The sequence below is a fragment of the Cygnus olor genome, chromosome 3 (assembly GCF_009769625.2).
Source record: "Cygnus olor isolate bCygOlo1 chromosome 3, bCygOlo1.pri.v2, whole genome shotgun sequence".
NCBI lineage: Eukaryota > Metazoa > Chordata > Aves > Anseriformes > Anatidae > Cygnus > Cygnus olor.
Genome location: NC_049171.1, coordinates 10,042,300 through 10,186,478, shown reverse-complemented (window position 1 = coordinate 10,186,478; position 144,179 = coordinate 10,042,300). Strand labels below are relative to the sequence as shown.

The following is a 144,179-nucleotide window of genomic DNA, read 5'->3' as shown; positions in this document are numbered from 1 at the left end:
TCAGGTCAGTGGCCAGGCTTGAAAATCAGGCCATCCAAAACCAAACCACTCCAAACCATGCCTAATTTCCAGCTGAATCGGCAAAATTATTTCACAAAAATTCCAGTGTTTCTCAGGGGCTGTAGCAAAATGCTGAGGAGGGAGTGTCACTCATTTTAGAGACAGCTCTACCACTTGGGTTAAGCCAGTCAGAAGTCACATCCTCGGAAAGGCTCAGATTGTGTTTGTAAAGTATCTTGGGACCCTCCAGCTTGAAGAGGTGAAAATTGGGTATATAGAAGATCAATGCACATCTACAAATGCCACAAGCATACCGAGGTATTATGAGCACATCCCAGCCATGCTCCCCAGGGCCCGACATACTCATGCAAGAGGAGTCGCCTGCAGTCAGCCTTTCTCAGCCAGGCTCACCTTCCATGCACTTTATAAAAACCCTCATTTTTCACCCATAACCTTCATCAAGCTCCATATATGGCCAGTGTAACTCATCAGACAGTTCTCTGCTGGCTTTGCCAGGCTGTGTCCCTCTCCTGCTGCTGTCGGAGGACACTCGGAGGGTGGCCGCTCTTGCGGCCTGCTGGGCCTGACCTAGAGACCGCAAGCAGCTGTTCGAAGGCCGCACAGACAGAAATCCCCGGCTGCAGCTGTCTGTTCAAATCAGTGTTTAGGGGCCAAGAGAATGCAATATGAGAAACACATTCTTAGAGAGGATGGATTCAAAAGGGGGTGGCGTGTAAAGGGATTAGGAGAGACCATCCCCGTGGCTGCCGGCATGGGATGGCGCAGAAGAGTGCTGAGCTACGCCCATACCGCAGGATGCCATAGATGACCTAAGCCGGATGTTTTACAAGTGGAATATTAAACAAGTTGTGTCAAAAATGTTTGTATTAAAAATATGCTAATGTTTGTGGGTGAAAATCTGGGTCTTAACCTTCAGCTGGGTCTCGTGAACAAACTAGAGAGATGGGAAATGCAAGGAGAGTGACTCAAAACTATCCTCCTCATCTCCTCCCACAATCCTAAGGCTACTGAGTGTTAAAAAAGCCCTTGGTAGAATTTAGAAAGCCTTTTAGTTTTTTTTCTGAACTGTGTACTGAGCCCATCTCTGAAGGGTGCCTCCCAGTCAGGCGTGAACTGGAGCACTGTGAGTTGTGCTTGCCCCGCAATTGCCCAGGCAGCAGAAGACACCAGGAAAAAGTGGCTATGGAGGGCTTAGTACAGAGCTGGAGCTCAGCCCAGGGTGCCCCCTCTCTGGAGAAAAGCTTCAGTGATTCTCTTCGGACAGCTTGAGGCGTGCTGGAGGGGTAGGAAGGGACAGGGCTTTCTTTATCACCAGCAGCTGGCCTAGAGCAGGGGATCCAAATGTCTGAACGTGGACATCTGCAGTGTCTACGCGTGAGTCTGAGCCAGCTGTCTGGAGCTCCCCATGAAGTCAACAGAGAGAAAGAGTCTTCAAGGATGTGATTCATACCGTGATGCTGTGGGAGCCTGAGTCAGAGCAGAAGAACTGCTTCTGCTGCGGTCTGGGGGAACGACGCCTACGTTAAGACAATGAGAAAGTGAGATTTAACAATCCTTGGGTTTCGTGTTCATTTTGTGCTACAGGCTTAGCACGCTGGGTTTGTGACAAGCTTGGGTGCCTTCTCTAAGGTTATTCATAAAGAGTCTTGAAGGTGCTGAGTAGCGTGGCTGGGCAAAGGCAGTGTCAAGAGGCAGCAGCCTGATGCACACCTTCAACTCTGCCCTTGAAGGGCTGCAAGGAAGCCTACACCCCATGATTCGTGGAGGATAGTTTTCTGCCAAGGTGCTTTTGTTTCCAGGTGTAGCTGAATGGTGGATGCTAGGTTGTGCCAAAGGATTACATTTGGCACATGGGCTGTGACAGCAGACAGAGATCACAGCCCTCGTGCGTGGTTTGGAGATTCTGTGGTGTTGAAGCTTATAGGGACCAGCAGATCTGTGACTACAGAGAACTGGATAAATGGAAGGTGAGGAAGTAGGTGCCATGACTCTCTGGATCTTGAATCTACTGCAAAAAATCTGGGGGAGCTGAGGGTGCAGGTGTGGCACAGCTGGGCTCTGTAATGGAGCAGCAAACAGGCTGTGGTTGCAGGAGCCAGGCAGGTTGGGACGTGACAGGTGTGGGGCTGGAGAGACAGGAATTACACAGGACCACGGTGTCAGCTGTGCTGAAGGCATTAGGAGGATTCTTAGAAAATGAAACAATTATGGACATGACTTCTGATGGCAGGAATTTTGGCTATGCCACAAAGAAGACTTGATGATTAAAATAAATACAAGGCCATGATTCTGTCCTGAGGTTCATCAGCTTAGTTTGGACACCCATACCTCTTAGGGTGAGAGCTATGTGGTCTAAACTACCTATGAGCATGGCGTGTAATTGTCCAGATTCAAAAATAACAACAACAAAACAAACCAGATAGGGTGGTAAAAGGTTTGGAATGTGGATTTGGAGGAGGAGGTGGGGATGAGTTCTACTTTTCTCCTGGGGGAATGTGTGAGTGAAAGGGCTGTGGCCCTTTCTCCAGTTTAAAAGTGGAAAGTAAGTACTGATGTTCTTGTCAGACTTATACAAAGTTACGATCTTGATTTTGCGTTCTTGTCTTAGGCAAGGTTGAGGAATGCCAGGTGCTTTGATAACTTCTGCTCCTTCTTCCAGGACAACTTCCCTGCCATGGGGACCTCGCCCATAGAAGGGCTTTTGGAGCAGTGCACAAAGAAGACTTTTAGTGCAGCCAGTTCTTCGAACTTCTGGACAATACCACCTCAACTGCACTTCTCATCTTGCTTCAAGGGAAGCCAAGCCAAAAGGAAATACTCAAAGGCAGGCAGGGCAGGGATGGTACTGTGCACCCAAGCAGTGAAATCCTCAGGAGAAAAGCTGCTATGAACAAACAAAGCATGTAGAGAAGGTATAAGGGGATAAGGCAGGTGTGTGTAGGCTGAAATGGAAAGCCAGAGGCTGGTGTGATAGATTTATGACAAGACTGTAGGAGAGGAATCTACCTGTTATAGCTTAAAAAATGGTCACATCAGAAGTCTGTCATGAGTGCTCTACTGTGCAAATTTATGACATGCAGTGGGAGTGATCATGTCTTCTGTAAGAGTTTGTTAGGAAAAAAGAAAAAAACACCTTTATTTCATGAATAATGTTCACGAAAGTGCAATAGAACTTTTTTATTTTTTTCCTCAAGAAAGTCTGCTGTCCATTGGTGGGGAAAAAAAAAAAAAAAAAAAGCTCCTACATTAATAATAACTGAAAACTGTTTTGTTTTTTTCTTTTTTTTTGTGGCTGAAAGTTGGAACTATTTCCAATGTTTGTTTGAACTTTTTTTTTTCTCTTCCAGATTTTAATTTTAGAGCAAAGAGTTGGTTTTTTTTTTTTCTTTTTTTTCTTTTATCTTCCAGAAATACACTTAAGGCCTTGAAAAATCTATTTTCTTCTGCTTGCAAATATTCTACAGTGAGGTATGTCAAATTTTCGCAACCATCATTGCCACCTACTCACAAAAGCAGCTCCAGACCACACCAGATAATCTCAATACTGTATGATTTAGTCATAATAAATGAATATTTTAGTGTGCTGAATGTAAACAATTCTTCATTTTTAGGAAAAATGTGGGTTTGAAGCTTTCTGGCAAGTACTTCAGGAGTATACCCATGGAGTATTCTGCAGGTGAGTGTCTTCACTTCCATCAGTGGGGGACCATGGCTGGAGCACTGCCCTTCGAGGAGAAACTGAGGAACTTCTTTTTTCAGCTTGGAAAAGAGTTTTTTTTTGGAGAGCCTAATGGCAACCTGCCAGTGTCTGCCAGAGGAGATGGAGACAGGCTCTTTTTGGAGGTGCAGGGCAGTAAGAAGAGAGACAGTGGCTGAAAAATGTACATGGGAGGTTCAAACTTCAGGTGGAGAAAAGGTTTCCACCCCAAGGAAAGCTGAGCACTGCAGCAGGTTGCCCAGATTGGCAGTGCAGTCTGTTGGACCAGGCTGCCAGCAAGTGAGAAAGAAAGTCTTTTCCAGCTAAAGATGGATCCAGTTATAGGTGCTGTAGAGTATGAGACGCACGTTCTGCATTAGTAAGTTTTTAGTCACTTATGCAAAGGAGACCAGTATCAAAAAGCAGTACTAAGAGTCCCACACAACTATCAGCAGATTTGCAGTTCGGCATTGCCCTTAGCATAGTCCCATCACGCAGAAGGAGTTGAATTTCTTATAGCAAGGGAAATATTTCTACAACTGAAACAATGGCTAAATTCATGCAGGTCAACACCACTTCTGTATGCTAGGATGCACTGAAACAACTGAAACTTCATTTTGTGGGACAAATTTGCTGTTTCCCAAAATGTCTCGTGTCTGTTTTTGCTCTTCGTATGGTGACAAACACAGTTGGTGGTTTTCCTTACTTTTGATTAAAAATAACCATTTTTTTCATAGGATGTAGTAGGTAAATTCTAAATCTGAGGGCACAGATCTTCAGGGTATTAAGTTAGGGGAATTTATCCCTAAGAAGTTCTATTAATGGTAGTCGTTCAGAAATCAGAAGATAAATTCTAGCTCCTGAGCGGAGTTGCTGCTCTAAATGTAGCACATTTTTAGCAAGTCAAAGTGATGTGTTATACATGGGATAATAGGATTGTATTATTATCTTTTGGACAGCGGCTGTTCTAGAACTAGTGGCAATTCTAGGCTGTCTTCTTTGAGCTCAGATTTTATATAAATATATATGATATATTTACAAAAAATAGACAATATGTTATATATATATATGAGAAGCAAACATATTGATAACATTTTTAAAAGCTGGCCTCCCTTCTCCAGACAGGGAAGTGGGTATCTTTTAATTTTAATTTTTTCAAGTTTTTCTTAGTCTTCCAGTATGCCTTTGATTATCATTTTATGAATTTCTGTGCAGTTTAATGTTCCTTCAAATTCCCATGTACAAACCTGGGAAAAAATAACCAGATTTTTGGAGAAAACAGCTATTTTAACATATTTTAACATTTTTTTTCCTTTTTTTGTGTGTTTTTTTTGTTTGTTTGGTTTTGCTTTTGTTTTTGTTTTTTTTTTTTTTTGGTCTGCTGTAAGGAATAACTTCCCCTGCATTTTGAGATATATAATTGAAAAACTCTACAGTATTTCAAAGGATCTCCTGGTATCAAGAATTGGGCAATAGTATATTGTCTTGTGCTTTTGTTCTACTGCCCATGAAGAGGAGAGGTTCAAGGGCTCCTTTGCATAACTTTGAAATTCGAAGTATTTCTCCTCTTTAGAGTTACCCGGCATATGAGGCTGATGGGGAGTAACAGGGTCAAGTACTGAACGCTATAATATTAGACTCACTGAAATGTATAATTCTGCAAGTTAAATGTTGGAGAATTGACTTTCATGCTTCAGAGCACCTGTTGGTTCTCAGGAGGCAAGGCAAGAATTTATCCCCCCTCCTTTCTTTGTATTACAATTACAGGGGCTGAAGTAGGACTTAAAGGAGCTGCTTTTTTTTTTCTTTTTTTTTTCTTTTTTTTTTTTTTTTTTTTTTCTTGGTGACTGCTCTAGATTTCATTGATTAATGACCAGATTACAGATACTGACTTTTCTGATTTTCATTATCTAATGTTAGTCATGCTCTTGCAGTGAGAGAGAACAGACTGTAGGAAATGGCCTCAGCTTGCGTGACTGTAAGTGGGTTCGGTTTACCGCATGAAGGATAAACAGAAGTAGATCATTTGCCAAGGTTGCAAAGTATGAATTTTGATAAATTAAAGAAATTAATGAAGCCACCTGGACTGAGAAGTCCAGAGTCTGGAGAGTGGAAGAGATGGATTTCTTTAATCCAGAAATGGTATTCCAAAAGAGAAAATATGCAGGGAAGTGCAATGTGAGGAGGAAGTAGACAATTAGTGAAGATTATTAATAAAAATAAAAAAAAGTCCCCCCCCAAACAAACAAACAAAAAAAAGACTGACAAATAGAGACAGCTGTGTCAGAGCTAGGGAAAGGGCAATGCAAAATGAGAACTGCTGAGTGAGGAAATGAGTTAGACCTAATACATATGAGGTAGCAAAAAATTTTTGCCCTGTATGAATAGAAGAAGAATGACTGAAGTGAGGACCGGGCACAAGTCTAGATACAGTCCCCAGACAAAAGATCCTCATTTGAGCGCATAATGTGGGACTTTAGCAGAATTTTAACCCCCAAACCAGCTGCGTCCTCCTCTGTAATGACCCAGTTAGAGTTCAGGAGTGCTCTTTTGTTTGCATGGTCCCATGTTACCTTAATTGCATGCTCTTACTTGCAACTGGCTTTGCAAATCACCATTTAGGAAGGATTGCTGAGGTACAGGTTATATGTGGTGGGCAGGTTTGCTCAAGATGGCACTTGACAGCATAATAACAACAAAAAGTAACGTACCTCTATTCCTGCAGTGGAAACAAAGGGGTGAGTGAGCAGGGGAGGCAGCGAAAGTAGAGAGGAGTCAGTCAGATAACACCAATGTAAAACCACACAGAGGTCAGGACCACAGAAGTGAGGGCGGGGAGAGGAGAGCTAAGAGGATCTGAGTTGTTAGCAAACACAGCACAGTCAGGACTTGGAGGTCTTCTCAGAGGCTGAGCTAGGAAAACCACATTACTGTGGTTAGCTAAATCTGCCTGAATCACTCGCTTCTGGATGTTACAGCATAAGACTCGCTCTGCTGTCTTTTTAGGAGATTTACTAAATAGCTTCTCCATTATGATGTGCAGAAAAAAAAAAATCCTGCTTCCATTGCCCTTGCCAGTTTTGTCCTCTTTCATTCTGGTAGATGATGGTCTGGATGAATGAACATTTGGAGAGGTCTGATTCCCAGTCCTTAACTTTGTGATATAATGTGTACTGTGAGGCAAATTGAGCTAGGGCCACTTGTACTCCCTCTGCATCTGCTCTGCTGTTTGTGAGGGCTTGGACATAATTAGAGCTCATGCTGTCATGGGGTAGATGTGTTGGAGAAAGAGAATCAAGACTGAATTTTGATTGAGATGATGAGTAATCAGTTCTCAGCTCAACTGAGATTTTACTTGTCACTGGCCAAATAATAACTAACTAAGTAAATAAAATCAGGCCATTCATTTGTTGCTTACTGTAGAGCAGCTTGGGAGAGGAAATGTATGAAATACCTTGTGAACCAGAAAGATCTGCTAGGAAACCATAGTGTGTTCCTCTCTGTTCAACAGGCTGGAAAGTCTTAATGTTTCCTGTCATGTTAAACTTCCTCTGGGCTTCATAAATATAATAACTTCTGGATGCAAAACATGTTCTAATGCCTTGGTCTTGTTCTCAGGAACGCATGCTGAGGCAGCTCCCCAGTACGTAAAACACTCGAACAACGGTCCTTTTGGTCCATTGCCAGGTGCAGCGGAGTTTCAAAGCTTCCTAAGCGAGTCCTGCATATTGAAATGCAGCTATGCAGATTATCATCACCTGGAAAAGGGAGAAATTGCTTTACTGGAGGGAGGAATTGCGTAAACGGTGAAAACAATTTTCTGTTTCATGCTGATTTGAGTTGTGAAACGGCTGAGTTGCCGTTTGCCCCTGTTCAGGGCAGCAGGTTTGAAAAAGCAAGGAGTAGTGCAGAATATCTTCTCCCTTACTCCCAGTGCTAAGGAAGGATCACCAGTGGATGCTCCTAGAGAGCTGCCAGCACCCAGTGCTAGTGATAAGGAAGAAAAGAGGTCTCAGGTCTCAGTTCCTCCCTCCTTCCACTCTCTGACCCTTGAGGAAACCCAACCAAAAGGTGGGTAGGGATGCTAACATCTGGTGTAACATGCCTAGATCAGCAGGACTCCCAGGAGCATCAGTTTCTCCTGGCACTTGCTCTGGGGCATTGCACCTTCGCTCATTAACTGTGGGCAATGCTAGGACGCCCAGGAGAACACTCTGAATTCATCGCAAACCGAGCTGAACACGGTTGCTGCAACCACCCTACTGCTATTTCGTCAGGTCAATATGTAATTGTTTCTGTTGCTGGAGGGCTCCATCACCCACTTCATTAAAATGCAAATTTCACATTAATTAAAAATGCTGGGAGCATTTGCACAATTTATGACCAAATCTTAAGAGTCCAGCAACCCCCACGCTGGGGAGGGGCAGCAAGAGAGCTCGCTTTGAAACTGCTGAAATAAATCCTTATCTCAGAACACAGGGAATGGTTTAGCTGATGAAGGAGGAACTTCTTGGACTTTTAAAATTAATTGGTTCTCCCTAGATTGGGAAACACACAAGGCAAAAGGAGATCAGGCAGAATTTTATTCTTAGAGATAAACTTACCATCTAAAACTATTCACACACAAGAAGATGGAAGAAGAACAACCCTAGCTTGAGGTCTAACACAGCAGTAAGGCTCTGATCTTATTTCTGCTCAACCCTCCCTTCCCAGTCAGAGACTACATATTTTCCTGCGTAGCTGATCTACTCTGGGAACAGATGGGATCCATCAGTAGCTATTTCAATTGAAGTAAATCCCACTTGGTCCTAACTTGTGAATAATGGTGAAGTTTCTCTTTTTTCTTCACCATTGAATGTGTAACACATTCACAGTTTGTGAAACCATCGTTGCTATTTTGGTTATGCATCCTTGTATGACTTGGGCCCATTCACTCCGCCTGTGGTGAGGAACATGGGTGATTTCCCCTGTGGCAAACCTGGTCCTTACCTCTTCTGGGCACAAACAAATCACAGAAAATGTCCCCACAGCTGCAAAAATAAACCTGATGTGCTAAATACCTTCCCCCTTGAAGGAAAATACATGGCAATGGAGGGTGGTGCCTCTGTGAATGCAGCGGTGGCTCCTGTTCCAGCAGCATCTCTCCAGTGCCTGTTCCTGGTAGACATATAAATCAGCAGCAATTCTAGGGAGGTAACAAAATGTATCATTATAGCGTTAACATAAGTTAGGTCAGAATCAGGCCTCCCAAGGGGTTGTTAGCAGGCCCTGGGGAGGCTATGTATACGTGTGTATGCGCATGTGTGCATGAGCAAGAGGAAGGAAGGCCAGAACTCAAACACAGCTACTGTTCATCTTGCGAGCTCTGTTTAAGATGGGTTCCTGCAACACCAAGTGCTGCACAAGCTGGTAATAAAGTAGAAGTCCCTTGCATGAAGATCCCCTCTCTTGCTTAGTGACAAATGTAACAGGTGAGTGAGCTGAAAACGTAGGACTGTGGAGGGATGAGATAACTATAGCTGCATGCCTTGGCCTGACCTCACATTGGGCACAGTGTTGCCGTCTGGGTCCCTATCAGCTGTGACTTTCTGCAGAGTTTTGGGCATTGCCAGGTCTGCTCAGTTATTTAAGCACAGTGACCAAGCACAGGCATTAATTTCTGCCAGGCAAAGCTCTTTCTGGCTCCCTGTAGTTCGTGTGGTGGGCACTGAATCGCTGTCCTTCTGACCACAGATAAATCGTCAGCAGGAATTCAGGATCATCTGAGACGGCATTATTAGGATTGTTTCCACATTCTCAGCCCTGGTGGTTAAACGTGTGAAATAAAAGAAATGAGAGATGATTTGTTTTTCATTCGGTTGAACTATTCCAAGATTTCAGGGGAAAAATATCTCATCCTGATGGGTTCAGATTTATAAATAGCGGTGCGGCAAGTATGGGGGTAAATGCTGCATTCCAGTGGGTACTTGTAAGAAAAAGGGATCAAGAGAGTGTTACACTTGTAAAATTTATGATAGCCCTTGGATGGATGTCATGTGTTAGTAGAGGCCAGGCACATATCATACGTGAGGTTGACCAGCCTTCGAAGATTTATCTCTCCCAGCATCTCTGTCCTGATGGCACCATGTGTTTATATGGCCTGTAGGTTTATAGTTGGGAATCAAAGTTCTGCCTCATCGCTCCTTGCTGGAATCTCATAGATGTTTTTTTCTGAAGGACACCAGCTGTAATCCACGCTCCCATTTATATCCTGGCTCTATTTTGGTTTAAAGTAAAATCTAATTTATTTTATTTTTTTTTTGTAGGAAGGATTTCTGAAACTAGAGAAGGGGAGCAGGCAACAACCAGCCACCTCATTTCCATATCTGCTGTTGTACAACCCCGTCTTCATATGGAAGCCTTTTATAAAAATGTAGATCTCCCTGGTACTGTACACACATCCCACCATGTGGTGCAAAACAGCTCCCCCGCCTGAAAAGCTGCCAAGAAACGGGGAGCATGCCTATTCTGCAGCAGGAATAGCCCTGAAAAGCTGTTAAAGAGGCAGCAGGGGGTTTCTCCAAGCAGCCCAGTGCCCCAGCTTGTCCCATCGGCAGCAGGGATGAGGTGACAGGGGACCGAGCCCAACGTGATGGCACCTGGCTGGAGGAGAAGGACACACATTGGAATTTCATTCGACAAGAATATGCTGCTAATAAAGGAAAGTGAGCTGATGATTTTCCCAGGCACTTGTCCTCAAGGGCAGGTGGCAGGTGGGGACACCCCCGGGACAGCGGCCACCCTTTGCACCCTCTGCTGAGACCTGTCAGTAGCAGGAAAAGATATCTGCTATAGGCACACCCTTGTGTCTCTAAAATAGTAGTACGTACTGCAAGGAGATAGAGCTGTTATGAGTAACTGATGTGTTATTCATGCTATTAAGCAGTTCCTGCTCACAGTGAGGGCTACGTGGTGTTTGGCATCATTTTAGTTACCTCTGGTTTAAGGTGATGCTTTCTTCTGGTATAACCCAGAAAGATGTCAGCTTGTCACTTCTGCCCGGCAGGGCTGCTCTCAGGTTATCCCCAGGACAGAAATGCAGATGTTTAGGGTATGTCCATACCAGTGAACTTAAAACATAGCCAGGGGCAGTTCCTGGGCCTCAGGCAACTGGCCTGCGCTGTGGTGTCCTCTCCACCCCTCCAGGCTGGCCACATCCAAGCAGGTGACTGGGAGCAGCCTCTGGCCCCTAATCTGCTCCCAGGGACTGCTGAGGAGCTGCTGGTGGCCCAGACCTCAACCCTGCTATGGCAGCACACGTGATCAGTTGTGGGGTCTGAACCTGCAAACCTGGATCTTCAGGATTAATTTGTTAGTACGGATGTAACCTCTGTTTTCTCTGTGAGGAAGGAGAGGAAACAGGAAAAACTTCTCACTTATTTACGTGAACCGTAATGCTGCTTACCCCAAATGTTGCCTGCTAATGCACTAACTTGGCTGGAAACTGTTTAGGATTTAATTTCACAAGTGATAAACTCTACACCACTGCTTTCATGAAAGAACAGGCAAAAGGCAGCAGGAAGCCACGGGCACCAGCCCAGCTCTGGGCTGTCCATGTGCTGTCCATGTCCATGTCCATGTCCATGTGCTCCATGTCCTGTGCTTTTGAGGTGGGCAAGCTGATGATCTGAGGGACCACTTGAAGCAGCAATCTTGCTAGTCCCCACAGATACTCTGCATGTCGGAGGGTGGGTTGCACTGTAGGGGAAGAGGGATGCTCAGAGTGGCTCCCAGGCAGCCCCCAGCAGAAGAAGAAGAAAGAAGAAGAAGAAGAAGAAGAAGAAGAAGAAGAAGAAGAAGAAGAAGAAGAAGAAGAAGAAGAAGAAGAAGGTGTTTGTGGACATGTGAGGCTTCCTTCTTGATTTTTTTTACTATGGCTTCATCCATAGTTGCAAACTAAATCCTTCCCAGTGTGCTGTTGCTGGCTCCATGAGAACAATCCAATTCCTAAGAACAAATCCAATTCCTAATTTTGTTTCCGTGTTACAAAGACACAAATGGCTTCCTTGTATAAAACAGAAATGCACAGAGAGACACTCCTTGAAGTGATATTTATTCTCCAGGCTGGCAGCACTTCACCCCTTGGAGCAATCTTCTAAGACAGAGGTTGCCCAACTTGCTGAAGAACTAATTCTGTTTCTGATGATTGATGGGAGCTGCGACTTCATGACCTCAACTCATGCTCTGAAGAAAGTGAGTTTGGACCAGAAAGCAGGCGTGGCACACCCAAAAGCAAAACAGTGGGAAAGGATTCGGTCTGGTTTTGTGCACAGTGCTCGGGGACCAGCTGCTCCATGCTGTCACCACCACAGAGCATGTGGGATATTGCTGCTCCTTCTGGAACATCCCTGAGCTGCTCAGCTGGGAGGAGGGAGGCTGAGATGACATCTCCCATCCCCTTTCTGAGCTGCTCATTGCTTTCACTTGCTTTCACTGTAAAAGTAACCAAACTGATCGTGTGCACCAGCAATTAGCAAGTGCTCATGCACTTTCAACAAAACCAGAAAGAAGAAAGACAGAGCAGCAATAACAGAGGGAAAGCTTTGTGCGCACTGAGCTGACAAGGACACAGAGGACACGTACAGAGGATTCAATGTTTTCCTTTTTTTTTCTTTTTTTTTTTTTTAATTTCATCTGACATTTAGCAATCGTAACTTTTCATTTGAGTAATGAATGGGTTTGTCCTTTTCAGCCAAACTGCTGTGGACATCTTATTCCCTTTATGGTGTGTTTTGCTGAATTCCAGATGTTGCTGTTTATTCAAGACAAAGTTCATCCAGAGAAGGGTCAAGAAAGAAAAAGATTTGCTGAAAGGAAAGAAAAAAAAAAAAAAAAGGAAGATTTTGAGAACAGCTAGTTTGTCTAGATATTACTGTTCTATGGAGCCTTGCACGAGCCAAATTATGGCAATGAAGTGAACCAGTCTGGGAGAGTGGAAATAACTGTCGGTGCCTGCTTCCCCCATTAACCTTTTTTTTAATGTGAACTTGTAAAATAATATGTGGTCTGGGAGATGGGGAATGGGTTGGTACGTATCGAGATAGATGCCTCCACAGGAGAAATTAGCATCTTCCCTCATGTGATGGCAAAAGAAATAGCTCTTTGCTCATCTCAGCCTGGTCCTAGCTTAAGTGCAGCTCTCTACAGGCTGAGATGGAGCAGCCAGGGGAAGTACATGATTAAAGATGCTGCTTATTTGGGTTATGCCCTAATTGTTTCTGTCTCAGACTGGGTCCCCAGTGTGCCAGTTGCTGTATGAAGCCAAATCCAATCCACACTAGCACATTTATAGGCTAAACCAAAGCACCACAGGCATTGCTCAGAGAGGAGAAGAAGCGAAACATCCTTCAGTTGCTTTCCTTGAGAACTGCAGAAGCAGCACTTGGGTTTTGACTGGTTTTCAGTCTTGGGAATGCAGGAAGAAGGCAGTCAGACCATCGGGGCTGTGCAGCCTTCCCCCCAAAGCAGAAGGAGCGGGGAAGGAAGCTCAGCTGGATTTAGTCCCTGGGTATAACTAAACTGAGCCTATGAATTTGCCTCCAATTTTGGCAGTTCTCCACACTGGAAAGGAGAATAAGCAGAAAACAAGCAAGAGGATCATTTTAGTTGCAGGTAGCACACGCACAAGTGTGGTTTGCTACCTGCTGTTGCTAACAGAAGACTGCTGAGATATTTAGCAGCCTATCTAAATCAGCAGCACTCCTGAGAAGTGCATGTTCAGGTGCTAATTCAGCCTTTCATCCCTGTCAGATGGGATGCAACTGCCCCTGATGGGCTGGGTTCATAGTGTGGGTATGTCCTGCCTGCCCATCCACCACCAGCTGCTGTGATAAGGGACTGAGATGGACTGAGAGGGAGTCTTCTCTGTGACCAAGGGGCACAATGGAGAGGTTTCTCCTAGCCCCAGAGAGCTGGGAGTTGCCTCCTCAGGAAGCCAGGAGGCTGAAATATCCTCAGTTCTGAGGTGTTGGGAAAGGAGGTCCGTGGCATCATATCTGTAGACACCTTATGCTGGGTTGGAGATTAGCAGCAACACAAAACTAGTACAAAGCACAATAAGTAGGTATCTATACCCTGGCCAAATTTCATATTTGGCCAATTCCTGAGGAACCTTTCCCTCCAGTCACCTTTGGAGCACACTGGGAGCTTGGCAGGCGGGTTGGCTCCTGCTCCTGAGCTTGCTCTGTGTGGACACAAAGGACTGATGATGGAGATATGTTCAGGGCCTTCCTGTGCCACTGGTCACAGCTCTCCCACCTCCTTTACCCCCATGAAGGACATCCCGGGAGGAAGAGGAGGATGTGGCAGTGCTAAGAGTGATCGCCTCCCAGAGCAGCAGAGCTGAAGGGCAAAAAGGAGACTAAAACATGAAGTGCGTGTGCTCAGCAGGGCTTTTTTAAGTACCTTTGCCTCTGCTCATGAAGAGGTTTAATTTTATTTTTTCTCCCCCGGGAGCATTTTCTCCTTGCTCAGGAGTAGAGACACTAATGGGTGGTTGTCCTTATGAGCCCTGCTGCAGAATGGTCTGCCTCGGCCAAGAGACTGACTTGACAGCTCCCCAGGGCTTCTGTTTCCCTCAGGTTTGGTACCTCCTTAATTAAAACCTCACCAGATATCAAATTGATTTTTTGCTTCAGTTTGGTTTGGCTGCCTTTGGGAAGGGGGAAAGGGAATCAACCTCTCCTCCACTTGCTAGCAGGAATATTTACCTATGGACACAGCCTAATCTGACTTTTGAGCAAGCAGATCAATATTTGCTTTTCACCACATTGAAACTCGCTGTTAGCATTCCTGGTACAGAAATTAATAAATATTGATGCTAGAGGCCATCATGTCGGCTGGTATATGGAGGTATATTCTGCTTCAGTTCAGCAGAGTCAATTTATACCAGCAGAGAATTTGTCCTGTTTATTTTTTTTTTTCATACCTGTACCAAATTTTGTTTCCAAATTGAAATTACAGTCAAGACAGAATAGACATGATGAATGGGAAATTAACTGCACAAATCAAGCAATCAGCACTGGCACCTGGAGGGGCGGAGGTTGTTAAGTTCATCTCAGGGAGAGGAGAGCTGGTGCAGGTTGGGCGGCTGCTCCCCTTCCTGAACCTACATATCTTGAGTTTCTCAAATCACAAGATAATTCATATTTCCTTAAATATTTTCCTCCTTGCTAGGAGCATAATGCATCACTCCTTTTGTGTTTGTCATGAGGAAATACATGGCATTACACAGCCTACAGTCTGCATAGACAAGGTAAGTAGAATGTAGGAGATGGTAATGTTACTGTTACAGCTATTTATGGGCTGGGAAATCACCCAGCAGGACATTAAGGGATATGCCTGTGGCTATACAGGCAGTCTGTGGCAGATGGAGCAGTTACAGACTGATCTTCTCAGACCTCCCATGGCATCCTCATTGTACAATCATCTCCTCCAAGAACACCCTTATCTCATCAGAAGAAATCAAATTTGAGTTATTCCAACTTGCCCCATAACAAGCCTTTTCCAAAACAGGAACATATTTTGCATATGGATACAATTTTATTTGAAATTTAGTAGAAGGGACACAATAAATCTACCACAAGTAACAGCCTTGCCTTTGGCTTGCTAGGCACGCAGGAGCCAGCAGAGCTGGACCAAGCTCCATCCCCAGTGACACCTGAGGAAGAGAAATAGGGTGAAATGTCCCTCCTGTGCAACCAAGCCAAGAGAGTGAGCACAAACCATCTCCCCACTCGGGACTCACCATGCTGCCACGGCAGGGTGATGAAAGGGGGATAAACATCTCCCAGCTAAAAGCACAAATTAATTTTTTGTCACAGCGTAGAGCTCCTGGTCAGGTCATAGCATTGCCACAACTTGTGGCTGTCCCACAGCGTGTTTGCTGTGTGCAGACAGTTTGAGATGGAAGGAGAGCGCAGTCCATGCTTTCCATGTGTAATGTTAGCAGGCTGATCTCACCACCCCACTCCTGGTGGCAGAGCTGGCTTCATGCAGTGGCATGAGGGACGTTGTTTTAGTCACAAACAGAGCACCCAGGAGCTGGGACCTGTCCCCTGCACAGTGGCACGATTTGAGAAGCCATTTGAGTTCTTAGCTGGAAAACAAACAAGTTATCTGGTGGTTAATGAGAAAAGATAACCGCAGATTACGAGGCTGTTTGAGATCTACGTACGTGTACTGTTTTGGCGGCAGTAACTATAAACAGATCATTTCTGTTGACCTGCGCCCTGCAATCTGTCTGAAAGCAATTCCCGGCGTTTATCAGAGAAGCTGGTAGTGGAAACATTGCTTGCATGGAAAATACTGTCTCGGTCATCTCTTGCCCAATGGTTTATTTCCTAATTCTGATTATCCAAGCTAATACTCGTACCTCCTTGGCACTACCTGAGTGTGAGTCCCCGCTGAGCTGCCGGTGACTGTTTGGATGGGTCCTCGCTGGTGACTCAGAGCCGAAATGTCTGCGATGGGCTGACAAAAGGGGGATGACACTCAGGAAACACAAACCACGTGGATCAGCCTATTCCACAATACTTCAAACAGTGGTGGAGGAGGAAAGTGGAGAAGGGAGGTACAGGATGGAAAGAGGCAGTGGGAGGAAAAGCAGGGCGTGGATCAGAGCAAAGAGCCAGGACACAGAAAAATGTGCCACCTGTGTGGTAGCAACAGCATTGCTGCACCTATGATGGGATTGTGCTGAACTAATCTAAGAGATTCTAGACTTTACAAACCTGTCTGGAAAAGGAGAACAGCAGTCATCCTGTAAGCAGCTCTTTCTATGCACAGTCATCTTGATATACAGTTCTCCAGGGCTGAGGGCCAGCAGACTCCAAGAAGCTTCTCCCTGGGGCCAGAGCCTTTGCTAGACCTACGTCTGTGTCTCTCCAGCCATCACCCTGCTCAGTTAGCACTTAGCACCTGAAAAAAACTGGCTTGTGGAATTCTTATTGCTGAGCATCCTCTGGCCTGGATCAGTGCCTGCTTCTTGCAGATGTATTTGTCCCTTGGTCTTCCCCCATCGCCGTTGCTGCCAGGGCCGTAGCTGGGCTTTCATTGTTGCTGCTATAAGATTGATTAGGGTCACAGAGGACACAGAGTCAGAGCTGAACCAAGCTGTTTCCTCCACCTTCGTGCTGAGACTGTTTTTCATCTGTATGCTATTGTGTTAGAAATTTGCTTTCATGGAAAATATTCACAGTACAGGAGCAAATAAGACGTCTTGCCTGGCTGTGTCCTGCTGCAAGGCTGCTGGTCAGACATGCTGCCCCTGGGACACGGTGGCCAACTGTGTGGCAATATGAATCTGCATTCCTCATTTCCAAAGCACTCTTCTTAACCCCAGGTCTGTAGGTCATTCTGAATAGAGTCCTTCTCCATCTCTTCTCTAGAAGCATTACTCTTTGCTCTGACATAACTCAGGTGTCCGTAGCACCTCCCAAGTTCTTGGGTGAGCTGGTGGACGTCTATCCAGAAGCCCCCGCTCCTCCCTCCAGCCAGATGTGTGTTAAACTCCATCATGTGGAGTGGGACATCTTCAAGCAGGACAGGTCTGGGGTCCCCGGCCTACAAAACCAGACAGCCTGCTGGAGAAGGGCCCAGGAGCAGTCCCTACAGGCCCTTGCTTCAGAGGAGAGGTGGCATTTAGCAGGCAGAGCTCCTGAGGCTCTCCTGGTCTGCAAGCTGTGATGGATGTTGGGGCAAGGGTCCTATGGGATTTTTTTTCACACTGATCTGGCTTTTGGGGCTTTAAGAGAAAGATGAGGATAGAAAACCCTAGGTTAGCCTAGGCATCACTGCCCAGCTCAGTGAGAGGTGCCTGGCTGCCTTTGAGACAAACTGTGGGTCCTGTGGCTTTTTTTGGCTGAGCCCATCCGAAGTGCCACTCATCCAGTGTGCTGTCCTGGAGCTGAACTGATGCCTGAAACCAGGGGCTGAATAACTTAATTCAGAGATTCCCTAAGATTACCTCTGCTGTCATGAATAAAATGGACAGGGGACTCTGTTGCCATCCTGAGGCCATCTGGCCTGGAATGGCTTCATGGCTATGTTGTTGTCCTAAAAATAGGATAGGCACAGTGGTATCTTGCCTGTAAACATTTCACAGACACCTCAGCTTGAAACCAAGCAGTCATAATTTTCCTGGGACATCTCCTACCTTGCTAGATTGTACAGAGCAGGATCTGGGCAGGAAACATCTGCCTGAGGGACTGCAGCAGCCTGAGTGGCCAAATGAGCCATGGTGAATTGCGTAGTAAACACGGCCAGTGCATAACAAAGTGGTGTCCGGAAGCAAATTCATCTCTTTTCTAAGAAAACCATATCTTATCCTTGTTTCCCCAAATCCCTCTGTTTCCCAGCTAAGCCCCAACAATTTCAAGCATGCCAGGCATGCAAGGAAATACTGCTGACGTCGGGTGGCCAGAGGCCGTGGAGGGGGGATGGAGTTCAGGAAGTCTGTGCTCCTAACAATGAAACAGATACTGTGCAGAGAGTGTACGCTGGGTCAGAAAAGGGTTTCCCCGATGCGCAATCTGTCTGAGGCCATTTTCTATTTAGAGCCCCCAGCTGAAGCTGGAGGAAGGGACGGTGGAGCTCGGGGTGAATCATCCATCCTGCTGAGCAAATCCCGAGGTGGGAGATTTCCTGCGTTTAGAAAGAAAACAAGACTCACGTTGACTGCTTGTGCCAGCGAGGAACCAAACACCATCGAACGGGGACCTCGATGAGGTCATTGGGGAAGTAATGCTCATCTGCCATTAATTCCTTACACGCAGGAAAATAAACGATGCTTCGACATTGCAACCGTGAGAGCAACGGGCTGTCTCCAAACGGTTGTGTTTTGTGGGAATAAGTCCCCAGAGCAGGTGTGGATGGCTCTACCACAATGACCAGCTAGCACCAGGTTGTGTCAGAAGAGAAGGTGGCTCATGGTGAGTGCCACCATACCCTCCCCTGGCCGGTGGAAGTGAGGGGAGCCTCCCATCCTCAGCTCCACCACTTGCAAAGGCAGACCGCGGTCAAGGCAATTAAGTCCATTCCTGCAGCGGTTCATGAGCTGCATAAATATTTTACTCTCTCCTCATAAAAGAAATTCTACTGCAAATTATTCAGCAGGGGGAAGAAGCTTCAAGTTACAAAACACTATCATTTGTGAGTCATGTCCATACTCTGCATGCAAAGAAGATTTTAGCCACAGGTATGCTCAAAGTGCTGTCTGCAATGAATAAAGGAGCAAGGATGAACAAATGTAGGGCAGCATTAACTATACCTATGTAAACCCAGATATCAACAACACTCAAGTATTTCATTTATGCTTGATGCTAAAATTCATGCCATTTTGTACATTTGATCCTACTCTACACTGTACATTGGATTACAGACAGGATTTTCACATGTTTTGCTGGTCTAATTTTCCACTCGTTGAATCACTGAGCATTTCAGTGGAAGGAGTCCAGAGAACACAAAACAGCAGTGAGTACATGTCTTACCAGAAACAGTGCAGCCAGACTTGCAAAATGCTGATTTGGTATAAATTCTGTGCACTGACTCAGTCATGCTGACATCATTTTGATAAGTTAACTTCTTATGGACAGGTTTTACATTGGATCAGAGAGTTTTTATTTGTGTCACTCCAATTTCATGTCTGATGGAAAAGATGCATCAGGTCACCTAGGCTGTCGGGCAGAGGCTATCCTACCAATGCAGGTTTTGAGAAACTGGTCTGTTTCTTAGGGAGCAACGCTCGTAACCACTTTCCATAGCAGATTATGTTAACCTCAAAACCCATTTCCATTTATTTGACTAAATTTTGCATGTTCTCTAAATTAAGCAGTGTATTTAACTAAGCACTTTCATAACAACCCCTTCTATAGTCCTCTTTTTTTTTTCTTTTTTTTTTTTTTTGTTCACTAGATTAGAGAGGTAAATTTCTACTTGAGACATTTGGTAAACAAATAAGGGGAAATCTCTTTGTCTGCAAGTGTGCTGCAGATGCTGTCCTCACTAATGGTGTCTTTACAGAAGAAATTTGTAAACGTTTGACAGGAGAGGTGGGATTTGTCTGACCAACTCCAGATGTTCACACTGTAAATTTCTGCCTATGAGCTAACTGTCTAGACTGTTTTTATAGTCAACAGAGAAATACAGGCACCTCAGGATTCATTTTTCCTTACCCTAAAGTCTGTAATGGCTCTGACTACTGCACCCTGAGAGTGCCTGTTTACCTCCATTGGCTAAAAAGGGAACATGAGTGACTAGCACTAATGTAGATGTCCAGGCTGTGTCTGCAGTTGAAAACTAAAGTGCCAAGGACTGTTATCTGTCACTGAAGATGAAGGGCAAGGAATGGCAGGAAATGTTCTTGCCCTCAGGAGTAGTGAGGATGCCCCAGGCTGACTGCTGCCACTCTGACTGAGCCCACCAGGTCTTTGGGAGAGGAATTGGAAGCCCATGGCAAAAATAATGCTGGGGACTACTCTAGCAGCTGGACTGGTCTGTCGCTGCAGATAGACAAGCTACAGAAGGAAGGCAGGGTGATGGGACCAGCAACGGACATTTATATCGTAGACATGCCAAGTTAAGAGCAATGAATACTACTGAATGTCTTGGAGGAGCTCAGGTCCTCTTCTGCCTATAAATGGTCACTACTTGGGTGCTGTGGGGTCTCCTTCTGCAGGGACTGTGGTTGCTGATCGACATTTGGCTCTGACCTTTCTTCTTAGCCTTCTTGAAGCATGATGGCATTTTTTTGGCAATGCCTCCAGCTCTTTTCACAGGCCATGCAGGAAAAGGCTGGCTCGTTTGCCTCTTCAGAGATTTCCCTAAATTGGTTTCCCTCTAGTGGATTTGTGCTGACGGAAGGATTAAGCTTTCCACTTGTTATTTGGTGATTATTAAAATCACTGGGGATAGGATTGCAAGATCAAGCATTGCCTTTGCTAAACCCAAAGTGAACTTTTGCTACTCCTTTGATGCTGACACATGGCTCTTCCCATACATATCAAAGCTATTTGCCAGCTGCTCCCACCAAAGCAGCAGCATACTTTCATAAAGCTGGTTAGCTGTCAATATAATGGAAAAAATCCTTCTCTTCTCTTTTTTTTTTTTTTTCTTCTATATTTGCCCAGTGGAAACACACCATATTACATTCTCTTTCTGTAAAGTAAAATCTGCTTACTTGTAAACTGCTTGTTTATTCTGAGGCAAAAATTCTGATTTTCCATCTCTTAGTGGCCCTCTCTTTTACTTGCAAGACATAAGTGCCACCAAGAGCTATTACTGTGAGCCAGTACCTTGCATCCTAAACCTATCACAGGCAGATTCTGATCACAGTTTCACTGGTGCAAAAACAGCATGACGGTGACTAGAGTCTGCCTGCCACCACAGTAACACATCAAATAGCTTCACGCAGATGAGGCATCTGATGCTGCACATTTTTTTGTCATACTCTCAGCAGTTTCAGTGAGACTTTTCCATACAACTGATTAAATCAGATGCAAATCTGACCCCAGAAACCGAGGATGAACAGAAATGAAGATAAAACTTGGAAACAAGGAATGGATGCAACATAAAGGGTAACAAAAATGGGATATGAGAATCTGTGGGGAATCTAGAAACCCTGACATGACATTACAACTGTTTCTTTTTAGCTTTGAAGTCTAGCTCTTTGAAGATGTATTACCGTTTTTTCCTATCTGCTTTGTTTTCCACATAAAAATATCAGTTTTCAATTAAGGAAAATTACTTTTGTAATGAATGATTAAATTTTATTCCTGAAGTTTTAAAACAGAATTGAAAATACTGGTAGGGAGAGTGCTAAAACATGTCATGGGAAAAATTCCTAAAGAGAAGGAATTCTTGGAAATTGGTCTCCAGACCGATTTTTGCACAAATGAGAGATGCCATGAAAAATGATAATCCCTATTAACTAAACCTTTTGGTGTTAGAGAACAAATAAAGGCACATCTGAAAGCTGAAGGGATTTGTAACATGACTCAGTCTTTTTGCCTCCAGGTCACCACTTTGGGGTTGGTGCGGGTTAGCAGCAACAGAAATTCATTCTCTGACAGCTGTCTGGAGACCTCTGGGAAATGAGCTTGTGTTATCCTGCTACCAGTGGTACAGTGACACAGCATCAACTAATCTGCCCTCCCTGCAGGGGGTAATTGGTATTTTCCTCTGTGATAGCAAACAGAAATTATAACTAAATCAGGCAGAAAGCAGAATTATCTTCCTGTTGCACCACCAGCATCAGTCGCACTATTACTTCCAGCCCCCAAAGTGCTAATGCTGCATGCACCATGCCTTCATGGTGTGCAGACACCTTACACAGGTGGTAACAGCAGGATGTTCTAGTACCCCAAGAGCCTGCACCACTCTCCATACTCATAAGGATCACGTGGAACAAAGAACCGGCATATCTAACTGCTCCCTGGAATCAGTTATTACTGTGTTTTACGTGTGCTATCCATAGTGGCATGGTTTCCGTTCATTTCCAAGGGCAAAACCAACATAAACGGCTGGCTCTGGTGCATCTGTGAGAACAAGACCAGGTTAACAGGAATGTGCAATGCAGCTTCAGATGGGCATTGACATTAAATATCAACAAGCTTCAGAAGGGAAAGCTGGCAGAATGCATTTGGACCTTGTTGGCACTTTGCATATTTTGGGTTCAGCACAAGCACTCCCCAGATCCAGATTTACTGTCCTGTTGAGTTACAGTTGAGAGACATCAACTCACATCACGGAGGAAACTATCCGTTTTCCTGACCACATTTACCCTGACCACACAAGGAATTTAGGCTGCAGCCTCCGTTGGGGTTTCACATTATTTCCCTGCTGGAGGCTGACTGATGGAGGGATCTGCACCCAGAGACCCCCTCCTGCCAGAGCTCACTGCCCCTCTGCTGCTGTATTTCTCGTGGCTGCCTCCCTGCGTTTCCAGGTGCCCTCACTGCTGACACAGCCTTCTCCAGAAGGCGGTTCATTTAATGCAGAAATAAAGGTCCAAACCAGATGCATTGCTCTCTGGAGAAGCTTTTTTCTCTCTACCAACTGAAAGCTGCCTCGAATGATGCAGTCAGATGTTTGCCTTTGAGACATCTAATAGAAGAAAACCTGCATCTTAGCATGTGCATTTCTTGAGAGTTGGCAGAGTGGAGCCAATATTCAGAAAAAAAGCAAGTAAAGACATTGGAGACCTGGAAAAATATGGTTAGAGAGTTAAAGTGATCAGTCTGATTTATATTGGAAAAGAAGATTGAGTGTCAACTCAGTTGTGGTCAATAAAAAGGTTAAAATGTTAAAGAGCTTTTTAAACATAATGGAGAAGGACATGGCGAGAAATTCAAAGTGCAGTCTCATGAGCTGTAGCTCCCATAAAGCAGCGTGCCCCTTTTGTGGTTTAAACCCAGCAGGCAGCTGAGAGCAAGATGCTCACACACTCTCCCTGGATGGGCTGGCGGAGAGAATCAGGAAGGTAAAATCTCATGTGAGAACTCATGGGTCGAGATAAGGACAGTTTACTAGGGAAGGCAAAAGACGCACACACAAGCAAAGCAAGCCAAGGAATTAGCTCACTGCTTCCCATCAGCAGGCAGGTGTTCAGCCACTTCCAGTCAAGCAGGGCTCATCATGCGTAACAGTTTCTTGAGAAGACTCCTTTACCCCAGTTTTATTGCTGGGCACGGCGTCATATGGGATATGCCTTTGGCCAACCTGGGCCAGCTGTATCCCCTCCGAGTTCCTGGTGCACCCCCAGCCTCCCCGCTGGCAGGGAAGCATGAGAAGCAGAAAAAGTCTTTGGCTCTGGGTGAGCACTGCTCGAAAACAACTAAAACATTGGTGTATTACCACTAGTATTTTCATCCAAAATCCAGAACACAGCATCATATGAGCCTCTGCAAAGAAAACTAACTCCATCCCAACCAAGACTATGACAGCCACCCAGGGAAAACGAAGTTTAATGTTGAGCCTGACTCAAAGCAGATCATTATTTGAGGTGACACGCCACCACACTGCAACAACCATTTGAGAATTGGGAATGTCTGAATGTTGTGGTCAAGCACAAAGGGAGATCAGCTGGCCAGTGCAAATTCCGAGCAACCTCAGCCCAAACCAGGGATTCATTTACATATTAATAGCTTCCTGGTGCCATTTAAGGAGTTCTGGCCAGTCTGAGACACCAACACAGAACTGACACAAGACCTACCAAAGATCCTTCTGGAGTAGCAGGTAGAAGCTAGTAGGGATACATCAGTGAATCCACAAGGTTGCTAGAGTAGTGTGAGTATGTTGCTGAACGTAGCCCCAGCTGTCTGGACTCCTCTTACAGTCAGTGTAGAGAAATAGGCTGTCCCAAAATAGGTGTCTGAAATAAATCTGATGAACTGTAACATAAACACACCTATTTCTCTCTCTACATTGTATGAGAACATTGGATGGTTGGGCCAGATGATTTTCCAGGTCTTTTCCAACCTTAATGATTCTATGATTCTATAATAGGAGAGCAGGGGAATTGGCTCAGATGTTGATATCTCCATTTTAAGTATTTAATGCAAAGTGAGATCAAGCCAATGCTAAATGAAATGTTCCACTATTGTAGCAATGCTTTTAGATATTTTCTTGGACGCTAAATTGCAGGATTTTCATTTTTCAATGTGAATTTTGGATAATAATAAAAAATCAAAGGCCAGAAATTCCATGTTTACCCTGAGACCAAACTAGATGCATAAGTTAGACTACAAAAGGGATGTTATTCCAGGGCTCTCAGCAAATAAAGACATACATCCAAAGAATAAGAAATGTTCATTTCTCTCTCAGAAACACCACAGACCAGACCGTGATGCCTGATGAACACACAGTCACTGTTGTGTGAGCTACTTGTGTGATGTTCTTCCTACTCCCCAGAAATATCTTTGCTTGAATAAAGGCTTTCAGCACTTAGATAACAATCACATGCCAACATATATGTAGTTGTGCAATGTCCGAGCATAAGACTCTAAAAGTTGCTAAGCAATACATAATGAAGCAACTTAAGGAGAGAAACAAACCAACCTAAAGTAAGGCAAAGATCAGAAGATCATTTGTTCCAGTGCTCTTTGACACTGTGTTGCTGCTGTAGCTAAGGCAACCCTTTGCTTTACCCCTCTATTTATAACAGACCATCCTCCCCTTTTAATTACTGCACTTTCTACCACTCCTGCACAAGGCGGATTTTGTAGGCCAGGGCTGAATCATGAAGGAAAGTGCAGTGAAGTGGCAGCAAAGACAAATGTCACGACCAGGGCCTCACTCGGAGTGGGAAATGGAAGCCAGCCAGTGCACTGGGACTTTGCCCGGTGCACTCCAGGTGCTGGAGGAGAGGCACTTCGTACCACACCCTGCAAACACGTCTGCTGCAAGAGTTGGAGCAGTCGGTGAGCAGAGGCATGGAGCGGTCAAGATTATTTTTAGAGACCTAGAATGAGTGGCCTTCTTTCCTGAGTCACTGAGAAAACATTGCTTGTTTGGAGGCAGTTTCTACCAGGAAACGCACAATACTTTTAAAGGTGTGCTTACCTGCTTTACGTGCTGGTCAGACTGAAGGACAGACATATTCAAAGAAAAGAGCAGATTATCACACTATAAAATACTGCGATTCTCTGGCAGGGGCTGCTGCCAGGATGTTTGCTATGAAAAAATAAAACTTACAACATAAGCCATGATTTGGTTATACCGAGGGCCTCTTTTGGCTTTTCTAGCAGCAGAAAGGAGTGTTGGGGGTCGTGTCTACACAGAACACTGCAGTTTCACAGCCAGGTTTGTCCTGGACAAGAAGCAGCCTGGCCATCTAGGGTGGGCTTCAGCCCAGGCCAGGCTGCAAGGAGGTGGGTGTTAGTGACCCACCACCTGTGCTAGCTCAGCAACATCGTCAGTCAGACACACTTTGTCTATCAAGTACCAGAGCCACAGGCCGAGATGTCTCTGTTGTCCACAAAGGGATGCGGGCCAGGGTCTGGGCCAAGCTGTGGCCTCTCCTCTTGAAGTGGTGGTGAGAGCAGGTTTGGATAAGATCCCAAACTCAATCCCTGAGTTGTGGGGAAGGTGTACTGTAATCCCTGCCAGTAAACTGCAATATCAGGCCTTCAGCCTGGGCACTGCAACTGCACCAGCTGTACTCTAAAATTGCTTGAAAGCCCTGGATCAGGTTTATCTGAGGTTAACTTGTAATTTTCAAACAAATCCCAGCACTTCAGGTTCAACATGAGCCCAGGACTATCTGTCCATTTTGGAGGCCATTTTGGGTTCAGTGGTCTGGACGTGATGTGACCATGCTAGCTGCCCGAAGGAACAGAAAACATGTCCTGGCATTGTTTTGTTTCTCTTTAGATGCAGCTCTGATGTCATAAAATCATGAATGACACTCACAAAAGCTTGTTGGTCATAGCCCTGAGGAAACGTGTGCTTTTAAGGTGTCAGCAGGGCCTGTTGTTGTGTTAGCAGGTGTTACCTGCAACTCCCTTCTCCCTCATAGTCTTGTCGTAAGCCAAGAAACTATTTAAAGCAATCCTGTCTGCACTAAGATTTTAATACTCCATTGTATCTCCTGGAGTGTATTTGGAAATGAAAATAGTCCCCAGCCAGCAAAAGAGACTGTCCTGGCCCTGGTTCGGTCCCCACACAGGGAAAGGGGGGACAGGTGACAGTGACAGGTAGCAGGAAAAGGGGTGGTGAGATTTCACCACTTTTTGGTCATAATTCCCTTCTCCTAATACCTCACCAGTTTTTCCCAAGGTGTGGAGCATGCCTTGGTCCTGATCCTTACCCAACAGCATTCATTTTGTGTCCCATTCTGTGGTGCTCAGAGCACTCTCCTGAGAGCTGAAGTGCGGATTTAAGTTCCTGGAGCACAGAGCCTGGGTCTCCAAGTGCTTCGGCAAGTGCTGCCATCCATGCTGGTCTCGAGTTGAGCACTGCCAGCTCATCATGGAAGGAGTGTGACTGCGCTTGCATTGGACACTGAGTGCTGAGGGTGCTTGGAGCACTCTCATGGGATCCAGGAGTCAAGGAGCTCACAGACCTTGGCGGGGCTAAGGTACAACTTACACATCCGTGTGCTTGACTCTGTCAAGACCTGAATGCCTCCTGGGCCTGCTTCCTTGTGGGTGCTGCAGAAACTCTGAAGTTAAAACATGAGGCACTGATGGAGCTCACACAGCCCTAGGGTGAGGCAGGAGTTGCAGGCTGTAGTTCTAGATGTAGATTCCCCACTTTGGGGGAACTCTTAAGGTCAGCACCCTTTAGAGCATCCCTCAGCTGATGCTATGGCACCTCATCATACCAAAGTCCTCACCCAAGCCCTGTGGCTGAGTTTTCATCCTTTGCTTTGTGAAATGGGAGGGTTGCTGACTGGATCCTGCCCCACTGTGGACGGAGATCCTGACTGGGGCACGTGCCCAAGCACTGGAAAGGAGAAGCATCTTCGCTGGCTGCCATCCAACCTTTCAAAGCAGCAGGGCCAAGGGAGTCATGTGAAACCCAAGCACAGAGTCAGCATTTAAAGGGCTTCAGCACTTAAATTATTGGCAGTCACTGTTTAAAGAAGGATAATTAATTTTCCACGCTGATAAATACCCGATGTGTTCCACCAAAAATGTGCTTCTTCTTTTTCTTCCCCCCCCCCCCCCTTTTTTTTTTTGTAGGCTATATAAGAAGGTAAAAATTTAGCAAGAAAAAGTCCATGAAGAGCCTAACCTAGCAAAATGAAATGGCAATTATTATATAGTCAGACAGCATGGAGCCTGTGCTTTTAATGCAATTAATTCTGTCATGGCTTAATAAATTCATTACACTGGAGTAGTCAAGACTGAAGTTTAACAAGCACAGTGATGAGGGTTCTTTTGTGTTGAAACATATTAGCATTCAGACTCTTAAAGGGAAATTTTGCCTACACAGAGGCCTCAGCTGCTGTATCATTGAAAAAAGGCAGCTATGAAAAATTACCTTTTTTCAGACCTGGTACTTTTATTTTCTTGTTTTGCATATACCTCACAAAATTGGACTGATTTTTTTTTTTTTAATATAAATGAAATAACCTGGACCTTTAGATCCTCTAATCCTCTGAAAACAGAAAGGAAATATTGCTGTGCCTCTGCGTGTTGGCAGAGCAGGGTTTTTGCAGATGTCCAGCACACTGTAAAGGAGTGGAGGAGACGCTTATATCAAAGGATTCAGAGAAGACAGTAGGTGATTTGGTTAGCAATCACCCAAATTTCAAAAACATAATTAGTGTAAATTAGAGTAATTATTAAAAGGGGTAGAAAATCCTCATTTTCCCTTCCCTGGCTCTGGCCACAGGTTCCCACCAGGCAGCCTGTGACATTTTAGGGTCAAGCAGCTATACTACCAGGGGACCGATCTGGTTGGCTACACCAGAAAAAAAAAAAAAAAAAAGGAAAAAAAAAAAAAAGTTGTCTTCTGTTGGATCAGTTCGCTGAACTGACTGACTTTTTACTCTTATGGTCGCCTTGCATGAGTCACCTTCTAGTAGCATTTCTTGCTATTAGTCAGTGTTGGTATGTCCAGAAAATAATTCTTCCTTTTGTTTTGGAGCTGGAAGGGAGCACCGAGGCAGAGAGGTAAAGTGACATTTCAGAGTCCCCAAGGACCAGTTTATGTTTCTCAGCCTGGTGCTGGATATGAGGGCATGACTCTTCCTCAAGGGGCATGCAAAGACTTCTCATAAGAGAACTGTTAAGGACCTTCCTCTCTCACACTGTATCAGTCCAATGTAACATCTGCAGAAATGATAACAGCTGGCTTCCCATGGCTCAGCCATAATCTCAGGTGTCTCAGTGTGGGTTTTCATTTGTTAAGTGTGAACCCTAATGAGCAAGGTGAGGGATGCCCCAGCAGCAACAGCCAGTTGATCCTCACAGCTGTATCCATGACATGCTGAGGGTATTTATTTTGGCCTGTAGCACCTATCACGCTCCAGGCAGTGTGCTCCTTCTTGATAATGGTAACAACTTTGAGCAGTCTCATCTCTTGGTCACCTGGTTCTTTAGGGACTGACCCCAGTGGTAGCTGGAACATTGTCCTCAGTCAGAACTTGGCTGGAGCTTCATGTGGAGTTTGGTCACTGCACATGAAGAAGGAAATAGAGCAACTGGAAGGGCTTCTGAAAGAAACAGCAAGTGTTTTTTTTTTTTTTTTTCTTTTTTTTTTTTTTTTTTTTTTTTTTTCCTGGGGACTCCTGGGGACCCGGGAGAGTTGGACTCAATGATCCTTGTGGGTCTCTTCCAACTCAGATATTCTATGATCCTATTAACGTTTCAAGGTCTAGCGGCCAGGCTTGTGGAGTTAAAGGACTTGGGGAACATCAGTCCAGGGGACAGATGACTTCTGGGATAAGATAAACGTTTGAAACAAGGCAAAAGTGCCTGCAGAAGGGAAGGGAATAGTCTGTCCTTGTGCCTGGAAAAGGGTCAGAAATGATGGAGTCAAACTGCAGCAAAAGGATTTCAGTTAGACTGAAAATTTTCTTGACCTACAAATAATGAAGCACTGAGCTGAAAGTCCAAGGGAAGCTATGTAGTCTTCACATCACTGTCTTTTTTAAAGACAGATTAGAGAAGCACCTGTCAGGATTATCTTCTATACTCTTGATCCTGTCCGGGGGTGAGGGATCTGTGCTGTGACCTCTTGAATTCCCTTTCAGGCCGGTTTTCTCTGATGCTATTATCCCAGGGAAACTTGTCACACAAAGTCCTCTATCCCTGGTGAGGGAAATGCAACTCTGTGGTGCTGGGGGTGCTTTGCAGTGCATGAAGCTGCTCTCAGCAGCAGCACAGAGCCGCTGACACAGCACAGGATCGTGGGGCTGGAGCCTGACCAAGAGCCCCTAGTTAATGGCGTAGCTCTTGAGAAGGGTGTCCTGCGATCCTTAAGTAGAGCAAATGAGCAAGACCTCTGTTTAAGTGCCTCGTTTGAAAGAGGGGGGGGGGGTATTGATTTCTGCAGAGAATCAGGTTACCAGGGAGTTGTGCACTTCCCCCAAGGCTCAAAGCCTTTACAGAATACAGCCATCAAAAGTCCATAAATTGTGTGCCTTGATGATACATCTCTGTATAAAGCAGGCTTGCTCCCTAGCAAGCCAGTGCAAACTCATCTGTCTCTAACATACCCAAGCAGCCACCAGCAAATGTAATTTTGCTCGGCAAACCTTGATTCCTGATGTCTGCAACAGTCTGGAACACTAAAAACAAATGCATCATCTGCCAAATGGCTTTTCTTATACGAATGCCATGGAAATGTATACTCTTTATTGGGGTCCTGCATTTCATTTGCCATCTCTAGAGTGATAGATCCTGTCTAGGTAATTGGAAAAGAGCATGCCAAGAGTTATCTCATTCTAAACACATTAGGAGCTGAGATAAATCCCCAAGAAGCCAAGATCACGGCAGATGAAACATCACAGGAACAATACAAAATTTTCCAGTTACACAGAGGCAGTGGAGCTGACTTTTCTATTCAAACATGCATTAGGATATATATGCACAGAAAACTAGTGTCTTCTTTCCCATTGCTGTGTTCCCAGTCTGGCAGGGTGTGTGGTGGGAGAGGAGGCTGGGCTGCACCCACTCTCTTCCCTCTTGAGTAGACCCCAGCACTTCACAGGATCTGCTGCTCTTGGCTTATTTGCTTCAGCATCTCCCAGTGTCTTTGGGGCCATGAGAAGCACCAGCCAGGCATGTTTTGTGATGTGTGGGCATTTTAGCACAAGAACTTTCCTGACCGCTTTAGTCTGGGATTAGCTGACTCCCTAGAGCAGGCATGATCTGGATTTATTTGCATATTTTTCAAGGACAGCTCTGTGGCTTTGGGAACATGGATAGGCAGACAAAGAGGGTATATAACACAACCCCGAACTCTCAGAATTACCGTTCATACAGGCTAGGGAAATTAGTCAAGCCCCAGTGGCATTATTAGCAAGTCAGCAAATAATTTTCATGATCATGTCTGTGGTTTGGAGGCAGTAAACAAAGATGTGATCTGGCAAAAAGATGTGGGAAGAAATGCCATGTTTCTGATCCAGCTATTCTGCTATCAGCTTCTCCAGGAATTTCTCCTGTGTGGGGAGCACAGGGCAGCCCCTCTCTGTGAGGTTAACAGGGTTGGTTAAATATGGGCCATTTTTAACAGCTATGGCAAAGGAATCTGTCAAAGCTGAGGTGGGGATGGCCTCTGGTAGCGAGGCTGGGAGGGAAGGGGGGCCAGGACGGATGGATGGAGCTACAAACCCCTGCTCCCTGCTGAAATACACAAGCCCAGAGCCTTTGCCATTTGCACCAGAACATCAAGAAACTATATCAGGGCAGATGTCTGCAGAGCATGCAGCCAGAAGTTTCAATCTTCATCATTTATCGAGTGCTAATGAATGATCAATCAATGATTATGTGGGTGCTCTACTAACTGCTAGTGCTACATAAGCTGTTCAGGTTTTTGAGGGCAGTTACAGCCAAAACAGACCAAAACAGACCAAAATAGACCAAAACAGACCAAACTCAGTGGTGGCCTGGGTACCATATCCTAAGCAGATGCTGTGGGTATGCCCTCAGTGCGGTGTGTGGCTGCACACACCGCTGTGTCCAGCCAGCCCACTCATTGTTTCTAGGTAGTTTTCATTAAACTGTTCCTAGCAAAAACCACTATAGGTAGAAAATGAAGTGCAATGATGAAGATAGAGCCATGCTTGCTCAATCTGTCTTATTGCTGGGATGCCCAAACTGTTGGGTTGCACAGACACAAAGGGGTTTTCAACCTCCTCGACAAAGTGCTGGACAGAAGACTGAGACTCAACCTCTGGCTGCAAATCCTGGAATTGTTTTATGGTATCTCCATCTGAGTTAAATGTTGTGATCTCCCTTGCAAAGTCACGCCCAACAGGAGCGGCTGATCCAACGTCATAGATCCTAAGGGTTGCTTGACAGTCAGCCGAGGGAGCTGCACCCTCCTTGGAGAGGGACTTTATCAGGGAGTACAGGGATAGGAGAAGGGGTGATGGCTTTAAACTAAAAGAGGGGAGATTTAGATTAGATATTAGTAAGAAATTATTTACTGTGAGGGTGGTGAGGCACTGACACAGGTTGCCCGGAGAAGCTGTGGATGCCCCATCCCTGGAGGTGTTCAGGCCAGGTTGGATGGGGCTTTGGGCAACCTGGTCTGGTGGGAATTATAAGATTCTCTGACTCTATGATGCAATAGACCATGTAGGGCTGGGTGTAGACACCCAGAGCTGTGTCCCACCACCCCACTGGTCACTCCAGATGCTGCAGCATGGTGACACGCAAGACTAAGTTCATTCAAAGCACCAAGAGATTTTCAGGGCTCATATCACATCGTGCTGCAGCCATTAGGGGTGTGATACATTTCTCCTAAATCTTGATGCCTGCTCTGTCTGAACTAGGAACTGTAAATTCTCCCTCTGATTCGTGCATTGAAAAAGACACTTCTGAGGTTTGGCTCATTTTCAAGTAGAAGTATAAGATGGGTGAGACAAATTCCACTCACAGAGCCCTGCAGCTGACCCCCACAAGCAGAACAGGCCCATGATGCCATTCTGTGTTCTTTATACCTATTGAAAGAAGAACTGCATCTGTTGGCTATTTTTCATTTAAAACTAAAAAACGAAAAAAAAAAAAAAAACTTTGTTTTTTTATAAGTAAGTATTAAAGGAAGTAAAGAGAAGAACTGAAAATTACTATACTCATTGTCCTGCTGCAAATATATTAGTAATTAGACTTGTATAATAAGGGCAGATGTTGCTTTTTTTTTCTTTTTTTTTCTTTCTTTTTTTTTTCTTTTTTCTTTCTTTTTTTTTTTTTTTTTTTTTTTTTATCCAAATGACTCTGCCTGCCCTCAGGCTGCAAATTCCACATTTTGCAGTGGTGGTGACAGGGAAGCTATACCTGTGGGGCTGTGTATATGTGAAAGTTAGATTCCTGTATAAATGCTCACGCAGACTGGAATCCCAACTGACGGATGAATTAATTGGAGTAAAAGAGATGATTTCGACTGTGTTTTTCCAAAGAAGGAGATCTTTAGCACAACTCTCCATCCTTCCCTTACCAGCCTAAAAGGATATCATTGTCTCAAAGACAAGCAAGCCATATTCCAGATGTCCAAAGTATTCGAAAGAGGATGTTTATTAATGACCTGGGGACTGAAGATAAACAGGCTGCACAAAAATATCCGCAGCGATACAATGGCGAAGTTGACCTTTGCGTGCCAGAGGTCTGGGCAGCCCAGGGAACCTCCTGGTAGGGGTGCACAGGCTGAGAGCTTCTCCTTACACACTCGTATAGGTAATAACAGATTGCAACGCTGCAGACGAGGAATACAGACCTGCTGGGGAAGTGTCTTCTCCCATTGTATGCTACATGATCAATTATAATGAGAGAAAATTCTGGCCTCATCGCTCACGTCAAAAGGAGCAACCAATCCATCTTCGCGTAACAAACACTGCCACGAGGACAAAGGGAGGTTTTACCAGTTTTTCCTTTTGGACACCCATAATTTATAAACCCATTGCAATATTTCTGCTGGATCGACATCCACGCAAAAGCAGTAACCACAGTAGAAGAAATATCCCTTTCCCTTAGCTTCACATCCCCCCGCCTGGCACATGAAACCTCCCAGCTCACAATCAATAATGCATGTGCCGAGCGGGCTGCAATCCCTCTCCTCCATCCCCACACACACATTCCTGTAGGGAAACACAGACGGTTTCCAATTGCACACCCTCAAATCTGGTGAGGCTGGGGCTCCGTTATAACCGTGGAGGTGAACTGCCCATGTCAAGGACACGCTGCTCATGGCTTTTCTGCCCACCCAATGCATTAAGTGCTGTCAGTCCCAGCTGATTACACACATCGCAGGTGAGTGCACAATGCAGGAAAAGTGCAGTTCCATCCACCTGCCCTTTGGGGTGGGCTTATGCCATCTGTTTGGCATCAAGCTGAGGATGGCTCAGGTGGTGCCAGTGTCAGGGGAGGGAGCAGTAAATTGCCTCTCCTGCTAACTGTGCGATGGCTCTTTCACCCTTTTGGAGTGAGTTTAAATAAGCCTATAACCTCAGAAAAAAAAATAAAATCAAAATTATGTGAATAAATAAACTTTAAGTAAACTCCTAACCATAAAGGAGTAGGTTTAAACTGCAGAGTCGGGTATTGTCCTTCACTGGGAGGCTACAGCCAGACCATTGATGAGGCTGGGGGCGACCAGCTAGGGGTGAGGCTCTTGGTTTGCTCCCCCAACTCTGATGTGGCTGCTTTTAGTCAAAGCCTGCACTGCTTTGGGGTACCTACAAGGGGCAGGCACTCCGAGATGTGTGGGCTCAGGACCAGAGGGAATCTCCCTGTGTCACCTCAGGAGAGCTTTGGTCCTGTCCAAAACACCCTGTATCCTCATGTCCCCAAGCATTTCTCCAGCCAACCTCAGTCCCATCAGTTCAGCTCCTCATTTGTCCTATTTCCCTGTCCATTACACACACCCAGCAAGTCACCAGCTTGCCTCCCAGACCCATTTTTCTTCCCCCAAATCCTGGCCATTCCATCCCACATCTCCCCTCCCCTCTCACTCTTGTCTGCTCCTGCTCTCAGCCCAGGCTCAGCTGCCACGAGCCTCCCATGGGTCAGTTCCCACCACAGCCCCGTGTTCTCACACTGCCCATCTTCAGATCAAGCTCTTCCAACTGTGGAATGAGGAACATGCAAGGATGTTCCCTCTTTGCTGTTGAAGCTCATTGGTGATGCATGGGTGTAAAGAAATTCATGGACCTTGGTCTTAACTGAGACCTACCCACTGATAATCACTGCAAAAACCAGGAATCATCCCATGGGGACATGTCAAAATTTCCAGTTTATCTGGTCACAAACAGCTTCCATGGCTTGTTCCTGTGTTCTGGTAGCAAAGGGTTAACACAACCTTTATGTTCCAGACATACTGAGCCTAACATCCAGCAGTTTTGAATAGGGAAAAAAAAAAAAAAAAGATAAAAATATTCTGGTGGAAATGCTTGGCACATGGCAAAGCACAATGGAAAGACCCACTTGGGAAAATTGCATATCTGACCTCCTCAAAATCATATGAAAAATACTTCCCTGTCTCATCAACCGTTTGTATCATTTACCTGCTGTTTGCATTCTTCCCAGGCTAACAGGAGTCAGCTGGAATTCGGCAGCATTTCCATTTGTTCCTAAAGACCGACCCAACAGCATCATTTCTGCCGGTGCCTTTAACTCATCTGGAAGAAGCAGTTTCACGTTTGGCTGGAGTGAAGGCCTGTTGTTTCAGAAGAGACCAGTTTATCCAGACTGCTCGTGCATCACCAGTTTAAGGGCCCCTCAGCAAACATGCCATTTTGTCTGCAATCTGTATGGTGTTTACCTAACCTATTTCTCAAGCTCTCCCAAGAGGAAATGCTAAACATTATCATCAGTTGACACAGGTTAACTCTTCTGCTTAATACATCCCCACAGGAGGTATTACAAACAAACACGTATCAGCTGGCTTTAAGCAGGGAAATAACTCAGGCCCCCATCACAAGCTTTGTCCAGCTGTATTCATGCTTCACTGAAATTTCTACCTTGAGGTCAAAAGTTGAAAAAAAAAAAAAAGTCTTCTTACTATTGTATTTATAATGTTCTTATTGGCAATGAGCTGAGCTGGCTGGATCATTGAACTAATCCTTGTATTCACTGAGTGGAAACTCCAAAACGTTGACAAAGTGCTTCTATTTAATCTCAAGGAATGCTTTTTGTTCTAAACCAGAGGCGTCTAAGACATTACAAATTATACCAAGAGGCTTCCAGTTTTATCACAGCAGCCTGATATTTGGAAGAGAAAAGATCCAAAATGGAACTGTTTGAGAATTTTTCAACTTTTTTTTTTCTTTTTTTTTTTTCCTTAGTGTTACATATCAGCCTTTCAAAATTGAAGGTTTTAATGGAGATACATTAGTTTTGGTCAAATAAAGATTTGTAGCTCCACGGTAAGCTTGGTAGTCAGTCACTCCCGAGTGAATACACTGCTCGCTCAGAAAAAGAGAATGGGTTCAGGTCTTTGTTTCCTTTATTCAGAGCTAAGATTACTCCCGAAATGCCAATCTCAGGCAACTGTTGGGATGCACCGTCCTAATAACACTACGGCAAATGATGTCCATGTTTTGGGGGATCCTGAGCAAGAGCTGATGTGTCAAAAGGGAGCAGTGGTGGGACAAAGCTCCCTGTGCCATCACCCAAGGAAGAACTCAAGTAGCCAGAGACCACAGACTCAAGTAAAGGAAGCTCCAGCTGCACATTGACTCAGTCCCTGGCTTTTCTGAAACTAACCACAGCAATTCAAGTTTGGGGATTTTAGGCTCCTTATGGGATTCTATTTTCTTTCTCTCCTCAGTGTTGTGTGACACTGAGCATCATTCTTTGGAGGAGCCTGTAAAGCTGCCACTGAGGACCTGGTTGTCCTTGGATACAGGTTATTATTTCAACATTTTTCCAAATGAACAAGAAATATTTGGAGATGGAACTGAAGAATTTGTGTGGCTGAAAGCACGGCCACTAACCTTGTGCTTTAAAGCCATCAGGGAATGTTCAGTTTCATGAGGAGGTAAGGAAAATCTTCTTCGATGAAACAAAAAATTCCAGCCAAGAACATCTGCAACCTCCTCAACAGAATACGAGCCACACTGTAATTAAGTCCCTCCTGGATGCTTAAAGACGTGCAAAGTGAGAGGGTCCCTGGCATGACAGTAGTGATGCATTTTGTTTGGCAAAATGCCTCTCGGAGTGGATCTCAGCTCTTAAGCACTATTTTCCCTACAGAGAACTTCAAGCCTTGATATAGCAGCCTCCAGCGAACGGAAAAAGGGGCACCTTTCCTCTGAGCAGATTAGCAGCAGTTAGTTAGGGTGGAAACACAATGAACACATTTCTTTCAGTCCATGGTTGGTTTCCAAAACCCAAACAATCCTTTAAAAGGGAAGCACAGCAAGGCTGTTTGCACTCCAGATTTAAATATACCAGTGTTCAGCCAGGCTTGTACTTATGTACCAGGTGAAGGTCAGAGAAAACTCAAATTCTGTGCTTAAATAAATTCAGATACCTTTCCTAACAAGTTTATCTCTGACTTTCCAAAGACTGACATGCACCACGGCAAAGCTGCAGGCCACTGGTATAAACAGCATGGGCCAGGGCGCCGCTGTCTTATCAGAGCACAAGTATCTGAAATCGCAGAGAGGAAGGCTCACATTAAGGAAGAATACCAGAATACTGATGATGCTTTTAACATTAGGGCTCTGCATCTTCAAGGATGCTGCATGGGACGTCGACTTCTTAGCTCAGTGGTTCTCGTTCATTCAGAACACTGCAAGGACTCGAAGCACCAGACCTGCTCCCTGCTAGGAGTGTGCTGTTCCAATAGCCGCAAACAGGCAAGTGTTCAGTTTAGAGGTGTTTATGCTTTGGCCAGCAACTGCCTAGAGCCCCCTCTTCCCCAAACACACGCACATGTGTAAGGAGCACACCAGGTTTACAAGGAATTTGTTAAATCTTGCTTCTGCACTACAGGTTTTATTAACTCAGATGGTTATTCCGGTGTTGCAAACTACAACATTACTCACCCTTTCTCCCCTTCTCCCCCCATTTTTCTCTTTCAGCCTGTTTCTTCCTTCACCTTCCATCTTCTCACTTGCTTCAAGATCAGTGATATGATCTGCCCCTCTGTTTTGCAACCCACTTGCAGTTTTGCCAGTGTGACCCTATGAAAATGCACTTGCACTGTGAGCAGACGGTGTCAGTAATAGAAGGGTTGTACATTAGGCAGAGAGAAAACCTTCATTTAAGACTTGTGTCTTAACAAAGATGCTCATCAGGAGGAACCACTGCCTTTCTTTAAAGGAAGCAATAATGAAGCAGTAGGAGTGAACCGAGGAAAAAACCGTGCAGGGATTGCACAGCGTTTGTCACAGTAGAAGGCAGTGAGCTGTGCCAGTGATGTTCAGCTTGTTCTTTTTTAATTTTTCCTCATCTATTTATCAGAATTCATTTATACTGCCATTAATCAGGAATTAGCTGCTACTCTACAATTACATGGCAGGCTGGCTATTTCTCATGGGAATCAACTGCTGCCTCTGCCTGTACTGCAGACTAGTCCCTGGCAAAAACACCTGGCCTGGAAGAGAAAATGCAGTGTCCAGCTGCATTGAATCTGTACTTCTGTTGGGACTCAACTCTCCCAATGCAGAGAGAGAGACCTGGGGGTAGGAAATCAGCTTGCAGCCTCCTGGGGCATTGCCTCCCCTCGAGGGTCTGTCCTGCTCTGACCCAAACATTCACAAAGCAACTGTGTGGTTCCTCAAACCCAGCTGCTTTTCCAGGTTGCAAGGAAGGCTGTCTCTCTTCCAAAGACCTGCCTTGGTATGGGTCATCCTAGCTAGGCTTTTCTCCATCCCAGGGAGCTGCCACTGGGCTAAGCCATGCTAAAGCTGGGCTTGATGTGCAGAGGGGAATACAGCCATCTGTTATGATGCCTGACATAGGCACTTAAATTTGAAGTCTACATCCCGTTGTGGTTTCAACTGGGAAAAAGAAACCATCTCAGAATGGTTATAGCAATTGGATCATTTTTCAAATGTTGACACCTTGAGCCAGTGTAGGCATAAAACAAGGAGGGAACACCCTTCTGGATGTGGAGTATAAGACTGGCTAACCCCAAAACCAGGCCCCATCATGAGGGGCTTTTTAATGACACAGTGCTGTCCCTTTAAGTCAAACACATTTTGGTTCATAGCACTATTAACAAATTGCATTTAAAACTGTTCCACTCATAGTAATTACTCCATCATCCTTTGTGGCTAACTCCTCATCCCGCCTTTTTATGAGCCATCCATAAATACAAAATGATTTATCCAAGTATCACCATGTTGTAAACTTTGTCACGTGGAACTGTTGATGAGGGACATCCATAAAGTTTAATTATGCCATTGATTCTTGCTAAAATATTAACTTGAAGCTGGCTGAAGAGTACTCCACTTACTTCAATCAAATGAAAGTATAAAATGTCCTGTACTTTAAAGATGTGCAGCATGTACTTTTCAAGTGGTAATCTACAGGGAAAATCTTTCATTGCCTGCTATAAAGATAACCTCTTGTATTAGGATTCAACGTGAAGAGTTATAAAAGTCAGAGCCAGAAAGGATCTATTAATTCACCTCCTGTTTCTCTGCCAATATGAGCTTCTTCCAAAAAATGTATTATTGAATGTTATTGGTGTAGCTAAGCTTTCAAAAGGACCGGCTAATGGGGATTCCATAACTCTCTTTGGACAATGTCCTGCAAACTAATAGACCTTGGCTTTGGAAAAAGCAGTTCTGACATTTAATCTGCAGCTTCTTTTTTTTTTCTCTCTCTCTCTCTTTTTTTTTTTTTTTTCTGTTTAACTTCATTGCTTCCAGCTATACCTGCTTGAATCAGCTTGCATTTTGGCTTTCCAGTCCTGGTGTTGCACAATCTCCAGCAGAGAACCCTTCTACCATTGTCTGACTATTGTCTGACTAGCCCAGACACTTGGATCAGTTTTTCAGTCAGGTTGAGGGATTCAGGCACAGCTGTAATGGAGAAGACCAGTAATGGACCAGAAGATTCAGCCATATAATTCTCTTTTATTTTCATGAGAGTTGTGTAGCTACCACTCTGAATTGGCTTTGAAAACCTCAGGTGTTTGGTTCTTCCTGTCATTCCACAGAAGACACATACCTCCCACCTCCCAATTTGACTTTCTTGATATTTTCTGAGTCCCCTCCAATGTCTAAATATTTCCCTAACATCACTGTCAATTCAGTGACTAGGCCAACTTCCAAATTACTTAAGGGGACTCTTTATGTATCGTGTTTTGTGCATGGGTGTTTTTATGCATAGACATGTATGTGTACCTGCGTAAATCCATGCATGTACCAGCACGAGCACACAGGATTTGTCTTATTTGTGTCTATAAGCAAGTCAAACTTCTTTGGACTGGCATTTACAGGAGGGGTCTCTTGACTTCCACAAAACATATTTTTTTCCTCTGCAGAGAATAGCAGACATTGGACATCGGATGAGATATCAAGATGTCTAAGCCAACAACACCAAAACAGTGATGACCTTTCTGCCTGTTCTGTTTACGACACATCCCCACAAAGCCAGACTGCGTATTGCTCCTGGGGGCAGACAAGTTTTGCTTCTTGTGTCATTGATCTCCTCTAATGCTCATATCCAAAGCTACCAAAGACTCCTCTGTAGGCTGGCTTGGAAGAACCATGGCTATAGTGAAAAAAAAACATGTTGGTCGGAGAAACCCACAGAAACAATGAGGAGCACTGAAGAGCTGACTTGGGATTCACCTGGCCCAGGTGCACAAGCTTTGTCTTTCAGTACAGATGGCCCATTTACTTTGGAAGGCAGAACAGTCATGACCAGCAGAGGTAAGCACTGCTGCAAGCAGCAAGACAAAAATGGGAATCGGGTGCTCCTGAAGATGTATTGGGTGTGACACATATATGAAACCCAGGTATATTAGTCTTGCAATAGACTGCAGCATCATGTCCCTGCTGTTGGGAGATTTCAATAACACGGTAAAACATCACAGATGTAATTCGAAACTATTCAGACTCATATCCTTGAGTTTCACCTAAAGGCCTCAATATTGGATCTAAAATGATTTCCAGCAGCCAAAGAAGATGCACGGCAAACCTGGGCTGTATGAGTAAGTCCTCAGCAGCTCCTGCTTTAATGACTTACTCATGAAAATAAATTGACAGATGACAGGCTCCCACCTCTGGAACAGAAAGGTTGCTGCTTTAATTAAACTTCTTAACTGGCATGGCCATCTCCTCCCACCCAAAGCAGACACCGAATAAACATAGGATGTCACCTCATCCTTCCTATAAACAGATACCTAGCCATTCCAGAAAATCAATGACAATGATTAAGAGAGCTCTCATTCCTCACTCTTACCTACATTTTACTTTCCACACTGAGTGTATTGACTAAACGTCTTATCCCAGAAGGTTATGTGTACAGGCTTTCTGCAGTCTGCACCAGCAAAGTTTCTTGTTAGAGGCAGGTATTGCTGCTAAAATTTGTAGCAAGCATCTTCCTTTACTGTTTGCAGTACAAGCCCTGTGGGTCCAGCAAAAGATACTCTGTCCTCAGAGATCTTCTGGTGTCTGAGACAGACAAAAATGGCCAGAGAAGAAGAGTTGAGGTGAATTTTGCCATTTAAGGGGATGAATGGCAAAAACAGATTTTCTCTGCTAAGTAGTACTGTCTCCCAGAGTTACCTACGGAAAACCCATAGTAGGGTCCCCCCTTTACTGTCCTCTAAGCAGAAAACTTCCTCCTCTGAGAGGTCAGGTCGGTCACTCTACCATCCCACATCTGAGCAAATTTGGCACCTGGGAGACCATTGTTGCAGTGTCTGAAGAGCAGCCATAAGAAATAGACCAGAACAAACAAATGAAACCCCTCCTGAATGTGTAAAACTCTGAAGAATTGATGAAGGCTTGTTGGACCAGCCATCCCCATCTACTCCAGCTGCTCTGCATGGCCCTGGTGATGCTCAGATCTGGGCTTGCATCACAACGTGATGCAAAGCAGATGGAGCTCAGTGGTGAGTCTGGCTCCCAGGACACAGTTGCTAAAGAACAATCTTCTTGAAGAGATTTTTTTTTTCTTTAAATCACTAGTTGACCCAAATTAAGAGCTTTTACTGTTGACAGTACTTCTTCGTACATTAATATTAGTCAAAGATTTTTTTCTTTGTATCTTTAAATTTTTTTATTTATTCATTAGAATTTTAAAACTCATTTTTCTCACAAAGTCCTGGGGAGGTGTCACAAGAATTACTAGTCAAATGTTCTCCAGCAAGTGTCAGAATATATCCACTTTTCTTAAATTGATTTGACTCTGTATCAGTTAGACAAACCTTCACCACGCCTCCTCCTTGCTCCAGTTACCTGCAAGGCTCAGAAACCTACTCAGCATATTACAGCTTCACAGATTACTGCTTGTCAGCTGAGCCGTGGTGGTTTGCTGCTGGAGAGAAGTACTGAGGCAGATTTTAAACCTCCATAAAAGAGGTTTACGCTATGTTGCACATGCAGATGTCTGCAGATGGATGCATGAGCACCACCAGCATGAGCTGATGGATGTAGTTCATGGAGCTTCTGTAACTCAGCTGTACATCTGAGCCATGAGGGGGTGTGTATCTGCACATATGTACATATCAGAGTCACAGAAAGGGCTGAGTTTGGAAAGAGCTTCTGGAGATCATGTAGTTCAAGCCCCTGCTCAGAGCAGGGTCGATGACAGCAGGTTGCTCAGGGCCACCAGCTGGGTTTTGAGTGTCTCCAGAGAGTAAGACTTCACGATCTCACGACAACCAGCTGCGGTGGCAGAGCAGTACTTGTACTAGTGCAAGGTATCTGGTTGCTGCAGTCCTTTGCTCCCAAATGGATGGTGAAGGCAATGCCCCTGCCTCTCTGCTGTCCTCCAGTGAGGGACAACCCTTTTCCTGGTGTAGATACACTGCTGGCATATGTACACAACATATATATGCAAATTCTCACCCACAGAGCTACCAAAGTCATTAGGAGCCTGCGTGCCTTTGAAATCAGTCATGACTTAAGAGACCTTTGCAGATGTGGAACTTGTTTGTTGGGCTCCTACCACTGTGGCCTGAACCTCCTATGATCTCAATCACACTTTTGTGCACAGTGGCCCAGGATATAGGAAAACAAGCTGAAATTATTTGTCCCTGTCTGAGACACAGCAGGGACATTAGCCTGCTTCACTTGAGCCCTGAACCTGAATCATTGGCTCATTTTCTCTCTCTATTCTAGTACCACCTATAATTAATTGGCAGCTTAAAAGAAGGAGAAATTGGCACATGCGTCCAACTTTAAACTGCAAACATTGGGAATAGATTCAAACCATTTGATCCAAATAACCCTGGATCTGTATGCAAACTTTGCAGATGATGCCTAAAAAGCAGGACAGATTTGTAAATTGTGCCTCAGAAGACATCTCAGAGCTCCTGATGCTTCTGTTGGAGGATTTGGATAGTGCTGGTGATTTTGCCTTTTGGGTCGTTAGGTCATGACTAAATAGTAGATAAAAACCAAGCTATGCAATATTATGGCTATTGCATATGGGGCTGAATGACTTGGCTGAAAGTAAGTGTCAAAAGGAACACTGAAAGAGAGCAGCTGCTTCACTGCACCATTCCTCCTCCTGTCCAACAGCTGGGGCTTCTCAGCTGCTCCCCAAATCCCTGACTAAGAGACTTACCCACTGTGAGAGCACAGCAGGTACTGCAGGGTGAAACAGTTCATTTTTTTTCTGCCTTTTGACATGCAAAGACTCTGCTGTGACTTCTCATATGGATATATATATATATATATATATATCCTATCCAACTGCAGGCTTTGTGTGTTGTGTATACATACATATATATATATCATGGAATCACTGCCCTACACCTCTGGGCTACATTACAGAGGACATGAATTATGCTAGTTAGGGAGTGATAACACTTTTAAATCAATGTAGATGTGCAAGCACTTTAGCTAATCCTACCTACAGCATAAGATGCCTGTAATGCTCATTTCTTGTATCGAAATGTCTAGCTATCAACCACCTTTATAAGATATAGCTATATTTCCATTTGAAGGCTATATTGATAGTGATAAATTAATATAAGTTTTCAGTATGCTTAGCTCATACATCATGGGAACTCTCATCCCAAATATTTCCAGCCCACCATGGTGCTTTTCTGCTTTATTTTGTTTTCAGGCTTTGGTCAATTCTATAATACAGACTTCTGTAGAGCAAACATAGGGCTCCTGACAATAGATTTCCTTTTCTTAATTAGTTTTTGCACAAATGCTTGCAGGTAGCACAAATGCCTTCCAGGATCTGTAGACCACAGGCTGAAAAACACTGGTTTAATAAACAAGATACTACTAATAGCTAAGAGAAGCAAACGTGGAAAAAGCAGAAGGAAGTAAATTGGATGTGCAGAGTTATCAACCAGAGCAATTACCACAATTTCTTACTTTCCAAACCATCTTCAGGGTACAGTTTATTATACACATCATGGAACCCCCCTTTTAAAATTTATATTTCATTTTTTCACATGCTTTAATTTCTAATAACGTGTGAGCATTGCTTCTCGTGGTCGTTATCGGCAGGCTTTCCCACAAAGGATTTAGGAAGTGAGGAAACTGGACTGGGGGCCCCCGTGGTTCGGTGGGGCTTGTGACTCTGCTGTCACAAGCCACCAGGACAGGCGAATTGCCAGGTCTCATCTCTGCCCGCAGTGCTCCTCCTGGCAGGCTGCAGCTGAAGCCCTCTCCTCCAGTGATTAGAAAACTCCTCTTAATTTCCAGTCTAAGGTTATCTGTGGCTGGCTGGTGCACATTTGTTCTGGTGCCAACATTTGCCTTTAGCTTACATAGGTTTTCCCTTTGGTGTTTATCTGTCTCTTGATGTATTAACAGCGCAAATGAATTGCCTCTCAACTTTACCAGACTGACCTGGCCAGATTAATTCAATACCCTCTCATTGCACGTGCTTGCTGCTCCCTCCAACATCTCAGTGCCCTCCTCACACTTCAGCCTGCATCAGTTTGAATGAATTTTCCCAAGCTAAGACCAGTATAACACACATTTTTTTTGCCAGAAACAGGTGTAAGGGAGGATAAACCAGCCTTTGCTGTCTCGGAAGTCTCTCCTGATGCAATCTGTGACAACGTTTGGTGCCTTATGTGAGTGTTCGACGTGGCTGCTGGTGGCTGCTTTGTGGCTGATCGGAGCACTCCACCTTGCTGCAAAAAAAAACACTAAAGTCCTGGGCCACATCCCCAGCAGGCCAGCATTGTCTGCGAGTATCATTAGCGCTTGTCTGTTTTCTGTTCCATAAGAAAACTAACTAAAACTGGCTCTGAGGAATTTCACCGGTTATGTCTCCCTGCTCCTATCGTTTTCCTTCCAGAAGAACCTGTTGTGTTTGTTCGTGGCTGTTTCCGGAGGGACCTTCAGTTCGAATACCAGTCCCTGCTTCTTCCAACACAAACAATAATTTCCCATGTGGCTCTTCTATCAAAAGTGTTGCTGAAGTCCAGACAGATTAGATCTAAAGCATTTCCCATGTCTAAAAAAGCCCATGGAGTACTTTGTTTGCTGTTTTATTTTTTTTTTCTTTCCTTATCACCAAAAGCTATCGAGTTAGTCTGACTAAAGCGACCTTGGTAAAGCCCAGTTATATTTTTATTATATTTTTTCCTTTACTTCCATGTCTTCAGCCCTTCCTTCAAAATCAGTTTACATGTTAGCCAAAATGTGTGCTGAACATGTCCAGGCCTTTTTCTCTGAATTTCTGTGAATTTAGTCCCCAGAGCCCAGCCTCAGGAGGTCTGAAATTCTCCCTGCTTTTCAGAATCATAGAATCATAAAGGCTGGAAAAGACCTCCAGGATCATCTAGTCCAACTGTCAAGCACCCTTAAGAAACAAGGCGGCTTTAGGAAGTCAATGGTAGGCAGAAGCAAGACCCAGAGTGGGCATCAGGTCAGATGTGTTGACCCCAAGGCTCGTTACTTCTCTGAAGACCCCTGCATTTAATGGGAGGTATTCTCTGCATAACATTTCCTTCATTTAGTGTATTTAGGAAGAAAGTAAAGTCTGAACAGGGCATTATAGTGAAAGCGTAGAAGCTATAACCACTGGCTGCAAGGGCTCACCACTCACCATGCTTTTACCTTGCCCACATCAGTCTACAGCACTCCTGTGGTGTGGAAACACTCAACATCACTTTTATTGAGCTAAAGGTCTGTTTGAGGCAAAACCAAGAAAAAATCAGTTGTGGGATAATCTCTTTTGTATTTTGAATTTAAGCAAATGTCTCCTTGCTTCTCCTTGGGGTTTTGGGGTCCATCCTGGGTCCTTGGACTTGGCATGGCCATGTTTTGCTGCGAAGTGGTTGCAAAGACACATGCACACAGTGCGTTGGTGTTGTGGTTTAGCCCGGCTGGCAGTCAAACACCACACAGCCGTTCGCTCACCCTCCCCCCTCCCTCTCCGGGATGGGGGAGAGAAACGGGAAAAGTGAAGTCTGTGAGTTGAGATAAAGACAGTTTATTAAGACAGGGAAAAGAATAACAACAATAATAATAATAATAATAGTATTAATAGTAATAATGTGTATGAAATAAGTGATGCACAATGCAATTGCTCACCACCCGTTGACCGATGCCCAGCCTATCCCCGAGCAGCCGGCCCCCCCTCCACCCCGGCTAGCCACCCCTATATATTGTTCAGCATGACGTCAGATGGTATGGAATACCCCTTTGGCCAGTTTGGGTCAGCTGTCCTGGGTCTGTCCCCTCCCAGCTCCTGCTGCATCCCTAGCCTGCTCGCTAGCAGGACAGAGAGAGGCTGAAAAGTCCTTGGCTTGGTGTAAGCACTGCTCTACAACAATTAAAACATCAGCATGTTATCAGCGCTCTTCTCATCCTAATCCAAAACATAGCACCCTGCCAGCTACTAGGAGGAAAATTAACTCTGTCCTACCTGAAACCAGGACAGTTGGGCACCGACACGTTTGCAAAATGGATATGTGCAGAAATGCAGGGCCAGCACTGCTGCTGCTGAGCCCGAGGCAGGAGAGGCGGCAGTGCCCGCGGCTCTGCTGCGAGCTGCCTCAGAGGCTGGTCTGGAAACACCCACGTTCGGTCGGAAGCTGCAGTCGCTTTTCAGGGGATGCGGGGGCTGTGCCAAGGGCTGGAAGGGCTCCTGAATGATTTATTTCAAGTCCCCTGCGTTTCAGGTTTCACCCCCTTTCCTGGCAAACCAGTGCCTCAACCACCACCATTCTACAATATAGAGTGTATGCATAGACATATGTACAGATATGTGCATATAAAAGGTTCTGCACCCGAGCAGCCCCCTGCCTCTGTGTCCACCCAGCCCCATGGCTCTGGGCACAACACTACACGGCCCCAGTGGCTGTGGGTGAGCTCCATTCCCACCATCCAGGGCAGGCTGGGCTCCAAAACTCAGCTGGCCATCATCTGGGACAAAGGAGCTCTTTCCCTGTTTAGCTGGAGGGTAGCTATGGCAACATCACACAAAGACATCTCAATAGCTGGCTGGGGCCAGAGCAGCCCCTGTCTCGCAGGCAGACAGTGTGCGCTGGTGCTCGGGCTGTGCTGCGTGTGGACAAAGCGATGTTTATTGCCTGGGATGGGGCCCCTGGCTGAAAATGCCCGGTAGCTGGAAGAGAAGGCGAGCGGTGCAGTCGTGGACAAATGGGACTTTTCAGGGGATGTCCATGAATAGGTCTTGTAATGGGTAATGAAAGAAGCAGCAGAGAGGGAGGGAAGGAAATGAATGAGCGGAGGCTGCAGCAGCTGAAGGAAAGCTCGTTGCGAGAGCTTTACACTCTCTGAGTTATGGCTTGTCTGTCTGGGAAAGTTGCACTGATACAGCTTTCCTTTTTGTCTCCTGTGAGCTGCCTGGTGGCCACACACAGATGGAAACATTGCTTTTTTTTTCCATGTGAGATCTGGGCTTCCCTGCTTTGTGCCTTAAAAACAAGGGCGCAGCCACTGCGAAGCTCTGCTGGGCAGCCACCAGCCTGCACGTGCACCATCGCTGCCCACGGAGCTTATCAGGGGAGCTTATCAGGAGAGCCCTCCCCTCCCCTTTTCTCCTCTCCTCTCCCTAATCTCCTACACCATATTGCGGGGATGATTCTGACAAAATCAGACATTGCCTTGACCTCTGGGCATAGAGCTCTCTGGAGCCCTCTCTTCTCTTGCCATTGCAGCGGCTGGAGCAATCCCCAGATGCACCAGTCAAGAAGCAATGGGTGGAGGACATGTCTGCCCTCCCGACTGCATAGCGGTGGATACAGAGGTCTAAACCAGCAAGCATCTTTCTTTCTCCTCCACACTACCGACACCGTTCCTCCCTCTAAAATCCTGCTGCGCCCTGGACCATGAGGCAGGGCAGAGCATCCCTAAAAAGCCATGTGGAGGCTGCAGGGCCAGCAGCCCCTGTACAGGGCCATCTGTTTGCTGTTAGCACCATCACCTCCTGGGGACAAGCACCCCGAGAGTGGCCAGCCAGCTGGTGCTCAGCTTTAGTGCCTAAATCCTGCTCTCCCTGCTCACACAGCATCTCACAAGGCCGCACGCTTAACTCAGCCTTGAGAGTACATGATGGTGATGTATGGCTTGGACTGGGGAACCACTCAGGAACGCAGGGAGCTCAAAAAAAGCCTGAATATGATGCTAGCAAAGAGCTCATTTTATATGTTTGCTGCTTCAGAAGGCTGATGTAGCAGCAAGCTGTTTGCAAGGCAATGGCAATTCATCACTCAAAAATATGTTAATATATTACATCGGATAGTTTATGTTTCATCTATGCTTCTCTGCATTTCCATACGTAATCTCCTGCTGTTGACACCAACATTACCTGAAGAAAGGGATCAAATGAACTCTCATTTAAGGTGGAAAATCCACTGCTGTGAAAAGCATACAGCCCTCTCACACCACATTTCACCAGAGCCTCCTGGAGCATTAACACCACTCAGTTTGCTGAAGGAGTGTGCTGAGAAGTCGGAGGTGCTCCAGGGGCAGGGGCAGGGGACAAAGAAGGACACCCGTGATGCCCCTCAATCTGGTCGCAGCAGAATCACAGCAGAATTGGAGGAGCTTGGGATGAGCACTGAGGTTACCTATCCCCGCTGCTGGATTTGCTGCTTTGCCTCAGCCACATTCCTGCCTGCCACATGGGTGAAGACATTTTTTTATCTGGGCAGCAGCAGCATGGCTGTGATGTGGGATTCTTTGCTCCCTATGGGACCAGGACCCACCTTTCCCTGGTGTTTTCAGCCAAATTCCATGCAGGGAACCAGGCTCTAAGGTGCTAACTTCCAAAAATAACCCATGAGCACCAAGCAGCAGAAGAGGGGCAAGAGCAAACCCCCGGAGCAAAAGACCACAGGACTTTCATCTCACCTGCATACTGGAGGGCAGGATTGGGCCAGGGTCTCCTGACAGCCACAGCAGCAGTGTGAATGTGTGTGTTTGGGGTTGAAGGCACCTGTTTGTTTGGGTCCGATGGCACTGGCAATGCACACACACCATGGGTATGTCCACGGGCCTGGGGTTGTCCCAGCTGCCCGGTGGGACGGCAGAGCAATGCCCACACCCTGCTTTTTGAGGGACCAGGCCTCAAAAAGGGCTTCCCACCCCTTCCTGGCAGGCAGGACTGTTCCCAGAAGCCTGGTGCCCCTCAGCACAGCCAAGGCTCATGTTTTTAACTTTGCACATCAGACCATCGAGTGGTGACAGGGTTCTGGCTTTGTGCAGGCAGAGGCCCACCCCCAGCCCTCAGGCCACCACAAGCTGCAGGGCGCTCCCCGGTCAGGCCCATCCTGGCTTTTCCTGTTGACCAGAGGAGGGGAAGGCTGCTCTTATCTAAAGGTCAGCAAGGAGACAGCACACAAACACCGCCGTCTCTGGCCTGTCACCGTGCACGTTGTGCAGATGCTGAAATTAGGCTGGCTGGGGGCTTTGGGATGGTTAGAGGGTTTGGGAAGGGTTATGTTTTGTTCCAGAGAAAGATGCGTTGGCTGTGGTAAACGCTGAAGATTTTAGGGACTTTTCCTCTGCTGGTTAGATGAAAGGGGGGGAAAGGAGGTCTGGAACTTGTAGCCCTGAATAACTTAATGGTCATGATCTGTACTTTGAAGCAAGATAATAAAAGACATCTTTTTATGCTATTCATTTCAGGAGCCTTTACTCTTCAGCCAGGATTTTTCTGCCTGCTGGGAACAGCCTGATGGAAAAAGTTTTAAAACTTTCAGAAATCCTGTCTGAGATTTTTACTTTGTTCTTTACCTCTGAGGTTTATGTAGCATTGGTGCGGCCTTATCCGTCAGACAGGACAATAAATATCAAGAACCTCCAGGTCACACAGGGACCAAGTTGCCAACCCAGAGCTCAACTGATTTCTCATAAATCCCAGATGCTGCCCCAGAACAATTTAAACACCAGAAATTTTTTGAAAGTTTTTGAGAACTTGTCTCTCAAGCTCTGCCTAACTCTCGAAGGTGCCAAAAAAAATCAGTAAAAAATCCAACAGCATGCCTTGGTGACGGGCTGCTCATCATTTCTGCTGCATGCTGCAACATCTGACATTTGATTCTGGGAGACATCTAGGGAGCTTGTACGTATGTAGGAGAGCTGAGTCCTAAAGAGGGGTTTGAAGTAGCCTGCAGGCCCAAGGGACACCTAAATGAGGCATGGGTCAGGAATTCCCTTTTAGGTACCAAAGAACCTTGGAGAGAAGTGAGGAAGGGCAGGGACACTTCTGCTTTCCCAGACACAGGCAGGTTTAGGTGTAAGGTGGACTTATCTCAGCTAAATTCATGTATCTAGGCACTCAGTGGAGGATTTGGGTTCTTTAGAACATCTGAGGTAAAATCCTGAGTTGCCTATGCAGTTCAGGTACCTCCATGGAAAGGCAGCACCTGCAGATATCTTTTCAGACCCGCAGATCTAACTTGATTAAGACTGAAACACCAGCATCAGCTTGGACTCCTATACCTTTTTCTGGGTTTTGCCTTATTTTTTAGTCATTTGGAGACTAAATGCAGACCATGTCAACTCTCTACCAGAGGTAGAGCTATACTACTACTTCAATTATTAATGAAGGCAAGATACAGCTTTTCCAAAGAGCTTCTGAAAATCAATAGTACTTTTTTACAATGATATGTCTTTACAGTGGTAGGTCAATAAGGAAGAAACACCCAAAGCCTTCAGGGACAAAACTGCCTTCTTACCTGAAGCACTGAATTTATGTGACAAAGTTCAGTAAGATAAGTGAACATATGAATAATTTGGAGGATGTGTCACCACCACGTCACCTGTTTCAAAGAGCTGTGATATATGTTCTTCAGGGCCATTAAATTGATTGATGGTAACAATGAATTATTTGGAGGTCTGAGGTGTTTTAAGAATCTTAGCATTAGAGAATTGCTGATCTTAATTTCATATATAGCAGGTCTTACACTGTTATTTTTTGTTATTCTGCTTGAAAGCCAAAGCCATCTGTTGAATAGGAACAGCAAGACATCCTTTAGGTAACCTGCTATTAAACCCAACTATCAATATTCAGACTTGTCATGTGAGAATAAGTAATGATTTCAAAAAAATATGTGAAACTCTCCTGTAAATTCTTATTACTAATAAATCACTTTTTTCATTATTTCAGGAATGCTTTGTTTGATTAAAAAGTCAACATCTATATTAATCTGACTCCAGTTTGGGAATGCATATAAAACTCTTACAACATGTGCCTGCTTCCATTAACTTCAGTGAGATTGAAAGACATGCCTATTTTTTTTTCCTAAATTTGGATGCTTTCCTGAGGTGGAATGTATGTTTGTGAGCCATCACTTAGCCTGGTTTCCCACCAATAGGTGCAGGAAGGAAAAGCAAAGAGGTATTCAATATTCATGCTATCAAATTTAGGCACCTCCATCTGAGGGTGGAATATCTCCTGTTGTTCCCTAAGAGGAGAATGATCTCCTGATGTTCCCAACACCATTAATTGGGGTGGGGAGCTGACAGCGCAGGTTTCATAATGGCTCGATCTGCCTTCTTGTGCCAAAGAACCTTGCTTCTCCAGCTCTTCCCAGTGTATTCCTGTAAGCTTTGAGATTTTCTACACAGCCGCAGCTGAGCAGGCTTGGCAGCTGTTTGCTCGGACTGTGTTTACCCAGTTCGTCCCTGGCTCAGGGGAATCTCCGGCAATGCGTGACCTTGGAAAAAACCGTGCCGGACCTCCCCCATCCCTCCCCCACTTCCCTCTGCACCTCCGGACGGATGTTGTCTGCTCTGAGTGCCTTGTCGATACTGAGAGCCGGGAGATATTTTAGGATTTATCTTACAGACTTCCTATTTTCCTGCTTCTCTCTATATATGTAAGCTTTATCACCAGTTTGGGTAAAAGCCTGTCCTTCTCAGCTTTAAAGCCAGATAAACAACGGCCTAATAACCCTGCCATTCCATTATTTTAGTTTATATTACCCCCCATATCATTCCTGCAAGTAAAAGTCATTTCTCTATTAGTGACATCAATCATAAGCATTCAGATCTTTTATATTAATCCTGCTGTCCTAGGACACTTGGTTTTATTTTTGCCATTTTTATCCTTCTGTATTTTGTAACTTTTATTCTCCTTTTTATTCTCCTTTCACCTTTCTCCAAAGCTTTTAGGCAAAAATCCTTCTCGCATGCTCATGGGTCACCCCAGAATCTGAAGTGCCATGGCATGAATTCACTTCTCCATGAATTGAAGGATAGTGTTGGAATTCAGAGCTTTGCATTTTTTTCCCCATTTCCAGCAGAGGAGCCTCAATAGCCAGGAACAAATCACACAACAAATCCATCTTGTTTCAGCTGTCTTTAAAATGGGAAGAATGTTTGCCGATGCCTTATTGCTGTTCATTTCAAACATAACACCTTGAACAGTCTTGGGTGAAGGGCACTGGATAAAAATGTAGCTGGGCCTAGGAAAAAAAAAACAATGTGCAGAGGATAGGTAGTGAGCTGGGTGATGAGAAGGACAATGGGATGCCTCAGGAGAAGGCTCGGGGAAAATGTCCATTAACACGGCTCACAGGCATGTGGCAGGTACACCTCATGTGTTCACAAGAGCATGAGTGAGAGGAGCAAAAGTAAGGTAAATCAGAACTTCTGGAGTGGGCTTGTTTTTCCCTAAAATGATCAGGTCTTTTCTTGGTGATATTAATGTGGGATTTCCTTACTTTAACATGAAAAGCTACCATAGTAAAATTGATTACCATTCAACAAGTATCTACAAACACTTCTAGCCTCATAAAAGCAATATTTTATTTCCAAAGATTCATTTTGTTTTGTTTTGTTTTCCTTTGCTGTGCTTGGGACCAGGTTCCTGGAGATAAAATTCTCACAGTGGATGTGAAGCCACATCTGAGACAGGGATTATGTGTAGCAAGCCTTCCCACAGCAATACAGCAGGGCAGAAGGGGGGAAGATAAAGGATTCTATATCCAGGAGAAATCACATTTATCTCGAAGTGACAAGCAAGTGTGAGAACAACGCTTTTTATTTTATCTAACAGCAATCCTTTCTCATCTCCTTTGCAGAATACTTTCAGTGGCCAACTGGGCTGTGTCCTGGAAAACCGTATTAGCAGATTAATTAGTAATGGATTTTTAACAATAGTGTAGAATATATGCATAGGAGAGAAAGATCAGGCAGTTGAATTGAATTATTATACTCGCATAGGTTTTCAGATTGACTACTTTATGCTTTTGATTAAATTATTATAATTTATGTGCTTTTCAAGTAGCAATCTTCTCTGAGAGATTATTTTCTTTTGACCCATCTCCATATAGAATTATTTCCATGGCAACAGTTTGAGCGATTTGAGAAAGAAACAAAATTATGAACTCCCATTACCATTGGGTTAAAAAACTAGTTGGATTTTAAAGCAAAAATACTGAAGATTTTGGCCTTATGAAAGGTAAAGAATATCCTTTGAAAAAGTCACAGCTATATAAGAAGGAAATTCAAACTTGATCTTCCATTATTTCTTTGTAGCAAAAATGTTGTTTTCAAAAAGGGGTTATAAACGCACTATTAACATTAGACCTAATAAATCTAACGTCTCTCTCCACTTGAAAGTATCTTTGAAAGTAATGGGACATAAAAGCTCCATTACTTCTGAGTCAGCAGGCTGATAAATCAACACGTAATAACTGCTATTTGGCATTTTCTCGTAATTTCCTCAGCCTTGGAATGTTTAGATAATATTTTAAATGTAAGGCATAAATTAGAGAAATTAGATAAGCCAGGAGGGACGGATGACATTCACCCTAGGGTGTGAGAGGGACCAGCTGAAGCAATCCTTGAAATGCTAGCAATTATCTTGGAGTGCGCAACGACGGTGGAAGAGGAGATCCCAGCAGGCTGGAAAAGAGCAAACAAGGAGGAAAGGGTGAAGGACGTGGACCGAGAGAATTACAGACCAGCCAGGCTTGTTGTGGTACCCATAAAGATTCTGTCATGAATTATTCATAAACACCTGAAGAATAAACACAAATATATCCAAAGTAGATTTTTCCAAAACAAGTCATGTGACTGCAGTGTGACTCCTTTCTTTAACAGGATAACTGGCCCAATGAGCAGAAAAGGAGTAGCTGGTGTGCTGCATTTTGACTTCAGAAATGCTTTTGCCACTGCTGGGTGATGATGTACTTAGACACTAAGAAAGAGGGAAAGATTAAATCATGGTGAGGTGGGTGCTGAACTGCTTGAGAAATGGCACCCAAAGGCAAGCTGTCAATAGTTCTCTCTCTAATTAATTTTTCTTTACAAAGTTTGCAGAGATTTTAGTCAGTATTTTTTTCACTGCCACTTCAGACAATGGAGTAGAGGACACGCTTCCATTTGTGAAGTGATGAAGCCCCAGGAGGGAGGTTAGCAATCCTGCTTGAGGGCTGCAGCAGGACTCAAAGCAATCTGTAAGCCAGGGGAAAAGTACAGTCAAATTCAGTAACGCACTAACATGGGACGAAATGGGCAGCAAAGTCAGCAGCAAAGCAGCAACCCAAAAAACAAACTACACCCCCAAACATGAGATGACATTAGATAGAAAATGAAACAGGTTGCATCAGTAGGAAGCCAGCGGCTGATGAGGTTAGGGCTTGTGTGCTAAATCCAATTTAAGAAAGGCTGGCTACTGTCCAGAAAGGGCAACCATGACATAGGCTTAAGGAATTTGAGTCGGGGGAATGGTAAACAGGTTACCCTGGAGAGGAAAGGACGGAGCCGAGAGGAGCTGGCAGCAGGCTCTCTGAACGTGACGGGGAGGACAGCAAGCAGTTTTTTCTGTCCGTCTGGTGGCACCAGGCAAAACATACTTGATTGAAGTTGCTGCAAAACAACATTTGGATGAGACAGTAGGAAAATCTTTCTAACAGTAAAGCAGCAGAGCAGCAGGAGGAGCTGCCTTGGGAGTTCCTGAACCTCTTCCACTGGAGAACTTTAGCAGCAGGTTGGACAACGTGTAGATTGCAAGCACCAGGGACGGTCTAGATGTGCAAGTTCCTGACTAGAAACTGGCTGAGCAGAGGTAAGCACTGCTACAGCCAGCTGTGTTGGATTGTGCATGCATGGAGAGTCACCTACCTGCTGACTGTGGGAAGGTGCAACTCGATGATTCAGTCCTCTCCTGTCTGAAAGTTTTCTTCATACTCAATGGAGGCTTTCTTTTCCATCGCTCAGAGGTCAGGAGAAAAGATCTGGAAGCAGGAGAGGTGCCAGGAGCATGTTTTAACCCCACAAGACCACAGTGAAGCCCTTGTGAAGTCCTCTTGATGCAAACTCCCTGGTCAAAAAGCATCCGTGCCTCTCACACCTCTTCAGAGCTCAGCTCCTACACTCGCAGGACACCTTCTCACCAGGGAATAGGCAAGACCAGTACCTCAGAAACTTAGACTTATAACTACTGTGTTTTAGGAGCTATCACTACCTGCCTGCTTTACTTTGGGTATGTATTTCTGTACTTACACGCTTTGCTGAACAGGGCCCAGAGGGAGAAGAGAAGTGCCAGGAGCAGAGTCAAATTTGCCTGAAGGCTTCTCAAGGCACTTGCAGGATTTACCTGGAGTTTCATTAGCAAAAACTCTGTCACTTAGGCAGGCTCTGGGCACCTAATCTGATCCTAGCAACAAAGTACAGATTCAGCTATCAAGAACAGATTCACGATGCTGTAATTGCTCATTATTATGCGTTATAAGCACACCGTGGCCCTTGGGCAGAGCGACTGCTGGGGCGAGCAGCTCTCCAGCTGTAAGGTAATCAAAGCTTATGCAAAAGGGTCTGCTGAGAAGACGCAGGCTGTGTAATCCCTGCCGGTAAGCGACTGAAAACAGAACTTCCTGCTGAGCCCATTTAATCCAGCCAGATGAAATTCATTTTGGATGGTTTCCGTTTCTCAAATCACAGTGGATAGGGGAAGAAGCATCTTATCAGGTTGTAGAGAGCATAACTCTCCTGTACAATTTTTAGAAACAGACCTTGCTGCGTTCACAATAGATCTTTTCTTCTTCTTCTAAGATGTTTCTTCCTTTTTTGTAAATTTTTGGGCCTGCCTAGGAACTCTTTTCAAATTCTAATCCTTTAATCTCAGTGTGATAAAGTTCCTCTTAAAAGTTAGTGTTAGAAGAGCTCTTAAAAGTTGCTTGGAATGCATGCAGCCTTTCATAAAAAATACAACTCATGTTTATGTCTTCTTCGGACTAATTTAAATCATCTTGCCTGCTACAAGGGGGCCAGAGCCAGGATGGCTGCAAGTGAACCAGGGAAGCTTGCTCTAACCACTGCTAAACTTCCCTATTTTGTGGTAATAGCATGCTGAGGATTACATACTTTTGGGGGAAAAAAAGTTGGCTGTGTGGGAGAAATGTGAACTGGGTTGTTTTTAATGTCAAGGGCTTGTGTTCATACAAGGTTTTGCATTTTTCAAGGTCCAGAAAAACCATATATAGGTTAACTGGCATCTCCAGCAGGATGCAATTCTGGTTTAATTTTACTCCTACTAAAGTAGGGTACTGGTAGCTTGACCAAAGCTTAATGGTTTTGAAAATATTAAAGTAATCTGTGGGGAGGTTGGGCTGCTGCCTGCTCTGGGTCAGTGTACACTGCTCCTTCCCACGTGGAGGCACTGGGGACAGCCCATGGTGTCAGCAGCTCAGGGACAGCACACCTCCCAGATGGGCTGCTCAGAAACATGACCTTACCGAGATGTTTCCCTAGCCAAGGAGGGTAAATATTATAAAAAAAGCCTGCTGGGAAGCAGTGATGTGAATCACACAGACTGGGATATCTGCTGGTGGGGGTCTCAGCACTGCTCAAAGACCACGGGCATCGGCGGGTTTGGTGCCAGGACCAGGCATGTCCCCCTGGTGTTAGGAACTTGCTGCCCTGGCCTACAGCTTGAGGTAGTTCATCTCATTGAAAGCCCTTTACTTGGAAGTTTTCTTATGTGAATTTACCTTCAGCAATCAACAGTGATGGGTCCTGCCATGCACAGGGTTCCTGCTGGCTCTGTGAGAGATCTCCTAGAGCACAGCGACAAACAGCCCCGGAAGCCTTTCTGTACCAGCAGAGCCCTGCATCTGTGCTCTTCCACTCCTGGAGAAGAGTGCTGTCATGTGCTAAAATCTTGTGGGAACAACGACAAAGTGCTACTGAGCATTTGTAAAGCCCATCTTCTTTTTTTTCCCCCATTTTCATTCAATAAAAAAAGGCCTGCTTCAGAGCAGGCTCATCATTTCTATCTCAGCAATGACTTTACATTCATTGAATTTACTTCTATTGCATGAGATCCTGGATCTGTTCTTGGAAGCCTGCTCTTCCTTCCCCGGACAAAAGACCAAGCCTCCCCCAAGCCCACAGCCATGCAAGTCAGAGAGGTCCTGCCTCTCTCTTCCCCTCCATGCTCTATTTAAAGGCCAGCTGGCTGCCGAGGTTTCGGCTCTGTGAGGATGGGGCACTCTCCAGCATCGATCTCATAACAATCTCATAAACAACACTAGAATCTTGTGTTTCATTTTCACCGGGAAGTTTTTGTGCTGCGGTAGATGAAGATGGAAGGTGGAGTGAGACCACAGCCAGGTCACCGACGTGGAAGTGCCTTTACCCACCTTCCCTTCATTTGCTGTACTTAGGCACAGTAATAGCTGAAATCAGACTGCTCTCAGACAAGCTAGGGCACCAGTTCAACAAGAACAAAGTATTTCATTAAAAAAAGCTCAGTAAGATGAAAAAAAAAACTTGCTCCAAAACCGGCTTAGAGGCAAAGGGTAACAAACTCTTATCCATGCCAAAGGCAAACCAGAACTAACCAGAGCCTGCAAAGACACCGGCTCAGTCTCCAGCAGCAAGGAGCATTGTTCTGCAGCCCTCCGGCGGGGACCGTGCTGCTGCCACGGGACCCGCTCCAGTCCCCGCAGCAGCCCCCATTTTGGGGACGAATGTGGATTTCTGCTCACTTGGTTTTGGGAGGGTGCTTCGAGTTTAGAGGAGTGTTCCACCAATAGTCCCGGGTAAATTCGTCCCTTCCAGATCATCTCTGGTAAACGAGAGGTTGGGTTTCACGTGGTCTTGTAGTAGCTAATGGGCCACGTGGGAAAATGGCAGACATCCATGTGCCTTTGTGTCACTTGCGCTGGCTTCGTTAGCATCTGGATTTAAGCAGGAGCCTTTCAAAGCCAGAGTTTAAATGCAGCATTTAAGGCTGCTTTGTCCAAGAACAGTAAATGTCAAGAACTGCTGGTTAGTTACTGCAGTTGGACTTGGCTGGCAGGTTTTCTTTGTAGTGCTCAGATTTACTCACCCCTCTGTCCCGGAGATCTTCTCCATGGCCAATATTTGTGTGTCCCCTGGGGCTGTGAAAGGCAACACCGCACTGTGTTGGTGTGTGACAAGGTGGCAGCTCTCTCTTTGTGGATCCTGGTAGTGGCGTTTTGGTCCTTGGTTTAGCTGCTGTGTTATATGAAACTGCCTGAAGCACAGCCCAGTGCAGTAATTAATTAGACAGGCAAGGTTGTGCGCTCTTGGGACATGTTTTTTTTACCATCCAAACCCGAAGATGTACTGCATACTGCCTTACCAAGAGGCTTCCCTGCTGTTGGTCACCCTGTCTTCATCCCCCAAAACCATACCAAAGTGCACCAAGGTGACAGCTCTGCCAAGCCAGCTGTTGTCTTACCCATTTCTCTCCAAACCTGGGGAGTCAGGAAGGCCTCCATCATTCACAGCCCTGAGCCTTGAGCCTTGTATACCAGCCTTGTAGCTCCTGTGGGGTGAAGGGAGGTTTATCCCCAAATTATGTATTAAAAAAGAATAATGTTACAGAGGAAAATCCATCTACAGAATATAGCACATTTGGCTTGTGCTGGGCATGCCCAGGTAGCAGCTACTGAGGCTTTGGATGTAAGAGAGCATCATGAACTGTAAGGAGTGTGGCCAGCAGGTCTAGGGAAGTGATTGTCCCCCTGTACTCGGCTCTGGTGAGGCCGCACCTCGAGTACTGTGTTCAGTTTTGGGCCCCTCGCTACAGGAAGGACATGGACGTGCTCGAGCGAGTCCAGAGAAGGGCGACCAAGCTGGTGAGGGGTCTGGAGAACAAGTCTTACGAGGAGCGGCTGAGGGAGCTGGGCTTGTTCAGCCTGGAGAAGAGGAGGCTCAGGGGCGACCTTATCGCTCTCTACAGTTACCTTAAAGGAGGCTGTAGTGAGGTGGGGATTGGTCTGTTCTCCCACGTGCCTGGTGACAGGACGAGGGGGAATGGGCGAAAGTTGCGACAGGGGAGTTTTAGGTTGGATGTTAGGAAGTACTTCTTTACCGAAAGGGTTATTAAGCATTGGAATGGGCTGCCCAGGGAGGTGGTGGAGTCACCATCCCTGGAGGTCTTTAAAAGACGTTTAGATGTAGAGCTTAGTGATATGGTTTAGTGGAGTGCTTAGTGTTAGGTCGGAGGTTGGACTCGATGATCTTGAGGTCTCTTCCAACCTAGAAATCTGTGTCTGTGTCTGTGTCTGTAACATGGCACCTGGAAAAACAGTCCAGTGCCCAAATTTGATTATTCTATGAATTTAGGCCCAAAACCTAGCGCACACTGCACTTCAGCTGCATTGATGGTGTTTTGCTTATGCCACTTCTGAGAGTTCCCACCTTCCCCAAATGGAAATTATATTCCCAGGTATTAACACACCTGTCGATGTGCTTTCCTTTAGTGTAAATTATCTGTGAAATGGTGTTAATTAACTGATGTAGAGTAACTTTGGCTGCTTGCTTACCTCTCATCAGAAGACAAGCCTGCAACTGCAAGGATAATAGGGGTTTGTTCATTGTGTGTTGGCACTTCTAAAAATGGTTGGCAGTGTTTGTTCAGAAATTGGGAAGGGATCTAATGATCCAGAACTAATCTAATTTGCACAGATATTTTACTTTAAATGCTACCTTGAACAAAATTTAAATTCTGCAGAAATGCTTAGGAAGGTAGAGAAGATGAGATTGAGGTAATGGAGACAAACAGAAAATTATATTTCTTTTAAGGAAGCTGAATTGTCCTCTGGAGGTTCCTGTCTCTTGTGGGTTACACAGAGGGCCTGGCAGTGTTCAGGTGACAAGCCAGGGTGGTGTACTTATTTTTAGCACCCAGTGTGTGTCAGGGCTACTTCTCTCTGAACATTTAAATGCAAAATGCTTATCTCCCTCTTGAACCCACAGGCTCTGATGGTGATGTGCTGAGCAGAGGATTGAGCCCAGATGAGCTCATTTGGGATTCTGGTGGATACCAAGTTAACATGGGCCAGCAATGTGCCCTTGCCACATGGGCTAATGGTATCCTGGACTGCATGAGTCAAAGTATTGCCAGCAGGTCAAGAGAGGAGATCCTTCCCCTCTACTCTGCACTGGTGAGGCCACACCTGGAGTAATGTGTCCAGTTCTGGGCTCCCCAGTACAACAGAGACCTGGACATAGTCCAGTGTAGGGCCACCCACAACATTTATGAAGGGACTGGAGCACCTGCTCTGTGATGAGGGGCTGAGAGAGCTGGCACTGTTCATCCTGGAGAAGAGGAGACTGGGGGCATCTCATCAATGTCTGATAGTACCTGAAGGGAGGGTGCAAAGAAGACAGAGCCAGGCTCTTTTCAGGGGTGCCCTGTGCCAGGACAAGAGGTGATGGGCACAAACTGGAGCACAGGAGGCTCCCTCTGAACACCAGGCAGCACTTCTGTGCTGTGCGAGTGACCGAGCACTGGCACAGGTTGCCCAAAGGCTGTGGGGTCTCCCCCTTGGAGGAGGGAATGTGTCCCCTCCAGGAAGGACCTCATGGTCATCTCACATGCTCAGTCTCGACTGCATCATGCTGGAGTAAGATAAGATTAACAGATAAGAACATGTGTGGCAGCCTGGGTGAGAGCAGCAGAGCCACCCACCCCAGATGGGGATGCACATGGCTGGAGCAGTGCTTCCAGGTGTCCTGGTCAGGTTTTTCCCATTTAGACAGCACCAGATGTCACCTCTAGCTCATGGCTGAGTCTGGGCTGGTCTCTGTGGGCATAATTTTAAGGCCAGAAAGGGGTAGAGAGTGCATTTAAACCACATGGTAGACACTGCTGAGAAACAACTAGACTTAAGCCATTTCTCTCAGTACTTCAGAAAAAGTAAATTTTTGTGCTTCTTCCTTTTCTCGATTTAGATGGCTGGAGGGTGCTACAGAGCAGTGCATCGGTGTCGCTGCAGCTCACCAGCCCCAGCCTGCCCAGCGTCCTCATCTATTGAGCTTCTTGCACTGGCATGGGTGCAAGAAATATCATTCATCTCTGTGGTGCAGAAAACAAAGGAGATCTGAACATGGCAGGAGCCAAATTGCCTGAAAACATTGTTCCCTGTTCAAACATGCAGACTGCATCTATGCAAGGAGTCAAGCCAGCCAAGTATAAAGTCTTGAGAAAGGGAAAGGATCTGCATTAATCTTCATCTGTTAGTGAGAGAGCCTGCTTTCTTACAAGCCAAAATTCAGCATTAATCAAATTGCTCACCTTCCTCCAGAGAAAACAAGTACACTGACAAACTGCACAGGATTTGAATGCGAGTTGGCAGGCAGAACCTTGCACCATGCATGAAGAGGCCTGTGGTAACAGGCAGCTTCTCCATCCGGAACGAGGGCACAGGTAACACAAATGGTGGGGAGCCAAAATGGCCAAAACAAAGAGGAAACGGCAGCTCCTGTTGTGTCCTCAGTCCTCTTTCACTTCACAGAGACACTCTGTAGGGAGATGGGTGCTGTAACAGCTGCTGCAACGGGCAGCAGAAGGCAGACAGCAGGCAAGGGAGACCCCAGATCCCATGGACGTTGGTGAAGCTGGGCTTCAAAGGCAAGGGAGGGCTGTCCCCAGGGACTGGTAGGCACTGGGTCTTGTGGAAATATTTCACTCTTCCTCCAGCTCTGAAGCTGAGCTGATAAAAGCTAGTGCCCTCCACAGCAACCAACTTCAACTGAGGCCACTGAAATACCTCAATACGTGACTTCCCTGCTGTGAGCCACCAGAGCATCACAGAATGGCTGAGGTTAGAAAGGATCTCTGGCGGTCATCTGTTCCAACACCCCTGCTCAAGCAGGGACACCTAGAGCTGCTTGCCCAGGGCCATCTCCAGGCAGCTTTTGAAGGTCTCCAAGGAGGGAGACTCCACGACCACTCTGGGCCAGTGCCCCATCACCCCCACAGTAAAGAAGTGCTTCCAGATGTTCAGATGGAGCTGTTCTCCACCCTCAGAGCAATTTCACCAATTTTCAGTTCACCTCACTGACTACCCATCCAGCCCATATGTCAACAGCTGGTCTGCAAAGATCTTATGGGAGACAGTGTCAAAGGCCTTACCGAAGTCCAGGTAGACAATGTCTACGGCTCTCCCCTCATGCATCAGGGTTGGACATCGTAGAAGTGTGTCAGGATGGTCAAGCATGACTTCCCCTTGATGAATCCACATTGACTTCACCTGATGATTTTCCTGTCCTTCATTTGCCTGAAAGTAGTTTCCAGGATTAGCTGCTCCAACACCTTCCCAGGGATTGAGGTGAGACTGACCACCCTGTAGTTCCCCAGGTCCTTCCTGAAGACAGAAGTGACATTTGCTCTCCTCCAGCCTTAGGGCACTTACTCCTCCTATTTTATGGGAAAATACGCCAGCCCTTGAAAAGATCTGGTAAAACAGTATCGTGACTCAAGTGACTCAATGTGAGAGAGGGTTTTTCTGGCCTGGCCTTGCTGGCATAGATCAGGCTTCAATATTTGCAAAGACTTCATAGATAAAGGGTGCCTCAGGAACCAGGAAGAGGATTATTTTGACTCCAGCATTCTGTGTTTCAACTCCTTCCACGCATTCACAAATAACATCTGGCATGCCTCTGCTCAGGCGATCTCGTGGGCTATAAAATTTTGTGACTGCAAAGATGGGGAAAAAGATGCTGAAGTCCTGATGGGTGTCTCTTCCTAATGAGTCTCTTCTGGCGTGACGCTGAGCTTGCAGCCATCTCGATGGCTGGTCTGCGCACGAGGGCCACAGCTCTGCAGTGAACTGTGTCAACCATTCCCCGCTTGGCAGAGGAAATGCCTTGATACACATCTACACAGCAAATGAAGTAAGAACAACAAAGAAAAAAGATAATTAGGGAAAGATATCCAATAGCAATGCAAATTAGCCCCCCTGTACAAAGCCATTTATAGATCCAGGGATTTTGTGTACTTATTACTTCTACTAAATGTGACATACTGAAAGCTTCCCTTTGCCAAAAATGCTCTTTCACTCTTTCTCTCTGACCTCGCTTAGTTAGTCCATGAACAAAAGGCCAGATTACAGGAGAGATAAATGCAATTTATGAAACACTTGGGACTGTGTATATAAAAATCCTGTGTATAAAATCTTCATGAAACATGCAATATTTTAACATGTTTTATTTTGCTGGAGGCTTTGAACAATTAATTTCCAGTAACACTCAAAAGTTCAGTGTTTCTCTCTATCAATTATTGCTTCTCTTGCAAGGAGCTTAACCACTCCTTCCATACCATCCTTGCTAGTTCTCCTGTTTCCTCTCTTCATCGAAGCTTGCAGTACCTGCTGCCTGATCTAGGTGAAAAGAAGCACTAAATGTACCTTTTCTATAGGTTACAGATCAAAAAATAAGGGCTGTTTCTTGAAACAGGGTGGGGAGGTTGCCTAACGTGGAAGGTCTCTGGTGGGCCACCATGCAGCCAATGCAGTTCTGTCACCTACAACCTTACCACGTATGGTGAAGCACTGTATGGAGGTCACTAGGGCCTTGGTCAGTTAGCAAGAAGCAAGTTTTACAGGTTTCACCCAGTGATGGGTGAAACCCATGGGCAGTACAACCCTTCAGCAGGTGCTGATTTCTCACTGACTTCAAAAGCCAGTGAAAGTGACTTTCCTCCATCTGTGGATATGGTCTCATCTCCTAAAACTGCCATTTGCTACTGCAGGGCTATGAGGGACACCCCATTTCACGAGGGACACCCCATTCTTTAGTCACAGCTGGGGTTGGATGCAGCTTTTGGAGGTGCAAACCTGTACACTACCAATGTGTGAACCTAAGGAAGTCCCATCCCAGACTGAGGAGGCAATGTGACCTCCAAACGATGTGTGGCTGTCTCACATCCCACCCCACATGCCATGCAGCTCTTTCCAGCTGCTATGTTGGAGACCAGCAGGCAGGATTTGATGACAAAACTAAGTAGCCACGAGACGCTGGTGAGCACTGACCAGGGTAAGGCTCCAGCACATGGTGTGTCTTGGCAGGACATGCAGCGTGGATGGGCCTGGCATTGCTGGATGCAAGTGGAGACAACATCCTAAAATAGCCAAGGGCGATGCAATGTGCACGGAGAGCATCCCAAGGAATCGAAACATATTCTGGCAGGAGAAGGCCAGACAAGTTTGCTCCCATGCGCAGTAGGTGCTGTGATGACTGCATTGCCATTTCTGCCTGCAGGAGATATGAGGCAACTCGGCGGAGCTGTATCCTCTCTCACTGCAAGCTAAATGATGTCAAGCCTAACCCCTGCTGCCAGAGGCTCACATCACACTTGGGCGCTTGCTGCCGCTGAGGTGCTGCGTGATAACTTGCCAATCTGCACTCACACATCGGAGCTTCCAAACGGGTAAATTGGGAGCAGCTCCATAAAAGTCAGTTCCTCCGGTACGAAGCATCAGCACTGAGCCCTCTGCACATTTATCAGTGAGGCAGGGCCTGCTGGTCACATGCTGCTCAAAACTGGACAGAAAAAAAAACAACACACTCAAGCCTGGTTGGCACTCACTAAAGTAAATGCTTCAAGCTGAGATTTATGGGAAATAGGCTGTGTAATGAGAAGCAGATCATTCCTTCAGAGCTCACGTGCCACTAATGGTTTTACCATCTTCCACGTGTCCTTGCCAGTCATCTTTTGTCATGCTCAGCACATTTATTTTTTATTGACATCCTTTGGGAAGTCATGTGTAGCTGAACAATTTTTTTTTTTATTATTTATTTAGAAAACATCTTCCTTGGGACTGAGTCAACGTAAAAAGTTTGTGCGGCATAACGAGAAAAAAGGCATTTATGAGAACTGCTGTACACTCACCACATGTTGCAACTTCCAGCAAACGCCCCAATAAAGCTGCTGTCCCAGAGTCTGGGTCAGACCCTCGGGCAGCAATCTTATGGTCAAGGCCACCACACAAGCCCAAAGGGATGGGCACCAGAAGGACTTTGGCTACTCTGCTGAGGTGGTTGTTGGTCCCTGGCATGAGTCTGGCCCTGACCCCATGGGGTCCCCATGTCTGTGAGCCAACCCACACCACAGACCCCTCCTGCAATGGCACGGTCCTCCTGTGCCAGCTGGTCTCGAGGCTGGGTGTCCTGCAGGGGCTCATCTATGAGTAAGACTGTAAGATGCTTCTTAATAAACTCCCGAACACTCTTGTGCCTACCTCATGATCTAAAATGACGTCTGCTCCCCAAACTGGGTCCAAGGCAGACTCAGAAGCTGCCTGTTACCAGGTATGGGCTGCTCCTGTCAATATTAATAGACTACCATTAGGTCATTTTCCAGCCCATCTCCTCTTGTTCTTTTCCTCCACAAGAATGTTGCAACCTTCTCAACGTCCTGGGTTTCAACACGTCTCATTGGTAATGCTGGTTTTAAATGCCAAGACCTGTCCATGAGCACCAGTAGCTGTCCTGGGCATGTTCCAAGCTGGCAGAGAAACGCTGGGAGTAGCATAGCCCATGCCAAGAAGAGGTTAAACAGCATTGCTGGAGGCTGAAAGGGAGCCTGGAGCGATCTGCACCTTCTTACCCCACTCATGAGCCTTACAAGGCTGTCAGACCCTTCTGGATAGAGGCTGAGATGTGGAGTTTTCTTTTCTTTTGCCCCCACAAGTCAATCATTAGCCATTGCCTCTCTTTTGTGGGACTGAATTCCTTCACGGGACCAGACAGCATTATAAGCTAACAGTCACCATGGCCCTTGAGCAGGATGTTTGCTAGATCCATACAACTTTCCCACCAGATCACAGCAGTTCTGAAGTTACAGCAATGAAGAGCTTAAAACCTGGCACATAGCTGATAACGGATGTTCCCCAAGTGAATGCAAATCTGTCACTCACTTTGCAGCCCCCCGAGGTCACGGACCACAGATATGCACAGGAGACAGCAGTGGATGGGGGAGGCAGCCCGTGTGGATGAGCCCATTAGTCACTGCTGTTCACAGGGTTATTTTTAACCTCCTGTCTTCTCTAGGGGAACTCATTCACATGGCTTTTCTGAAAGGAAAAGATGGGCTTGATATTGTCCTTTCCCACCACGCGAGAGCAAAGTGTCTGCCAGGAGGAGAGATGCCCAGCCCTTTCTTTGCAAAGGGATCTTAAGGCCAGGCAAGTTCAATTTCCAGAAACCAGCAAACCTCTGTCTCACCTCTGCGTTGCCGGCTGGTGCATAGCTGAGCACAGCTGCGTGGATCTCAGCAGCTGATCTACCACTGAGGGTCCCATCCCAGAGCTTCAGCAGCTGAATCCAGAGGCATTCAAGATTGATAGACCAAAGCCACAGTGCTTCAGAAGGCACCCTGAAAAAGCTCTCAATATCTCCTGCTTGATTATCTCGTAATGAATTCAAAATCTGGCCCAGCTCAGGTCAGGACACGCATATGATCAGACCTACGAGGGTGACGCTGCCCATGCAGAGGTCATTTCACACAAGAGTCAGTGGCATCCCATGCTTTTTTCAGTCCTGCCATTCTACTGCTGGTGTTTGTTGAGGCTGTGTGTAACTACATCCACAGTCAGGCCTGGGAGATGTTTTTGGCAAAGGGTCAGACATCCTGTGGCCATGGGGAAGGAGCTCCTTGCCATTAGCAAGGGGTAGCACGAGTCCAGGTGTCCCCCTGCAGCTGAAAGGGATAAAAGTCAACACAGGGACAAAAGCACTCCTGATGTAGGCACAAGGAATAACAGGACAACCGATGTGCAAACTCTTTCCACATACCAGTGCCACCAGCAGCAGCCCAGCCCTATGCTTCGAAACTGGGATGCGAGGGATGGGGGAAGTGGATGGGGCTGCTGCCAAGGCACCAAGTCCTGGGATTATTCCAATAAAAACACGGCCCCGAGTTAGTGTGGCGAAGCTATGATGTGGTTATGTGGGATGTGGGGCAGCGAGCAGCAGCCAAAAGGAGAAAACTCTTCTGCACTGGCTTCCCCACCACAGCTTGCAAGTTGGAGGTGTCACCACACAGCACCGCAGCCCCCAGGACATGGTGCTGGTGGCACTGCTATCACAGGGACATGCTGGTGCTCCCTGGCTGTTGGGTGCTCCCCATCGCCTGCTCAGTGCTTGCCAGAGGTCAACACATGGCCCAAGTCCAGCCGTGGAGCCGTGGGCTTTGTCAGCTTCTGGAGAAGCCGCATCAGTCTCAGCCTGACCTTTCTCTTTTAAACCCTGGTGGAAGAGGAGTTACTCAGATTAGGGAGAAAACTGGCAGAACGCAGGAAACCTTTCTGAAAGGTTTCAGTATCAACAGAAATTTCATCTTATTGAGGCAATTTTCTGACTCTTTTAATCTAACCTCTAAACCTAGCACTTTTATCCTGATGGGCAGGGAAACGCTTGAAAACCTATTTGGTTCTCCACTGTTAGCTGTTTCTGTGGGAAGGTGGAGGTTGGCTATAGGAGCGAACGAACAATTGTAATATCCAGTAAGTCTTTCCTTGCCATTTAATTGCATAATGCTACAAATCACACAAGTATTGTGTCTGTCCATGTGGATTGCATGGGGCTGGACTCTGGCTTTTCCCAGTCTCTGTAAGGGAGAAATATGTCAACACCAGGGAAAATCTGGGAACAGATACAGATCTGTCCTTTGTTCTTAAATTCACTACCAAACACTTAAATTAAATTAAATGCCCATTCCTACTCTATGACTTAGTGAAGCTGATGCCAAATAATTGCTTGAGATACAAAAGCCCCATCGTAATCCCTTTAAGATCAAAATATCCATGGAGATTTTCTTTAAGAGCCGTCACAGGTTTCAGGTTCTCTTAAAGCTTCTGCCCATTTGCTTTATTTATTTTGCTGAGGAGTCAAACTGGTGTCAGAAAGGGAGTAGCCAGGTCTCAGTGTACCAGTTCATGTTTACACGTGCTGGACAAGAGAAGGCAAGAAGGCAGGTCCCGTGAAAAGACCTGGCCATCCCCAGCAAGGCATCACCTCCAACGCCCACGGACCCTGCCAGCCCCTCTTATCGCCAGTCCCCAGGCACCAGGCATTTTGTGGCTTATTGCTGGAAATCCCAGGGTGTCCAAAGCAGAGCATGGAGCACGCTTTCCTTTCGGTTGTTCCTGTAATCGCTTCCTTTGGGTTGTCATTATGTGAAGGCAAATCTCTTTCTTATAACAGGAATTGTGTTAGAAACCCTATCAAATCAAAGGAAGTGATATTCAAGGGAAAAGTGGCCACACTTTGCATTCAGTTCACAAAGTTTCCCAGGAGACTTCCTGAGCTGCTCAGACCATAGGCAGAACAGCCTTTAAAAGAATGGAACAATTTGCATACTGAAAGGAGTGAAAAAGCCCCCGAATCAGATAGAAAAAACAAACTGATGTAATGCATGTGTTGTCCTTGGGCAGGAAAATCTGATGCACAATCCCAAAGGCACAGCCCTACACAGATGGATTTTCTTTCTGGGGAAATGGAGACAGTGCAGCAGATAGATAGATAGATAGATAGATAGATAGACAGATAGATAAACGTGAGAGTCTTAGTTGACTATGATGCACAAAAAGTGTTAAGTGACTCTTGGGCTTCCCAAATACCATATGAAAGATGCAACTTCAGAGTTCAACCTTTGAAAAACCTATCAGTTGCCTAATCCTGGCACATCTGATGTCTGCAGACCCCTCAGCCACTGGCTTTTAGATCCCCCAGACAGTGATTTTTATCCATGGCTCACAGCCTCGGTGAGCTAATGTCTACCTCTCTGAATTTTAGAGTGGTTGCAAAGAACCAGGTCCACTGTCAGTGGGTTTATTCTCATTGTACAGAGACGTGAGACATCCACCCCGAGGTCAAGAAAACTAAATGTCACAGATTTAAGCACCGGCTTTTGGGCACGTCCAGAAAAGCCTCAGCCTATTCCTGTGCTGAGAAGGATCAAACCTTACCTAAAGCAAGGCTGGGGAGGATGAGACAAGACCCCTGGTTTAGGTACCAGGTCAGTGGTTAGGAGCTCCTGGGAAAATGTGCACAGCCATGCTTTCCTTGTGGAGAGCAGCCTGTGTCTCCTTCCTAAGGGGTAGATGCCCTAAGTGTCCAGACAGCACAGACTCTGGACAGGGATACAGAAATTTCTCCTCTGAAAGATGCTTGGTTGCCTATTCACTGGGACAGAGGGAAAGAAAGAGGGTATGAATGGTAAGGACTGCCTGGGAGCAGAGAGACCTGCTATGAACCAAGCTTCAGGGGACAGCTAGTGTAAAATACACCTCCTTTCACTGTCTTAGAAGGGACTACAATCAGATACATACCATCACGCCTGTTTCATAGAGACGAACTCATTTGCATGCACTCCACGGCCTAATGAATATTTACTTTTTCTATGCATACAAAGACATGAAATTGTTAGAAGATGTTTATGTTTATGGGAAACATCAAATTCCAGAACACTTTTTAGCATACTGAATTAGGTTAAAATGAGGCAGAGGGGAGAAATGAACTTTGGTCTCCCGGGGCTGGAAATGTCTTACTAGCCAAGCAGTAAATGATTGTGAGAGCAGGAAAGGGACTCTTGTCAGGGAGTGTAGGGATAGGACAAGGAGTAATAGTTTTAAACCAAAAGAGGGTAGGTTTAGATTAGATGTAAGGAAGAAATTCTTTACTGTGAGGGTGGTGAGGCACTGGCACAGGTTGTCCAGAGAAGCTGTGGATGCCCCATCCCTGGAGGTGTTCAAGGCCAGGCTGGATGGCGCTTTGGACATCCTGATCCAGTGGGTGGCATCCCTGCCCATGGAACCAGATGATCTTTAAGGCCCCTTCCTTCCAAAGCATTCTGTGATTGTGCCTCTTCCAGCCCTGCTGTAGGGAAGGGAAAGGATGGGGAATGGAAGAGAAGGGAAGGATGAAGGCCTTGGGGTCTGTTACTCACTTTTGTATATGACTTTTCTCAGAGTAGTGAGACCTGAAGAATGGATCGAGTGCCCAGAACCAGATCCATTTTTCTTCTCCAGTTACATCCGTGGGACTATTAAAAATACAGTCCTTCCCTATAAATCTTACGTTGGTTGCATCCCCTGACCATTACTGCTACAGTAACATTGCAGCCACTCTGTGGCTTCCCCAGAGGCTCTGCTTTTACAAGCTGGACACACAGCCTCTGGGCTGCAAATTTGCTCAGGACAAATTGCCCCACGTCACCATGCTCATGAGTAAGTTGTCCCCAGGCAGGTTGCAACAGTGGTGTTCATTCAAGCCAGGCAGATAAATAAGGAACTAGTGGTTGCTGCAGCAGATGAGCAAACCCCCAAAGAAGCACCCATGGCTTGTTAGTCATAAAAGCAGTGGTGAGAAGCAGGGGCACCCAGTGATGGAAGTGCATGCGTTTTGCTTTTTCTAGCTGTCTCTCTCTCCTGGTGACACTCTGTTGGTGTTATCTGTAACAGGTACTTTCAATCATCAGAATATTATCTTTCTCATCCAGTTTACAAAGCCAAAACCCAACTCTGCAGGTCTGTACCCATGTGGGCCTCCCCACCAGCGTCAGCAGAGGAAACCTGGCTGCATCTACCAAAGTGTTTTACCTTGCCTCAAGCACAAGCTTTTGAAGGGACTCCCCTTATTCTCTGCGCCTATTGCTGCAGCTCACATCCAGGAGTGGTCTCAGTGTTTTTTTTAATGAGGCTTTTGGATGAAGCAACCAGGTGTTGCCACCCTGGAGGGCACTCCTGAAGGGCCTTCACTCAACACACCCCAAGGTAACCCCTGAACACGCAGGTGTGTTCACACACTGACTGTGTGGCGGGGCCCTGACTTTCTCTCACCACCAGCACTCCAATCACACCACCCAACCTATTTTTTCACCCACCTTCCTCCCAGATTTCCCCTTCCTCATCGCATAATCCCAAATTGCAGAAGAACCCCTTTCCCAAGCGCATCTCCCACCCCTCCTGGGGCAGCAGGAGATGCCGCTGTGGGGCTGGGTGCGTTGGCTCACCCTGACCCCACGTAGGCCCTTGAGGCAGCTGGCAGGCAAAGCGGGGCTCCTCCATCAGCTGCTGTTGGAGCAAACCCCGCTGACTGATTTCCAAACTCCCGTTCCTGTTTGCGAAGGCAGGGTGGCGGTGCTGCTGCCAGGAGCGCCTCGCGTTGATTTGGTCGCTTAAGGCAGTGTTTTGGGACGGGTTGGATTGGGTTTCTTTGCACGCACATGAAAATGGAATAACGGGCCAAGGGCTCCCTCTGCGTCCTCTGCTGGGCATAACTTCCGCGGTCCCAGCGTGGGAGCAGGGCAGGAACAGCCTGGCTGGGGGCACACGCTTGTCATTTGGTTTGGTGCCTCAGTCCAGCCCATCTCCAGCTCACTTTGGTGGCATTCGAGGTGGTCAGAGCACCCCTCCGCTCTCTCTGCTTTCCTTGCACTTCTCAAGGAGCACTGAGAGGTTTTATTTTATCTAGAGCCACATGTGCACATCAGAAGAGATCCATTTTTGTGTGACAGGAGGCATGAAGGGCTATTTGTGCCCTGTGCTCCTTTGCATAAATAGAGTTTAATCACTGTGTGCACTGGGCCTGGAGCTTCTGTACCAGGACACGTGCGCAAAAGGCAAGACCTTAATTTTACAAAACCAAAATTTTATGTAGGGGTAGGGCCCTTAGCATAACTTGTTAATGAAATGTGGTTGCATCATTGCAGATGATAAATAGCTCTTAGGCTACACAGAGTGACACTAAAATTCCCATTTGCGAAATCAAGGAACAGGAAGAACCCTTTGGAAGAATGAAAGAGGTGGGGGCACCACTCTCCAGCCCCCCATTTGCACAAGGATGTCAGAATGGTGCTTAATTTTGGGGGTGTAAATGCTGAAGTGTAAATCAGAGAGCTCATCTCATTAAAATCCCACCAGCTAGCTGCAGGTTCAGTTCTCTTTTATTATTTGTGAAATATTTATCATCCAGGCTTTCCCAAATGCAATGCTATTCCACGAGAACGCAGGGAAGCAAACCGTATTTTTTTCCTCTAGTTTCTTCCCTTTTGGTTTTTCAGACATCCTTCACTCCTGGTTTGAAAGGAACCTGGACTGAAGACAAGCTCTGTGCAAGAGCAGGGAGAAAACGCTGTCAAGAGTTTCCCATCCCCTCCAGGCGAGCCTGAAGATCTGCAGAGCAAGAAGAGCTTCCCAAGGCGCAGCTCAGAAGCACCACCCGTTTGTGCCATCACCACGCCCAGATGCCACTTCCAGACTTGTAAGCAGCCCCTTCCCTTGCCACCCCCAGCATTTCGGGTGTCCCCCCAGTATCAGGCCAGTGTGGGAATACTGGTGGGGTCAGCAGCACCCAAGGCGACGTGCCTGGCTTCAGATCCAACCCTGGCACATCAGCTGCATGGCAGGCCGACGTCGTGGCACTGCTGTGCTCTGCAGCTTGGCGCTGTAAATATTTAATGGCTTCACAGCCAGAGAATGTACTTTTTTTTTTTTTTTTTTTTTTTCCACTGGTGGGAGGTCCAGGAGCCTCCTGCTCTTCACGTGAGTCCTGAGGGGATGACACTCGGCTCCCTTCCCCGTGCTGAAATGGGGTTAGCGATAACACCCCTCTGAGGAGGCAGCTCCACCAGGAAGCCGAGGTCCAGAGAAGGCCAGGAAATCGCTTCACTGTGCAATTTTAACATCCCCAAATTAAACTCAATTGAAACTGAATCATTCTCTTCCAAAGGGTGTGTCTTCCTGGATGAACTTCTGCTTTTCAAAATGAAATTTTTGAAAGGAAAAAAAAAAAGCTGTCACAATTGTTGACTTTTTTTTTTTTTTTTTCTAGCTGGAATATAAAAATAAATTATAATTTTATAGTTTTAGAAAAAAATGTGAAACTCCAAATGAAAACTTACCTCCATCTTTTCTTGTCAACATTTTGTTTTATGGCTTTGGTTAGTAGTTTTTGTTTGTCTGTTTGAGATTTTGGCTTTCCATGGGCATTTGAAACTGAGATGTTTGCTGCAATCTTCAGATTTCCCTCAGGATAGGTCCAAGGCCTCAACACTTCCACCTACAGCTCTCACAGCAATAACATGTTTGAATTGCATTTTTAAAGGATTCCTGTGAAGATGTACCTTTGCTGTGAGGTGAGCACACAGCAGATAGGAACGGGCCTCTGCTTACCCACAGGCAATGACGAGCCCCACCTAGGACATAGTATGGCCACTCTGTTTTCACTGCATTGACTGCCATGAGCCTCCTCGCCTACCCACTGCCAGTACATTTTCTGTCTTGTCTGCTAACAAATGACCCAAAGCACATGTGCCGGAAGAGGCCCAAAATAATGCCCGTGGCACAGCTCCAGCCCATGGGTCCCGGCCTGGAATAGCCTCCTGGCAGCTGGCGGGTGGCAGCCTCCTCCGCTTATGGGAGACCCAGCATGACTTTTGGGGAGAAGGTCTGCTCGGACAGGATCCATTTCACCCAAGTTTAGATGCCTACAGTCTGCAGCTGAGCTAGTTGGCCAGGGTCCCTTCTAGAGGCAAACAGGCACTTCCAGAGGGGTATTTTGTCTCACCCCAGGTTAGCTGAAGGTCAGACGAAGCAGCCTAGAAGCACCAGTTGTTTCCACTAAAAAGGGTTCTCAGCTGCTAGCTCCATGATAGACAACCCCACTTCTGTCATTCGGTTCCTTTGCCTAAATACGGACATCTAACATCTGCCTGGCCTGCAGCTGACCCCAAAAGCCTTTCTCATATGTCATGTGTCATATACAGCTCCAAATTGATCCCTGGTGGGTGCCAAGGCCCCCCTGGAACTGGGCTTCAGCAGCTTCCAGGGAGAGTCGGGCCTAAGGAGGAGCGGTGGTATGGGCACAGGCCGGCTGCAGGCAGGACCTGTCACCGGTGGTCACATTCACAGGAAAATTCACAGAATTGCCCACAAGGTTTCAGTTCTGGCAGCATGTACTCTACTTTATGACACCTTTTGTCATACAGATAAATTTGGGAAGGTTCAGGCTTCCCTTGTCTACTCCTAATTGCAAAGGCAAAAGGTGCTTCCCTAACACCCCAGTGATTTCTACATTGATTTCCAAACACTTCGTCCAAGACACGGGATTATAAGGCCTTCTCTTCTACACAGTTATAAGAGAAAATCATATTAAAAGGAGAATTTTCCACAACTTCATTATCTGAAGGCTGCTGAACTGTTTGAGCCGAAACTTTCTTAATATTTCAACTGGAGCCAAGTAACCGGGCAAGTGAAATGTTATTCTGAACAATTAAAATCTGGCAGCATTTAAGGAACTAAAACAAGTGTCCTATAAAGGAAATGGCTAGACATATTTATCTGCAGCAGGAATTACTTGCCACTTCATACTAATAACGGTCATGTTCCCGTCGGTTTAACCAGGTGCCAAATGGGATGACTGTCTCACTCGTGACGTGTAATCGATAAGGAAGGGGTAGCTGGTCTCCAATGACTAGAAACAGCTCAGATTCCAGCAAACTGTTTTTTATTCATGCTCTGAAACCTCATTTCTCACCCTCCCCACAAGTCCCTGCCCTAACACACTGGTGACACTGTGCAGCGGTGGCAGGCAGCCCCACAGCCTTCACCCTGCCGTGCCTCGGTGACCCAAAAGCTTCTGCCTTAAATCACCGACGTTGCTTTCTCTTGCTGGGAAGTGCACATAATTGCTCGTTAGTCAGCATTTCATTAATCTAACTACTTTCATAACTGTGCCTCTAAGAATTGGGACTGCTGTCAGGACATTGTTTTCCGGCTGCAACTGAATGTTCAGAATATTCAACACTGTGCCTGGTGGGGCTGATACCATTTCCATTTTAGGCCTGGTTACACCCACACCCATGCTGAAGGGGTAGCGATGTTTCTCTGTTAAGATGGCAGCCCTGATTCTGGGAAGATATGTAAAACCTCCAAAAATACGTTTATACCCTCCAAAGTTATGTTTATATCTCCTTTTTTTTTTTTTTTTTTTTTTTTTTTTTTTTTTTTTTTTTTAAGGAAATTGCAGTAGCTACAGTCCCAGCGATTAATCAAGGTGAAAACAATGAAAACAAATTTCTAATTTTTGTGCCTTTGAAGGCACCTCTATTTTTTTTTCCTTTTTTCCTTTTTTTTTTTTCTGGGAAAATTGATCATGATTTTGAAAAAAAGATTATTTCTAAAAACTTCCATCTTGCAGCATTCTGCTCCAAATCCAGCAAAAGCTTTATTCATACTAGTTTATTCATGCCTGCAGTGACTGAACGGTGACTATTTCAGGAATTGGAGACTGGATATGGAAGAGAAAGGTGACTTTTAAAGTAATTTAGAGTTTGACCCTATTTTGCTGACATAATAAAGAAAACAGTTAAGCTTTTCCACATTTATTTATAAAAGTCATTCATTTCCTTCTTATAGTTTATTCAAAAACATAGGAGGAAACAGATTCTCACACCCTTAGTATTGGGAAAAGTCATTAGCGGTCCCAGCAAACATTGTTTTTTCTCACAAACTTTGCTAGACATTTTTAAATGAAACAGGAATTCAACTGGGAAAGAAATTAAGAATTGTAAGACTAAAATATCCTGTCCTTGTGCTCGTTTTCTGTCCCTTTCATCTGTTACAATGTCACCAGGTCACTGGCTATTCTGCAGTCAAAGCATCTTCCTAAATTTCTAACAAAACACAGGAAAGGCAGGCAAAATTTTTTTGGAAGTATAATATTTCAGGTCATCCGTATGCATATCACAAAAAGGGCAAAAACAAATCCCAAAATCCCTTAACCCACGAGATTGTTTTGCTCATATTCTTAGTTTAGCCTTGAGGTTCATGGCCAAGATAGGAAACCAGACAAATTTTTGGCTGGCTCTGCTACAGAGTCCCCGGTTAACTGTGGGAAGACTAATAAGCCTCTCTGGTTTTTCCATGTTGTCATACATACTATATACATATATATTATCAGACAGAGAGAAACACAGAGCCTATAAATGTCTCCAAAGTCTTGAATCCCAATCCCTGCTGAAGTGTCTAAAACAAATGACCATTGTTTTCATGAACTGGCTGTTATTAAAATAGCTATGAAAAAGGCCAGGGAGGCAGCAGGTCTCTGACACATGTGGAACTCCCCAGCCCGTGGGCTGGATGGTGCAGTGCTGTGCTCACTTTGTCGCTCTTGTCCAGCACATTTTCAAGTATCCCTGACCAGCAGATCCACCATCGCAGCCCAGCACGAGCTACCTGCTATCCTGGGACATCGTCCTGGTCTCTAGTGCATCCCTGTGCAGCTCCCTGGGGGGATCTCAGAAATGGGATGTTATTCAAACGTTGCTCTAGGGAAACAGTTCTATTTTTTACACTAAACCCACAATTTTTGTCTTTCTCTTATCATCATAGGTCTGAGCCAAAAACCCTTTATCATTTTCTTTCACAGAGCTGGTAAATAGACAGATATTTGCAGGTCAGATGGGATAAAGAAAGAGGAAAAAGTTTAAAGTGTTTTTTTTTTTTTTTTTTAAGAAAAAAACAGCAACAGAAGTGTATTTAATAAAAAAAAAAAAAAAAAAGCTAAATGCAGACATTGCAGATTTCATCTACAGTAATTACTGCCTTGAAGGTGAAGGCAGTCAATCTGCTAACGATTGCATTGAAAGGAAACGGCACAGCTCATGGCTGCTCTGCAAATCTGAGTGTGCTGCACAGACTTGCAAATGCGAGAAAACTGGATCTGGTGAATCTAGCAAGTGCAACATGTTTCAGACTAGCCTTGTTTCTTGTCGTCCTCAGCCAAAAATGAAGCTCTGGACACAGCCCTGCTAACTGATCCAGCCTGGTCTGTGTGTTGCCAGCTTGGAAATGGGAGGAAGCAGCAGTGAGCCAGGCGTGGGACAGTCTCCTGTCACACCACGTAAGGAAATTTTTATTTTGTAGGATGTACAACATCAATACTGCAGCAAGGTTGCACAGTGTGTAACCAACTATCCCCTAGGAGTCTGCTCAGTCCAGTGTCAAAAAAATCAGACACAAAAGCTTCAGCCACTTTCTTAACTCCACAGGCAAATAAACAGCCACTGGATTCGAGCTGTTTGCTGCTACATTGCCCAAAGTACTCACCCAGGAGGGGAGAAATGTGGGCCTTTTGCCTTTCTCAGCCTCGGGGACTTTTGAACCTCTGTCTCCCATTTCTCCAGCAAACAGAAAGCAAGGCAGTGCTGGAATCATGCTTTATCTTCCCTGATGAAACTGGAAAGGAACAGGACTCTTGGGAGAAGAAGCAGATTTTATAACTCCACTAATAAGGACATCTCCTTGGGAGCAGGCAATGTGAGAGCGTGTTCTCTCCCCCTTCCCCTCCCACACAATGTGACTCTGTTCCTTCAGTTCAGCCAATGTTTGCTTAATGCAAAACTCATTTACAGCCTGGAGAGCAGGGACAGCACCGCTAAGCTGTCACATTAAGGGTACCTGAACGGGTATCGTGAAATCCACTCCAGTATCTGCATCTCATGGCACACCTGAACCTCCCTGAGTTTTTGCACCTTCCTCTCTTTTCTCCATCAGTCCAATCTCTTCCTGCAAAGGTGGAAGGTAGCAGGGTGATGTCAGCTGGACAGTTTGGGGCTCAGTTTACCACCAAACATGCACTGACGACATCAGCGTGCGTGGCAGCACAACAGGAGAGGTTTGCAAAGTGAAAGAGCTGGTGGTGAGCACCCACTGCCATCAGCTACACATCTGAGGGAAGTTATTGCCACTTCTGTTTGGGTCCTCTGGCTCCAAGAGTGCAGCTGGCTCCATGGCAGCTCTGTGATGGGAACCAGCACCCTGGAAATGGACAGAATCAGAAGACCAGCTATGAAAGTACTCCCCTGAGCTACACTAAGCCACTGATGAGGACGGCTCCAGATTTCTTTTTCATTCTTCATGAAAGAGATGAATTTTCTACATCATCCCATGTAGAATTACTTTTTTTTTTTTTTTTTTTTTTAGGTAAGGCATTACAACTATAATTAGCCAGCAGTCCTGGACACAAGAAATTCCTCTGAGGGACTGCACACAAGATTAAATATGCAAGCTACTAAAGGTCAAGACACAGGAAGACGTAAGCAGGAAAATAAATCATAGTAGCCTGCAGATTTGATTGCATAAGGGGGGAAAGCACTGGGTACTTATGATTCTCAGCATTCAAGGTAAATAAATGATAATTTTCATTCACAAGAAAAGCTTGTTAACATACCCAGACATTATTAAGCTGAACCATTTCTATAAGCTCCTCTGAGGTGAAATCAGTGGCCTTAAACTATTATTACAAACAAAATAGTCTGAGAAGTTTGTGATCATTAGCACAAATCCCTTGGACAAACTAAAAAAGCACAGAGAAACTAGCAGAGAAATAAGGAAAGGTTTCAGTAAATACCCGAGGAATTTAGTAATTTTATTTTGTTTGCTTTTATGTTCATTTGAAAAACCATGGGGCTCGTCTCACCAAAGGACTATAAAACAAATTGTTCATTTCAGCTTTACAGCCCTGGTCCTTCAAGGGAAGTGAAAGCTCTGCAGCAGTGTGTGTAAATCAAGCGGATGCCTTCTTCCATCCTGTTCCTGTTTCTCCCATTCTCAGTGGTGCTCTGCAAACCGATCGGGCTTGAACAGTGGTGTCACATCCCATCCCTCTAGGTCTTCTCCAGAGCATCAGCATCACCAGCCTTCTGACGATCTGCGTGGGATTCTGACAGTCAGGATTGACTGCGTCTGACTCTCCTGGCAGACACAGGAAGCAACCCTTCGGTGACATAAACGGCGCGGAACCATTGCCCCTGGCAGAGAATGGCTGAATCACATTAGGGGAGTAATGAGTTTAAGAAGAAACTGACTAAAATTATTATTCTTTTTTAACCAAAAAAAACACAACCCCACAAACAACAAAACACACACGCACAAAAATAGAATAAAATAAAAAAATGATGGTTTTCATAAATCATCCTGATTTGGCTGGGTGAGTGAAACTCCTACATTAAGATGGCACAATGACCACATTTCCCCATGGATTTCACAGTTTCAAACCTCCATATTTAATACTATGATTCCTAGGAACTGGAAAAACAATACACTTGAGGGTAACAAACCATGGTGGCTTTTAATGCAGCAGGGGTCAGTGGGTTATGTTTGTGTTTTGTGTTTGGTCAAACTCTGAGGCTCCTGAGCAGCTCACTGAAAAAGGGCATAATGTAACATGGATGGTCTATTTAGGGGTTATTCCACTGAACTTTGCTGGGGTTTTAGTGATGTTTTTTGTTGCTTAGTCAACCTTGAGGAATCTTTTACATTTGACTTCCTAGGCAAATGACGATATCTACTAAGCTTGCCTTTAAAGCTGGGATCTGGAGGAGCATTCAGGGATGTTTGAAATCTTCCTCTGATATCAATGAGACTTCAACTGCTTACCACCAATAGTACACACACGCACCGAACGTGGCTTTCAAAAAAGTCACCCCAAGATTTCCACTGGCTTCAGGGATTCCCATGCACCAGTACAGGCTGGGGGCTGACCTGCTGGAGAGCAACTCTGCGGAGAAGGACTTGGGGGTCCTGGTGGACAACAAGTTGACCATGACCAATTGTGCCTTTGTGGCCAAGAAGGCCAACGGTACCCTGGGGTGCATTTGGAAGACTGTTGCCTGCAGGCTGAGGGAGGTGATTTTGCCCCTCTGCTCAGCCCTGGTGAGGCCTCATGTGGAGTACTGTGTCCAGTTCTGGGCTCCCCAGTACAAGAGGGACATGGAACTACTGGAGCAAGTCTATCAGAGGTCTACAAAGATGATTAGGGGACCAGAGCATCTCTTATGAGGAAAGGCTGAGAGAGCCTCACTCTGTATGAGTTTTGGATTAGCCCAGTATGGTATTCTTCACAACAGCAAAAGCAGATGACTATTTATGAAAATATTTGTTTGTTCAATATTCTCCATGCTTCCAGCAACTTGTAGCTCAAGGTCTTCCCAAACTCTAAGAGGCATCTTTAATAATCCTTGATAGATTCCTCTTCCATGAGTCTATCCAGTATCTCCTTGACCCCGTATAAATTTTTAGCATCCATAACACTCTGGTATGAATAACACTTAGTTCCTAAGTATCTATGACTAATCAATCCTTTAAGCAGCTTCATTGACTTCTGAACTCCCACAGCAGTACTTAATTTGACTATTAATTTAATTTACCATCACCACCTTTCACTGCTGGTGTTTTTACTCAAAGCAGCGTACCCTACAGATGGTTGTCGAGAAATACAAGGCACGTGATTTCCCTTCATCTGAATTCCTCATTAGATTCAATTTATTTCACAGGAGTAGTATGCAGAAGGGTAAAAAGGAAGATCAGAAATATGGTGAGTGCTAAACAGCTGGATCAGAGGGGATTAAAGATGAATCAAGGAACTGGTACAATACAGAAAGCAACTGACTGACTACATCGAGTCCAGTTTTTAAAGTTACGATGTAAAGTGAGATTATAGATAAAACCTCACAGTAAAAACCATCCCTCTTCATGACTTAAAGGTTTAAAAGGTCACAAATAAGATAGGAAACGTGGTTGATGAGCATGTACACACACGCACACATCCACAGAGATTCAAGAATCCTTGGTCAGATTAGTGATGGTCGCATGTTTACATGAAGTATCAGTGCTCTTTTGTACTCTATATTAAATCCAATGACCACAGGGACTGGTCATTTAGAGTCTCTTTTCATTAGCTGTGGCCTAAGTGTCCCATGAGCGTGCTGGGATTTCAGGACCTTAAATCACAGGCTGACTTGCATATTTCATTGTAGCAAGCTCAGCAAAGATGCAGAAGTATCAGTTTCAATTAATACATTTTTTTAGACCCAGCCCAAATTGCCCCTGACTAAACTAGACCTTAAGTGCTACGTGCAAATTAGCTTTCCTAAAAATTTAGCACAGAACTGATCTAAACAGATGATCCACAGTTCGTCTGTGAAATACCCAAATTGGTGAAATCAGCATTTTAACTGTGACCTAAATAATGAAGTACATAGTGTTATATGTTAATTAGTGCTGTACCACACAAGCAGAAGAAGGTTATGCAAAACAAGACGCAGCTTCTAAAGCAGTAGAGATACCTATTACAAGTTCTAATCACTAAAGAAAACATCTTTTGTAAGGGTTTAATTTTAACTCTACTGCTTTTCAAATCTTCTGATGAGCTAGCTATTATTAATGTCGAAAGGTGATGCCTGTCAGCCAAGAACTACATTAGAGTCCATAATTGAATTTCAAGAGCTGTCAAGAGGAGGCTAATAAAATAGCTGCTACCAGGAGTGATGTATGCAAAAAAAAAAAAAAAAAAAAAAAGCTCTGGTCTGGCAGGATGCAAAGTATGTTGTGTGGTTTCCTGATGTCATTTCAAATAATATGTTCAATTTTTCTGGGCTGCATTTGCCTGACATTCTTCTCTTGTATAATAATGATTCATTATATATAATTTATTCAAGGACTGTAACTCACCTCTAAGTGCCTATAAATATTACCGGAGCTAGACATTTGCATTGTAAAACAAATGTGTAACACTGGGATTTATGAAGGATCCTTTTACGTTAGTGCCTTGACAGAAAAGATAGATTTTTCTGAAGTAAAACAGACCTTTAAATAATCTTAAAAATCTACCACAGGAAACAATTAACAGCTCTTCCTCCCCCGTGTTGTCTAGGTATTTTGACAATTTTGGGGGAAGGCTGAGGGCAAAGTATTCCTTGGCCATTTTAAAGGGATATAGCTACGGTGCTGTTACATCAGTATTACTGGGAATGTTCCCATGGTTTAATGATAATATATAACATCCACCCTCCCACTGCTTTGCAAAAGTATGAGCTGTTTCTCAGCAGAGCTCTTAGAGGTGGTGGAAGGCAGACAGACACCACTGCTATGAGGAAAGGTTAAAGGAAAACATAGTCCCAGCTGGAACAAAGGCTACACATAATGTCGCCGCACCAAATGGTGCTAATAAAAGGGTGTGGGACGCTGGCATTCTTTATTCCTCCTGGTAAATTGGTATGTGAATATGCAGCAGTTCTAAAAAAGGGAGAAATCCAATGTGAGATGACAGCATTCAGCTAAGACACACCAAGTCGTGAGAAGCTGGTGCCGTAGTGACATCCTGACCTGTCTTGCTGCCTCCCTCAGAGGGCAGAGTTCTCAATCTAGAAACAAGGCTGAAAGGCATATAATTTGTTCTCTTTCTGTGCTGATGAGAGTTAGAAGTCACAAGCTTAAGTAGCAGTAAGGAACAGTTATGTCAGACAGTAAGAAAATCTTTCACTCCCATGGTGTGACATCTCCAGCGCTGCTGTCCAGACAAACTATTAAAAGCAGGTTAGAAAAATGCCTGTGAGAGCTAAAACTCAAGCATAATTACTGCTGCTGCAAGCATAATATGGTGCCCATGCTCAGGTATCTCTCCATCCTGACTGTGTTCAGCCACCATGTCCTGCTCTGGCATCTGCCAGCTCTTGCACCAAGAACACCTTGTCCTGGACAGCAAGAACGGCCAGCAGCAGGACACAGGCCAGATGCTCCTGCTTAGGGCAGGGAGGTGGACAAAATGGTCTTCACAGGCCCCTGCCAGCTCTGTTCCTCTATTATTTTGCTAATTTACTTCAAGAAATCTTAAGAATTTTCCAGTGTTGTGTGCTAAAGGTAAAGATCTTCACTCAGTCTGCTGGTCGTTAAATCCATGACCCTTAATGTGGTAGTTTTAGTGGTGTTCAGGCCATGTGCCAGGCTGTAGGCCAAAACCACAGAAATACAAGCAGCTGTCTGAGCAGTGCTGCATGCAGTAGAGATCAAGATTCCACAGCCCTCGGTTAAATATACAATATATAGTTCACGAATATAAGTTCATGACATCAGGTAGTGCAACAGGAAGGCTGTCCCCTGCTCAGCTCTCATCTGCTGTTCTCTGCAAGGTCTCTGGGAAGTCATTTATTTTTAACTCAGTGCCTTCTGCAGGATGGGATAAACAAGCTTCCTAATTGCACCAGGACACTGTGAGAACAGACAGAATCAGGTACTTCCTTTGCCCATATATAGTTTTACCTTTAGCTGCTCTCAAAGGAAATATGAGCGCAGCTACATTCATGGTTTCTTACTCATTAATGTGGGGTTTTAGCTGAGCTTGCACTTTAACAACATGGAATCCATCCTTTAACTCCCATCTGCTGCTATTGTACAACCTAGAGAACAACAATAACACCTGCAGGTTAGCAAATATTTTTATTGTTCTGAAACATATTTTACATAGAGAGCCAATGACTGTATTTTACTTATCCCACCAAACCAAAATACCATTATCATATTTTCCATTGGCTTAAAAAGAAATACTAATAGAGATAATTTCATTAATAAAATATATAAGGCTTTCTATTCATATTGTTCTATATTACAAAGGCAAATTTGAGGGTAGTGATATGGCTTAAATATATTAATATTTTCCCTCTAGGGAGCTTGTCTTCACATTTGGATATAACACACACATATATATGAGCACAGGAATCTCTTTCCACATGACAGGAGATATTAACCTGCATTAGATGTAAATTCAGCGTGTTTAACCAGAATGCCTGAGTCGGGGAAGAAGGGAGGGTAGTCTGGGATGCTTGTTCGCTGTTCTTATTTTTCCTGCATATTAAATTTTCTCTAGTACATTTTCTTCCTATGTTTTTCCTTTCAATAATCCCAAGTTTGTCCTCCCTTGTTATATGGCTTACTATAGACCATTGTTTATGTAAAAGCTCATTTTAATGGAGTGGGATTAATCGCCATGGATCCCTCTTTAATTTATGGAAGAAGGGAAGGAAGAGAGACTGACTCCAGAGAGCAATTAAGAGTTCATCCATTAGGACACCTGCACTGATTCAACTTCTGCAGAAATCTTTTTCTCTCCACTAACTGCAGCAGAAGTCTAGGAAGACTTGCCTGGAAAAAAATTAGCCCTTTTGTATCTTGTATATGTTCACAAGAGTCCTACAGCATCCAAACCTCCTACACACTGAAACTTCTGCGTTATGTCTGGAGCTGCACCCTGAGCCATCTTCAGTCATTTGCTATCTCCCCCAGGGGCCAGAGACACACAGTGTCTAGTGTTTGCAGTCCTACAAGTTCTCCTACAAGTTGACATTTCTGCAACAAAGCCAGCAAAACAGTCAGGCTTAGCTGCGATTTCAGTATTTCTCAGAACTACAGAAGAACTGTTACCTATACTTAACAGTCACTGTTTATAAATTACTGCAATAACAGACAGGGAGGGAAAAGGCTGCTATAAAAATGCACAGAACAAAATGAAAATTACCTTTCCAGTAAGCTGAAAATGCATTGTTTAAAATGACAGGAAAAGCATCCTGTCCTGTTTCAGACCATTTGTTGGACGCTATTCATACCTGCCATGTGTGCAACACTCTTGTCATTTACAGTCAGGTCAAAACTGGCCAAAACTTCACTATTCTGATACTAAAATAGTCGTAGACATAATCTGTAGTGCTATGTCTTTTTCCATATTCCTGTAAAGCCCTGAAAAGATAAGGCAACTATGTACTATAACTATACTGTTTTGAAAACATTATACTGAACCTGTGCTAGTCAAACAAGCTGCCCTCTATATCATGGTATACAAATGAGCACCATGACAGTAAAGAGATCTGACCAATTCTTGCTATTGTCACGAGCTCACAGGGAGTTTGAGCCAAAAAGGTGTGATTACATTTTAAAAATGCGTATTTTCAGAAAAGACTTGTATCTTGGTTGTCGACAGATTCATTTTCCTGGATATACCGGAGAATGTCTACTTCATTCATTGTTTGAATTTTGTCTTCCTTTGGCTTTGCCAGCGGAGATGTGTTAGTGTTCCTGGGCAAAACTGCTGGTTTCTGAGGCAACGGTGGTTTTGGTGGTACCTTAGGTTTTGGTTTGGAGGTTACTTTCAAAAGTTTTTCTAAATCATCTTCAACCCTAGAATGAAAAGAAAATATCATAAACTCCTTAGTGATACAGCTTGGGAATTTCTGAACTGCTTTTTGTTTTCTAAGAAAATGCCATTTTGCAAAATAAAACTTTCTGGAAGGAAAGGATCAACTTTGATGAAATTCTCTTGTCAAAAAAAATCAAGTGTTACCAAAATAGGAACTGTCTTTTTATGATTTTTCAATTCACCATGTAAGCCACTTTATTTTACAGCACATTTTCAAATGCCTAAATTAAAAACAATTTGCAGTTTTGAAAAAAAATGTGATTTTAGTTTAGGAAAAAATTGCTTTTGATTTGCAACGGGATGGTTTCCTTCTCCAACAGCTCAGACATTTTCATGGGATGGCAAATCTTTTCACGTTCAGCTCTGTTTCCCCCTTACCTTCACTCCCCAAGGAAGACATGCTCAGTCATGACAAACTGGAAAATCTAATGACTTTAAAAACATTATATTCACATTTGCTTCCAAGAAACTGAGAGAGTTTTGCAATCTGTGAATCTATAAAACAATTCTTTTTTTTTGGTGATCATTTTTCACAATTTCCTAGCAAAATAAGCAAAACAGTTGGAACAGTTAAGAATGCTTTCTACCTGGGCTGTTTGACCTTATCGAAAGACACAACATGCTGTGCGTGCCCAATTCTGCTCCCATTGGAGCTACAAAGATTTTGAGAGAGCCTTTATAACAGATAGTCTTATGACTCCAAGAGGTCACTGCCTTTGGAAAGTGGCTATGTGAAGGAAAAAGAAAGTTGTGACACATCACATCGCTAAAAGACATAGCAGAAATGGCAGAGTAAAAATTAATGTAGATGGAGAAGTCTTTATAGGCCACAGTATTTTTCGCTCTGAATCAAAACAGCTTCTTCATCCTCTGAGCACGGTGGTCAAACAAAATACCATAAGGAGTAAACACAGCTGTTAATTTCCCAAGACTTCACTGATCAATCATCATTAAGTATTTGAAATCCAACCAGCAATGCATGCAGCTCATCAGCTCTGTAATGACCAGCTACAAAAGTGACCCCCTGATAAAATGCATACTTCACATACGCTTACAAAATCCAAGACTTGCAAAAGGCTCCACCCCTAATTGCAGCATACAAAAAATCAAGAAAGGTTGAATGCAAGATGTACAAGCAAAAACTTTTACATGGGGGGCCAGGAACCAAAGATCAAGGTTCATAATTTGTGACTATCTCCTTGCCAGACCCAGCTCTAGTGGGATACGCTTGCTCTTTGACCATGGTGTCTTAAGCAGTGAAAAGATTTGGCTATTTAATTGGTTACAAGCCCTGATATAAGAACTGTTTTTAACAAACTTCAGTATCACAGAATCAGCCCATTAAAATGCTCTAACACTGCCAGCAATAAAACTCCCTCTGCCTCAGCCGAAGGGTAGCCTGCCAGGGAAGCTACAAATGAACTATGAGATAAAATTAAGGTGCAGGAGTTATTGCAAAGGGACTGGAATTTTCTTCTGCGCTCAAGTCCCCTTCAAGCAGTTTTACTTAGTTCACTCTTAGAGGACTTGTGAGGATGAGAAAGTTCGGTCAAGTGAATCTGAAACAAGAAGGGAGATGGCTGCACATGCGCAGGAGGAATGGCCTCAAGTTGCGCCAGGGGAGGTTAAGGTTGGAAATGAGGAGAAAATTCTTCTCTGAGAGAGTGGTCAGGCATTGAAACGGGTTGCCTAGGGAGGTGGTGGAGTCACCGTCCCTGGGGGTGTTCAAGGAAAGGTTGGACGTGGTGCTTAGGGACATGGTTTAGTGGGTGACATTGGTGGTAGGGGGATGGTTGGACCAGGTGATCTTGGAGGACTTTTCCAACCTTAAGGATTCTGTGATTCTATGATTCTCCTCTCCCCGTGTCTCTGCTAGAGCACTGCCTCAGGAGGTGGCACAGCCCTTCCAGCTGGGAAGATGGGTTGGATGTTCTCTGTCGGTCACAGCAACCATAACCACCTGGTGGCAAATGGAAAGCAGTAATGGAGATGTGACCATGCAACGGAGATCTCTGGGAGGATTCTCTGAAGGCCCTCTCATTTGAGACCCTGGTGACTGGAAGGGATTTGTTGGAGCAGTTCTCCTGCAGGTCCACTCACTGGAACAGGATGCCATACAGGGAGTGTAAGGAAGGTGCCTTTAGTGTGTGTTCCTGGAGCACGAAGGAGTCTTACCTCATTTCATGTCAGGCATCTTTTGGTCCTTCTACTCATTTGTCTTTTGTAATTCACATCTTCCTCACTGTCAGAAAGTAAGGATGTCTTGGATCCGGGACCATGGGGGACATGATCAACAGCAGAAGAATCAATATATCCAATCCACTTTATTACTCCAGCCCTAGAGAATAGTATTTGAATGCTAAAAGCACAGGTGCTTAAAGAGCTCCAGAATTCTCAGCAAAGAGTCTTGCTATTAAGAAAAACTGCATGACCTCAAGGGTTTCTTTTTCATGTTTGACCTTATTAAAAGCCGTGAAGAACTTAATGACTGCCTGGGCTGAGATGCACTACACTCACTGCGAACTGGCCACAACGTGAACAAGGAGAAGCCTGAATTTCCTGCCATATGGTCAGAATCCTTTAAGGCAATGCCATTCTTGAAGTCAGATCTTTTTGGAACTCTCAAAGGAAATCAAAAGATGGTCAGTTTAAATCAAGGCCAATCTTGTAAGATCAACTGCTTGAACACTAATGTGTCCATCTAGGAAATACCTAAACAAGCCAGCTGATGGACAGAGCAGGTATGCTGTCTCAAAGCTCTGCACCTTGAGCTCTACGTGGTGGCCTCTGTATTCCAGCACACAGCTCTTGCTGTTATCTCAAATTTCATCCCCCAGGTAATTCTGGAGATTATATTCTCTTTTAATTTGATAATAAGATTTATGATGTCTCTTGGTTTCCGTGATTCCCTGTGGGTGTCATATCCCACCTAACTTACAAAACACCTTGTCAGCGTATTGATTCCTTCTGAATTCCTCATCTACAGAGAAGAAATTAATTTCATTTAAGCCCAGGCATTTTTGTTTGCTGCAAACTGTGATATCCAAGAGATATCACACCTGTGATCACATTGCCAAGACATGTTCTTGTTCTCTTTGCTGTGTAATAAACAATACATGTTAGGGCTGGTATTTCTGAAGCTGATCTGATGCCTTCCTACTTGGCATAAACAAACACTGAATGAATCAGTGTCCATGTCATAAAGATTTGGTCATAAATAACAGAAACCATAATATCTCGATGAACAATGCGTATGTATACATACAGATCATGGAGAGCAAGCATGATTTTGAACTAGGTGCAGTGCTTGAGAAGGGCAGCTGATCTGCCAAGCAGGGCCAGTAGCAAACACAGCTCATTAACCTCATCAGACGTCACAGCTTCCTGAATTATCTACTCCTTTGTGGCTCTACATTCATTTCTCTACTAACCACAGCAACAAAACCACAGTCATAAAATAACTCCAGAAGATGCAGCGCAGAAGTTGTTTTTATGCTGTTTTTGATGTTGTTGTTGGCAATGTGCTTTTAGGCCAACAATTCTGCAGGAGATCTGATTTTCCAAAGTGTGGAAACTGACCGTGTAAAGCTCCCTTTTTGTCCTGGATTTTTCAAAGACCTTGGTCAGAGAGAAGCCTTTTACAGAAGACACAGCAGATAACGTGGTCTTTGTCTTAAAACCTGCTTTTCATGCTGCAGTGTTAGGCAAACTGTTTGATCCACTGCTGTTTGATCATGTGAGACACAATTGGCTTTGGAAAACTAAAGAGGTAAAATGCACAATGCCTCAGGCCGAGATAGGAACAAGGACTTCTATTTCTTGAGAAGCAAATGAATTGTTACAGTGCATAACTACCACCATATTTAACTCCAGGCAAGGAGGTGGAAGAAGAAAAAAATCAAGTAACTATTCTGTTGTTCTTAACAAGGAGATTAAAGGAAGAACCTTCCCATTCCCCTCCCCCTTCTTGTTAAAGACAATCAGGCACAGAATCCATGTAATTAATCTTTCTCTAATTAGTCTTTTTTTTTTTTTTTGTAATGGAAAAACAACACCACATTGTTTAAAGTTCCTGCCGTATTGTGCTGATTCACAGACATCCAGTATTGGTGGAAAATCTCGTTGTTTTCAGAGAGAATGCAATCAAACCCCTTATTACGGAAAGGCTGTCACAAAGCCCTATGATATGACAGCTAGCATGTAGACTTCAAGAGGGTGAAAGATTTCTGACAGAGGCAAAGGCATGGCTGCCATCAGAACATCAGCATTTTAGATGTCACTTCTCTGACTTTTGTCCTGTCTACCTGGACAAAATTTTGGGGATGAGAACAAGAATGTGTGTATACAGCATCTAGCATGATGGGAGTAGTGACCTTCTCTGCCTGGGAATGCTCTAATGAGGAGAATCAGTAACAAAAGCAAGAGACAAAGGTTGCTCTAATTTGCTAAAGTATCCAAAAGCATCATACTTGAAGCCAGGTTATGCAAGTCACAGCAGTTCTTGCAGAACAGACTTCTGTCTTTCTGTACCTTATTATCATTCTTTATTTTGGCTGGTGTTAATTCGAAGTACAACAGCTACCTTAGTGAAGTGTTGGGTAGAGGTGTAACACCACGTATGTGACTTGGGAAAAGACTTTGCTGGCCAGCACTTCTGGTATGGTCAACAGAGACAGCGTGATGTCTAACAGAGCTGATGGAAGTTACAGAGGCTGTGTAGGAGGTATCTCCCCACCTGCTCCTGCTTTCCCCTGCAGTCCACTCCAGGTAAGTTCATGCCGGTTTAAACAGTGTCAGCAACTATGTCTGGACACTGGAACATGAGAGTCTGTACTGTTCAACTGTTAGAAGAACCCCTGACACTGTTTTTGTCTGGGTTAGATTACCCCTCATCCAAAAAGCTCCCAGGCACAACTCAGGAGCTGGCATGGGACAGGGACCGTTCCCAGCAGCAGCTGCACACAGTTCCAGAGCCAGTGAGTCTAATAACATGATGTAGCCTGATGGTGCTGCTTGGCCTAGGGCCAGAGAATGGGCTCATTAGTTCTCATAAGTCCTACGCCTGTACGCCCACAAGAAGCCCTCTGAGGTAACAGCCTACTGGTTAGGTCACTCACCCAGGAAAGGAGACAATTCAGTTTTCACAATTTGAACCAGAGAGCTGGTTCATTTTTTCCCCATCCTGAAGAAGTTCGAACTTCTCTGTTGCTTCTCTAGAAAGTTCCCTTATCACCAGGCAATGGCATAATTGAGGCAGGGGAGAGCAGGCAATTTTTATCCCCCTGGCTGAAGATTGCTGTCGAAAATGCAAGTGCCCTGGAGCAAGATGTTTGAAATCTGGTGATTCTCAAGGCTAGCAAAAGGATCTAGAATAAGAGAGACTACAAATCTAGGTCACCCTTTATTCCATACAACCCATACATGTAACCAAGAGTGGAGCAAGAATTAATGTTTCCCACCTGGCAAAAGCTTTTCTGTTCCGTTAGCCATTTTACTTTGTACCTCTTCCACTGTTTGTAAGTAGCATCATTATTCATCACAGGAAAAATGAAATCAACAAAATAAATGTTTGAAAACCATTGTGGAAAGTGCTTTTGGGCAGCAAAGAAAACCCATCAAAATTGGAGGAAAAAAAAAAAAAAGGAATATTATTTGCTTACTGAAAGCTACCACAGCCATATATCAAGGTTCTTTCCCCACTGTCAGCTCACAACAAGCCATGGAAACTGCCCTGGAGTGGTCAGGAAATTTCTGACTCACTTGTTGCAACATCCTCTACTACCTGTCCACCACCCAAACAACCCTCTGTCCAAAAGATCTAGATTTAAACCCTCTAGAGCTTCTCAAAGCTCTTCTACTACCCTGCTCCCATATCATTTGGACAGGGAGAAATTATTTCTCATCATACGGTGATGGAGGTGGTGTCCCATATGACTTCTGGCTAGTCTTAAGGTCTAAGTGTTGCTCTTTGAATTCAGCTGCCACCAGTGGCCTGCTGAATGAAGAACATACACACTTTTTCCACTTCAAGGTTGGCAGCAGTTTCTTGGCAAACCTGAAGCTGACAAACCTGCTCAGGAGGCTATGCAGACTGAGCGGTGGTTAGAAATGGCCATTGTTAGGATGCGGTTTCATAAACAGCTTCATCCTCTAACAATACCATGCTCCTGAAAGGGTCATCACTTACATCCCTGACGGCACAGCTCGTAGCTGAAAATACAGAACAGCCTGTAAATACAGACAAAATTCATCTTTAACAGGCACAGAAAGGATGAGGATGCTGTAGTACAAAAGTAAGAGCTGGACTGTTCCTTTCAACACCAGCAGCATAGGTCAGTGTAAGCCTAACTAAGAATATGCCAGGTCTACCACCACAGTGCAGCAGAACTGGGATCCTGCTGCTGACACTCTTCTCAGCACTGGAAAAAAAGACAAATCTTATGCTGACAGCTGCTTCCTTCTATCTCAACTCCCTATTCATTATCAAAGGTGAAGCTAATTAAATCTGCCCTAAAAGGCTGCTCAGACAACTGTGGTAATTATTTCAGGCTGGGATCTGTGGTAATTTATGTAATTCTGGTCACAGAGCTGCTGCAACATTCACAGGATCAATTCTAGCATTGGTTTTCCACAAAAACCTGCCTGATCCATCACACCAGGCAGGCATGATTTAGATTAATGAGGCAGAAGAGGTTGATTGCAGTGCTGCTGCATGAAAACTTAATTTGCACATCTGTGGCCACTGGGTAGACAGAGATGGGAAAATAAGATGGCATGAGAATCCATGATGTGAGAGTTTGCAGGATACTGATTTCGGCAGCAGTTGACTTCTACCACTAGATTAAATGGAAATCAGACCCGAGGAAGAGCTTTGAGAATGTTGGTAAAAGGTTGAATGTATCCAGAAGGAATCATTACGGTGTGACACGGCCAAGGAAATTGACAGGAGAAAACAGAAGCCTAGTCCTAAATCCCTTTCCAAGGGCAATCTAAGAAATGGTTGATCAGTTATTGTTTCATTTCACTGCAGTGGGCCACCTTGTGGAAGAGCTGAAAGCATCAGACCTGAACTTCCTGGAGGTACCTGGGTTTCTTCGTATCCCTGTATGGAAGAGATGAGCCAAAAAGACTTGGTTACCTCTTCCTCTCTTTCACAAAGCACATCCTTTGAAGGAGGAGTGTGACATGCTCTTTTTTTTTTCCTGAAGGTAATAGATTGAGACTTGACCTTGCTGGTTCCTACCACAGCGATTTATCTTTTTTTCCAGAAGTTCTGGAGGGACATGTAAGTACAAGTACCTCACTAAGTAGTATGGCAGACCCAGGGGTAGGAAAGAGTGACTGCTTTGAGTGAGGTAGCTCACCTAGTTTCTCCATCACTATCACCTGATATTTGTCGGTAGGCCAAGAAGGAACTGCTAGAGGCTGGTCAATGGACAGGAAGAGAAAAGACATTTGAATGGATGTGGGCATTTTTGCCATAAAAAGAAACCTTTGATTAGATGTATGATGCGTTTGGTCTTTCTTAAAGTTCAACACTTGTTAAAATGCGTGTTTCTACTTAAAATACTAATTCTCATTTTATTTGAGCAGGTATCCAGAGAGACCATAGTCTTCCATTTGCAAGGAGAACATTTGTCGTACTATTTTCTCCCTTGTGTTGTGACATGCAGAACCCATGCACGTTTTGCAGACTCATTTGTCTCCATAACAGTTTCTTCCTCGGGAGTTACAACTCACTGTGCGGATTCACTGCTGTGCTGACAGTTCTGGGGGGCTGCTACTGCTGCAACTGCTCAGCTACCATACAGGTCACAAAGGACTTGATTGCTCCTGTGTTATGATTAAAAAGGACTAGATTGCTCCCGTGTTCTGCTCTGAACATTAGCTTTTTCCCATCTCTGCTTTGCAAGGAGAAGGTTCTACCATTCTCTGCCTCACACAGTGCTCTCCTATCTCAGCCTGTGGTTCACTGGAAAGTGCATTTTCCAGTATCATAGAATCATAGAATCATTAAGGTTGGAAAAGACCTCCAAGATCACCTGGTTCAACCATCCCTCTACCACCAATGTCATCCACTAAACCATGTCTCTAAGCACCACGTCCAAACTTTCCTTGAACACCCCCAGGGACAGTGAATCCACCACCTCCCTGGGCAACCCGTCCCAATGCCTGACTGCTCTTCTCAGAAAGAGAATGTCTCCTCGTTTCTGACCTAAACCTCCCCTGGTGCAACGTGAGGCCATTCCCTCTAGTCCTATCACTAGTTACCTGTGAGAAGAGGCCGACCCCCAGCTCCCCACACCTTCCTTTCAGGTAGCTGCAGAGAGCAATAAGGTCTCCCCTGAGCCTCCTCTTCTCCAGACTAAACAACCCCAGTTGCCTCAGCTGCTTCTCACAGGACTTATGCTCCAGGCCCTTCACCAGCTCACAGCTCCCCCTCTGGACATGCTCCAGGGCCTCAATGTCCTTCTTGTACTGAGGAGCCCAAAACTGAACACAGTACTTGAGGTACGGCCTCACCATAGCAGAGTACAGGGGGACAATCACCTCCTTGGTCCTGCTGGCTGCACTATTCCTGATACAAGCCAGGATGGCATTGACCTTCTTGGCCAGCTGGGCACACTGCCGGCTCATGTTCAGCTGAGCGTTGACCAGTAAGGCAAACACTTCTCAGATCTACCACATCCATATGATTAGACCATGTGGTACATACAGATGTACTCTACATAAGTCAAGAGCAACCACATCTGCATTATTCAGCTAATTCATCTGTGCACAGTGAACATGTTTAAGGTTTCTGGACCTATCACAGACCTGTCAGTGCATAATAGCTCGGGCTGGTCTTAGGTCTGGACAAAATGTCTCCGGACAAATTTTCTGTGTGGTATATATAACTGGTTATGTTCAGGAAACCAAGACCTTTGCTAGTTTACCTCAAGCAGCTTACCCGGCTCTAGTGCACTAAAGGAGTGGGTTGTCACAGCTCCCACTTTGATCTGAGAGTTGGGGAGATTTCTTTAGTCGCCTTTCAGATGGGAGAGGGATTGTGACATCTGCAGGGCACAGGCAAAATTTACTCTTAGGCCTAAAGATCTGCTGAAGCCTCCATAGCAGTGAGAGAGCAGGGTTCTGCTCACTTTGAGCATCTCCTCTCACCACAAAGGGTCACTGCCTGCAAAAGACTGTGGCACTGCCCTGCAAGAACATTTAACACCAGTCTGGAGGGAAGGTAGAAGATGATTCAAATTTTGCCTTTACATTTATGAGACTCGATAGTTCTGCTAAGGCTTCCAGCTGAACAGAAAACAAACTGCATTGTGTATAACCACTTGGGAAAGTTCAGCTGCAGTTACTTGAGGTGACTGTCATGAATACAGGTAAGGTTGTGTGTTCTACTAGGTTAAAACAGCACTCTCTCTCCTATTCCTCCCCTTCAACAGCCTTTCCTTTGCATCCAATCGTCTTGCTATTCAGTCCACCAGCTCTCTGTGATGGCCCAAGATAACTCTGTGCAGGGATTTCAGAGGGTGTTAGGCACCTAAAGAGACCAACAGATCCTGACCTATTTGCCTGTGCCTCTGGCATAGCCAGGAGTTGCCCCTGGATTTCTGTAGTAATTTTCCCATGAGATCGCTGGCACAATTTTCTGCTTTGGTACGTGCATTCATTTCCAACTGGATCTTAACTTGCCAACTGCTGAAAGCATTGGGACAATTCAAGAATAAATTAAAACTAGTTGAATTTAAAAGAAATGGAATCTTTTCCCACTATGTCCATTACCATCTGTGTGTGCTGCTAACGTTGATGACTCCAAACTGATCTAAAAGTATAGTCTATTGGTCTCAGAGCAGACTTCAGAGACCTTTCTCCACCACAGGGGAAGAGAAAACGTGTAATTCAAAGGACGTTAACATGACAGTTGGAGAAACTCTCCACTAGTGAATAATAATACAAGGACTGCATTAAAACAGGCACTTCTAGCCGTATGAACGATCTGAATCAAACAGTGCATTCTGAGATAGCTAGCAAAGGAGAAAGCAAACATGAAAATATTGCAAGCACATACATGTTTGCTCCCAGTGTACCACAGCACTAAATCAGGTCATGTCCTGCCCCATCAGCTTTTATAAACATCAGGTGGGCTGTCAGGATGTAACGTGAGATGGCACCAGCCCAATTTAACCTCTGTTTAAATTAAGCCAGCTATTACTGCTGAGATAGTTAGCACTTTTACATGGGGAAAAAGTAATAGCTGCAAAACTAGCTGCTTCAGGAGAGGATGCCACACTCTGATTCTCTCCCTTGGGTTTAGTACCTGCTGTTGAAATCATACATCCTAACAGGAGTTAGCTGGCAAGCACTGGTGCTCGAAATAGGTTGGCCTCATCATTCAGATGCCAGTATGAGATCCAGAAGGTGTAAATTTGACTCTTTATTGTAGCAAAGATTCCCTGGTGATGCTGGTCTTCCCAAGCATTAGTGCCCTGCTTGGTGTCTTGAAGATTATCAGTGCAGGCCAACTAGCCTTGTGAGAGTGATGTCAGGAATAAAACATGACGTAGTGATATGTTTCACCACTACGCTAACAAGGGGGCAGGTAAGTGTAAGAGCAAGTATGTTATTTCTTCCTGTAACTATGAGCTCCAGCCCTCTGGTCCACTAGATTAGAAATTAAATATAGTGTGACACAGATTTTAAGGAGAGTCCTTTGCAGCTGTCATGTGCACAGGATTCCTCCTAGAAGTGGGCATGGAGGTCTGTGAGCCACCAGCAGAAAATCATTCCTCTTGGGGCAAGAGGGAAGAGCTACTAATTTCAAATCACTAAAGCAGAATTCCTCCTTGTTTCTGGGTGTCCCTGCCTCGGTTTCTCACTTTTCATACTGGAGGTCATTTTTTACCCTCTACGAAAAGCAGAAATGTCATGTTAGAGAACGGAGACTAGATGGCATGCCTTGGGCCTTCAAGACCCTTCCTTTGGAGTCACAGAATAATACCTTGCACCCCACTTTTTTCAAAGGGTCTTCCTGATTTCCTTTATAATGTCTTTGGTTTCCAAGATTTGACCTCTTCTGAGGTCTAATTAACACCCCCCTCAGGTGACCTGCATATTGCAGGACAGATTTGAGATGAGTACCTCAGCAGTTCCTCAGTGTCCTCCTCAGGACTTATGTTCAGCACATGCTCCCTATTCTCACAGGCAGCTGGCAGCAGTAGTGAGTCACCCAATCTTACTACTCCACCAAGGTCTGGATCTTCGAATAATTTCAGATCTAGAAAGGGAAAACAGTAAAAGCTGTAGTTAAATCGTACAACACAAAACCATACCTAGGGAATCTGGATATGAGGCTGAAAAAAGATCAGGTAGACAATTCCTTTTACACAAGAGCTTCCAATCCACTAAGTACCAGGCAACACATCAGTAATAAGCTGTGCTCTCAGGACTTGGTATATATGCTTTTCTTCTTGCACCCAAAAATAGGTCACATTACTATTGGCAGTGCTATGAGTATGTGAGGGATAGCCAACTCCCAACAACCCAAATACCCAAACCCAAAATAGTCAACAGCTAGGGCGACTACAGGTCATATTTATTGTCTAAATGATTCTGCCCCAGATCAAGATGTCCCTTAACATTCCCATCTAACCTGTACACTCCGTATCACTATATTTTAAAAGCTCAATTATACACATGCTTTAGATAAAACAAACTGTGTATATACAAATATAGAGAATTACTCTCTTTCATCTTCTTCCTGGGACCAATTGATGAGAAATCTTTTCCTGGTCCAAACAGTCCTTCATCTGGATCTACCTCTTCTTCAAAAATGGTTAATTTGTGCTTCTCTTCCTTGGCTGGAGGAGCAGATGCCTTCTTTGTTTTTTTAGTTCTAAAAACATAAGAGACAAGAAAATCAGCTGCAATTCTTCATTTAACAAGAAAGATTTATGTCTAAGAAAGTCCCATATGCTGAAAATAGATGGAGGCTGGGAAAGTATTAGAGAAAGGTACATACTCATCTGTTAGTCACTGGCAGAAAAAGGATATTGAGCTGGATGGATTGTTGGCCTGACGTACTCTAACTGTACTCACATTTTGTGTTCGTAAGTACTATCAAGGAAACCAACTGAAACTGGAAGATCAGGGCTAACTGACATACTGCGAAAACTGCCACCCAATCACATTTGTTTGAAGCAATTTTTCTCTTACCACACAAAAAGCATAAAATAAAGACCAGCAGCTCCAGCAGTGCTGTTAAAGTCAGACAGAACAGGGATGGCTGGAGAAACAAAGTGCAGGTCGGACACTGCACTGATCCCTTTGGACAGGTTTTTAAAAGTCACTTTGGCTCCATTACTTAGCCAGTGATCGCTGCTGTTTTCGACTGCTGCATACTCCTTTCATAATACTGTTAGTGACTTTATCAGAACGCCCTCATCCTCCTCAGAGGAGAGATGACAGAGGGTGCACATTAGCTTTAAGTTGAAGCAAGCAGGGTTTGGAGGACACTTTTTTTGGACAGACTGCTATTTGCAGAATTTACAAACATCACTATCTTCTCAAAGCAAGGGTAGGATTAACTTCCTCTAAATTTAGTCTTCTATAAGTTTGTCAGTGAGACAAAGTTAACTTTTAATACTCTACTCAATGGAAAGAGACAGACATCTCCATAGGACAAGAGTGAAAAGCGTGTGTCTCATGCTTTCCTGTCGAGGGTTTATACTCCACTAGCTGAAGCTACAAGGCAGCTTTCACAGTAGGGCAGCATGAGTTATAAGACAACAAGACTGCATAAAAAAAAAAGAAAAATTTGAGAACAGGACAAAGCCTTTGGATGAAAAGTCCAATTTAAACTACGCTGAAATAGAATGCCTTAGGACAGCATGTCCTTCCCAAGAATTTGCCATATTTCAGGGATCTTTCCTCCGAGCAGGCATGGCCCTAACATTTCTAAGGTAGCCCCTTCGAGTGCCTCTTACAATAAAAGATCTGATCTTCTCCTTTGCTGAGAACAGGTCAGGTTTCAGCCTAGAGCAAACCCAATTATCAGCACTTAACATGCCATAGTCATCAAACTACGAACTAGGGTCAAAAGATTACACGTACATTCCAGCTACATTAAAGAACCTTGTAAAATCCTCTTCCGAATACAGCTGCACGCAAAGAGTGGAGTCCAGTTACTTCCACAAGCTTATTATCAAGAAAAAAGAACCTACAGATGATATTTATTACCTTGCTACCACCACTTCATCTCTTGGCAACAGGGAAGGCCGCACTTCAGAGGCCTAGGAGCGAGCCTCATGCAGAACTTAAGTACAGCCTTAACACAGCCTATTCAATATACTAAAGATATCTGTAGTTGTCAGTGACAGCTTGCTGACTTATTTACAATACAAAAAAACTCCTTTTTAAAACAGGAGAAACTTCCATGGCTTTGTTTTTGTGTTTATATTCATTCTGGATACGCCTGAAGTGACTTCGGAGCCTGAGCTACTTTTGGAAGGTCAGCTCCAAGGCCCTGTCTTCAACTAAAGCAGTTGTAAAAGAGCTTTCTTCCAAAAAACTTACAAAATCTATAGTATTAACACCTACAAGCTAAATAGCTTTCACTGGGGATTTCTACACAAACTTCAAATTATTGCGTTATTAACTGTGGTAAGAAATCTATCACTCAAACGAGCCTAGGCATCAAAAGAAAAGGTAAAAAATGAGAGTGATTATACAGAACAACGGAAGCAGAAGAACAGTGAGATCGAGTCATATAGAGTTGGCAAATTGATCAAAAATAGAATTAGTATTTGGATTAGTAAATCCAATCTACTAGGAAGGAAGAACCTTTATTTGCAGATTCCATGCCTTGCAATGTGTTCTTTGAAATCAATGACAATACAGATGAGCATTTGCAGAGTGCCAAAATGAGGATTTGTTAAGTGGGCATTGCAAAGTGCCAAAAAGCCTTTGACAAGATCCCTTGTCCATCCAGGGAGCTACAACACCTCTCCTGATGCATACAGCCTCTTATGCCACAGGTACTTACTTACACACGAGCCAGTGTATTTCCAAAAGCTCTCCACCCCAATGAAGTTACCGAGAAGTTTACTAATAGTGAGCTCAAGTATTTGCAGCAAAGAGTATCAGAACGGTGGGAAACATCAAGGAAAGGGTAGAGAACCATAAAACAGCATCATAAAGAATAACACATGAACCAAAATGAAGCAGACTGAAAGGCCTTAGTAACAACCCTCTGTTTAGTCTAGCCATCAAACCAGCCCATTTACACTGTCTTGCTTTCTGTTTTGCCAGGGGACTCCATTGGCAGTTGCAGGGCGCAGGGCCAAACCCACAGGGCTCGACTACTACCAGTAGGAACACGAAGAAGTTGTTTTTCTGCCTTCAAGTCACTTCCCCTCACTGCCCTTCTAAGGAAGCCAGGGCTGGAGTGCCAAGTCATTCCGTACATATCCATGCTGGGACTCTGCTGAGGTCAGTCTCCAACCGGGGAACAGGATTCCCACGGTTCTGTATATAGCTGTGCCAGCCCAGGCTGTGCGCTGCCGAGCAGAGGTTAACAGATGAGAAAGGGTGTGTGAGAAGTTTCGGAGTCTGTCTGAGGTTCTGGTTTCACAATCAGCTTCAGCTGGCCAGACCGTGTGTTGAAAGAGGTAGCTCTGCCTGCCCTCTCAACCCCAATCTTTCTATTCCTGCCACATCCCCACAAGCAGGGGACCAGGGACCTGAGCAGATGGTGGAACTACCTGCTGGTAGGCATGCAAGGATAGTTAACTCGATGATCATGATGTGCTAGAGTGCAGGAAGCCGGTGCAGAGATGCAGAGGTCTTTGGGAGGACAGAAATGCAGGAACATTTACTCTCCCAAAGTATTACTGTACTCAAGCCCTGCTCTTCATTAGCACCTTCCTCATCCATCATACTCGCAACCTTGGCATCTGACATTTTGCAACTACCTGCATCCAGCTGGCATAAAATGACCCATGCCACTGCTATTTCTCTGTCTCCGAAACAAGTGAACCTTGGAAACATCGCTCCAGTAAATTTTAAAAATCCTAATGAAAACTAAACTGGCCCTAAAACTGACGTGTCCTTCGTTCAGCTGAAGAGATTTCTGGAGCCATCCCTCTTTACCCAACTGACCTCCCTGGCTTCCTGCAAAGCACTGCAAGAGTGGCTCCAGTAACACCACAGTCTTCTGCTCTGAGACCAAAAGGAGCCAAGGTGTCTCATAAATAAATGTAAATAAAGGCTAGCCTCTGTACTGACACGGACCAAAACTAGACGACCTAAAATTAGGGAGTATGAATCTGCTGGTTGCTAGTCAGGTTGCTGGGGCACTTGAAGACTGAGGTTCCTGGCTCCCAAATGGTTCTCAGGTCACTCATGAAAGTGCCAACAAAACCCTGCACGCGGGAGATACCCACGTCCAAACCTAGCCCATTTTGTGAGAGCGGTTCTCCTGTTATTGTTTACAGACACAATGTAGGTCACTTGTTTGGCAGCCTCCCTGTCTCACTGGCACATCAATAATGCAGAAGAGCTTTCTGGTCAGCTGCAGAAAACAGCAACAGGGATGACTAAGACGCTCCGTGTGCGATAGCTGAGTTTTGAAATGCTGGACCTTCACACCTAACACTCGGTGACACACAGTGTAAAGCAAAGAGCTCTGGAGCACTGCATGTCTGCTGTGCTCAGTACAGGCAGGAGTCCCCAACCCATACTCACTACAGGGTTAAAACAGATGTAATAAATACTTACACTAACTACCCTGTATACTTCTCCTTCTGTACATTCAGAGTAACCTCAGAACACAGACAAAAATTTTCTAAACTCTTTATTCTGAAAATACGACCATTTATTTTTTACAGGAATAAGATTATGCTCCAGGAAAGGAGTGTTACAGTAACATAAAAAAAGACTTACGCAGAATATACGTGCTCATGTCTTAGGAACCCATGAAATTTTACAAGGAAAGAGCTCAGCAATAGGAACAGGCACCGCAGCTCCCACACATCTACGTTCAGGCTCGAACAAAAGAACTACTGCTAAAATAGCAGCAATGTTAGCACATCTTCTTGAAAACCGTTTCTGAAAAACAAAGATCCTATACACTAGTTCCTGCAGAAAACAAAATGTCATCTGCCGCTTTCTTTTCATTCAACAGTGCTCATTTTCCAAAGCTGCCTGATAACACCAGACAGGACAAAAGGGGTCATTCTCATCCGCTCTGGGCAAGGGATGCAGAATAGAAACTCGCAGCCAGTCGGCTCAGCACAGCCTGACTGCTGAGCATTAAGCAACCGTGACAAGTGCTGGCCGCAGGGATATTTTACCTCGCACAGTCATCTCCTTTTTGGAGGCATCACAGTAACTTACAGTGTTTTAACTGGCCCTGGCATATCCCAAAATAAGATCATGTATAATAGATGGAGTAAATGTCCTAGCAGAAATCATTTGGAAGAAGAGGATTAAATTGCGGATGAAGTTTCTTCTGCTCCATCCCCTGGATTAGGTTAGCCTTGGACTATTGTTCCAACAGAGCAACAGATAGAAAGAAAGCCTGAAGGACTACATTTTTAAGACTTCAGCTCCCATCTGGGGACCCGCTTTTGTGGAGAGATCTTTCCAAGGGCACAGCACTCAGGAGTACCTATTCTTCACAAAGGAAGCCAAGCATTTTTTAAAATCTGTCCTTAAACTTTCTGATGTTACCCTTTTTCGATATAATTCAAAAACAGACAACAAGAGCACAGACTGACAACTTCTGTTTAGTGTATAGCTTGTTAGTGTATAGTTTTGTTATCATTTTCATTTGATCTTCTAGACTAAACCAGAAAGTGCGACTTGTTGAAACAAGTTAAGGACAACCAAAAAACAAGTTTCAAAATATAATCATGCACAAATTAAGCCACAGCAAGGACACTGGTTCAGAACAAGACAGCAATAATAAAGTGGCTGTCAACACAGCCAATTATGCTGTGAAAAATCCAGAAATACTCACTAGTATTTAGGGCTTTATCTGCAAAGAAGCAGAATGGTACCTTCAGGGTTTCTGATTACAGTGAAGTAGCTCTTTTTCTAATACCCATGTTAATGATGCATGTTTTCAAATATGCAATACCAGATAACATGCACTAACATGTTTTGGAAAAGGTGGCCAAGCATCTTTCCGCACCCTCGATGTAACTACTCAACACGTTTTAGAACTTCAGGGAGGTTACAGAGGGCTAAAAATAAAGCCAGGTTAGGAAACTGCACCACAAAGACACATGGGGCTGATGAGCATCTCCCTGATGCTGGGTAAAGTCAAAGAAAGGCATATAATCAGATGTAGCCAGTGAGTAATTAGAAGAGCATTCAGCTGCTGGAGACTTGCCAGAATCATGCTGTTGGGTTTTTTATGACACCACACAACTGGTTATTAATGGTACCTTACCCAAGTATCGAGGTCCTGAGGCTTCCCACCTCTTTCTTCCAAAACTGGCCCAGGACAACGAAAGCACTATCACCCATCTTCTGTGGACAGGGAGCTCACTGTAGCATTGCAGGTATCTGTTTCTCTGCAGAGAGTGAGCCCGAGATATCTCTATGTCTAACTGAGGCACTCAGATGCATCGAGCTAGGAGGGATGAAACCAGAAGGCTTTCTTTTTGGTTATTCTTCACTGCTGTGGTGGGATGAGGACGAGAGAATCTCATGTCTTGCTGTGCAGTCTATGGATTGTTAAAAGAGTGACCAGGCAAGAATCGGCATCAGGGCTTGGCATATAACACCTTTTTTAATGCCTCTAACTCTCTTTCTCTGTTTGTGTTCTTTGTAGGACTTGATTTCAAATTGATAAAAGAAGAGAAGCATTGATTATTGCTCTGCTTCCCTCTCCTTCTCTTTTCCCTGTGCCAAGTCCTTGTAATTCTGCCCAGGATCATCCTCTCTCCTTTTCATCTGTCCTCAATCCATTTCTCCAAATTTTGGGCCAGTATCAGGAACTTTCTTGCTCCATCTCCAGGATCTGCAGTGTTGCGCTATCCTCCAGGCCTCCTGGTCATCTTTAGCCCTCTTCTCCCCTCATCTGCATCATGTACCCTCCATTCCTCTATGCTGGTCTCTTCTTTTTCTGCTTTAATTCTACAGTTTACTATTGTTGGTCAAATTATGCTTTTGAAAAAGACCACAGGCTGCAAGTGAAGGGGAAAACAGGAAGCTGCAATGGAGAAGTAGGAAAACAGAAGGGAGGGGAAGGAGAAAAGATGAAATTAAGCATAAAAAACAATAGGCAAGTTAGCAAAGGAAGAGAAAAGGAAGAGTTTGAAGCTGACCAAAAATGATAACCAGCTATAATTGCTGACCACCAAAAATAAACAAGTGTGTTTACAGGTTAGTTTTCTATAAAGATAAAATACATGTTAAATGCTAAATAAATATAAAATCTTTCTGAAGACAGGAAGCTTTATAAGGAAAAAATTAGGAAGAACAGTTTGGACTTAACCTAGTCTACCAAATGTTAATCCTTGGTCTCTTTCCTTTAAGGCTACTGTCCAAGCAAATGGAGTTACTTCCAGGAATTGGCCCTAGATCTGTATTTTTTTGACCCTACAAAAATACATTGCAACAACAACAAAAACCATTCTCTTCCACTAACTAATAATTGCTACAGACCTGTAGGTCCTAGGAGAGGAACTCTGTGGTCTAGTTCTCTGCTGCACACCTCTGAAGGGATCTATCTACCCGCAGTACAACTCAGCAACAAAATGTGCCACATGACAGGAATGTAAATAGGACAACTGTAATGAAATCAACCGGTCAACGTTGTCCCTTTGTGAGACATTTTTCACAAAATGTCCTGAGCAGCTTTACAGTCAGAGTCAACCGAGCTGAAACGAAGAGGGCGTGAAAAAAATCTGGCTAGTGAGCATGTATCTGTCACATGCTCAACAGATTCAGGAGCAAATACAAAAAAAGGGCATCATAAATAGGGACTTTATTGTAATGAAAGCATACACAATTTGGGTGATAACCAGTGGTCACACTTGAAACCTCTATATTCAGCCCCTTTCTTTTACAGCTGAGTTTCCACAGGATGTCACATTTCTGGAATAAGATTGCTGGCACACTTAAAGGTCTCTGAATTTAGAACAGCAATTACCTTAAACACTGTGGTAAGAATTCTCAAAAGTAACAAATGCAAGTGAGAAATGCAGACAACAACTATTTTGGAGAAGTGAGTGGTTTCTCCAACACTGAAATGCTGAAAAAAAGCCAGCTCACACACAAATACACCACTGGAGCTTCTTGTTGGACATATTTTAATAATTTCTGAAAAGCACTGAACAGGTGAGTAGTTGATGCTGCACTTCCAGAAGTGTTGGGCACTCACGACTCAAATCAGCAGGACCTGCAAGACCTTGGCGCCTCCTCCCAAAGACAAGCAGCCCGTGGCTATTCTCTGTCTACTTTGCAAAGGTTTAGTTTCATGTTATCTAATCTTCATTTCCTGGCAAACAGAACGCCGTCGTATCCACTGGCATCTCCTGCTACCTATGTCCGACAGCTTCCCAGCCTCATATCATGTTCCTCAGCAGAAGACAATTTCCCCTGTGCTGCTGCCTCAAGAGAATTCCTTCCTCACCACGTCCAAAAGCAGAAGTGGTACAAGAACACAAACTGCAGACACAAATCTCGTTTTAATCTGCCTGTAGACAGAGAACCCCAAATAGATAACGTGACAAGAGAGGATGTTTGTTCACATCTAAAAACCTCTGGCCTCTCTAGTCCCAGAGGCTCCATGGATAACTCTGTATAAAGGGCACCCTTCTTTTTTTGCCTGGTACCTGTAGAGTCCAACCCTCAACCTATGAAAACCTCTAACGAACCTCAAATGATGTTCAAGGCACAAAAAAAAAAAGAGTCAGGCCCAAAAAATTGTGACATGGCTGTCATACCACATCTAAAGGGCTCAGGGAAAGCCAGAGGAGGGCTGGTTCCCCAGGCAGTGAGCAGGCTCCGGCAGCAGCCAAGCAGGATTTGTGCTCAAAGGCAGACCGCTGCGAAGGAGCAGCATCTCCACTGGCTGGTGACAGAGCCCGAGGAAGGAAGATGGGGCTGAGCCTGGTTTTCCATTGTCTTCCCTCCCAGGACGCCCCCCTGCCGTCCTGCTGTTCACAGAGGTCACTTCTTTCTCCGTGCTGCTCTGCCTTCCGCACCACGGGAGAAACAAACCTACTGCCACAACGCAGAGCTGGCTCCACGGGGAGTGAAACAGAGAAGGACACAGCGAGGCATTGTCAGAGCTAAATGACACTGCTGTTGGAGATGCAACCCTGTGCTCCGGCTGCTGCCTCTCCGGCTTGGTCACGAGATCAAAACGCCTTCCATAAAAATGAAATGTGACTTTCTTGCCTAAAGGTGTTTTTTTTTTGTTTTTTTTTTAAACAGAGGTAAGATAAAATTGCCCTGGGTGAAATATTCCCCAGGCCACAGATACGCCTACTGCACGAAGCAAATTTTACTTGTGATGTTGCAGACGCTGCTGGAGGTCAGACTGCAGCAGCAGGCACACCAGGGAGCGGGCAGACACAAACCTCTCCCTCCTCGGCAAGGCACCTGAGGCTCTGCAGAGGCAGCTGCCAAGGGGCTTCTTTCAGCTGCAAGCAGAAAAATAGCTGACGTAGTCCTCCGTTTTTTTTTTTTTTTTTAAATTAGATTCCTGTTTACGTTTCTATCGCTAACTGGCCTGACTTCTCAGCACACGGGCTTTTGCAGCATCAGTGATTTCAGGGGCTGAGCGCCCAGCTCGGCGCACACAGCAGCTGCCTGCCAGGTCGGGTGGATGGGTTGGCCTGGGAAGCACGGCGAGCCTGCTGCAGCGCGCAGTGAGGTCAGCGCTGGATCGCAGAAACCCGATAGACGCAAGCAGTCCACGAACGCCCAGCTGAAAGCAAAAGAAAGCAGGAGCCTTTACGTGAGATGCGGGAGATCCAGCTCAGCGCTGCTGTTACTTAACAGCCACGGCAGCGCTCTAAAAGCATAACCCAAATCATTCTGCTCTTATTGACAAAAATCCCTGGGCTCTGCTCACCCAGAGCGCCGCTTGCCGCTCCCCCAGCACTTTTCGGAGACTTCAGCTGGATGATCTCAGCGCTGCCTCCAACTATCATCTCATCCCCCTCGAGAATTATTACTTTGCACCAGTGATGTGAGCCTGCGGCTCCACCCCACTGATGCATTACAGGCGCTGCTCCTTGCTCCCGTTAGCTACCTGATGATGTGCTACCGCCAGCTGCCTCCCTCGGGGCGGCGGCGTTTGAAATGCTGAAGATCCAGGCACTGCAAGGGATGCCATAGAGAAAATGGAAGAGGGAACAGAGCTTTGGGTAGAAACGCTGGTAAATGTCTCATGCTTTCAAATCCCAGGCTACACGAGACCTCATGGAGAGCTCTTCTCAGGATTAGCTGCTGTTGATTCACGGTGTGAGCCTGGGCAAGTAACTTCATCTTCTGGGCCAGTTTGCTGCCTCACAAATCCTGACTGGACTCAAATTATATTAGTATATGTTTGCATCTGGGGAACATCTGGTACAATTAAACCATCCAGTAAGTTGGCAAGATGTGGGAAATGAACTGGAGTTTGGTAAGTAAGGGGGATCTTTTATTGAATACACGGGAAGCAGAAATTATATCAGTGATCTGTGTCAGGAGGAGGGACTAGCGGAAAAGTGATAAAACAATGCCGGTGACAGCAGGGGAGCAGCAATTACAAATAACTGCACCATGTTTTAAGCTTCTGTTCCCCGCTGTTACAATGGCTGTGGCAATGCTGGGGGAAAGAATGATGATTTCATATGGAAAACACATCCCCAGGCCATTTCAGAACCTGGGTTCATAGGGAGAAGTACTACAGCAGACCTTTCACGTGCCACACGGCTAGGAGAGAGAACCAATGCCACAGGACAGTGTGGCTGCAGCCATACAATACAGCAAACGCTGCCACGATGCCCGGTGCTGACTGCTGGGGCTGCCTTGTGCCCCTCACCGAGCCACTCTGCACAGCCCGCCCGTCTCCTTTCTGCCCCCAAGGGAGGACACTGCTACCTGCCTAGGATCTCCCCGAGGAAGGGAAGGGGCTCGAGGCTGGCAGAAACCCACAGCAGAGATGCCATGAACACGGGAGGCAGCACGTACACGTCCAGGGCCGGGGCAGCGCTGTATCCACTTGGCGCTGGGTCTTCCCCTTCTCTCTGCAGCACCCCTGTAATTGTTTTTCTACATCTGGTTTTCAGATGGTTTCAAGGTGCCTGAAATAATAGGAGGGTTCTGCTAGAGCCCTGCAAAGCGATAGTCTGAGATGGAGGGTGCTTATGACATGGCTCGGGCTGAGAGAAGGCACGTGGTGGTGTTTGAAGGTGCAAAGCTTGGATCAGATATTGCCAGAGGACTGTGTACAGAGACAAAGCTGATGCAGTCTTCTTTTGGAAATGGCCTGGGGAGGGATCCTGTGTGGCAGCCCCTGCCAGAAGAACAGGTAAGCAGAGAGCAGAGGGAGCCTGTCCTTCACCACGCTGTCTGTCCATGGGGTTCGAGGATACCTTGGCATCTTACCTATCACCCATTGGTAACATCCAGCTTGTAGCGCACAACAGCAGCACGGCGCCTCCCCTCCCTCGAGCAATGGTGCTGTGCTGCCAACAGCTGGCAGGCGCCCTGCAAACACAGCCAGTTCCTCCGCGAGGGGGAAAGAGTGAAGGATCCGGCATCTCCTTACGTCTCCCACCACCTCCCAAGGTCAGCTAAATGCTGCTCGTTGCCAGCAGACCGCAAGGCTTCGGGACAGCCCCCGAACACCTCGCAGCCTTTCAGAGTTTACTCTCACTGCACCTCTCTGCAGCAGCGAATGCCGATGCTCTTTTGTTCACAGATTGGGAACAAAATGAGGTCCCGAAAACCAGAAGTGAACAGCCTACAGCCTAAACAGGATGTCTTTGAAACAGAGAATTGAAACTAATTCCCCCAAGACCTTGGCCAGCAGCTCTGGACCGCATGCTTCTCCTTCCCATCCGAGCATCCTGCCTTGCGTGGCACTGCCCTTGTCTCTTGGCAGCACTGCTGAACAAATAAAAACAACTCCGATTAGTAAGGGGTTGCTGGAAGAGCCCCTGAGGGAGGAAGGGAGGGTTAGCCCTCAGGAGCCTTTTTTGCTTATGTTTGCTTTTTTTTTTTTTTTTAATGTATTACAGGAACACTGGTGCCATGCCTCTGTCACTCATAACCAAGACGAGAAAGACGGATGACTTAGGAACGAGTTTCCAGGACAAGACTGTCATACACAGGAACAGCCTATGCTGGCAGATAACCCATCACGCTGATGAAAAATGAGACCTCTTTAGCAAATGGGTCTAGATAATGTTGTAAGGTGGTTTTGAGGGCAAGACATTGTGTTTTGTGCTTAATGATGCCTTCAAAGATGCCTCAGATGCAATTATAGGCAAAAAGCAATAAAGCAAGGCAGAGAAGAGGCTTGGAAATCTTCCACTCGAGCCACTCTGACCAGTTTGTGCGCCATGCCAAGGCAGTAGCAGTTATTACAGAAAATCATGGTTCAGAGAGCAGACCTCAGGAAATTGCCTGTACTAGCAAAAACCCAAGCCAAGACCTTTTCCAAGCCAGCTGAAACACCAGGGCTGGCCCCAGGGGCTGACCCCAGGAGCCAGGCTGCAAACTTGCTGCAAAAACGCCTTGGCACACGATGTCTGTCCTGTGAGTTTTGTGAATTATTGCTCTCCCAGATAATGCCTGGACATAGTTTAAGGATCAGTACATGTTCAGGGCCTTTTCTGTTTTGGATGTAGCCAGCTTGCTCTGGGTGTGGACTGGAGGTGGCCAGCTTACTTTGGGGAGCAAGTAAGTAAAGGTTTTGAGTCTTACCCCAAATTTATTTAAAGTAATAGAAATCCTTTCTATCATTTTGATGACAATTCCTGTTAACAACAATCTGAATGTCACATTTCTGTGCAGAGGTGAACTTTTCCCCAGGCAGAGCTATGAAATCGGTTCTGTTCCTTTTACCAAAGGGATAACGGAGAGAGTAAACTTTCAAGTAACGTACCCGAGATGTGACCTGAGAAATTCAAGAGCAGAATAAAGAGCTGCAGAGTCCCAGATGTGTGTCTGTCCTTAAGGACATTCCTCCTTTTGCTGGCACTTCACATGACTCCAGATTTGGCCAAATGCTGCAAGGGGTACGAGCAAGAGGCTGTGATCCCCCAGGTGTGTTAATTAGTACCAGCCTGTAGTTACAATGGATAATTCATGCATTTTTGGCAAGGTTTTAGAGACTGCTTCCAGAAATGGTTTTCCAAAAGCCAGTTCTTTGATCCTTTGAAACCAAGACAGAAATTTCTGCAGCAGGTCCGTGGGGAAAAGGGAACAATGGTTTTATTAAGTCTGCTGATTTAGGGACTTGACAGCATCAGATGAAAAGACAAGCAAGTCTCCCATCTTGATTTAAACTGAGCACACAGTCACCCCTCAGACAGCTTCTTCCAGAGCAAACCATTCTGTTACACGAGGTGAACAAAAAAACAACAGAGCACCTCTGAATCCGTCCCTCATTAGCAGTCTGTCTCATCTACATGCAGTTCCCCGGGCCTGCTGATTAAAGATTTCCCGTGCCTCAGTGAAAGGCGCAGGCTAATCGATGAGGTAATGCTTTTTTATTCTAATTAAGGACTTGAGTCATCCTATTATTGTAAAGTCCATGGAACAAAACATGTTTAACTCTGCCCAATTACATCATGCTCAATCCTCTTCCAAAGCAGAAATAATAAATAAATAAAAAACCACACCACACTTTTGATTCTGTGTAGTTGTAAATTTTTCCTGTACCCCTTCTGAAGGATCTCCTGCCTCCTACGAATCTGTCTCGGCTAACGAAGGACTTGCTTAACGTGCCTGCAGAACGGCTCGTGGCAGCTTCTGCACGCCTTCATCGCTGCTCAGTTCTGCACTGCTACAGATGACCGCACACTGCCGTTAAAACAGGATGGGAAAATCAAAAGCTGAGAGTTCACTTAAAAGGACTGTGGGAATTATCTGAAAGCTGGTGCCAGCTAGTGGCAACGTTATTTGGTGCCAGCTCCCCGTCGTTACTTGGCGCTAAAATTCTTTCATATACAGAAAAGTGCATGGCAAGTTTACATGTGCTGTGCTTTAACGCATCGAAAACAGTAAACCAGGTCCATTAAAAATCCCATGACATCCTTCTTAAAAGCAGCAGGATCTACTCCAGCGAGCTGGTCGAATTCCAGGCTGGGTGTTTGCATTCATACCGGCACCATTCCCCACGCACTTCTCGCTGAATTACCTGCTCTCCGCTCAGTGCCTGATGCTGCCGCGAGCTGCCGCGCTGAGCCCTCGCTGCGTTTTACCCCAGGTGGAGCTCCACTTGCCTTCCGCACGAAAACACCGCCGGATGGCACGCACAGATGTAAGGCTGCGCAGCCTATAGGGCTATTTGCAGTCCTCTGGGTTTAGGTTGATGGTATAAACACAAAATTACTATTTATAAAAGCCATTTAAATATATTCAGTGCTCTAATCAGAAAGAAAATGAAGCACATTAAAATAATTACTCCAGCTCCCTCCCAGCGGATCCTCACGTTCCAGCTGTGGATGTGCTGGAATCACTCAAGCCAGCCACGACAGAAACACACCACTGAAGTTTAACTGAGGCAATTGCTTCAACATGCGAAGCAAAACCTGGGGAAACAATGACTGCATAATTTTATAGGGCCCAAAATCCAACGCTCGACCAGGAAATATGAATGTAGATAAGGACAATGCTGGCATGGGGGAGGACTCTTAGAGGTTTTCCTTGGGTCAGGGAAGTGACTATTCGCAGAATAAAAGCAAAGACCGCGCAGCCAACTTCAGACCTGTGAGTTAAGCATCCTCTCCTCTCCAGTCTGAGTGCCCTAGCTCTGATCCCAAGGTACAGTTTCTTCTGCTTGCCAGAGGTGGATATACATACAGGAGGTTTTGTACATTCACCTGTCAAATCCGCTCTCCTGAAGGATGTAACCCACAACTGCAAAACCAGTAGTTCCAGAAAATCTCAGTTTTCCTGAATTCACTTACATTAAGCTAGCGACTACCACAAAAGAGCCGTGAGAAGGCGGCTGAGTCCTTCACTCATCAACCTCAGTTCCCCCGGTTGGGAAGTACAGCTACAAAAGCTCCTCAGTTCCACCCCACGGAGCCACGCAGACCTTGGTAGAGCTCTCCCAAGGAAAACATCTTCCCACACCCCAGAGCAATCACTCACGGGAGAAAACACTGAACTAATATGGATGTTTCTGTGAGATTCAATAGCTAAACATATGTTCATTTTCCACTGTTTTCTTTCGATCACCCTCAACCTCCCATCTGGGGGGAGACGGCAAGTTTGGCAGAAAAGAAACACGTGGGAAGCTCTGCTGAAGAGACGGGATTAGAGACAGAAAGAAAAGGAAAGCTCATTCCATGATCTGTATATGGGAAAAGAACACTCACAAGGCATCTATAAATATAAATGAACTTCAGGACAGGCAAACTGGAGAGACCGAATTGCTGCAAGGAGAGAGCATCCCTGCCATCCTGTTACTCCCTCTCCACTCAATTAAGCCATCTCCAAGGAAAGGCTTTGAGTTTGCCCCTAAGAAGTGTTGAGAACAGACAATTCTGTGAAAAGGACGTAAGGCTCATCCTTTATTTGGATGGGTAGGTAATTCACACTTTTTTGCTGTCTTCTTTTTTTCCTCTCTTTGATGGGGAAGATTACTACATCAAACTACGTCCTTGGTTTTCGGAAAAAATTCAACTGCCAGAAATGTCTCAGTGGAAGGCCGACGGGGTTGTTTACTAGGATTTTGCACGTTGCCAATCTGACAGCAGCTGGATTGGACTTGAGGCAAATACTTGTGTCACTTGGCAAAGTGCTGGTTGGGCATGCCTCGCAACCTAAACTTGTGACTCAACAAGTCGCAGAATATAAAGATCTGCCTGTTTAAATATCTAAAGGCTTCACAGCTGTGAGCACGGATGCACACCCTGCTAGGAAAACAAGGCTCTTTTTGTTTTTTGTTCATTGTTTTAACTATCTGAATTTCATTGAAGAAAACATAACCTGGATCTTCCCTCTTCTTTGATGTTCTGACACCCACACCCTCTCTCGTGGTCGGGACAGACAGGCAAGTGTTTCTGCTCCTGTGCATGAATCCTGCTGGGTTCAGAGAGGAAGCCACGCACCCACCTGGCCAGACCAAAAGACAGTTGTGAATTTACGAGTTGCTGAAGAGTAGGAGGATGCTGAGGAGTGGAAGTAGCAGCTCAGGAGTATAATCCTGCCGACCAAGGAGCAGAAGGCACAGCAGCTGAACGCACATTTTGACAAGTTTGCTCTAGACCATCTGTCCGGCAGACAGCAGCTGTGCATTGGCACTTCTGCAGCCTGCAGATATTCTCATCGTCCTTTGAGGCACAAACCCACCAGCAAGCACCCTGCCCTCACCTATTACAGCTCCGGGCAAGCCATCAATAAAACCGCTCGGAAGGATGCAAAACGCAGGACTCCCCCGAAGCTGACTTCTGCCTCTGGGTGAGCCATTCTCAGCTGCCCAGCGTTTCTGGCAGAGGAAGCAAGATGAAATTTTGCCACCCGTTTCTCCCCCAAAGACAAAAAGGCTGAGGCCAGCCTAGGGCACAACAGGGAAGAAAAGGAAAGGCGAGGCAACACTGGGATGATAGCTCAGGAGTCAAACCCTAGCGTGGCTGCCATTAGGATGCAACCCAGCAATAACCGCTGGCTCGTGCACCAGCAGCCCTCCTCCAGCAGCCCGCCTGACTCTGCGGGGCCCTGGCACAGCCAGGGCTTGCTGCCTGGCTGCTCCCTCCCCACCAAGCTGTTGCTAAAAGCCATTGCCCTCTTTGTCTGCAGCCAGAAAAGGTCCTGAGTCCTTTAATAATCCCCTCGCCAACCAAACCCAGTGATGACAAACCTCTGGCACCAGCGGTGGTTGAGCTTGACCACAACAACAATGAGCTACAAGGCTTTTAAAAGCTTTTGGCAGCAGGACCCCAAAGGGTCAGCCCTCACCGGCCCCATCCCTTCCGACCTGGTGTCAGGAGTTAGCTCCATCTACGTTTACACACGACAGACGCAAGGCTCCAATCCGCCCATGTGCCTTTACTCCTCTGGGAAGGGACAAAATGGGATGAGGAGAAGCCACGAGGGGAAATCCGCTGAAACAATAGGAAAGGGAGAGAGTGGAGACAGAAGCTCTTACGGACCCACGAGGAGACAGAAGAGCTCTTGCCTGGGGAATACCCACCTCAGGGCCCCGTGCAGCCTGCCAGGAAAAATCGTGGGCTGAGGGAGGATATGCTGTCACTGCAAGGTTTAGGGGGGCAAAGGAAAAAGGGCGGAAGGGAGGGAACGTGGAAGAGAGTCTCCGGTGAGGGGTGCTAAGAGCTGATGGAGGCAGGGAAGCACAGGAAAAGGTGGGTTCTCCGAGCTGGAGAACAAATATTACCTCACAATTTAATTGTAGCTGAAGAAATGCATGCATAGGGCTGTTGCATGCTTTAACCCATGAAGTCCTCGTGATTTTTATCATTGCTGCTGTGTTCAGAAAAGCTGGTTCTGAGTCATTTTAATCAGCTGCTGCCTCAAGCTTATTGGGTTAAACTGAATACAAGTACAAAGTCAGTTTTAAAGTGAGAGGAGAGAGACGTTAGAGCTCTTGCCTTCAACCTACACACAATAAAACTGCACAGTTCATCCACAGAGGGAGAAGACAAAAACCCAGCTCGCTTACTGTGATGTGTTTTAAATTTGTTTTGAGATACAGAGGTAGAAATGTCTAACACGGTCCTTCTTGGACCAAGTGGAAGAAAAATCCACAACTGGTTGCCTGGATTCCCCACAGAAAGCAAAACCCTGGGAAACCCTCAGGGCAAATGGAGAAATGGAGAGCAAACAGGGCAGCAGGCAGAAAGGTAACTCCTGTGGACAGAGCAGCTCAGGGCTATACTTTGTGGTTGTTTTTTTTTTTTGCATTGCTTCACACTCTGGGCCTGAGCACAGGTCCCTGCTGCTCTCCTGGCACGGGACAACCTGTCTTCTCCCAGCCCATCCTAATCACAGCCCAGGAGACAGCGCAGGCCAGCAGTTATTTCCAGGGGCATTCTGAGCACAGCACACCTCACCTGGAGGGCAGGGGAACCTAACAGCATAGACGCAGCCAGACAATGCCCAGACAGCCTCAGCCAACGGGGCCCGGCACTGCCGAGTTTACCAGCATTGACACCATCCGAGAATCTTGCTTCACATTTCTCTTTGCTCCAGGCAAATCTTTTCTCATACCATTGCACATTACACCTTTTTCCACTGCAGAATTTTCAGCAGTATCATCAAAAATATCCTGCCTGTGGATGAATAGCTCCTGCTATTCTCGTGGCTGTCTTCCACACCTTTTCCTTTAGAGGATTAGCCTCTTTTGGATCCAGTGCCCTTGCTTTTTTTACTCTTGAAGGTATTACCGTTGGAGAAACCCCTGCAATTGTGACTAGCCACACAGTAATGTTTTGTAGTTTACCAGAAAACCCTTTAAGATTCAGCACTGCTAAAAGATACTGCACCTCTAAAAACCAACACATACTGTTGAAAATGCTACTGTAGCCTACTGAGTACTTAAAAATAGATATCTGCAAATATTAAGATAGGTGGATTTAGAAAAGAGTGATAAACAGCAGTATTGCTTTCACTTTAAGGACAACAACAGAGAGAAAAAGGGAAGTCGATATACCTAATATTTTCCCTATGATGTAGAGTAAAATATATATCTGATTTCCCACTCTAAAGGGATTAAAACATTTTAATAAAGGATTATGGTTTACCAGAAAAAAAAATAAATAGATGCTAGCTTTAAAAGAGATACTTTGGCTAAGAAAGCCCTATGACTTACAAGTAGCTGTATACTTACCCTGCAAAATAAAATGAAATAGAGCTCGAAATGTGTCACTGCTACAAAAGCAAGCACAGTACATTCATTCCCCACTGCACAGCTGATGTTAAAGGACTATCTTACTCAGTATTAGGAGTGCTTTTTCTTACAGGACCTGTATATTCTGCCCGAAGCTGAAAAGGTCTCTACAAATGTCCACAAAAACTTGCAGAGTAACTGGTGACAACACACGGGAATAAAAATACTCCAATACTCTCAAGAAAGGGAGAAGAGGAAAAAGTACACCTCCTGAAGTCACGTTTCAGCTGAATTTCAGCACTGCACCCCAGAAATGTAACCTAATTTTGAGTACCTCTAATTCTAGGAAGAAAAATGCCTGGAAAAAATAAGGGGGGAGGGGGAGAGTTAAAAGCTGCAAACTTAATCAGAAGCGTTATGGTTTTTGAAATGTTCCTGATTTGGACAAGAAAACGATGCTTTCTGTTGTTAGGGATCCCAGACATGGCCTAAGATCACTCTGCAAACACAGAGAGTAAGCTTTTGAGCATGAAACTCATATGGCAAAGAAACACCGAGTAGGTTTGCAGGCCACCCTTTACACCCGCAAAAGCTGAAGAACATGGAATTGGCAAGTGAGTCACCCACCAGACATGAAAGAGCAACTCGGCCCCAGCCCTGAATACGAGGAAGAGACCAGCACAACTGGGACATCTCCTCCAGGGAAAAGGAGCCTGCCATTACCAGCTTCCACCTGGATAATCACCGGTAATCCAAAAACAGAAAAAAAAGGCCCTAGTTTAGCATTTTACTCCCAAGGCCAGTACATTTAACTGGCTATCTGGTGGTTGAGCAGCACAGCAGCAGTGCTGGGCCCAATCCAAGTCGCAGCCTTCTGGCCCAGGAGGAGAAGTTGTTACCAAATGAAGCATGCTGACAACATATGGAGGCCTCTGCTACTGGAGCAGTTTCATCCTCATCCAGAAAGAAAAAAAAAACACAGTAAGATTATGCCAGACACATGATTCAGTTTAGGTCAGAGCTCTGCTACTCAAAAGAACCGTGGCTACTGCTATTGCTTGCAATGGACGCCAGTCCATTGTTTCAGTGCTGACTTCACATTTTTTCATTTTTATTTTTATTTTTTAACAGGGGTAAGGACTGTGGATTTTTTTTAACCTGAATTATGCATGTGTTAGGGAACTGTGTAGTACTAAACATATTTATCCAGTCTGTATCACCTACTTTTTTTACTCATCCCCATTGCAAACTAACCTTAAGCATGCCTGAAGCTGTGAGTCCTGCGTTCCTTCTTTAAGGCATGTAAGCACCTATGATTTTGAGGGCATAGAAGATACCCTACATTGGTCAATCCAGAAATGGCCATTCACTGACAGTTAAGCTCCTGTCTTTGTCCTCTTGCCTTGACACCTGCTATTACTAGATGGCATAAAGCTGGGATACAGTGCTTACATTCAATCTGCTACCACTGATCTGAATTAAAAATATCTTCTGTGGAAGCTGGGTGAGTTAGAGGAGAATAGAAACAATATAAAATCAGATTCAGGATTCTTATTTCCATGTTTATATTTCTGCTGTGACACTGTACATGTGAGATTTAAAAGCATAATAATAAATACATTCCAAGAGGCTTTTTATAGATAGCTAACCACTGACTTAGAGTGAAAAACATCTGACTGCATGACATGTCATGCTGCAGCACTGTACCTCTTAATACCATATTTCTTCTTCTATAAACAAAATTATTCTGATTCACTAAGAATTCTGTTCTCAAAAGGAATGGAAGCAATAAACTAAATGAGGATTAAATACCAGATCTTTTCATCCTCCAATGCATTAAAAGAACAAAATAATCAGACTTTCAAATGCTATGTCAAACTGTGAGAGGCAGAAAAAAAATCTCTTGCTTGTTTTGGCACAGTAAATTCTTTACAGCTTATACTTGTTGTAAGTCTGAAAATACAACATTGCATTTGCTAACCCAATAGATCATTTTCCTATCCAAAAAAGGACAGCTTCTTTTATAAACTCTACCAACTAAGGACCATTTTGCGGGAAGTACTGCTTTATCAAGCTTTTCATTGTAAATAGTTGCTTAACTTTTTAAAACTCCTCTTCAACAAAGGAATGATTTTGATGCTGAGTAATTAAGCACACACTTTGTCAGAAGAATAATATTTAAAGTTTCCTGGTGATATGTAAAGGATGAAATATCCTAAGTAAAAAGGACACTGTCTGGATGCCAACAATTAAATGTGGTTTTATTACCAGAAGCAAAGTCCAAATGGTGCTTCCAGAATTAATCATTTGTGGTTGACCTGGCTTCAGTGTGACAGACCCAGGCTTAGAAGCTGGAATGTTCTAAGTGAATTAGAACGTGAAGGCCACTCCATAACGATTCAAGATAACAGGGAAACACCAAGAGAGAGTTCTGGCTTGTTACTATCAGTGTTTTTGGGGCCTTCTCTTCTTGGGCATCTAAAGCTTGAGAAACACTAAGAAAAGTAGTCACTACTCATGATCTCAGCCACTGAGAAAATAAATTTGCTTCCAGGCTTTAGTAGTAAATTTGCTTCTCATGCTTTTGGGAATTAAGTGAGAAATTCCATCTTGAAGTGGCAATGGCTTTCTGAAAATTATTGGGCAGGTAAGCAAACCCAGATACGAACTTCAGCAAGCTTTGATTCAATTGTTCTGTTTCTCAGGCTGTTGTTGCTTATGCCTTAGAGGCATTTAGCACATGACATCTTGAGAAAAGGGCAGGAAGAAAGAAAGCCTATATGTGAACATCCTGATTGATGCATTGGCTCTTTTGGTCTTCACGCTGCTGTAACTTCACATTGCTCTGGATACCAGCCAGCTCAGGAGCAGTTCCAGACACTGTTAACACCAGTGCACTCCAGAGAGGCACATCCAATGGAGCCCAGGGGCTTTGCGTTTTGTGGTGGCACCCTGCAGTGTCCACTAAAGTGCCTACTGCAGCTGAGACTGTAATCAAGGCATTCTCAATGTCTCTCTCACCCGGATTCCCTGAGGCATGCACTAAAGAGGCACTACAAAGTCTCCTCCCTCTACAGAGGCACTTCTTCACGAACTGGATAGGAACATAATATGAGAGGCCTCTTTTCCTCTGTGAAATTCAATTGAATGTGGTTGATTTTACAAAAAGGTTGGGATGAGAGGACAGTGACATGGAACAGCCTTATTTGCTTAGAAAATTGGGCTAAAAATTAAATAACAAAGGTACTGAGTCCATACCTGATTATACCAAGAGGGTCTAAATCTTCTTCCTCTTCTTCCTCCTGCTCCTCTTCTTTCTTCTCACATTTTTTGGCACTCTCCACTGATGCAAGCTCTGAAATTAAGTCAGGTGTCTGTTCCTCTTTGAAAAAATCCAATGCCTCATTTTCTTCATCTTCTTTCTCTTTGTCATCAGGAATGTTTTTACCCTTGAAGTCAATGACACTAGTAGATTTTGTCCCTGCAAAATACAATTACGGATGCAAAACTGAATACACAGGACAACAGTCATGTTCTATTTCATGCCTTGCACCTGTTCCTCATGACTTTGTTTGGGGAATGATGTATACGATCAGCTTTTGTGAAACTCTTCCAATATTCCCAATTCTCCCTTCTATCCACTGATGTGTCATTATATTTCTGGTCTGTTTACTGATTTAAAGAAGTCAAGTAGAGAAAGACAGGGGAAATGAACTTTATCTAAAACACATGCTTATTTATGTTCCTTCTACAGTCAATGAAAACAATAGGATTTTCTGCTGGTGACTCATCACATCCAAAGACAGTTGTCTGAGAATGAGTATCCCTCTGGAGTCCCTGTTTTTCTCCATTGGCTACAGAGGGGCCTAAATACTCTGCTCTGATGTAGATAGCTAACCTTCATATAGCTAGAAGAGATAAAGTCCACTTTTTGTTACTGATTTAATTCATTTGGGCTAAAAGTACAGCACTGGACAGTGTGAAAAATAGTTTCCACGGCAGCAATTTTGATTTACACTCAAAAATGAAGCCTGAAGCTCTAACTTCCTTCAGTATGCAAGATGCAAACTGAAAGATGCACTTTGACCAAGTCTTCTCACTATACTTGATATATGCAAAGCCCAGAAGAATGAGGAGAGCGTAACTATTCCATGCTGTGGAGTCTCTGGATGTTCAGGAAACCAATCTAAAGTAATGAGACTAGTTAAAAAAAAGGCTAGCTGAAAAAAAAACTATTGATAGAAAAAATTCATGGCTTCATGCTTTTGACTGTTAAACTAACATGGCATGTGAGACGAATCTCACCCAGCTTTTCATGCCTGCATGTGCTTAATCAGCTAGGGCAGAATTGGGTAACTAAATGTGTGTGCCTACACTGAACAAGTGGTCTCTTCCTCCCTTCATAGGCAAGGGAGCGCAGGTCAGGGTAGGCAGTGGAGGTTAGGATGCTGCATGTAGACATCTATGTTTTACCACCTTAATTCTACCTAAACACCTCTGAATATATTGACTATATCTCCAATGTCTGTCAGGGAGGTACACTCGCTTGAGGATCTCCAGTGTATGTACTGAATTCCACCTGGGTTGGTAGGGTGAGACATATTATTCTAAGGCAGACTTTGATGAGCAGGTCACGTTACTTGCACACAATCTGTCCACAGAATCTAGAGACAGTCCAGACTAATTCAGATGTAGACATCTGTACCACATACAGCAAAGCCTCATGCAACATGAAATCTAAATTCTCTGTGCAAGGGGTCTGCTTTCAAGAAAATACTGATGAGGACGGAGGAGAAATCTCAAACCTTATTTGGCACAATCCTTTTCCTAAAATGATGTAATTTTGCCCCCCTTTACTGTAGGAAGCTTCTTTCAGTTGTGAACTTCATGCTTGATAAGAGATTTAGTCACAGGGATGTTCTCTTGTCAGTCTCACAGAACTTCTAACCTGGCCATGCTTCACACATTTGCAAAAGTGGCAGTTCACACACGATGACCTGTTAGCGCCTTGCAACTTCATTTCCTTAAAACTAACACTACACTGAGAATCCTGCACAGCACCAGGAGTACTCCCTGCTCAGCAACTCTCAGCTGAATTAAGAGCAGAGAGTCCATCTGTTCCATTTATTCACTGACTCCCTTCTCTGCCCAAGGAACATAAGAAAGGATCTGTATGAATTATTGGAATGGGCAACAAGAATTGGACATGAGGCTAAGGAAAATTATATATATAAAAAAAAAAAGCCAGAGAATAGGTTTAACTAAAAAAGCATCGGACTTTTACTCAAATATTTTTCAGGGTCAATAGTACCCACTTCAGCAAGTTCTAGTAGTTTTATCAGGAATGAAAAACAGGCAAAACATGGAGCAGTTGTTCACTAAAGGAGCCCTGCACTGCCATTTGAGGGTCCATCACTCCACTGACAATAAATGATTATTTAGCCTTCTAAACTCACACATTCTGAATTACAGCTTTGGTATATGCCTAAGGGAAATGAGAGAGGGTATCTTCAAAATGGCTATCTTCAAAGTAAGCATTGTGGCATCAGTGCTTCTGAGCAAGGCGTGTGTCCACTGGAAAGAAGGGAAAATAACAGCAAACATGACTATGCACCACTGTAGGTTCACAAGAGAATATTTCAGCAACAGCCTTTACTCTGGCATTCTCTAGTTCTTGACTACCTAAGTCAATTCCTTAATACTGCTTGTATTAAGCACGTTCATGAGAGAGGGGACACTCACATCTTTTAGTTACCTAAAAATTCCAGTAACTCAGGACACACTGCTAGATCCTCGTCTTTTGAGATGAATTTCATGATATCATTGAACATTGCTCTTCGTTCCCAGATGTCAGATTCCCCCACAAAGAGAACTTTTCTAGGCAAGGGTGGAAGAGAAACCTGTGGATACCGTGCTACCAGTCTGTGGTAGAGTTCTTCTATCTCGCTGTACTTCTTGGAGACCTGCAATAAAACATGTTGTCTGGGTAAGTTTCTTTACAGGCAAGAGGGAGACATGGGCAGCAAGCAACAGGCTAAGCACTGTGAAACATTAAACCTGGAAACTGAAGTAGAAAACATGTATAACCGAGGAGATTTACATAAAGCCTGGTAAGAGCCTGTTATCTCCTCAGTGAATCCCCAAACACTGTTGCTGGTCGTCTAATTCTGTTATTAAAATCCGCTCCCTAATGAAATAGAAGCTCATTGCCAGGTACCCAGCATCCATTTGTCTGACTCATCAGTTAATTAAATACTGGGAAGATCACTGCTCCAGGTACTTCCCTCTGACAGCAAAAATTCTTGTCCACTAAAAATGAGCTATTTGGTGACCAGCTCCAAAAGTCAGGAGGCAAAGCCAGGTACGTGCCTGATGGAGAAAGCAGCGTGAATCTTTTCACTCCTATGCCAGAAGGCAGATTTCTCAGCCCTGGTGGGCTTTGGTGTGCTTCTGGCTGTTGAGTCCTAAACAACTGGCACATTTGCTGCCCTGCACAGCACCTAATACAGAAACCCAAGGGCATAGACCTCAGCTGATCCCTGACTCTTTAGTTTATCCATGAGAAAATGAAAACGACTTGGTCATGGCCTACAGATTCTTATACCAAAAGAAATTGCCAGCAGCGGAGTCATTCCTTCTAGAAAGACTGGAGAAATAAGGTCCATGATACAAGGAAAGCAATAACCATGGGAATGCTGGTTAGAAATAGGGTGGCTTCTATGCCACAGTTGGTTTTGAATTCAGGACTGCAAACCAACATGCAAAAAAAAAATCTAATCATGCAAACAAAACACTCTCTAACTGACATTAGAGGCATAATGGAGAGTGACTGTCATGCTATGTGACTGTGGTATTATACAGACAATATATTCATCTTGACACTCCACAGCCCTCAAACCTATTAGTGTGTCTCAATGAACACAGAGCTATTTAAAAAACAAAACAAAACAACAGCCCCAAAACTAGTGCTACCAGAGAGTGTATGGGACAGATCCTGTGCTAGGGTGCAACTCTTACCTTCCTATAACATGTTCTGGTGTACTCTAGTGGAGTGAATCTCAATTAATACTGTGCTTGAAAAGATGGAGAGACTCGAGCACCACCTCTTGGGTTGGAAGAAGGCAGAACACTTCCACCAACACGGTGATAACAGAAAGTCAGCCCAACAAAAAGCACTGAAGTAACAGAAACAAGTTTAGATTAACCCAGAATCTATCCACTACGCCTCGACTAGCAAACTAAAAAGTATCAGGGCATATTCCCAGTAAGTGGAACTTGATAGTGGAACTTGTCTACTGGAACCTGATAGCGCCTGGCACAGCTTTGACTCTGGGCAGGCAGCACTCCCTCAGCTAAATTTTTCCGTCCAAGGCTTAGCCTGGTGCACAGAGCACTCAGTAGCCAGTTTGGGTACTGCTAGCCATTGTAAGAAAGTCCAATACCATGGATGCAGCCAGACTGTGCTAGCTGCCCTCCAGGCCAGAGAGCAGGCCCCAACATTGACAGACACAGCTAGACTAGTTTACTTAACTAGACATCGCCATAAAGAACAGTAACCAGCCTAGCTTTCACGCTTCCCTGCCTTTCGGAGTAATTATCAACCACGCTAGGTGATTTGAAAAATGTTTGCATTTCAGTTGGACAAGGATCACTCCGGGTTCAGTGTCCACTAATAAAAGGCAAGCAGCCCTATCAGAAAGATCTGAAACACAAAAACAAACCTGACTTGACAGGGGAATGAGAAACAAGGATTTTAGACTTGCCTCCTGTATTCAGCACAGGCAAATGCAAGCGACATTGTCCTCTGCAAGCAGGATCTGCTATGCAATTCAGCAGCCAAGAACTACAGTGAAGGCAATAAAGAGGTGTTCCCAGGATAACATGATCCTCCGTTTGAAAGATACCCCAAAAACAGAGGGGAAAGCAAATCTGGAATTTCTGAATTGCTGTACATTTTCAGTCTGCTAGGTCCCAGTAGCACTCAGAACAGGGTATGATACCAGGGTGCCTTCCAAACACACTGTGTAGGGGCAGTGAGGAAATCACTGGTACTTCTGAAAAATAAACAATGTTATGCTCTGCCCAGAAAAAAAAAATCAAGTCTGATTTGTGAAAAATGTTTATCATCTAATTAATTGCAATAATAAATAACACATTAATGTCTGAAAGCATGAGAAGACAGCAGCCAATCAAGAAGACCATGCCAAAACAGCTTTAAAATACTCCAAAAGGAACAGTGAACTGCGACATAAAAACTTATTTCTCTCCCCTCTCAATTTTCGTTCCTCCTCTATCAAAATCCGTAAGTTATTCATAAATCTCAATTTATGTCTAATTACACCACTAAACCTAAAGTAAACGCACGCCCTCCCTCGCATCCCATTGCTAACCGAGCCGTTGTAAATCTGCGTGGGCTCCGAAGCACCAACCACAGCACGCAACGCAGCGTGCACAGCGTAATAACATTATATCCAAAGCATACTGACGTACTGCCCAAAAGCCTGCAACACACCCTGCAAACCAATATCCAACAGTGTGGGGATGCCCTCTGCTGGGATAACCTACCATCCATACAAGCTGTGAAACCTCCAGCCCCCGCCAGCTCTCTGCCTCCTGTACCTGCTGACTCTTCTTCATCTTCGTTCAACGCTGTTGTCATCTCTGCTGCATTTCCAGCACCAAAACCAAGGCAGTAAGACTGGCAGACGGTACCAGCCTCAGTCCTGGTGCACGTGGCTCTCCCTGTCCCAAAGCAGCAGCACCGCAGGGGCCTTGCACAGCACTGGCGAGGTCTCACAGGGTCCTCAAGTCGAGAACCCACAGCATTTGCACAACTTTCTGGTCAAGAAGGTGGCCCTACCACGACCATTTTTGACCCTTGCAGTTTGATGTCCTCTGACAATCTTCCAAGAGAAAGGCACATCAGCATATGGCAAAATTAAATCTTGCTTTTCCTGGTTACCTTTCACAACCCTTTGAAATGAGGCAATGGTTTCTATGGTCCAAAACGTCAGGTTAAAAAACAAAATGTTGCTCTGAAACCCGTGTCATCAATCCTAATCAGGAAACCAAATCCCATTTGATTAATACTAAAATATTTGTCTTATGTTACCTGTAGTTCCTCTAGGTCTTGATCCTGCAATTATCCTCTCCCCTCCAAGCCCCTCTCTGAACTCACACAAATGCTGCTGAGCCAAAGCCCCACCTGCTGAAGTCAGCCCGAGTGCACCGACTTCAAGGGGGTTCTGTCAAGATCACAGTATCAAAGGCTCAATCTACTTAACTTCAAAAGAGTTAATCATGCAAATACAGCAAAGGATGTGCATATTTGCCGGGTCAGGACCCTATTTGCCTGTAACAATTAACATTCAACACAGAACTGAAAGAGAGACAGGGATGGGCTGAGTGGTTTTTTGCACCGGGAACAGATAAGTAAGATGAATATGATCAAATATAGCTAGAAGGTTAAGAAAACCACCGGGAAGTTCAAAGTGAAAGCCTGAAGTTTGCTGCTAATCCCTCAAATCTCATGCGTGTGCCCTGCCCCCTTCTTCACAAGAACCTCGTGTGTGAAAGGACGCGCACCAAAATGCCTGTAGGACATGAGCCTGGGACTCTCAGATGTGCAGGGGAGAATTCCATCCCACTCAGTGTTAATGGGATTTAATGCCTCTTTTCCCCAGGCTCCTTTTAATGCCCCGTTTCTGACCTCAAACTTGGCTTCATATGCTTTTTATATACAGAGTGGATTTCAAGGAAATGGAGGCCTCAGAGCTAACTTTGGCCAGCCAGCGTACGCGAGTGAAGAGCACGCCTGATTTTATAGTATTTCATGAAATACATACGGCTAACGTGACTTTCTTTTTAAAAAGCCCACGTCTTACCACAGTCACAAAATGGAGGTACGGCAGCATTACGCTTTCAAACAACCAGCAGCTTCGGGTACAGGAACGGAAAGCATCCCTTCTCACAGAAAACACAAACCGAGCTTTCACAGCACACTTCCAAGTTAAGCCATACCAGAATCAGTGTTGCTTGGTGACCTCGTGGGTATGCATTACAGCAGACTTTAATTACACGGCCACATGCTGTTCTCCCCACCTGTTTTACCGAGCAGAAGAGCAAGCACTCTAATATTTCTTTTTTAATGAACATGAATTCTTAACGGCCCCTGAACCTATTGCCACACTGAGCAGTTTCTCTTTTCCCCTCACATGCCCGAGGCTGTAACGTGAAGGAATACATCTTCACAACATACCTGTATGGTCAGGAAATGGCAGCCCCAGCTCGCAGATTTTGAGGCCCCCAGAAAGAAGGCCAACATATGCAAAGAGGCAATACTGAAAGCATAGACAAATACACACCCACATATTTTACTCCCTTGTTTTATGAGAGAAAGGCAGTCCTGTAGTAAATTCCTCCGAAAAAACATGTTGTGCCTGTCAAACACCAGTAGTTATTTGTTCAGCTCTGAAAAAGAACGAACCTGACTAACAAATGTAACTTGTAAAAGAGAATTAAACTAGGCACAAATAGAATGAGAAGGCACTATAGGTTGGGTGGGTTTTTAATTAGGCTGGGAAGAGGGAAGTTAATTGTGAAAAAAAAAGGTAAGGTGTGGCTAGAAGAAAAGCAGTTAAGATAAACAAAGCCTTTTATTCTTCTCACAGAAAATGGTAGATCTACAGGCAATAATTGTTACTTTTGCAGCAGTACCTTATGCAGTACGAAAGATAAAACCAACTTCATTGTTTCAATGGGACAAGAGGATTCTGACCTTTGAAAGAAATGCAGCTGAGTTTTCCTTTAATTACCAAATATAACATCAAGGTTAAGCAGTTCTACAACCCATCTGCTGTATATTAAAAATGACATTTTTTTAATTAAAAAATCCTTCCAGTTCCTAAGAACTTAGATCTGAAGGTCATGCCGGATGTGAATTTCTTCTTCTGTTAACGCTTCACAAACATTTCAATTTGAAATGCCACAGTCCCATTATGGCTGGGGAACAAAGGACTCGGGATTGCTCGAACACACCGTAAAAGCTAGTAACTCCACAAGCCAGATCTGAAGTCTTTTTGCTGCTTGTCTCATTTTGGCCATAGGTACGTATTGCATCTTGATCCAGTGTGATCTAAATTGCAGCCCTGAGGTCAGAGTTATCTGAGGGGATGCTTCTGTCCTGCTTGCAATCTTTTTCCAGGGGACACAGAGAAGTTTTTTGAGCAAGAAATACTGCACAATCACATCGCTGCCTGCAGCTGCTCAGAGCCTAATGCGCAGAAAGCCAGTTTCACTGCTGCCACCTAGAGCACGAGAGGGTAGAGGATGGTAACTTCAACTGGAAGCAGGCAGAGAAGCAGATAGATCATAAATAAGGAAAATCAATTTTCAAGGCTAAGAAAGAGAGGAAGGAGGAGGAAGAAAAAGAAAGACAAAGGGTCTTAAAACACAGATCTGGCTCCTGGGGTAGCCAAAATTGGATTATCATACCTGGAGCCAATGAAAATCCCACCACACCTATCAGTCTTCTGTAACTTGTCATCTCAGCGCTGCAGCACTGGCTTCTTCCTCCAACCTCTCAAATTTTATAGGTTCAACAATACCAAAAAAAGTTCCTTCTCCCATTCTGTTCACACAGTTAGGAAGGCAGAACAGATACACGGTTCTTTCTTTTTCCTCCTTCAGATGTCTCATCTCACCCTCCCTTGCTACGCAAATGTAGTGTTAGACCTGCTGCCCAACGTAACCTCCTAAGTCAACTGGTTCTCTTGCACTTTGCCTGAAAATCCTCCGCGAAGGGTTCTTGGTTCTTGTTTGTGCTCGTACAACATGCAGCAGAATGGGACATTCTGCAGACACAAAGCACAATGGGTGCAATTCACCTCACCCAGCAGCCACAGGGTTGGGATTTACCTGCAGGTTAACACAACTGCTTATGTGCCTGTGAGGTGTCTCGGCTCTCGCAACAGTGACACATAGTCAATACCTTTTGGAAAGACATGTCTGAAACTCATGCTCACCCAAAATATCTCAGGTAGGGGATTCAGCTGCCTAAGCACAACCAGCCAGTGGTAGATGGTGTAGTGTCTTACCTCATTCAGTTCCAGGACAGTGCCACTGCCTTTACATTCTGTGTCAAGTTGCATGGCCCTGTACAGACCTCTTGGATAACTCCAGGCTTCTCAAATGGTACCAACCATGTTTAATAAGCAAATTAGGTTTCTCCATGCCATAGATGCTCAGCTACATGGTTCTCGACAGTACTGTACTGACTGTGATGGGATCTTAGAAATCTGTGGTGACTGAGAAATCTTAGAAATGCCGACATCTAACCACAGAGAACAGACTGTTCTGCCTAAAAACAGGCATTTCATGCCATCATGCTTTGGGGTATCCAAGGTGGTGCATGGGGGGCACCCAAATATCACACAGGACCTATGGGTGGGAGACCCTCAGCCTTCTGAAGGCTTTGTGAGGAAAAAAACAGAGCATCTCAGATGGTCTTGACAGTAAACTGTGTGCAACTCAACTAAGCCTTAAGCATTTTTAGCCTGGAGTTGAAGCCCCACACCCCTGATATAGAACGTATAGATTGCCTTCCCTTAACAGTCAAAGAATAGAGGTATTTCCAGAGGATGACTCACCTCATCCCCTTCTCCCCACTGACCATAAAAGCAGTGACAGACTCGGATTAAAATATCTGATGTACAGAGAGGTAAGTTAGGGCAGGTGAATCCCTCTGTTCCTTCCAGTAGCACATACGGAAAAGACTCTCTGGAATGAATTGATGCAAAGCATCCATCCTCCAATCTCCCATCTCAGGGCTTTAAATTGCTCTCATGCACCAAACTATGTAATATATCAGACTTAGTCAGCTGAAAAAAAAGTATCTGATGAGATAAATGTTATTCCCGTCAGGCTACACCGTGGTTTTCTTCTTCATAAAGAACGAAATGTCAGGAAGTCTGACCAGAGAAGAAATCAGAAAGGTTCATTTCACTTGAGAAGAGCAGCTAAGTGCAGAAAATCCCCCTACTCAGAGAGAACAGATGTGGAAACAAACAATCTCAGCAAGCAGGGGCACCACAGTAGGAAGGCTGTTTCTTGTCTGTATAGAAGAGCTGATTTCAACTACTTTTTGTAAGTGAAGCAAAGTGTTAGATGGTAATTGGCCGGTTTAACACCTGAGGTTTAGTCAGGTTCTTTCTTCCACAGAGCTGCATGGAAATATTGCATAATACAAACAGGCAGTGCTGCAGAAAAACAGAAGATCCACATCACCTTCTCTTCTGCCTGTGCCTGGCCCTTCCCCTGTCCTACAACAAGCACTAATGTGTGCTGTGCAACTCACAGGCTCAAGAAACAGATGTAAGTTAATACTGAACAACAACCCCCCAAATACCGTTTTTAGCCAGGACCAGTTCCTCAGCTGGCATTACAGAACGGCCACATGACAACTGCCACTGGCATGAAGTAGGAAGCACTGCAAGAAAGAGAACAGGCATTTCCCCCTGGAACAGAAGGGGAGAACAGAGCAGCCTCTTATGCCAGCACTGCTTCTACCATAAGGCTGTTGCCTAAGGACTGCAACAAATGTCAGAGATCTGCTCCTCACTGTGCACCATTTCACAACATTAAAGTGTTTCTTTGCAAATCAGACTGTGTGCATACCCATTTATCAGCTGTATCCTAGTGAGCGTGAGTTACGCTAGAGCTAGTGGTCTACCAGGTAACCACACGCTCACATCACTCCAGCATTACAGGTATCGCCAAAACATCTGAGAAGTGCAGAAGTTCATAGCACACAACGGGGTGCACGAGCTTAGAGTCCCTTTACAGTGAATGGGCAGAGAAACACACTCTTTGGGTGTGATTCAGCAGACAGCTAAAGCAGATCCAAATAAATGTACCCTAAATAAACCTTTTTCCAGCTACTCAGCAGACAGCCCAGGGTGAGACACCTCAAATGAACACACACATGCTATAGATGAGATTCATTTCACCTGTTTTAAGTAACGTACTGTGTTTTCAAACCTTTGCAGGTATCAGGAAAAAGACAATCTGATTCACTTATGTTTTATATGGACACTTCCTTGTAAAACTCTCTTATTAAAGAGTTTAAAAACCATGTCAAGCCTAATAGATTAATCTACTCCAAGGCTAATTCCTCCTATTGCTCCACATGACTCTGTTTCATTCATTGTAGATTTATTTCAGGTTTATGCACCAAGTCCCACTACTCATACATGTATTAGAGAAACTAATTTTGTAGCAGAACTTATAAAAAGCTCAATTGGCTTCTATTTGTTGACCCATAACGCAAAATGCCTTATAGGCAACAACAAACAGACAATGTTGCTTGGAGCTCCTGGAATAAAAAGTTCAATTAATAAATGTCCAATATTCCTATTGCAGAGGTACAGAGTGCATTACCCTATCAAGGACCTTGACACAGGGAGGCTGCAATAACAAAGTATCTGCTATATCAGAATTAAAATAATCAAAGAAGATTAAAAAAGCAAAAAAACTCACAGCTAACATAGCACTGATTAAACATTTACCATAAACTGAACAACATCCTCAGGCTTGTGCTTTGCAGATTTGAAGGCAGCCAGTCGGGTAACAACGATGATGTGATACTCTACGTGGCCGGACATCATCTTCCCACGGATTTCCTGGTATTCTGGCACTGACAAATCCAGCCCCGTGTGTTTATTCTGAATTTGCCTAGGGAGAAAAATAAAATGCATGCAGAGTTCAGGCATCGGCACAAAGACTTTTAAATGATACTCCCTGAGGATCCTGTTCAAAGTTCCAGAAAGTCAGTGCGAAAACTCCCATTTCTACAGGACCCAGGACAGACCCTACCCCAGCACTGTTTCTACACTGCAGGAATATAAATTTGCACAGACTTCACCCATTATTATATGAAACAATAAATATTGTTTTTGCATATTATTATAGTCTCCACGAATGCTGCCCTAACCCAGCAGAGCAGATGAGAAGACGCCAAAATCTCTGTCTCATTGTGATGTGCTCTGAAGCAAAGCTCTGTTCACTACAATTGAAGCCAAGCCCTGTTCACCTCTCCTTTGTCTTAGGACATCCCAAAAGGGGCCAAAAAAAGGACTAAGGAACTTGCTTGGATGCAGGGACAACTTTATGTTTGTAAGAGCCATCCAAGGAACTAGATTAAAACTTGCAATACAGAGATGTTGGAGCTGACTGCTGGGCCTGCCACGCTGTTTCCATCTGAGTGCTCTCTGGATGCATCTCCTAAGTGCTTCCTTCCTACATGTGAGCGAACACTTTAAATGAAATCAGAAAACACATTTCTCTTCATTAAGCACTTTTACTGCTTATTTTTTTTAACCTTAGCAATCTGGGCAATGTCAAGTCCCATCTTCCCTGGACTCTGTGGATTGCAAAGGTGTCTTGTGGAATTCTTGCCTCTTTCGTTAGGAAGTTCAGATTCACTGACACGGTGCCCCTTTCACCTAAGGACACATTAAGCATATGAATTTAAAATACACCTTAAAGTGGTTTAAACAATCTAGTTTCAAAGACAGTTTTCAAAAGCTCCTCTCATCATGTCAAAACCTGACAGGTTCTTTTGAAACTTGAGTTTTCCCAAGAAGGCAACCTCTGAATCTTCAATGCAAAACTAAAGCTTTTTAAACAGAATATCTCAAGAGTTCTCCATAAATCAAATAGCAACAAGCACAGGCATAGGCTCAGTTTTTGATCCAATTCTCTTTGTGAGCCACGTTTAAAACATTAGGGCTTTAACCACAGCTCTACTGTCACCAAGACTTTCTGCTGGGTACCTAAATGCCATTCCGGTTGCTCCAATGCAGTTCTCACCTCCTGCCAGCCAAGGACTTTTCTTTACACTAGCAGACAAAATTTTGTTCTCAGTTACAGGATGCAAACACAGAAACAACAGCGCTTATGTGTAAATACACAGGTGTCTTTAGAGCCGCCTGGCTTGCACACAGCGGTCTGCCGAACCCTTAAATAACAGTCATTATCTGGAGTGTTGTCTCCTGCAGCGGCAGCCAAAATGCTGACTAAAAGGACACCTGTCAGTAAAATCAGCTGGATCCGGATTTATTTATCTTTTTTCTAATATATTTGAAGCACAGCAAATGCTCTCCAGATGTGCAGCTACTCAAAAGTCGTGACTGTAACTACAGCAGCAAACAGGGCTGTTTACTGGTACTCAGGAGTGACTTATTTCTGTTAACGCAGCCACAGAGAGAGTATACGTGATAAATTAATCTGCTTTTCACTTCTGATAAAAATAAAAGAACAACCACCATCAAGCCAACCCTTCTGGATAGCCTTATTTAGCTTGAAACATCAACCACATACCGATGTACTGAGATGAGACAACAACTTCATTGTAAGAGCTGCTGCATCAGAGAGTTCTAATAATGTCAGGGAGTTAGCAAGCACCTTACCTACACCCAGGCTTTTTATTTCCAAGTCATTAAAAGTCTGCGCTAAAATGACTGTAATGGGAAGCGATTAGAGGGAGGGGAAATAGCTACATTTTTGTTTGTTTGCTTTACGCCTTGTGATCGCTTTCATTATCATCTTTTGCACAAAACCTACCACTATTACCTCCTTCCACGGCAACAGGATAATGTGTTTTTTAAATATAACAATGATTGTAAACCAACAGATATCAGCAGGGAAGCTACAACAGGTATGACACAATATCCAAAGCACACTCTAATTCTTGTAATGCCTTGGCTTCAAAATAAGCAGCCCCCAGTGTTTTAATTCATTATATACTGTTACTGTTGTTATTCAAATGGGAGCAGCACCTAAAAAACAAGACAGAAATAGCTTCGCTGCATTTTTCACATCAAACACAATCATTTTTACACTGGTAGCCTTAAAAAAGAAACAAAAAAAGAAAGCTGGTCGTTAATAATATATTAATAATAATATATTAGACACACAGGCTTATTGCTCCTACTCCTTATTTAAATCTAGATGCATATATCTGTAAGTTACTTTTGTCTACAGTACAGATGGATCAGGGGACACTTGGGCACATGGTTAACTTTCCTAACACAGATGACCTCACCTGAATACAATGAGAGCATTCACAGCAGTAACATTGTGCTTGCACAAGCAGATCATGGAGGAGCAGCACAGGACAGAGGAAGTGGATATTATATAAAGGTCAGCTGAGCAGGGCAGTTTCCGCAGTTCATGGAAGAATCACAGGTCTTCACCCTGTATTTTGAGTTGCATATAATGTAGAGGCTCTGTAGTTCAATTAATCTGCTTTCTGCGCTGAAAGGCCAAGATGTAGAAAAGGGAAAGAAGCCATTGCTAAGCAGGAAAGCAAAGAAGGGATGTGAGTGCTGTGACCAGAGAAACTTCACTCCCGTGTGTATGTGCCAGGAAAGTGGACTCTGTACTTTGTCTTGACACAGTCAGCCCCTGCAGCAGCTCCAACAACCTCTCCTCCTTCCACGGAAGACCCCAAAGGGGACCAAAGTCTGACTACCCAGGTCAGAGTAAAAGGAGAAAAGACTTGAACACTTAGTTTCTGCACAAAATGAAGGCAAAATATCTGACACACATTAGCCAGCAAACATTTTTATTTCTCTGTATAGTCTAACTACACAGGTACAGATTATTATTTACTTGTATTACCATAGTAACTAGAAAACCTAACCCCAAACCCAAACCTGTGTATATAAAAAGAGTTTTAAAAGTTCACAACTATACAGCTATCTAATCTCACAAGATAGAAAATATATTCACTTGTTAAAGCCTTAAGCACACATATACATCTAATTTTATTACTGAAGGTATTGCAACATCAGCGGGACAATTTGCAAGTAAAGTCCCTTCACTGTAAAAGAAATCCAGATGTTCAGATTTCCACCTCGCAGTCTAAAACCTAATATAAAGTCAGTCCTACAAAATGTGTGTGTGAGTTAAGTCAGATCTGTTTGAAGGTTCAAGGGCAGTACTCCAAAGGCAGTCAGGCCCTGACACAGCAAAGTATTTAAGGATGAAAATCATGGCTTTGAAGTTGATGTGATTGAAATAGTTTCGACTTGTGTCCTAGGAGGTAGGTGCATGAGTCCAGACCGTGCTGAATCAGCACTTCTGCTCTTCATGTTACATCTGATGGCCAACTGCTTTCATGTGGTCTGAAATACCTTTGGGGAAGGGGGAGGAGGCAACCTCTATCATTGCTCTATAAAGGTTGCCAAAAGCGTTTTCTTCGTGAGGTGCTGGATTGGCACATCTAGGGAAATACAGGTTTGAAAAATGTAATACAGCTCAAAACAGGGCTTCTACACCCACCTAGGGCACATTTGGTGCCTATGGCTAGAGCTCTGAGAATATGTGAAAACAGAATAAACTTATTTTGCCCATTCCTGGCCTGGTCTCAAGCCAGACCGACTCCCTGCGGCCTTTGGGGCATGGGTCTGGTGGTGGGGACATGATGGGATGGGACATGATGGGATGGGATGGGATGACATGGGTGGGATGGGACGAGATGGGAAGGGAAGGGATGTGATGGGATGGGACGTGGTGCAGCCTCACTCAGCTAGAGAGGTGTTTACAAAGCCAAGCCTAAACCTAGTCTTCAGGCAGCACATCCATTAATTCTGCCCCGAAAACACCCGAAAACACCACCACCACAAAGCTGGGGATCTGGGGGACCGCGTTAAGTCCCCCCCGGAGTCCCCACGGAAGGGCTGCGACTTTCAGCTACCACAGAGGCCACCACGCATGGCGAACCAGATGCCAGCAGCACCTCTTCCGGCAGCAAAATGCCAAAAAAACTCGCGGAACTGCCCCAAACCCCGAGTGTCCCCGGTGCAAGGGACGCCGGCAGCCGCCTCCCTCGGCGTCCCCTCAGCGCCCACCGCGGGGTCCCCGCGATAGGGGGGGGTCCCATTCCCTGCCCTCCGTTTACCTTCTCTCCCCTTCCCGGCACTTCCCTTCCCCTCCCGACCCTTCCTCGGGCCCTTCCCCGCCGAGGGCAGGCCGCAGCCGACTGCTCGGTGGCGGCAGCTGCCGGCGAGCTGGTGCCGCCGGTACCTGGTTGTGACGAGCGCGGCGGGCGCCGGGCCGTGCTGCATGGCGCTGGCAGCCGCCCTCCTCCGAGCCCGGCCCCGGATCACAGGCCGGCGGCCAGGAGGCTGTCACGGGAACCCGCGGCGGATGTTTGCCGGAGGGCGGTTCTGGTGCAAAAAGAGGGCTGGCGAAAAAAGCAGGGAGGGGAAAAAGGGCGGCCCCAAGCCGTAGTCGGCAGGATTCGAACCTGCGCGGGGAGACCCCAATGGATTTCTAGTCCATCGCCTTAACCACTCGGCCACGACTACACCGGTGGGAGGATTGTTTGTGAGTGAAGCCCCAGTAATTTTGTCTTCGCTTTTGGGGCCTGTCGGTGTGATGCCTCCCCTGCCCTTCGGTGACACCTCTGTGCTCTCTCCTGAAGTAGAAAGACGTTGCGTGCACTCCCCTGCTGTATCTGCAGGTTGGAAGGGACCTCACCTGCCCCAAGCCCTGCTGCTGCTCCACCAGTCCACCCCACAAAGCCTGCTGCCCTTCACACCAAAACGCTGTCCGCATGAAGTCACTGAGTTCATGTGGAGATGGGTGCTTCAAAAACTGGGGCTATGGTCTGCAAACAGAAGTGACCTCGCAGCCTCAGCATGCTTCTGGGTTCTACCTTTGGCCCGGCAAAATGAGCACCATGTCTGTGTGTGCATGAAGAAGTCCTAACACAGCCCATTTTTGTGATTTCTTAGCAAGTCTCATCATAATGAGTTATTTTTATAACTGCTCAGCCAGTGTCAAAAGAATCACAGATTTGGAAGATAAATGTCTCAGTGTTGCTAACCTCTGAGGCTGTGAAAATAATCATTTGACTTATCCATGACATTAGGGTAGGGGCTTTAATCAGATGGTGACTGTGAAGGGTACATTTATGAGAGAACCTCAGCATAAAAGCTGTACAAAAATCAAACATGACAGGAGCAAACTCTGCAGGTAGAGCTGCCTGCTGGAGCTGAGCAACAGTATTGACTTCTTCAGAAGCAACATCCCTCGATATTTGGAGCATGATTTCACAGAACCACAGAATGATTGAGGTTGGCAGGGGCCTCTGGGTCCATCTGGTCCAACCCCTGCTCCATGAGGGACACCTGGAGCAGGGTGCCCAGGACCACGTTCAGGCGGCTTTTGAAGATCTCCAAGGAGGAGACTCCACAGCCTCTGGGCAACCTGTGCCAGTGCTCGGTCACCCTCATATAAAGAAAGTGTTTCCTCATGTTCAGAGGGGACCTCCTGTGTTCCAGTTTGTGCCCATTGCCTCTTATAAAAAAAGCAACACTTCCATGTTGCTTTGGATGCTACATAGAAAATTTATTCCATTAAACTGTTTTGTTCTCTCTCTCTGTTTTTTTTTTTCCCTCTGTCAGAAAAGAGCCCATGGGTGAGTGTTGGTCAGACCCTCCATTCAGGCCATCGGGTACAGTGGCAGTGGGGCTCCTTCACACACCTGATCACCAACTGGAGACGTGCAGGGGAAGGCTGGCGGGAGGACATGCAGCACATCTGAAAACCAAAATACCAATAACAGTGTAACATCACTAACAAAGTTATGATTTCCTACCATTATTAGACCTACCCTCTGCTGCTCTTCAGCCTCACGGATCTTTCTTGCCTCAGTTCACTTGTGTATGAGCAAAGGAGAGAGGAAGAAACTCTCAACCTTCAGCGCTCCCTTCTTGGGGACTACTGGCTTCTTTCCAGCCTCTTAACTCTCCAGTATTGACTGGTTTGGTTGTTTTATTTTTATCCATTCAGATAACAGCTCCAAGTTGAAGAAGGTGCTCAGAGAAAAGGAGGCTGGTATGATTTTAGTCAAAGACCTCTAGAAAGTGAAGAAGAATGAACAGGAGATAAGTAATTGAGTTAATGGTTGAAGGAACTTCATTTGTGTTCAAGATGTATGAGGATTGGGAAGTGTCCATATGAGAGGAGCTCTTGCTGAAAGATCATCCTATCCTGAAAACTTAAATTAATAGCCCTCGACAACACAAGCATAATGGAGAAGGCAGGTTTTAAACAAAGAATTTAAGGAGAGAGACAGATAACCTTGGCAGCTGGTGTAGAAGTTTCATCACTCAAGCGGCTTTTTCAGTTTCATCATCATCATTATAAAAAATATTTTGTCTGCCATTATCTAAAAAAAGGAAAATATTATGAGTTATTTTCAGAATTCAATAATCACATACCTAGTGTACGTAATGTCAATTGCAATACAGTATCCTTATAAATCTCATGATTTTGGGATACCTTTTGAACATTTGGCTCAGTAATATGGTTCTTGTCATCTTTGAGCACCCACTGTGTAACCACTTGATGGTCTGCATCCTGAGCTGACTTTCATGGGATAAAAACCTTCTTGCCTTCTTTTCATATTAAAGTAACTTAAGTTTCCACTGTATCTAGTGGCTTACCATGTCATGCTATGAAACAAGCACTATCTTGCATCAGAGCTACTATGTCTGGCACTGGCAGGGCTCTCTCAGAGCAGAGGGCTCCTGGAGTCTCAGCAGTGGCTGATAAATGAATAGATATAATAATTTTTTTTCTCAACTCTTCACTGAATCCCTCTTAGGGACCAATTTTTTTTTTCTACTCTGTCTCCATAGTGCCTATCTGCTTTTCTACTTGCTGATTACACACGCAGGAGTGGGTCCTACATGTGTTTCCTTCAGCACAAGGAGAATGCCCCATGTAACAGGGACAGGGCTGAGATGTTACCCTGCACGTTGTGCATAAGCTTTTGTCTAAGGCATCTGATGATGCATGCATCCCACAGCTCACGGAACAAACCTCTGCCCTGCAGCGTCAAACATCAAGAAGACCCTGTCCAAACCACCCTCCAAAACCCTGCTTCCAGACATCCAGCACAGCCCCATGGACACCGCAGACCCAATGCCACAGACAGCCAGGTGAGAGTGACTTCAGCTCAAGGAACGTGAGCATCAGCCATGTCTGCCTCTGGATTAATTTTTCTGTCCACTAGAGAGCACTCAAATACAACCAATAAACCACGGAGAGGTTGCTGGTGCTAACTGCAGTCCCCTCCCTGGGTCTCACCCTTTGGGACCCAGCTGTCCAGCTCCTGTCCAGCAGCACCTACCTGCGCTGACAATCCCAGTGACACCAGTCTAACCCTCAGCTCATGACTCTGAGACCAGTTACCTCGAGATTTTCACTAGCACTGAAGCCAGACAGTGATAGGACTGCATTTGCAGTTGGGGTTGACATTTGTATTTATTTTTCATACACAGTTTAACTCCCCTAAGGAGATTTCAAAACAGAACCCAGAGGAGTTTTCAGTCACATGCCTCAACCCCAAGAGGGCTGTGGGTTGAAGAAGGGGGAGAAGAAAGAAACATAAAGGTTAAAAATCAGCAGCCCACAGTTGCTGTTCCCTGAGACCTTTCCCTATGACAGCACAGAGCATTGTTTGTTGTTGTTGTTGTTGTTTTTGCCAGACTATAGATCATTCTCCATCCACTGGGCTGGGACAGGACAGGCAAGGAGCTACAGAGAGAACTGATAGAGAAACACCAGCCACCCCTCCCCAGCGCCCAGAAAGGGATACAGTCCCATCTGCTCTCTTTTGCAGGACTTGACTCAAAAGCTTTCCCCTCTGCCCTTGCTGTGGTGACATGAAAAATACATGAAGGAAGTTTGCAAGGACTTGGGCAAGCTCAGATGGCTTGGGGGCTGGCAGGTGGCTGCCAAGTTCATGCTATGACACCTGTGAGCTGGCTAACAAGCAGTTCCCGGTCTGTTTGAGGACCCATTTGGTGAGGCAAGGGGAAACCCCGGGCAGCCAGGAGCAGCTGTAGCACAGAGCCCAGACCCGAGAGGTGCAGGGGATGATTCTCCCTGTCCCCTCAGCTCTGGCTGGGACAAAGCAGGTTTGCACCAAGAAGCCTTTTGCCACATGTGCTGGAAACCATCTTCCACAGGCTCCAGGCTCCCACAAAGGGTTAAGGTGAGGAAGGAAAACCTCCCAAAGCCTGTTAAAATACTGAGTGATTTGTGGCCAGTGTCTGTTCATTCAGCTCAATGCAAAGGGGCTGTAGTCCTATGGCTTAATCCCTCCCTGCTCCTCCAGAGGGCAGGGGGGTGGGGGTTTCCACTGGGGCAGGGGGCAACCCCATGAACCCCTCCTAGGGTCACATCCATCTGCCCGCTGACCGCAGCCCCGTCTGGGTGTGATTCTTGGCAGCTTTTGGGTTCGTTCTGCATCTCCCCATAGCTAGCAGGCAAGCCGCAGTGAGTTTATAAGCCCCGGGGGAACTGTCCACCAAATTTTGGATCCCTGGCAAAGCACACTGCTTGTAATCATGGATGTGGGGAAATCAGAGCCCTGCTTAGGGTATAGTAAACAAAACTGGGGGGGAGCAAGGACAGAGGAACATATTTAAAAACAAAATAAATTGGCTATGAAAACACAGTTTAAAACTGAAATGAAACCTTTCCCAGTCTAGATCATGTTGGGAGAAATACAATACTGAAATACTGAAATACAATACTGAAAAGGGCTGCACCGGGGTAATAGGATCCCAGTGAGTGCCCAGTCACTTTATCATTTCTACCGCTATTTGTTTTCAAATGACAATTACAGAACCCAGATGTGAACCACTGGGAGATTTTATATTAAGGCTGGGGTGCTCTGTGAGTTTCAAAGGGAGCTGAAATACCAGATTTAAAGTTCAGTCTTGTTATATGATGTGGTAAGGCTGTTGATGGCCTGTCAAGACAGCCTTTTAATCTACACACCTCCTAAACTTGGGATAGATTTATTCTGGGGAGAAGGGAGGAGATTCATATTGCTGTTCTTCATTATGCCTCATGCTTTTCCCCCCTTCTAACAGTTAACCTGTAATATGATGAGCCACATGTCAGGAATAATCTAGTAGAAACCATAGGTAATCCCTGCTGAAAGATAACCTGGATCTTGCCCTGATGCAGCCTTGGAATTAAAATTCCCTGTCTCTGAAATTTTGAGGTCTTCAGTAAACCATGGATAAATTTCCTGGTAGACAGTGAGGAAGAAAATACGTTACCCTGGTTTGCCTCAGTTTAGAACAAAACAAAACAAAACAAAACAAAATATAACAAAGCCTTACAATACAGAAGATTGTCTATGTTATTTAAAAATATATACAACAGATACAAACAGTATAGTTTTTTGTTTGTTTGTTTGTTTTTCTCTTTTCTTTCTCTCTTATTTATTTATTTATTTATTTTTCCTGAAGACAGTTTCAGGTAGTTGAGTCTATGTAGTTGCAATGAAAAGGGTATTTCCCCAGATCAAGGAAAGGTGAAGGTACAATCAGTAGTTGTACACATTTCCAGGTAGACTCCCAGATATATTGCTTTCATGTTTTTCATGTACATCTTTACCACACACTTGACCTATGCTGTTGACCAAGGACTTTACCTTGTTTTCTGTCACTCCCACCATGTAAGCTTTGGAGGTGTTTATATCTATGCTAATTTATTGGGCTGGAGATGAGCCCAGTCTCTTAGCTTTGGTGCTCACTGTGGTTGCTCATCACCCCTGTGAAGTGTGGAGGTGGCTCTCTTTGTGAAGATCCTTCCTGCAGGAGGGGGAAAAGGCTGAGGTTCATGAAGACCTCGATTCCTCTGCTGGTACAGTTTCAGCCATTTGGGTTAGAGCTGGCCACAAATTTCATTCCTAGATTTCTTTTTAAAAGTATAAAATCTTCCATGGGCACTGTGGGAACAATTCCTCCATTTTACAAGTGATTCTGGGCCTACCTGAAACTCTCCCAAATGGAAAAATTTCAGCTTTTTGAGCTAGCAAGAAAAAGAGAAGGGTGTGGGAAATGAGAAGGCATTAACATGTTATTCTTCAGCATCTCTTCCTAAAATAGGTGTATGCAATTGCTTTGTTGGTCTGTTGCTTCACATGTCTGTCATCCTCACTAAAGAATTTCTTCCTTATATCTAATCTAAATCTACCCTCTTTTAGTTAAAAGCCATTCCTTCTTGTCCTATCACTCCACCCCCTGACAAGGAGTCCCTCCCCAGCTTTCCTGTAGCCCCCTTTAGGCACTGGAAGGTCGCTTTAAGGTCTCTTCAGGGTCTTCTCTTCTCCAGGCTGAACAACCCCAACTCCCTCAGCCTGGCTTCATAGGAGAGGTGCTCCAGCCCCTTGATCATCTTCATGGCCTCCTCTGGACTCATTCTAATACTTTCACGTCCTTCTTGTGCTGGGGGTCCCAGAGTTGAGCTCAGTGCTCCTGGTGGGGTCTCACAAGGGCAGAGCAGAGGGGGAGAATCACCTCCCTCGCCCTGCCAGCCACGCTGCTTTTGATGCAGCCCAGGATATGGCTGGCTTTGTGGGCTGCAAGCACACATTGTTGGCTCATGTTGAGCTTCTCATCAACCACCACCCCCAGGTCCTTCTCCTCAGGGCTGCTCTCAGTCCATTCTCCACCCAGCCTGTGTTTGTGCTTGGGATTGCCCTGGCCCAGATGCAGGGCCTTGCACTTGGCCCTGTTGAACCTCATGAGGCTCACACAGGCCCACCTCTCAAGCCTGTCACGGTCCCTCTGGATGACATCCCTTCCCTCCAGCGTGTTGACCACACCATACAGCTTGATGTTGTCAGCATAGTTTCCAGGAGGATCTGCTCCATGATCTTGCCAGGCACAGAAGTGAGACTGACTGGCTTGTAGTTCCCTAGGCCCTTTTCCCTTTTTAAAAGTGGGGGTTATCTTTCCCCTCTCCCAGTCAGCAGGAACTTCACTAGACTGCCACAATGTCTCAAATATGATAGTTTAGTGGCTTAGCAACTACATCCACCAGTTCCTTCAGGACCCATGGATGTATCTCATCAAGTTGTATAGACCTGTGCACCTTCAGGTTCCTTAGATGGTCTCAAACCTGATCTTCTCCCACACTGGGTGTTTCATCATTCTTCCAGTCCCTGCCTTCGCCTTGTGGAGCCCAGGCCATGTGGCTGGTGCTCTTGTCAGTGAAGACTGAGGCAAAAAAGTCATTGAGTACATCAGCCTTCTCCATATTTCAGGTGACCGGGTCTCCCATTTCCTTCTGGAGAGGGTCCACAGTTCCCCTACTCTTCTTTTTATCACTCATGTACCTGTAGAAGAGATGGCTGGACAGCTTTTAGCTCCTCCAACTATTGTAAAAATTTGGTGGCTGGATGAAAGGTTGGCATTTGTGTCCTATCGAGGGAAAGACTGAAGCATAAACTCTGAAGAAAATTGTCAGGTTTGGCTCATCAGTAGGTCAGTTTCTTTTTGTGTACCTGCAATGTGGAGGAAGTAAAAAGGAAGCAAAATACACATTGTTTATAAACTGAGTTACATTAGTTCTGCCCCTCTTGTTTTAATTCAAGATAATTAATTTGGCAGATGCTAGGAGAAATTACAGTGACCAACCATTTCTGGTGGCAGCAAGCCAGGATGGAGTCACCCAACAGCTCAAGGAGATATGTCTCTGTCTCATAGTGCAACCAGTACAACCTACCAGCCTCTTCCTCTGTGCTGATCTCGTAGACTTGCTTTGTAGTTGATGGAGATAAGGGTGTTTCTGGGAACAGATTTCTGGAAGAACTGTGACCTGCTTCAGGTGCTCACCTCAAGATGTGATGATTTGTCCCCTAAAAGTGCCTATTTTTATCCAGTGGCTATAGAGGGCATGCGGATGATGTACATCTCAATTTACAGTGTCTATGTGTAGGCAATTGAATGAGGCCAAAAAGGTAGAAATTCATGACCTTAAAAGTAGGTCTTGCAATGTTGGTGCCCTCATGAACCCTCATTAATGATGGCACCTCATGGTGCCCTCATTAAATATATATCTGTCTATCACAGTAATTGAAAATCAAGTCAGTACAGTCTTTGCAGCTAAGAGAGCAATACAGTTGATGAGTGTCTAGCAAATCTCACACTTATGTTGTAGATCTGCAGTTGAAATGAATCTACCCTACCTGCTTCCTTAACCCACTCCTTCAAAACAGCAACTACTAAAATAATACAATATGGGTGTTGGAGATTTTATAGAAATAGATGATGGTCCTTCAGAAAGATAGGGGAAAATACAACTCTAGAGATGTATGTAACCATTTATGCTACAGTGGCGCAGCATACACTTCTGACATTTTTCTTTTGAGCTAAGTTTTCAGCTGCCCATAATGCAAGGAGAAGCAACCACCACCTGGTGAGAGAAACAATCAAACTGAGAAGAATGGAAGTGAAGTTTCCTTGAAAGACCATGTTATTCTAGCTGGTCCTACAACCATATGTATCTAATCCCTCATCATAGGACTCGAGCCTCTGCTGAAAGCAGGCACCTAGGTGTTCAAAGACACAATTACAAAACCAGGATGGTGAATGCTACCAAAGCGTTACACACTCAGGTGAATTGGTCTGGGCCGTGCTGATCTGGAGAGTTGAAAGGGAGATGCAGGAGTCATGGTCAAGTGATCATGGAAGGTGCTCTTCCTTCCCCAGACTCCTTCAGGAACATCAGGAACAGTGCAAAGCTGAAAATTAACCTATAGTTTTTCCTTAATCTTTCACCCAAGCTGCCTGCAGCAGCAGGCCAAGACCCATTACCAGAGAGATGGAGAAGCTAAAATGGGAGTGAGTGTTGTTGTCCCATGGTCCTGGCCAGAGGTGGCTTATTATATCCATCTCTAGGGGAGTGCTCTTTGTTGCCCTCCCAGCTGACTTCTCAGCTCCCCACCAAATACCGAAGGTCTGGACCTTTCTATCTTCAAAAGAAAGCATTGGTTATCAGATATGCAAGGCTCAATCCAGCCTTGCTGGAATAAAGTTTTAAAAGAATGAAGGCGAGAGTTTGCACTGGAAAGAGCTGGATTTCCAACACAGAAGCTCATCAGCTACCCTGCTTTGGCCTCCAGCATCTCCAGGGCACCATTTGCACAAGTAAATCAAACAATGCCAGGGAGCAAGGACTGACACTGCTGTCAGCACTGTGACATTGGTAAAAGGATCCCTGGCACATTTTCAACCTAGGACTCTGCTGAGCAGTTCCTGGGACAATTCAGTCGTTAACACAGGCCAGGGCCCATTCCCACCCAACAGCTTGTGCTTGGTCATCAGGCTTGGAGGCTGGGAGAGTTTAGCCATATGGACGTGGGCTAGTCCACAACAATTGACCTCGGTGCCAAAGAGTGGTCGTACAAACATTTAATTTGCTTGTATAGATGTAGCCAAAGTGGCTAGTTCTGCTTCCACAATTGTGTCCACCTGGAGAACTCATGGGAAGACTTAACAGTCTGTACATTTACAGCCTGTCCTACACATACTGTACAGCCCTCACTGTACAGAGTAAAGACTTGAGAAGATTCAGAGCTGGATTCACTTGCAGTTTCCAAATCACTAAATCAGCAAGGCCCAGGAAGACCTTAAGTCTCTTTGTGTCTTTGGTTCTTATTAAAACAGCCAGCCCAGACTTAATCCACACTGTAGGGTGAGGTGTTGCAGGAAGGATATGGGCAGAATTTAACACCTCCTTATTCCAGGAGCAAAGCGCTTGTTAGCAAACCAGTAGCTGCCTGCCAGACACTTATTTCATTTCATTTCATACAACCACATCAAATCATTTCCAGCTGCTCTTTCATTGTGGACACAGAGCGAGGAGCCCAGAATGGCATATTTTGATTTACTGACCTGGTGGGACCAATGTGTAAATGACAGAAATAGCCAGAACTCCCAATACACTACTGACATGACCCACAAGCAGTGGTGTGGTCTTGAAGGATTTCTTCTATACCGGGAAGATGCATCACGTATTTTTTCTGC

The 144,179-nt window shown here is 44.9% G+C and overlaps 1 protein-coding gene, 1 long non-coding RNA gene and 1 other non-coding gene across 4 annotated transcripts; 1 reads left to right on the top strand and 2 right to left on the bottom strand.

The window, feature by feature from the left end:
• Nucleotides 1-32,047: 32,047 nt before the first annotated feature.
• LOC121067704 lies at nt 32,048-35,746 on the top strand. Its single transcript, XR_005818392.1, has 3 exons — nt 32,048-32,156; nt 32,870-33,675; nt 34,951-35,746. It is a non-coding gene; the product is annotated as an uncharacterized LOC121067704 (long non-coding RNA).
• Nucleotides 35,747-78,621: 42,875 nt separating this feature from the next.
• On the bottom strand, nt 78,622-134,513 carry HS1BP3 (HCLS1 binding protein 3). 2 transcript variants are annotated; one of them, XM_040552408.1, is made up of 7 exons: nt 134,359-134,513; nt 129,837-130,002; nt 121,028-121,235; nt 118,531-118,753; nt 96,986-97,137; nt 96,384-96,519; nt 78,622-79,043 (listed from the first exon to the last, which is right to left on the bottom strand). In XM_040552408.1, the coding sequence occupies exons 1-7, from the start codon at nt 134,397-134,399 to the stop codon at nt 78,911-78,913; spliced, it is 1,059 nt and encodes a 352-aa protein (XP_040408342.1). In that variant the 5' UTR covers nt 134,400-134,513; the 3' UTR covers nt 78,622-78,910. The 2 variants fall into 2 exon arrangements, with proteins under 2 accessions (XP_040408342.1, XP_040408341.1); XM_040552407.1 differs by lacking the exon at nt 78,622-79,043 and adding an exon at nt 83,480-85,225 and having other exon boundaries at nt 134,359-134,512.
• Nucleotides 134,514-134,560: 47 nt separating this feature from the next.
• On the bottom strand, nt 134,561-134,642 carry TRNAS-AGA. The gene has a single exon. It is a non-coding gene; the product is annotated as a tRNA-Ser (tRNA).
• Between the last annotated feature and the right edge of the window lie 9,537 nt (nt 134,643-144,179).

Bases quoted from the DNA above. Each gene is read 5' to 3' on its own strand.
- HS1BP3 (XM_040552407.1), bottom strand. From the start codon at position 134,399: ATGCAGCACGGCCCGGCGCCCGCCGCGCTCGTCACAACCAG. The intron at 130,003-134,358 runs GTACCGGCGGCA...TTTTCTCCCTAG, and splicing joins GCCGCGCTCGTCACAACCAG to GCAAATTCAGAATAAACACA. The intron at 97,138-118,530 runs GTATGGACTCAG...TTATGTTTTTAG, and splicing joins GACCCTCTTGGTATAATCAG to AACTAAAAAAACAAAGAAGG.